Source organism: Aythya marila (genome assembly GCF_965140915.1).
Source record: "Aythya marila genome assembly, chromosome: 17".
NCBI classification, from domain to species: domain Eukaryota; kingdom Metazoa; phylum Chordata; class Aves; order Anseriformes; family Anatidae; genus Aythya; species Aythya marila.
In genome coordinates this window covers 6,886,910-7,030,306 of record NC_139058.1, presented here as the reverse complement: position 1 = coordinate 7,030,306, position 143,397 = coordinate 6,886,910, and the positions used below count along the sequence as shown (strand labels likewise).

Here is a 143,397-nt window from a genome sequence, read left to right as displayed (position 1 = left end):
AGCGCTGGGAAAATGCCTCCGGCCCCCCCCAGGCCACCAGCGCGGCGGGCAGGGCCAGGGGGGCCGCAGAGCTGTTGAAAAGCTCGGCAGGAGGAGCCGTGTCGGGGCTGAAGTGCTTCTCCGGAGGGCTGCGGGGCTGCTGAGCCTCCCAGGCTCACGGGGAGAGCCCAGGGAGCTCCAGCAGCTCGTGCCTTGCATGCTGGGGGCTGGTTTGGGAAGGACGTCCAAAGCCTTCATCAACCTGTCATGGAGAAGGGGCTCTCTCCTGGCTCACTTTGAGCCTTCTGAGCCTGTGGGCTTCATGGGGTTGGAGTCCCAGGTCATAAATCCCTGGGGATGATGCCTCTGTGGGGAAAGAAAAGTGGGAGGGGGTCTCCTAGTCTCCTTCGGGTGGCTTTCCAAGGACTGATCCAGGCATGGTGTCACCGTCCCTTGTGCAGCAGACCAGCCTGAGGAGGTGACAAGCTGGGCAGGTGATAGCTGGGGGGCATGAGCAGCAGGGCTGGGGGTCACTTGGAAGGAGGGAACGCACTCGTGACACCCCTAAGAGATAAATGCTGGGGGCCTCATCCAGCTCTTACCCATGCCTATGCTCATGTGGCCTCCTGCTGGGAATCAGCCTCACCCCGCACCTTCGCTTTTCAGAGGGGTGAGCAAGGAGCCCAGATGTGGAGCCAGCCCATTTTGGTGGATGGCAGCTCCCTGTGCACCTCTTCCTTTCCTCTTTACCCTGGGAAAGCCTCTGGAAGGCTCAGGCACATCCAGCAGCACTGGAAGGTGGGTGCTGAGCAGAGCAGAGCCTTCCCTCCCGCACCCATCCCCAGCACATCCTCGGCTTCAGGCAGCTTTTGGAGCTCGCAGGCAGGCAATGCTGAGCCACGGGAACCTCCCACTCCCACTTTTTCCCTTATATTTCCACAGCAAGTAAATCTCCATCCTTTCAGGGCTCTCAAATCTATTATTTTTACATTTGCAGTGGATTCCCTGGCCCTGTTATTAATGAAAACCTCCAGGAAAGCTCCTCAAATACAGCTTTGACATTCTGCCCAGGACCTGTGGACAAGGGAAAAAAAAAAAAAAAAGGCAAAAAAAAAAAAGGCAAAGCAACATTAATAAAGCAGGAGGTTTCTATTAAGTCTGAAGGACTGGACTCTCTGGCTTTCTTGGATGCTGAAATCCTCTAGTGCAGGATAAATCTTATACACTTCATTTTCCCAATCTCTCTTTCAATATATTTTAAGGGAATGTTGCTGGTATCAGAGTAAATAACGTCCTAGCTGCGAGCGTGGGGTCTGCAGTGGCGTGGGGTCAGCCTGTGGGCTGGGGCAGCCTCCTCTGTGGTCTCCTCATGGTCTCAGCCCTCTCTGCAATCAGCAGCTCAAGCTAAGAGAGGTTTTAATTAGCCACCCATACAAAACCCAAGCAACTCCTGGGAGGCTGGGGGAAGAAGCGGGTGAGCTAACGGAGCAGAGATGTGGGCTAATTCCCCAAATATGCAAATGGTCAGGAGCTGCAAGCAACGCCACCTTGGTGCCAGGGAGCCTCCGCCAGTCCTTGCAAGGGTTTTTTCCCACTTGCACACGAGGGAACTCCTCACCTGCAGGCTCTGCCAGCATCTTTGTGCAGCACCTGCTCCTTCTGCCTCTCGGTACCTCCTAAAGATGCTGGTTGTCGTAGGGAAAGCTGTTATCTGGAGGCGAGCATGCCGGCTTTTGCTGCAGAAGAGAGTGAGGCCAAGGTCGGGTGGGATATGTCTCACTCTGCTTTTGCACCTTTCGTTGCTCCATGAAGCACGCTGGAGGAGAACTAAATGCAAGGCTGGTGGTGTAAGGGCATGGAGGAGCCCCTCAGGGCCTCGTTTCAGCACCGAGGGCTTGCACCCAGCCACCGAGCTGTGCAGGCTGTGATGGATGCTGCGAGCACAGACCCCAGGGCTGTGTTTTGTTTGCACTTCTTCCTTCCCTGATTGCTGCACAGAGCTGGGGATGCTGTGCTTGCAGGAGACGTGAGAAACTGACTGGTGTCTCAGGTTGCACTGCAGAATAAATGCAGGGGACTTTTGCTAGCTGGAAACACACAGCTCTCCTTGTGAGCAGCAGCTTGCGTGCTCCTCGCTGGTGGTTCTGACCCAGCAGGACTCTTAGGTGTTGCTGCAGTGCAAATGCCCATGCTTTTTGATGCACAGTATCAAAGCTAGCTTTCTCCTTCCTGAAAAATGCCAGGCCAGCCCCAATCTGCACAGGCAGCAGGGTTCAGACAATGTAAAGCCGAGGCACCAGCAGGAGCCTCAAACCCACTGCGTCTCGATGCTGACACACATGCAACCAAAGCCCCCTGCAGAAAGTGGTAAATGAGAAAAGGGGATGGCACCGAGTCAAATTAATAACATCCAGCATAGCTTATAAGACTGACCTGGGGCTTAAAAAGCTGCTTGTGAAGGACTCTGGCCCAAAATGGGGAATGTGGGGCTGGAAAGCACCACTTGGACGAGAGGCACTGATCCACTGGCAGTTCCGAGTACCCGAGAGAGGGATATTTGGGGTTATTAATCCAGTTCAGAGGCCACCTAGTCTGCAAATACACCCCAGCCCCCTCTACGGGATCAAGGCATTGAGATCACAAGGCAGGTTTAAATCATGCTTGAAAAGCCAGAGTGGCCCTGCCCCGAGATGTGCTGACTTTGTCCTGTATAACACCAGAAACCAAGGGGTAACCGCAACTGTTCGGACACAAAGGTGAAGAAAGACCATCTTCTCCAGCTGAACTTTCCTCCGGTGGATAGAGGCATCCAGGAACAGCACTGGGATGGGCAGTTGTAGCTCTTGGATGGAGATGATGCATTCTAGGGCTGGAGCAGCATGGATCTGCTCCATTCCCAACCCTGCCAAAACTGGAATAGGCTCTGGCTGCTCCTTGTCTGGCCAGCAATGGGAGAGGCTGAGAACCGAGCCCATAAGCAGCACTCTGCAAAAAGTGCTCGGTTTTGGGGATGGGTTTGCAATTTCAGATGCTGTGTGGCTTCAAACATGCGGTCAAAGCTCCCTTCTATTTCCCCTATAGCCAAATGTGCATCCCATCCTCAGCTCTGTTGCCATCCACCCTGGTAAATCAGAGTGTCTTCTCAATTAATGAAGCACATTGGTAAAGGCATCTTTGTAAGGGCCATCCCCCCTGTCCACCACCTCACCTGAACCATCACAGATCAAACCCAGCACCACCAGGAGGAAATACACACCCTGCTGCTGCTGGAGATGCAGCCCTGTGAACGCCCACCCTGAGTCGAAGAGGCACGGGATGGGGCCCCATGTGGATGGGACTGGGAAATCGTCCCGCCACATCCCTGTGGTGGCCTGGCCAGGTGGGACTGGTGGCTTGGAAAGACATTTCCTCCCCGCAGGCTGTGGGAAGCCCTGCGAGGAGCCGAAATCGCTCTGGCTCCATCCCCCTGCAGCAGTTTTACGGGTCCCAGCAGGGCCAGCATTCGGTGTAAGCATGTGAATTTAGGGGAGGGGGCAGACAGAGAATAACTCCCCGCAAGTGGCCAAATGTAATAAACACAGTCACTAACCACTTTTCAGAATACACACATAATAATATGTGGTATTTATATTTTTACCACCCCAGCGGGACTTTGGCAAGTAAATCGGATTTTCCCACCCTGACCCAAATAAACGTTCAGGAGTGGAAATAACAGATTGCTTTTGCCTGAAATAACCATGCGCTCATTCCAGGGGGATGTCAGCTGAGCGATCCTCATTTCTCTGGACCACTTGGACCTTGCAAAGTTTCCCCCTCTCCTCTCGGAGCTGAACGAGGACCCACTCACGTTGGGCCTGATCCAAATTCCACCGAAGTCAATGGAAAGCCTCCAGCTGGCTCACACACATCTCAGCAATCCCCCAGCCACTGAAACACTGAAAAGGATGCATGGGTAGAGTCCAAACAATTCTGGGCCTTGTCAGAAAATCTTCGCCCATGTTTCAGCCCCCATCCCTGAAACGTCCCTCTGACTTCTCTGGATTGGCTTGAACAAGTCACCAGTGGGAACTGTGCTTTCTTCCTTTCCTTTCTTTTTATATACCAAACTCAAACCACTCTTATCCTCCCCCCTACACTGCTTCATATAGAGCAACGGTTGAGAATTAAAGCAAGATCAGGCAGCGCCAGGTTTTTCTGTCTCCCAAAGGCTCTGTAACCGCTTGCACTGGATGCACAGGTTGTGCAATGGCCTATCCTGCAGCTCCCACACAGGTGTAGTGCCTTCTGCTGACATGCAGCACATGGCTGCATTTCCATTGGGATCTTCCCCTTTGATGCTTTAGGTTTTATCTGAAGACACCGAGCTACAAAGCTGCAGCAGAACTGTTCTTACCCTGTCCCACTATGGCTGAGTTCCTCCCCGGTGCTGTTGGACTGGACCTGTCCATTCTCTAAAACACATGGGCTTAGTGGGATGACCAAAAAGGATTTGCAAACTTAGACAGTTGGTCTGTGAGATCTCTCAGAACAGTCGAACCCTGTCATTGCCTCCTGAAACCCATGCTCTGCTTCAGCTAGATGTCCTCCGAAGCCTTCAGGAGCTCCGTAAGTTTCAAAGCCCTTGGCATGGGCAAAGGCAGAGGGTTAAAGAGTGAGAAATAGTTGACCCTGTGCCATGTGGAGACCTCAGCTGGTTCATCTTCAGCCTCGTGGTCCCCTGCTGTTCCCAAAGCATCATCATCTCAGTTCGGGTTCCTTAACACTGACAACAGAAACAGCTGTTGTCCCCATTCCCGCCCTTGATCAATAGCATCCCAATCTCACGTTCGATGGCATAAATTATTTATCTCTAATTGGATCGATGCTTCCTTGGTCTTAGAGAATCGATTAATGAGTATTTGCCATCAGGGTTCTCGGTGCCCTCCAGGGAGACTTGTCACAGCAGCACCGGTGGGACCTGGTGCCGGAAAGGCAGGGGGAGCAGAAGGGGAACCTGTCGGGAGTTCTTCCTTTGGGGGACACACTTGGCTGCAATCCAATCTGGAAAAGGAGTTGCAAGAAACCTTTCATCTCAGTGCAAGACCTTTCCTTGAGAACCAAAGCTCCTTGAGAACAGTGTGAAACACAGAGAAACCTCAGATCAGCCTTGCCGACACCATATCTTCACCACCTTCCTGTTCTGCCTGTAAATTATCATTTTCCAACCTGGCTTTTATACCATCAAGGTACTTTTCAAGGGCAGCAACCATCTGTCCTACTCGTCTCCTAACATGCTTGGGGCTGATGATCCGGACGAGGATGTGCTCGCATTGATGTGCTTCTGGGTAGCAGCGATCCACTGCATGCCACCAGCTGCCTTTGATAATGAAGGATCCTCCTTTTCAAAGTTCCCATTTTACGCTCCGTCAGTGTTTAAGCATGTGTTAATGGTTTAAAGAAGCAACCCACTAGAGAGTCTCATTTGTCAGGAGCAGTTCCTCTAAATTTCATCATAACCAAAGTAAGGCAAACCAGAATGGTGCAAGCTGGAGCGAAGACAGGAGCACTGATGGATGTTTCACACCAGCTGCTAAAATGGTCCTTTGAAAGCTCCTCGAGCTGAGGTTCTGCAGACCAGCATCAGTGCCTCCTGAGCAGAAGCAGGCAGCTCACGGGGAGGAAGGCTGGGCTGGATTTCCGAACTTATTGGGCAGACCCACACATCAACACGATGCCTGATAGCAACGCCCCTCAACCCACCGAATCATCCACATGCTCTATGAAATCAAATGATGTGCTGCCATGGATGGCGATGACTGGAGAGACTCAGATATCACCTTCAGAAGGTCAGCGCAGCTTCTAGGACTGCTCACTTAAATATAGAAGCAAATCCACCACGGTTGCAGTTCCAGGAGATCTTCGGCTAAGAGCCTTTTCTGTATTTTTAGCAGTGAGGCTGTGAAGCTCCCCTGCAGTCCTGCTTTTCCTGATTCCTTGTACTCTGGTTAACTGGAATTGCTTTAAAAAAATCAGAACACTGGGTTTAAATTATAGCTTAATGCCCCTGTGACGGATACGCATGAGAAACAGCAAATACACCGCAAGGAGGTGGTCCTCTAGGCTACAAACAGAGAGGGCCATGGAGATTAGGTACTAATGAGGCTAGTCCAGGAGGGAAACAGAGTCAGAAAGTCACTCCTAAATTTGTCCACAAGCTTGGTTCCTCTCTGAGGAAGCCGAGAAACCTGAGGCTCTTGTGGCAGCCAGGGCAGAGCAGATTTCAACACAAGACAGGATAAATGGTAAGATCATGTACCAACCTGGCCTTGTGAGGAATCAGAGCATTTGGGTGTGAGCACTCTGAGGCTGGCCACTTGGATACACTTCAGAATTTCAAAATATAGGAGGTGGCACCTTTGTCCTCCATCATGGTAAGCATGGTGGTGGCGTACATCCAACTTGCCATGCCCTGCGAGGAGCTGCGCCCACGCTAGCAAGAAACCACCTGGAATAAGTGAATAAAAGGGAAAAGACTTGCCTGAAAGCACACAGCTGGGCAGCCCTGGGACCTGCAAATATGGGTGACTGATGTCCTCACCGGCTGCGTCGCACGTGCACGGCGTGTGGGGAGCAGCAGCAGCTCTCAGGAGGGCAGAGGCATTGCTCTGCCTGCGGGGGAACATGTTCCCTGCTCCCATCGTGAGACTTTTTAGCATCTGCACCAGCCCTCTCCATGCTGATTTTCAACAGATGTTGTGCTAATGAATAACAATGTAATCTCAGTGCCTTAATATAGTGCCGGGGTGTGATAAGTCCGAAATTGCTGTCATCGTCGGTGTGAGGACGATCTGGTCATTGTTCAGAACTGTCCTCCTCTGATGATTACATGAAGGGGAATTTATTTTCTTCCATCTACTCCCACTCTGCTTCCAAATTTAAAACTATTCAGGCATTAGATATAACTATTTTTCTAAGGGCTTAATAAGAGGCCAGGATGCAGATGTTCCAATAAGGCCATGACAAATTGCAAGCGGAGAAGCCACATTAAACCTGACCTATTGCAGGATGCCAGACTCGGCTCTGCCTTTAGAGAAAGGCCCCGGTAGCTATGCTAGACCAGCTGCTACCACCATGTGCAGCATCCTGGTGAGGGCAGAGGAGATGGCTTCCAGCCCATGCAAATACTGCTACTCCCAGCTGAAAGCCAGAGCTGAAATACGGGGCTTGGGGAGGGAGCAGATGGGTGGGTGAGGGAACAGCTCGGCTTCTTCACTGGTTTCTGGGAGTATCAAACACCCCAGCTCGTATGAAAGCCTGGGAAGGGTTGAAGAGATGTCTCCAAATACATGAAAACCATTGGAAATGAAACAACAAATTATGGCTTTTTTTTTTTTTTTGCAGCAAGGGTGGCACAGGTGAGACCGCAGAGAAGCCACCCAGCAGGCAGGGTGGTTGAACAGGGGAGGAATCACTTGGGGCTGAACATCTCCCTCCACGGGAGGCTTGGGAAGAGATGCTCCAGGCAGCTCTTGGCTCCCAGGATATCACCAACCCTGATCTTGTGCCCATCAGGATGATGCAGAGCCTCACCATCCATCACAGGCACCAGGCTCCCCCACCCCATCATGATGGCTCTGCTGGACTTGCCCCACTGTGCCAGTGTTTTTCTTCTACTGGAAAACCCCAAACCAGCTGATATGCTCCAGCACAGCCCCCTGTATTTGGGGAATGGTCACAGACCTCATCCTGCTGCCTATATGCTTGCTTGTGCCACCCAGCTCATCTTGTCTGCAGCAAGGACACTCAGCCAGCTCCTGTTCAGCTTGCTGTGCACAAAAAGCCAGAGAAGATGACCCCAGCTTGCCCTGCCATGGGGCTGAGTCCCTCCTGAAGACAGGGGTTTGCCTTTATTGAACTTCAGCTTGTGGAGGCTCTAAATAACAGCCTTGTTGCCTAGTGTATTGGCTATTTCCCACACATTTGGCACCGAAAAGCCAAAAAAACACAGCCCTGTAGGCAGTGATGCAGGGACCAGGTGCTCCAGGAGGGTGGCTATGGGCTGACAACTTGGACCAGGCCAAAAAAAAAAAATGCCAAAAATCCCAACTACTGAAGGAAGACAGGGCCTGAAGGGATGATTTCTGTGAAAAGTCACCTCCAGAAAATAAGGAAAAGGCCCACAATTGAAGGAACATGCTGGCCCTGATGCTTTTTGCACAGCAGATGATGCCACCATGCCAAGAGCCGCAGATGTCCCTGCAAACATTCACGTCCTTCCCTGCTGCACCCGTGGCAGAGCCTGGCCAAACCCAGGGCACGTTTCCATAAGGGAGCAAGGGCAGCTGACTGCCACAGGTTGCTTTTGGGTGCCAAAACCTCCAGGAGGAGAACTGGCTAGTTAAGAGAGCCCATGGGCTTCCTGGGCCACACCAGAGGCTGCTCTTGGACAGCAGGAGAGCAGAAGGGACTCCTCAGAGTTGGAGCCAAGCCGCAGAATTCAGGCTGCAGTTTGTTCTTTCATAATCCTAGAAATCTGCTGCTAAAAAAAATAAATAAATGAGGAGACAGAGCTCAAATACTCCAGGCTCTGGTGCTCAAGACATAATTTGCATCCATGAACTATTTTTCTTTAAGAGAAGTCTCCCCTGGCCATTATTTCCTGGCTGTATCTCCCAATTCCAGTTGTATGGAGACCAGCTCTCAGCCAGAACACGGTCAGTCAGCGAGGACTGATCTGTATCCACCAGCATGTAACAGTTTAAAGGTTAGAAGCCATAAAAATACATACACAACCCCAGAAGCCCAAATTCACCCTGCCAGAGGAGCCTGAGAAGAGGTTCATCCACCTGCAGGCAGCTCCAGGGTCCGTCCCCTTCCTCTGCAGCTACACGTGCACAAGAACAGCTTCCCACCTGACGTGCTGAGCCCACACCACCTCTCCTTCCAAACTCCAGAGCCCCGAGGGCTGTTCTGGAAGCCAGCAATTAAAATCCCACAGCTCAGGCTTCCTGCAGCTTTGCCAGCAGCCCCTGCACAGTGAGGGCAGGGTGGCGGAGGAGCCAGCAAACAGCCCAGACATGCCTCTATTACCCAGGGAGGGCAGAGAGGTGGAGATTCACCTCATTCTACAGTCCTGGGGACTGGGGAAATGCTAGCTGTGTTCCTTTTCTTCCGGACTCTGCTGGACAGCTAAATCCCATTCTAAGCTTATGAAATATCACCTGCTCTTTACTTGTACCTGATGTATTTGCTGACGGCCAGACCCGACATCTCCGCGGAGCCCTCTCCCCAGCCCCGCAGTCATTGGTTCTGAGCACAGCCCTGATGGAGCAGATGAAACTGCAATGGTAACTCAATCTACCTCGCTCGGTGTAAAATGTAATAAAAAGAGGGTCCAGAGCCCAAGGCTGAGGCTGTAAATTTTCTGCCAGCACCACACCTGTCACCCTGCTTGGGGCTTCTGCTGCATCTCCTCCCTGCTCTGCCTGGCCCCACGTGCTGCCGCTTTGCCTCTCTGAATCAGGCATTTCAAAGGAGCTGAGGCAACAGGGCTTTCATTATGGCAAGGGTAAAGTGATCAGAGGAAAAGGGGGGAAAACGGGGTTGGCTCAGGCTGTTTTTGCCGAGATGCAGGTGACTGAAGCAGGTCTGGCAGGCAGCACAGGCTGTGCTCTGCTCCATGCAGACACCAGGGACAGGCTTGGCAGCGCTCATCCCTGGCTTGTCTGCAATAAGATGCTAATTACTTTAACGTAGCTAATGGATTCATTATATACTGGGGAATGAAAAGCCACATGTGTTACGCACTGTCTCAACTTCTCTGTCTTGCATCTGTGCCTGCTTCGGCTTGTAAAGAAGTGGATTTAAGTAACAAAGCCATACCTGCTGCTGACTCCATGTCGTGTGTGCTCTTACTTCAATACCCATTTTCACCTCCCCTGCCCAGAAGTGAATCAATACCACATCAGTTCACACCTTGTTCTGACTGTGTCATGTCATCAGAGATGGCCAGCATGTGTTGGCAACTGCCACGATGGGTCAGGGCTCAGGAAGTCACGGCTCCGTTCCCCAGCCTGCTGGGGACACCGCTGCCACCTTCCACAGGACCTGCTCGGGCAGCCCTGCATTGCCAACAGAATCCCAGCGCCTCCTCCCCATCTGCAGCAGGAAGCTCCACCTATAGCCAGGAGGAGAAAAAAACAACTGTGCAAACCCTCTCACTTTATCTAGAGCAGATTTTTTTTATCTGAAGATTTTTTTGACTGAAGTTTTCCTGTAACCTGGTGGATGAGCACAAGGGAAGAGGATGCTGCTGCTCAGTGCAGTCCCCTTAGTTATGCAGCAGAAGAGTTAAGAGCTGAGGTCCCTGATTAGACAGCGGAGAGAGAAACCCAGCTTCTCAGTTCCCTAACACTCCCCTCCCATCCTTTTGGTGCCCAAAATCCTGCAGGAACAACATCCCAGCACTCCCCTCCCCAGGCAGGAACAGGGACTCCAGCCCACATCCCTGCAGGTCTTCCACCAACCTTGCAGAGGTGGAAGCATCTCTCTTCCCCCTATTCCTGTACAAGGATTGCTCAGCCCTGCTGCCAGGAACCCATCCCCTGCAGTTCCCTTCACTGGCAGCCTCTCAGGGAGCCTGGGGCTGAGCACCAGCCCTCTCCCCTGCCTTATCACATCCCTGCACCCAGCTGAGCCCTCTGCAGGGATCGTGGCAGTGATCCAGGCTGCGATGCAGGGCACCTGCCTGCACCCACCCCAGCCATTACCAGCACTCCAGCACAGCTGTAACTGGGGAGAGAAGGAGCTGGGAGATCAAATGTCCCGAATCACATCATCCCCGTTGCTTGCATTAAAACATCCCATGACGCACACAGCAATAAACACACAGCTAAAGAGCTGTTTTAAAACGTGATCCCTGCAAGCTGTTCTGAAAATGAATTATCTCAGCAGAATGCTAGCTAGAATCACCCCAGGTACTCCATCCTCTTCTGCCTCCCTCGCTGGTATGGCCCTGACCTGGTACATCCTGATTTACAATGCTCAAATACATGATCAGCTTCATTAGGGGAGCTGGTTTTAAAGTCCTTCCTTTATAGCAACATGGATGTCAGCCCCAGATCTGACCTCCAGTGCCATGACAATGCTGTCACTGGGTACAACAAGTCTTCTGGGGGCTAAATACCTCTCCAGAGAGGTGCAGCTGGGGTGGGAGCATCCTTGGTCTCTATCCAGGAACACCTGTGCTGTCCTCAAGTCTTCCCTGCCCACAAATGCTCAGCTCCATCCTAAAGATGATACTGTAGTTAACCAAGAGCTGGTGAAGAGAAAGAGAAAGAGAAAGAGAAAGAGAAAGAGAAAGAGAAAGAGAAAGAGAAAGAGAAAGAGAAAGAGAAAGAGAAAGAGAAAGAGTCCCTTCTGAAAACGGGGTTTTGGGGCTGGCAACTGATTTTCTACCAGAAAGCATTTTGATTGACCACAGTTTTTTGTTTTGTCATGCATGGCTCTGCAGGAGATAATGGGGTTTGAATTGATACTTCATAGCAGATTGTAAAGGTTTGGTTTTATTTATTTTTTTTATTTCTGTTACTGGACATGTAAAAATTTCTAGCTGGAGGGTAGTTGGAATAAAAATTTGGCTCAATTTCTGAAATGTGCTGTTTCTCAGTCAAATCCCTGAAGTCAAAATCATTTAATTAAAATGAGTAATATTTCTGAAATGTGTACAACTTCCATTTAGTAACCAGTCATCCTGCCATCTGACCCTTTTTTGGCAAAAAACTGAATGCCATTTCAGTTCAAAAATGGGAAATAGAAGAAGTAAAAAAAAAAAAAAAGCAAAACTTTTTTTCCTCATCACCCTTCTTATTCTGTCTTTCCATCACATAGAAACACTCCTAGAATAAAGAACAAAAATAAGTAAATAAATAATAAATCTGGAACACAACTGTGGGCCCTGCAGCCTGAAGGCTGGGCTGGAGGAGGGCAGCAGGGTGAAGCTCGAGAGGTCTGGTTGTCCTCCCCTGATGAAAGCGGGCACAAATGTCAGGTCTCAGCACAAAACCTCGGGTCAGCCCCTAGGGACAGAGGAACCTAAACGTGGTCACTCCAGCTCCCACCCTGCAACCATCAGCCTTTTGCTCCTCGGTATTGCTGAGTGCCCTGCTCTTCCCAGGAGGATTTCCAGAGCCTCCTCTCCTTTCTGTGCCACCCTCCTTGCCCACCAGACCAGGCACTGTTGGGGACAAGGCTGATCCTCGGGGACAAGGATGATCTTTAGGGACAAGGCCGATCCTTTAGGACAAGGCCAATCCTTTGGACAAGGCCAATCCTTGGGGACAAGGCTGATCTCTGGGGATAAGACTGATCTCTTGGGACGGGACTGATCCCTGGGGACAGCACTGTCCCACCATGGCCACCTCCGTCTCGCAAAGACCGGGGAAGTGGGCGCAAAGCCCCGCGGGCCGCCCCACGCCGGCATGCCTCTGGAAGCCCATTACTGTTTTATGGAGGTCACCCTCACCTAATTATGCCACTGTTCCTCCCAGCCCCGGCCTGACCCTGCCTGATCCTGAAACGGATTAACATGTCTTGGTCACTTGAGCGTGTGGTGTGTGTCTGCTCCGGGAGGGCAGCGGCTGAAGGTCTGGCCGTATCTCAATGTTATTTTGACCCCGGCCGTTTTTTTCCGCGGTGAGCCCTTCGCAGACCTGTTGAATGGGGCTTTCATTTCGCTGACCCCCGGGGTCATCTGTTTTCGGAGCATGAAATATGGCTGCCGGTGGACAGGAGGGAAGAGATAAACTTCACTGAGGAGCCTTAACAGGCCAATGAGCCGTGACTAATGATGATTGTGGTTTGTCTTTTGAGGGCATAATTTATTGGGCTGCTGACCACTTAGTGCACTGGCTGGGGAATTAACTCTTTCGGGGGAGCACTGGGGCTGATGGAGCTGTGCCCCATGAGGGTTGGTGCGCAGGCTGCTCATCCTTTTCCTTCTTTGCAAACATTTCTCTCTGTGCATTTATCCCCTGAGATGCCTCCTGTTTTCCTCATGGCTTTTTTACCCTGTGTCACCAACAGCTGGCTTTCACGGCTTTCCTATTGTGACATGCTCATTGATGTCCTCCCCATTTCTTGTGGTCAGAAAAGGAGCCGTGAAGCACCATGACCCAAAATTATTCTAGAAAAGGAGGACAAGTGTCCAACGTGGCTCTCACACCCTCACCACAGGGCTCCTGCAGACCCAGAGCTTCATCTTTCAGGGAATACCAGAGCCTGACAGCACACTCCCAAACTGACCAGCAGGCAGAGCAAGGAAGGATGGGAGCAGCCCCACAGCCCTCAGGGTGTGCAGAAGCAGGTTCCACATTAGGTCCGAGCTCTGCTGTCACCCTGCTTCTAACTTGACATTCAACTTCTGGAGGGGTTAATTGCAAAAATGACCACTGGACCAGCTTCAGTCAGAGGAGAGGCTAGGATAGCAAAGAGTTCATGGGAAATAAGTAGCTTCGTGCACACAGGTGTTTGTGGGACAACTGTGTTTTCTCCAGCATCCTGAAGATGTTAGGAAAAAAATAAATCCAAGGTTGTAGGTGTCCCCTAAATCCTTTAACTTATTTTAACAGAAGGTTAAGGTATCAGGAATCCTGGGGAAGACTGGAAGAACTCCCCTATGACTTATTTGGGTCCAAACACATTCCATCCTTTAAAAAAAAAGAATAAAATGTAAGTATTACCTATGAAGAGCCATCCAGGCAGAGGAGTTCCCTGCCTTTGGAGCCATTGGGCTATTCCCACATCACCAGCACCCTGCAGCGGGTGTCCCTCAGGCCAGGGGGATCCAGCTGCCCTGACACTCTGCAGGCACACTGCACATCACTGCTAGGAGATATTCCCATCCTATCCAGGCTTGCTGAAGGTTTCTGGGAAGGCACAGAAGGACTTCAGCCTCTCAAATGATCACTTGAAAGAAGATTTCACTGGCAACTGGGAGGCTCAACCGCTTGGAAGCCGAGCAAAGACAGTTGGAGTTGTAAGCACCTCCAGCTGCAGGGGGGGTGTGCCATGAAGCTGAAATTCTGTGACTAAATGGGTTGGGGGGGTGGGAGGGGTCTTAGGAAAATCATGTTCTACATGAATAGTTGGGAGAAATAAATGAAATATTATAAATGAAACTAAAATGAATAAATAAATAGTCTAGTATCTTTGGTGCACGTGTGCCTTAATTTTTCAGATTTTTTTTTTGAACCGCTACTCAAATAAATAACCCTGGTACCTCCTCTTTCAATATTTTTTGTTAAAGGACAGGCAGCTGGGAAGAAAGGCAGACTGTGCCTCCTTGCTGCCTGTGCTAGCACCTCCTGGGCTTTCCTCTCAGCCCCGTGTTCCCCCTTCTATTTGATCTCTCCTCACAGGAGACCTTCCTCTGTCTGTTATTGTTATCCCTAAATAGTGCCCGAGCAGGAGAGACAAAATTACGCCGCTGGGCTCGCTTGCTCCCAGGTGGAGGACCACACACGAGCACAGCCAGCGGCATGAGAGCCATGCAACCTGCGTGCTGAGGGATGGGGCAGCACACAGGGATGCAGGAGAGATGGCAGGCATAGAAAAAACATGAGAAACATTAGACTGAGTCAGCAAAGGCAGGAAAAAAAAAAAAAAAAAAAAAAAAGAGGAGAAAAAAAGTGGAAAAAAGAGCCAGGCAGGCTGTGAAAGTGAGCTCAGAGCATCCCACGGTAGGTGCAGACCTTGAGGGCTCCAATCTGCAGCCACAGTGATTAGCCAAGACATGATCCAGCTTTTGCTGGCCTGATCCAGGGTAAGAGGTCAGCAGTGGGCTGATAAAACAGAGTGTCTTCAGCTCCTCTTGGGGGGTGAGATGGCTAAAACTGGAGCCGCAAAGGTCTCTAGGCAAACAGCCCTGCAGTCCCCGCCACGCAGCACCAACAGCATCAGTGGCCCTGGGGCTTGGCTCTGCTTTTGTCCCCAAGACAGCACATTTGGGAGCTGGATCTTGCAAGGAAGCAGGGCAGCTGCTTCTTCCTGTATCGTGCTCAGATGCAGAGAGCTTAATTTAGGGGGAGTCGGGGGGGAATGAAACAATTTTGTCCTTTTGAAGTGATATCGTTACCTGCTGTCACGCAGCCTTAATGGAGGGGAAGATGGCTCTTGGCTGGGCTGAGATTCCCGAGCCCAGCCTTGTAAAAGAGGAGCTGAATGTAAAAGAGAGGGGGAGATGTTTAACAGAGCCAAGACCTGGGGATCAAGAGGAGAGAGGAACATCCTCGCACACCCGGTTAACCCTTACAGTACCAATTCCTACAGCTCTGAAAGCTGACCTGGAAAAATCCCAGCTAAGAAACACCATGTAATGAAGGGAAAAAAAAAAAAAGGTGTTAAAGAAATACGCTTCCACAAACATCCCAGCTTGGGTTTGGGGAAAGCATCTTCTTTCCCCTCACATGCTCTGAGCCCCGCAGCCGGCGGGTGAGCCACATTGCTGCAAACTCATCAGCTCTGCTACAAAGGCTTTGGCGAGTTTGGATAAACAGCCTGCTGTTGTTCTGCACATGTGCGTTACTGTAAGAGTTGGTGAAAGGTTCTGGATTTATAGCCTCAGAAAATGATTTATTTGTTTTAAGCCTCACAGCTGATAAAGCTGGGGAAGCGCCAGCATGTGATTTCCCCGCGCTGCCTCTCGCTCAGGCTCTTCATCTGGGAGAGGCTGGGGCTACTGAGGGGGGACAAGCACACAAACAAAAAAAAAAGCCACAAAGTCTGATGCTCACCGCAGTGGTAAGTGTTGTTTTTACAGATCCATGTCCAACAGGACACAAACCCAGCTGATGTGCTCCATTTCCACCACAGAGCCATCTTCAGAGGGGAACGTGAGCAGGCTGGAGGTGGGGCAGATGGAGGTCTCCTGTCCCGAGGGTGGATCTGCAGCCACCTTCTGGCACCCCAGATGTTTCTGGATAACCCATCCAAGCCTCTTTCACCTGGATAAAACACTTTTACAGTCAGCCTGTCTCCTCAGAGCACCACAGACACTCTTGCACCCACCTGTAGCACCCAAGGGTTCTCCCCTGCCTTCACACAGCCCCGTCTCTCCAGAATATCCTGCCTTAGATCTGCTGTCTGGAAGCAGGATAAGTGATCTCAGAATCATGCTGGAGAAGCTGCCCAGCACCTGCTTGGCACGCAGCATGAAAAGAAAAGCCTCACACCCAACACCAGCACACCACAGGGACATTAGTGCTGTGTGTGTGGCCACATTTGCTGCACCATTATCGAGGTCCTGGACTGCTGGAGCTCAGGTAAAAACCTCCTCCGAGCTCAATCATAGCTAGAGACACATTGCCGTGAAAGTTTGCCAAGTTGTGCTTATTACAGATGAGAAAAATCTTAATTAACCACAAGGTTGTCTTACCTGCCCAATTCCTCCTCTGCCCCGTGGGAGCACCGGGGGGTGTCACTCCTTAGTGCCAGGTAATCTCACCCACCCCAGACTGCAGCACTCAGGTGACCATGGGAAGCTGCTGGTGCCTCTGTAATTCCCTTTAACCCATCTCCTGTGGGACTGGCTGCATTAAATCAGTCCATGGATTCACTTGCCTTGGACACAGCCCCTGTACACCAGCCAGAAGCACTTGCTGTAGGAAGGGTCTCCTCCCTCCTCCCCTGTTCAGTAGGGACCCAACAGAAAGAGCAAGTGAGAAGGTGGAGAAAGTCTGTCCCTATCTTCAGGGTCTTTGAGGGAGGAATTTACACTCAGCAGGCTCTTGGTGTGCGAGGGAGAGTGATGCTGCAGCAGAGCTGGTAGGGCTGGGCCTGTCCCCCCAGGACAGACACTCTGGGGAGGGGCTGCAGCTCCCTCCTTGCCCCATTTAATCAAGACACTGTCATCCCAGGATGACAGCTGTATGGGCATGATTTTATTTTCAAGGAGCATCGCACACTTTGCATCTGACAGATAACTCCTGGTGAAGAATCTCGTCCTCCCACCCTAGAGCATCCTACACGAAAGGGGCAGAGATGGGGGATCCCCCCAGGAAAAGACCTCTTAATCACATCATTTCAAAGCTAAGCCTTTCACCAATTTCATTTCCCTTCCCTGGCCTCTGTAACAACTTTGAAATTGCTGCAGCCACCTCAAAAGTAAGTTCACCTCACAAGTCCCGGCTGGGATAAAAGGTGGCAAAACAGTGCTGGGACCCACTGGGATAAAACCGGTAATAACACTTGGTGCTATGCATCAATAACCAGAGGTTACCAAAGCCCTCATTATGCAAAGTGGGGTTGGCTTTCCAGAAGATGGGATGAAAGGCAAATGTCTCCCTTTACAAGTGCAGTGTCCAGAAGAAGAATAATCCCAGCCTGTTCTAGATAAGGGAAAGAGTAGGTATGTCTTAAATATTTCTATTACTTCAAAGTTCATAAATCTATTGGTTTAAAACTGTCAACAAGAAAGAGGAAATATGAGCTAGAGACATGGTTATCACCAGGAAAGGAATTTCCTCCAAAGGGAGAGCAAGACAGTAAGTCCAGGAAAGAGGGACAGATAGGGAAATACCTCTATGAGATGTTAGGAATCTCGACGAGCCTGATCTATGAACATCTTTTCATTGACTCCAGCAGACTTTGTCTCTGCCACGGTGCAAGAGGGATGGCCAGGGAAGATTTGTTTTCAACTCACCAGAAAAAGAGTAATAGAAACCGTATGGTTTTGTTGGTATTATTTTGTCTTTTGGAGAAAGCTTTTGAAATATTTCAGGCTGTTGTCAAAGGAGGAAAAAAAAAAAAAAAAAAAGAAAAAAGAAAAAAAGCCCTTGCCTAGTTGACCTGGTCCTACCTCAGGGTAGATTGAGCTGGTGCCCCCAGGGAGGAAGGCCATTTGGCAAAGAGGGTGCACGGTCCTGGGCGCACAAAGAGAGAGTGGAAACCTTGAGAAAGAGAAAGGAGACTCTAAAGAATGAACACTTGGTCTCTGCCTGTAAGGTGGGGCAATGCAAACAGGAGGAGGAAGAGAGAAGAGGGACTGAAGAAATGAGCGCTGCACTCAGCGCCTGCTTTTGGTTTGCACAGGATGAAACAGAAGTGGCACCAGCCCTCAGAGGCAGCTGTTCCACCAACAAGCATCCAAGTCACCAGGAAAGATCAGCTTTGCTGCTGCAACATCAGGATCTGCCCAAACACCCTCCACACTGAAGACCGTCCATCCCTCCCCAGCTACGGAACATCTCTGAAGCATTGCTACTGGTAGCAAAGGAGATCCAAGGCACCAAAGCACTCCCAAACAGCAACAGGAAAAGAGTAGGGCTTATATTGTGAGCTGCACATGAAGCAAGTTGTGTGACAATCATTGCTCCAGAGGGCAATGTGGTACCCATGTAGAGATGCTGAGGCCCCATGGCCCTACAGGTGGATCAGCAAATCCTCAGCTGATGGCAACCAGCTCTATTTTGTGCACTGACGAAGACTGAAGGCTCACAATCCCCACGGGTCTGTGGCCTGCTCAGCCTCCCAGTACTAATGGTCCTGAAAACCAGGTATTTGAGAAATCGACCTTTTTGTACCCAGCTGGGATGGTTGTGGGCAGAGCCTGGCACCTTCTATCACCCCTCGCAGCACTGCCTGGCACATCCCTGCTGGGAATGAAGGGAGGACTGCGGTTCCCAGAGCTGTCAGAGCAGCACTAAACCCACCGAGAACATGTTCAAACAAACACGTTACAACAGATAAAGGATCAGATAGCTCAACGTGTCCAACTCCTACCTGGGAGCAGCATGGCACTGCAAATTGCACCCCACCTGAATTTCACCCTCTTTGTGTGCGTCTCCAAGTGGCTCTTTAATAAGCCCCATCCTTACCTTCTCCTTTTATCTAATTCTGCCCAAAATCACCATCCTGCTTTAGGGCAAAGTTCCCACCGTTGCCCACCCCTCCCCTTTCTCTTGATAACCGAAGCATTTTCAGCCCGATCCGCCTGTGCTCCGCTCTGTGGGTAAGCAGTAACTTGCTCATATAAGAATGTTTACATTCAAATATAAGTACAATTACACCAGCCGATCTAATAGTCTTCTCTGTATATGTTACCGAGTACTTAGGGCCATTTTTTTGAAAGCCATTATGCTCATGTGATTTTCCTCAAAGCCTTTCGAAGGGATTTTGTTTTGACAGGAGGGCATTAAGGGGGTGAAACTGATAGCATAAGTACCACTTACAGACTTTGATCAGCTTGGGTCATAATTCTCCTAGAGAAAGTCTTGTATATATTAGAGAAGGAAATTAATTTTATTGCCGCTGTGGCTTTTTTTCTCCCCGGTAACGTCCAAGTCCTTGTGCTCACGTGCTGGTTTTTTTTTTTTTTTTTTTCCTCCTCCTTTCCAAGTCCTTCATGCACTGAGCTGATGCACAAGCTGGGCTGCCCTCCTCCTGGGGGGAGGCACTGGCATGGGCTCTCAGCACAGGCTGTGCCCTGATCTCTGTGCCCAGGCTGATGGTTTGGTTCTCACCACCACCACCAAAAATACCACTGTGGGGTAGCAGGAGAGACTTGCAAACCTTTTCCTTCACATATGTTGGATTTAAGCGATGTAGGGATGAGCTACAGCAAAAATATCCTTTTATTTGGGGCTGTAAACTCCCAAAGATAACCAAGTCACCAGACCTCATGGACACCTAACAAGTATTATTTGGGATCTCCAATTCCCAAACTAATGGCTTGGGAAGAACTACCTGATTCTAGCCTAAATATTTCAAAAGTTCCTAGCCCTGTGATGCAAGGAGGATGGTCTGCTTTGCCTCCAACCCAACTGGGACACACTAGGAAGAACAGAAGCAGAACTGACTGGCACTGAAGATTTGGGGTGAATAGATGCTTTCACACAACCACCCATAACTTGAAGTCCCTGTAACCCTGAGCAGGGTCAAACCATTGCCACATGGTCAGTGAGCCACAGGAGCTCAGATGAATCTCTAAACCACACAAGGTGGATTTGGCCAAATAAGTGATGCCAAGGAACAGCTGAGGCATGGGAGAAATGGTGGCATATCAAAATATTGCACACATGAGCTGGTCATAGAAGAAAAAAAAAAAAAAAAAAAAGAAAAAAAAAACAACTCTGGAACTTCCCCTTTGCATTTTTGCTGGTGTTTTTGTTGCCTGGTCAGGCGGTGCTTCAGCTGTCACTTTCCCTTGGTGCCACTCAGTGAGACGAACGGGCAGGGACCGGGACGGGCACCCTCCAGGAGCTGATAGCCATCTGCGGTTGTCACACATCGCAGCAGCACCCTGTCAGCAGGTAGGAGCTGCCTGGGATCGGTGGCCTGCGGTCATCAAGGACATTCCCTTCGTAAAGGCAGGCTGGTGGTGTCACCCACAAGGGCAGAGCTATGTGGGTCTGTTCCTTCCTTCCCCCAAAATCCTCCATCCGCCCACACCCTGGTCTCCTCCAAAGGGAGAGCTCCACATGCTCACCCTGCAGGCACCAACACTTCTCCTCAAGATACTTAGAGGGGAATTAATCTCACTTTGCTTCAACAACCTAAAAGCGATGTCTAGTCTAAGTTAAGGCTTATTTCTGCTGTAATGAGAGGACAGACAGGCTCCCCAGGGCCTTTCCCCATCCTTAGCCACCTCTAGAGGTGCCAGCCTTTGGCCAAGGAGGGCAGAAGCAGCAAAGGAATGGCTGAAGCAGGCACTTACCTTTCCCTCAGCAAGAGTCAGAAGGGTTCCTGTCCTCATTGGGTATCTCATCCATCATCCATGAACTGCATCACAAAGAAAGAAGTGTAAGAAAGCAGGTATTGTGGCAGAACACCCCTCCACAAGGCAGAAATGCCGGGTATTACCTTTGCTGGCCTGCTCAGGTGAGCTACAACTGCACTGCAGCCCAGCTGAAGAAAAACCTCTGCCAACTTTGTTCCCACGGGTATTCCAGTCCACATTGCCAGATGGAAGATGCCAATGTGCTACAGCTTGAACGACACCCAGATGCATTTCTGAACCAGTCCTGAACAAGACACAAGACACTGAGTCACCCACTACCGCCAGTGGCTGTAGTTTGGTTAGTGCAAAAAAAAAAAAAAAAAAAAAAAAAAAGTACTGGTATGCCAACCCACTTGGGGTCTAAATCAGCAGCCATCAATCCCTAACATGACTCACCTGTGAACATTTCTCATTACAGGTTTTCCTTTAATTCCACCTAGCCAAACAGGGGAAACCCAGGTATAAGCACTCTGGAAGCAGGTTGCTTCTAGCAGCACTGGGTTCTTTGACAGGGTGAGACATCCCTGATGGGTACCCAGCAGCACAGCCCCTCTCCATCCTTACCCCTACTCCCTGCCAAATCCAGATTGGAATCAGGAGTGGAAATGTTTGTGCGCGGCTAGTGAAAGTGGTTGGAAAATTTTTTGTCAAAACAGATTTCCATCAGCAAATGACACTCTGTTGGCTTTGGCAAATTTTTGTTCAGGAACCAAGTAGAGAGAGAAAAAAAATGTAAATGTCAGCGTGCCCTTTTGACATTTTCCCAACGAAAAGGATGGACTTTCTTGCTTTGAAGTGACTTTTCTTTGACATTCATTTTCTACGTTCAATTCAAAACAAATCAGCTTTTCTACCTAAGTGGGATTTGCTGACTGCTCTAAAAGGCATTTTTTCATTTTGGAATTGAATGTGCAGAAATTCTATGATACTGGCTTTTTTCTGACTCGGGATGGAATCAGAGAAAAAAAAGAACAAAAACACCTTTTCTTCCTCCTTTTTCACAGCAGCCCTCATCACACTTTCACCTGCATTTATCCTTCATTCATTGCTCATCCTGGAGGGACACTTGCCTGCAATTCAGCTGTTCCCTGAATCCTCATCTTTAGCACTAACATTTTTTAATGATTTTATCCTAATCCTATGTCAGCCCCACTCTAAAAAAAACAAAACAAAACAAAACAAAAAAAAAAAAAAAAACAAGCCCAGGTAGTACATATTCAGCTGGAACCCAGCATACGTGAAGCATTTACCCTGCAGATCAACATTATCTCTGTACTCCCACCTTTCTCCCAGTGTTCAGACATGGCTCTCAGCCCAAGAGGAGCAGTAGCAGCTCTCGGTGCCTTCTCCCAGTGCTGCTGGGATGCAAGCGACAGCCTTTGTTCATTCTGCCTTCACCCTAGCTCCCTTTCTCCATCAGGGGCTGCTCATCTGCAAGGATTCCCCCCAAGTCCCCATCCTCTGCAAAAGAATAACACACGTTGGGAGAAAATTATCCGTGTTTTCTATAAAACCAGATCCAGTTTTTCATCTCATGCATCATCTAATGAAATGTGATCTACTTTTTCCTTTAAGCAATAGGTTCCCAAAACGACTGGAATTTAATTCAAGAGAGTGTAGCGTAGATGCATTTTGCTTAAGCTTAACCATCTGCAGAGAAGTGTCTCATCTCAGCTGACTGCGTGGCTGTCTGCTGCCATCAGGCAGTAGATCTGCTGCTGCAGGGAGGGCCATCCCCAAAATATTGCTCCGTTGGCTCTAAGAGACACACGGTTCACAATTCAATAGCAAGCTAAAGCTGTCTGTAAGTTAGCTAAGGCACACAGCACATCATTTCTTACCTTGGAGCACGGTTCTGGACTTAGACCAGGTTTGGCAACGGGTGAGCTGGGATTCTGCTCTGTCACCACTAGTCTTTTGCAGTCTTTGCTGTAAAAGAAGAATAAAATCTCAAATACTTTCTCCTCAAACCTCAGCAAATACAACTCCCAGCTACTGAGTATTGACATTGCAAGCAGATTCTGTAATGAACTTGTAAAACAAGTAGTCATCAACACCGTATCCAAAACTTCAGGATTTTTGGTGTTAGACTGATGCTGTTAGACTTGAAGGTATGACACACATACCATAAGTCAGAGAGCGATGTGGCTCAGGCAAAGCAGAAGCATGGCTTTACTGTGCCGTCCTACATAGCAAAGCTTCCAGCCTCTACCCTCGTGGAGCCATGGGCACAAAGGGATCCATGAGAGATGCCCAAGGAGAGCAAAACTGATCAGAAACTCAAAATGCCTGCGCAGGAGCCCAGGGGAATTGTGTGTGTGGAACCTGCAACCCCAAAAGGACTGAAAACAGCTGGACTAAAACAGCTAGGCTGAAAACAAGTAGTTTTTTTTTTTTTTTTTTTTAAACCTGTCTGATGCTGGTGAAATGTCTCCTTCTTCATCCCCACCTCTCTCCTTCAAGCCACAGATACCTCTTGCTGGAAACAACCTGAGCATTCCCACGGAGACTTTTCAGCACAGGTCTGCTCTCCAGGAAACAAGCCTGTGAAGTGAAGCTGAGCCCAGGTCCTGCCTTGTCCAGAAGCACAGGAGATTTTGGAGCCAGTGCCAAGGGTTTGTAGCTGATGTAAACCCAGTTGGGGCCAAACTCCAACTGCATTCCTCTGTGGACAAGACCAGGCACCTTGCGAAGGAGCACGCCAAGCCCTGTGGGAAGCCCTGGGCAAGGCGCACCATGACATAAGATCTCTGCGTGATTTGGCCACCCTTGGGGAATAGGATCCTGAGCTTAGGGCTAAAGTGTGGCTGCAGCATTTCGTGGTCAGCCCAATGTGCTCTGAAAGGGGTGGATTTTACCAAGAGGTTACGGGCCACCACGTCTCCCCCAGGATGAGGGAACTCAGCTGCTGGAGGCAGGAGAAAGCACTTTAGATAACAGGTCAGCAGAGAAAGGGGAGGGAAGGAGCAAGCACTCTGGCTATGTGATGCTGTCAGGCACAGATCTCACAGGGTCCCCGTGGAAGAGGCTGCAGCTCGGGGCCACGGATGTCCTTACCCCTGTCCCCCCAGGCGGGGCAGCCAATGCTCTCTGCTCCGTGCTGCACGCTCAGGATCCTCCTCGCTGGCTGCCCCACACCTCCTGGGGGAAAAGCGCCTCCAACACCACAGCCAGTGACCCTTGGCAACACAGGGATGCTCAGGCTGACAATTTATTGATAACATCAAGCGACACTTGAGCTACTCCTTGGAGCTGAATGCTCCCTGCTCAGAAAGGCAGGAGCGGTGGGAGCGAGGGATGTTTGCTCAAGTCCCACCTGGCCTCACACTTTCCCTGCTGCCGCTTCCAGGTTCCTTTATCGAGGACAATCGATACGCCCTGGTGTGATTGTCACCTTGTTCTGGCCTCTCTCCCCCCAAAAACAGTCCTGGATTCTTCAGCACCTCACTCAGGTGCCAGCACAGGGGCAAATGCTGTGCTGGCAGTGCCGGAGGAGGGAGAGACCCCAGACTCTCCATACAAAGCAGCCTTTCAGCACTGCTTTGTTGATTTTTTTCTTGCTGGAAGAGAAGAAAGAGGAGGAATGAAGGTGAATAATTATTTAAACAAACACATGTTTCAATAGATCAAGTCAGCTTCCATGAATCAGGCTAGGCTGCAGCTTTGCAGAGCTATACTGGGTGCTACCAAAAAGAACCTAGTACTAAACACTAGTTAAAATATTTAGCTTAAGAATCATTTCTCCCCCCAGATCATCACTGTCAGAACTGCATAATTCCAACCCTCACAAAGGGAAAGTTGGTGGCAAGGAGCTGGGATCTCCTTGCTGCATACCCCAAGGAAAGGGGCTGATGGTACCCGGACAGGCTCACAGGGAACCCTCTGCACAGGCTCGGCAGCATCACAGGGGCATGGATGAGAGCGAGCCCTGCTGCATTCTGTTTGCATCTCAGGAAGAGCAGCGTGGCCAACTGAGCTTGTGCAGCCCCATTCCCCTCTCCGGCTGGGCAGCACAAGGAGCTGAAAAGTCCTTGACTTAGTGTCAGCACTGCTCAGCAACCGCTGAAACATCAGCGAGTTATCAGCACCGTTTTCCTCCTCAATCCAAAACACTGCAACATAGCAGGTATTATGAAGAACATTAACTCTGCCTCAGCCAAAACCAGGACACATTTCCAGCCTCATTAGCAGAGGCACAGGTGCTCCATGGCTCAGGACCCAGGCTCTTCTCCATCGAGGACACTGACACCAGCCAGAGCTGGCCCTCTGGAGCTGCCCATCCCTCTCCAGGGGCTGTAGGGAACACCTGAGAGCCCAGCAGAGGGGATGTTCTGCTGCCTCAGGTGGCCTCAGCTGCAGGAGATGATCCTGCTGGGGAGCTGCCCCATGAGGTGGGCAAGCTGGGAGCTGGAGGTTATCTCAGGAGAAGCAGTGCCCTCACCAACAGGATGCTGTCTGCAGCACCAAGTACAGCAGGGCCATTGGCAGCCTCAGACAAGGCAGTGATGAACCAGGTCCAGAGCCCACCCAGAGCAAAAGAAAAAACAGAGACAGGGCTGGAGACAAGGCTCAAATGGGGTCAATCTAGAAAATAAGAGTGGAGACACTGTCTACAGCAGAGACTCTGGGTCCAGCCAGGACAGACAGGTTACTTACAGTGCAGATCCAAAGACCAACAAGGAGAAAGGGCTAGGGACAGACTCCCTACAGAAGAGGTTTCAGGTCTGGACAGAAAGCATGGCAGGAGATGAGAACCTGTCCAAGGTCTATCCAGGAGGGAGGGCTAGAAACACACCTACAACATAGCTCAGGGACAGAGAAAGGGGTAAGGTAGAGGGCTCTCCTTAAATACAAGTCCTGGGCCATGGGAAGAGGTGGTGGCTAGGTGTCCCAGGTGAAGCTGGTGAGTGCAGTTAAGGCCAATTAGTGGCTTTAGGGCACTGTCAGAAGCATGTCTAGGAGCAGAAAAAAGGGATGGTGACCTAACAACAAGACAAATTAAGGACCACCAGCAGCATCCACTCTGGGTGGGCACCTACACAGCAGAGAGGAGAGATGCTGCCGTCACCACGGCACGTGCAAGAAAAGTGCTGATGCAGGGAGGATGCACAGGCACCAAAGGCACACAAAGCCTCCTACAGCCCGAGATCTTCACCTCTGCTCCTCTGCATGGCATCTGTGAGATGTGCAGCGCAAAGCCAGTAGCAAGGAGGGGAGGAGAAATGTGAACTGCTATCTGCTGATCTTGGAGCCGCCAGCCACGAGGGCAGCTTCCAGGAGCACATTGCCATATTGTGCAGCAGAGGGAGGCCGTCAGAGCACACTTTGACTTCGTGCCAGGCCTAGGCAGTGTGCTGCTTTGTATTAATTTGTGTAACTTCATGAATAAACTGTGCTTGGCTTGTATATGAATTTTAAATGAATTGTTAACACATTTTTATGAATCGGGGAGGAGGTGCTAGCCGGGGAGGTTGACTGTTTGTTGTTTAAAGCAGAGGAAATCAATCATGTTTTTTTGCAAAATAAAACTTTATTGAGCTGTAATAAACAGATACTTCTAAAAAACATTTAAAACCACATAAAAAGCAAGTGGAAGGTGCTTGACTGCTTCGGCATGAATTGCAGGTCAGCGGATGAATATCTATTAAGCTGCCTCAGGTTTTTTTTCCTGACATGAAAGAGGAGGATGCGTTAATGTGCTACATCAGTGCCTTTGTGGTGGGTGGAAGATGTTTGTATGGCTTGATGCTGGGTGTCATCGAGACCCCATGCAGCAGCTGCTGTGTGCCAGTCTGGAGAATTATGGATGCAGGATGCTTTGCTGCGCCAGAGGGCTTTAGAGTGTGGAAATACGCCCACGGGCTGTGCTTTCTGCTCCCATCTGTCCTCTCCCTTCCTTTCCAGAGACTTTTGACTCCTGAGATGGTTGGGAAACACAGCCTCCCACGTCTATTTCTTCATCCTCCTTTTAGCAGTGGCAAAGGGGATTCTGCTTAAGGTTGTTGCTGAGGAACAGGGAAAACAAAAGTGAGAAAGTTCTGCAGGATTTCTGTTTGGTTAGTTGTTTGGGTGGTTGGTGTTTTTTTTATTATTATTATATTTTTTTTCCCTATGAAGATCCAAGCAGCTCTCTCTTCAGTGAGTCCTTCTCTCCTGCTATCCAACTGGAAAGTGGGGTCACAGCCACACTGAAGGCAGGTCACCGTGGTGGTCCTTACAGTGGAGTGGCTCCTCTTCCTCTGTCCCATGGCCTCAGGAAATGAAAACCTCAGATGTCAGCATGGATGCAAGAGGGCCAGAGAAGAAAAAAGTGCAGGTTTCCTGCATCTCCAAGGCTTTGGCTACTACACAGCAATCAGGCCTCCAGCAGAGGGAGGGGAGCATCTCCTGCAGTAGAAAGAAGGCAGCTCCCTGGTTATGCAATAGAGGTGTAAATAACAGCATATAAAAAGGAGATCCAGGCCATGAGAAACCTCAAGTGGAGAAAATTCACATTTCTGCCTGTTCCTGCAAGCTGAGGTCTTCAAATCCAAGCTGGTCCAGCCTGGGGTCAAACCAGTTCTGCTGTTATCCCCCGCCAAAATCAAAGTCGTTCCTCTTGGAATGGGAAAAATCAGACTGGAAAACCAACGGGATGGATCTTGGGGCTGCCATTACGGGGCTTGTGTTACAGCATTATTCATAAAATGTCCCACAGACTGAAGGACCGATGCCTGGACTGCTTCCAAGGATTATTTAAACTTTTCCATATTTTGCAGGCCTCATTTTGAACGTGTGATTTTGGCCACTGTGATGATGGATGTTGCTAAAAATGCTAGTAACCCACCCTCCAGAAAGTATGTTTTGGAATGTCGCTGGATTACTTCTAATCACATGCTTCTTGCTCGCTGGAGATCACCGGTGAAGGTTGTTCAATTAAGAGGATTGTTTCAAAAGGAAATGCCGTGGGCCCCTGCCCATGCACCCTGGATATCTTGCTGGGGGTCTGAGGGCAGAATTAAAATCTAAGCTCATCAACAGGACAAGGAAAACACCAAGTTGCTCCTGCATGTCTCGTTGCTGAAGTCCCTGCTGTCCCATAAAGGAGCTGGAGCACTGCCAGGATGGGATCACTTCATTGCATCTCCATCCTGCTCGTGTGTCTGATGCTTTATTGTGGGTGGGACCAGTGGAGTTCCTTCCTTGTCACCAGGTATCGTCACTTCTCCGTAGTGCATCCAGCATCAAATGATCGTCTTTGTCTCACCTAGTGGTTGCACGGAGACTGGGAGGTCTTGGAGCTCCTCCTGGACCAGAAATGTGTATTTAAAAGGAGTGGGGAAATGAGGTGAAAAGACTGAGCAAGAGATTTCAAACTCAGGCCAAAGAACATTGTTGTGTGGAACAGGCGCAGCGTGGGATTGTGGTTTGCCTGGGGTAAGCAATGAAGAGGTGCTCAGCAGAACGCAGCTCATAAAGATCTTGGGCTCTTCTGGGAGACAATTAAACCCAACCAGCATAAAATCAGGGTTTTCTGATGGGGTTCAAAACAAGGGGTGGATCCAAGACATGCTCATGCAAGGCAAGTCATACCAGCAAAGGTCTGTTGCATCCATTGGGATTTACTACCTTTCTACTCACCCTCCCTGCCTTTTGCACAAAATTGTGCATCACCAGGTAGAAAATATCAACAATAAATTATCAAAACCTCCGGACCTGAGATGTCAACACACCTGAGGCACAAACTTGGGATCATTTACAGCATTGCAAGACTTGAGGGATAGAGAAAGAGGACTTCCAACAAGCCCTCTTGCAACAGCAGATTGCGAAAACCATGACATGAAGAAAAAAAGAAAATGAATAAAGGTGTGGTTTTCATTATGTGGCCTGTGAACTCATAAGAGGCCACATTTTCTGCCTATTCTTTGACAACATGACTGCTAGAAATGGGCTTTATTTAAAGAAAATGAAAGCTCAAGTAATTACATGGCTCCAGGAGCCAGGGCTCTAAGAAAAACAGCGAGTATTTCGAGAGTTGGCAGGAGCACCCGTGGAAAAGCAGTGAGTCACGGTGTCTTTTCGGGCTCCTGGGTGAGGGAGGAACAGCGGCGAGGCTGCTGCAGCACAGAAGGGAGGTTGCTCAGCTGCTCACACCCCACTGGCCACATCCCCAAAGTCACTGGGATGGGATACCAGAGGCTGGGGTGGTTGGGACCAGGGAGGTTGAGCCTGGGGTACACGCAGACCTTGCAGTCTCCACACTGGGACCCACCAGATTTATCAGGTTGTGGGCCTGCAAGGTGCAAGACCTCTTTCCACCTTTGCCATTTTGCATCAAGTTTCAAACATTTTCTCAGGACCCATGCCGTGCCTCAGTTTCCCCATCTGCCGGCTGGGAGCACAACATAGCAGTTACACAGGAGAGGCCAGAGGGAGGATCGAGACATCAGACACAAGCAGCACAGTGGGGGCAGGAGCACATTATGCCTTGCTGGAAGATTGCAATCAATATTTTAGCAGTCCCCAAGGCTGGTTCGCTGTTTTTCTTGTACCTAATGTCCTTCCAGCCTACTGCCTCCGTAGTTCTCCCCGTCTGCTTTGTCCTGCAAACTGCAGACATCCCCAGTCTTGGTGCTTTTTAGATAAGTTACTTGGAAAAGCCAGTCCCTGGCAGTCAAAGAACCCTCCCAGCCCAGCTGCACGCTCATCCCTGGGGCTGGGTCGTGGCTCCTTGCTTAGGTCTGCAGAAAGGACCAGCCCCATGGCATTATCCGCCCCTCCACCCCCCAACCCCATGCAGTATGATGCTTTTTGTACAGCTGGGGATAGGGGGGCTGCCAGCATCCCCTTCTCATGGCTGTACCAAAGAGTTTCTGCCCCAGAAGCCCCAGTCTGGACACGAGGCAGGGAGAAGTTGCTGGGTGATGCTGCACACGCAAGGACAGCCAGAGCTGGGCGAGCAGCCAGCCCCTGTGAGCCACCAGACCATTACTTACGTGGGTGGGATGCTCTGGGTGCCTCCCCAGGCATCCAGCTCCCCAAGGCTGTGTAATTCATCTCAAGGACACACGGAGCTGCTGGTTACAGGGATTGCTTCCAGCCAGGCTGCTGCACGGGCCAGCGAGCTCCCCATTGATTTCTGCCTGCCCTTACTCCCAGCGGAGGGAGTTTGGGAGATACTTCTGCATTGTTCCGACCTCTTGTCTCCATAATGTGTTGTTTTTGTTTTTTTTTTGCCAGACGAAGTTTGCATTTGAAAAACAAACAAGCAAAAAACACCATTACTTTCAGGTGTGTGGAAGCTCCCGCTGCTCCAACGAGCAAGCAGTGGCACCACAGCAAAGAAATGATCCTGCTCCTTGACAGCCCAGCAAGCAGGGTGACAGCTTCGTTGATCACCAGTGATGAGGCTGGCCAGCAACATCTTGAATTCCATGGGTCTGTTGCAAGCAATGGCCAAGATCCCATGGCTACACCAGTGCAGGATCAACCCGGAGCATCCCAATGTCCCCATGATGCTCTTTGTGTGATCAGCTTACACATCTACGCTAGACCTACTGGTAAAGGAAGACGCTGGGGTCAGGACCTTCAGTGGGGAGGGGTCTCACAGCTTGGGACATGGCAAAGCAGAGCTCTCCAGCTCCTCTGGGACCCCAGGAGGACCCAAAGAGACCCTGGTGATTCTGGTGGGTCCTTGTGGGTGGGAAGGGTCCTCCCAGCAGAGCTGCTGGCTGGATCTAGTCAGAAGAAAAAGTTCTCCAGCCAGAAGTTTAATTTGATCCCACAAAGCCCACCCTCAGAGTCATGTAACTCATGCAGTCATTCTTTACCCAGACTAAACTAGTTTTTTCCCCTCGTTGCGATTTAATTATCTCCATAGGATGAAGAGATACGATTAGTTTCTGTCTTACAGAGCCCTATGTCTGCTCATGCAGCAACTGAGAACACTAATAACTCCAACTAATTATAGAGTGAGTGATCCCTGTTAAGGAGAACGGCAGATATGCTGGTATTATTTATGTCACCTGCTTTGCTCCACTCGATGCTCAAGCCAGCTCCACTTGCTTTTTTTAGCAAGCACATTTCATTTTTCACTCCCCACTGTCATCCCCTTCCCTGTCTCATTCAGAAACTTCTACTGCCGCCTGTCTCTCTGCTACCTGGCGATATAAATCAGCATTAATTATGCTAGCAAAATCCTCTAAATCACTCATTGTCCTCATTATTATTATTTATCTTAGCCTGAAGGTGACACATGCTAACGCAAGAAGATCTTCTGCTCCCCTGGTAAGGATTTTAATGGGCTTTCTGGCTCGGCACCCCAACTGCAACACCTTGTGCAGAGTTTCCTAATGGGGCTGTGTCTGCTTCATTCTGTGTCCCTTGGTTTGGGTCCATCAGTCCCCCGTGGGATTATTTGCAGCCTGGTCCAGCTGTGTCACTCTTGGATAGGGGCAGAATGAAGGTCTTGGGGGCACATTTCCCTGTGAGCATCAGGAATCTGCTGTATGCTGGACATGCAGTGTGGGATTGCCTTAATAAAACCTGCATCCCCACATATATGTGCAGGAAAGGCCACCCAACCGACTATTTTCTGGGATTTTCAAGGCAGTTGACCTCACAAGTGTTAAGATTTTTTTTAATTTTTTTTTTTCCCCACTGGGTTATCTCATAAACAGAAGCAGTTAAAGCTCTGCAATTCTGGGCTGTGTGTAAATAAACAAACAGCCCAGCCTCTCTCCTCCTCTGCCTCCCCTCATGTGGAAAGACAAATGTAGGAAGTAAATTCTCGCTAAAATAAGCTGGAAGCCAGCTCATGCTCCTGGAGAGAACCCAGATCAAGCGCAGAAGCCAAGGTGGGAGCTGCTGGTTTGGAGAGGGTCCCCGAACTGCAGCTGATGGCACGCAGCCTAAAAAGCCAGCTCCCTCCTCCCCTGCTGCCAGCCAAACGGCATCTCTCTGCCCCAGGACTCTGGGAATTGTATTTTCCAGCCTTCCTCCCCCATGCCCCAGCAGCACAGCCCCAGATCCAACCTCCATCCTCCCTGGATCAATAACACATGGGAGCATCGATCCCCAAACTTGTCACTGCGGGTGGAGGTGCCACGGCCACATCCCCAACCTCCTGCTGTGCCTGCAGTCTGTAACCTCCCACCCTCTCCTCCCGAACACCGTGTCCAACAGCCTATTAGCAGAAGAACAGCCTGTCCCCTGTCAAAACACACAAGGTGCCACGGTCCCCACGGGAATGCCGGCGGCTGCTGACAGCGCTCTGGCGTGCCTGCTGCCCTCCCTGCTCCCCTCCCTGCCTGTGCTGGAGGACAGCAGCCCCAGAGTCTCGGCTGCTCCAGCCAGATAGCAAAATGAGCCTCCTCTTCTGCAGCCTGGGATTATTTTCAAGCATTGATGTCTCAAAATGATACCAGGAATACTTTTGTGGCTTGTTTCAGGGAAAAGAATGCAGAGAGTTGGATGTAAGCAATGAATCCAGGTGATTTATTTCTAGCAGGCACCCCAAAGCTGCACAACTTAAAAAATTTAAATTTTTTCAATAAAGTGCCCTTCCAACTCTTCAGAATAAACAACGCTTCTGGAGCCTAAACCACTCCTGCAGGGCAATTCCTTTCCCAAGCAGCAGATCACACCCCAATACAGGGATATTTTGGCCTGCACATTCCCGTGCCCACGCACAGGTAATCAGTAAGTCAGTGCTCATCTCCATGCTGTTGGGCACACCAGGAGGTGAGAGCCACCTTCCTAGGCAAGATTTTGGTGGGGCCACGATAGGACAAGCTCCCCCATCTGCTACACGATGAGGATCCCATGTGCTATAGCCCAGGGAGCCTCCCCATCTCTCCAACCTCTGGACCAGACAGCTGTCAGGGCAGCCCCTGCAGTTCATAACTCTTATCCTAAGGTAGGTCTGATGCCTTCTCGTGGCTCCACCTCTCCTATCCTAGTCTTAAATAGTCACTTACTACGTCCATGCTTACTGTATCATGGGTTAAACCCTGTTAGAGTTGAAACTCCTCCGCTACGTGGGAGCTTTCTCGCCCAGTTTCCCTCTGGGGCGAAGCACACCAGGTTTGATCTCAACCCGAAACTGATTTCTCAACGATTCATAAAGAACCATACCGTTCCTGTGCGTCCCTCAGCTCCCTCCAGTCGTAATTCCTGAAATCCACAGTTCCATTTCAATCAACTTGGATGGAAAAAAAAGCCTCAGAAGCATTAGGAGTTCACTGGGTTTGATGGCTGTAGGCAGCTGGATGGAGGAAAAAGGCTGTATTTCTGCCCTCACTGGGAGAGGGGCCACAGCTGGAGCCCAGCGGGGCTGTTAGATGCTGGAAAGGACACTTGGGAGAGAAATATTTGAAAGGCCCCAACCTCAGGAAATGTTTCAATCAGGGCTCACACCTTATTAGGCACGCGATAATCCAACCGCGAGACACCGAGCCGCAGGAAACCGAGCTCCATAAGCCCCACTCCTTGCGGATCAGCTCAGACCTTAAGAAAACACCACGAAAAGCCCTCCATAAACCAGAGGCTTCTGGAGCAGGCTCTTCCGAGTCCTCCTGCCATAACTGAGGTGTGCACCGGGACTGCTAGGAAATGCAAGCACCACTATTGAAACAGAGAGAGAGACCTTAAGAGAAGACAAAGAGGGTTTCCATCCAGATCTAGAGAGGATTTTAGGTGCTAGAGTCCAGTTTAATGAGAATGAGCAGCTAAAATCTTTGAGAAACTCCACCTAATTTAGAATGACTTTGTTTGAAGAACAATTCTTGCCCAGATCTTTTCTTCTGATTTTATCCTATTTCTATGAAATTTGTTACAAGACCAATAAAAAAAACACTTTAATTCATATCAGAGCCTCATTCTTCTACCCGGAGAAGATCCTCTTTCCTGGCTTGGTAGCTACAGGACAGTAGCTAAGTAGGTTTGATTAATTTGAACTTGATTAGGGCTAAATGACTTTTTTGCCACAGTTCTATTTTGAAGCAAAATAAAAGGCAATTCAATCAGTGCAAACCATTCTATTATACATTTTTAAACACAAATAATTCTGAGGAAACAACAACAGAGGAAACGCAAACATGTTTTATTTTAAAGCAAAGCCTCTAATTACAGACCATTTTTTAGTTAAAGATGTCTTTCAATTTTCTGTGAAAAATGGTTCTCAAGATCACTTGAATGAAGAATGAAATTCATTTCAAATTGAATAGAAGGTTCTTGGCTGGAAAATATTGTTGCTTATTTTCTAATTCATTCAAAAACATAGCAGTGCCACCAATTATTTTTCTGTGAACTGAAGGGAAACCAAATCTTCCCTTAGCCCTGCCCTGAAGTGCCAATAAACCCAAAGGCAAGGGTTGAACAGCAAAGGCTAACAAACTTTTGGGGTGGCCAAGAGGGATTTAAGTTCTACTTTTAATACGACTCATTCTTCTAGCTGCTATGAGTATATGTAAATATATTGTTTGGGGAGGGAGAGAATGCACAATGGCATTTTCATTTAATATATCACTGATCTGAGAAGGCTTACGAGTCCTGAGCTGTGACCTCCTCTGTCACACAACGCTGCTGGCGGGTCCCAGTGTTCACCAGACTGGCAGCCACAGCCAGGAATTCCCTCTGATTTCCTACTCAAGCCACTTGATTCCTCCTGCTTCCTTTATTATTACGTCTAACGATCCCTGACATGCATTTGGCAACCTCCTCAGAGATAATCAGGTTGTAGCGCTTGAGACCAGCTCCGCTCAGATAAAGAAAAAATGAGTGATAAAAGCCAGTGATGTATTTGCAGATCAGAGGCCGGGCAGGGAGAGCACGTTGTGTTTCAGACTTTTGATCAGAAGAGAACGCGCGTTCCTCGTTAGTGCTGTAAGACGGCAGTCACAAGATTTTTCTCTATCAATTGTCAAGCCGGGGTTAGAGCCGGAGCCTGCAGCCCTGTCTGCAAGCCTCAGCTCCTTCCCTGGTGTATTGTACACAGCTCCTATTTTCTACTCTCTCAGACATTTCCTAGCACAAACCATGCCAAACACATTACATCCTTGTAGACCTCAACTCTCTTGCAGCTACCCTTCAAATCACAGCCTTCCCAAGGGTTAAACCCAAAAAGTTTTTAACAGAACAGAAAACTTGGAGGGAAAGAGGGGGGGCATGACACCACCACAGCGCTTCTGGATCTGCAAAGATCTCCACTCCAACCAAACAATAAGCAAACTCTATTGATTTCATTACACCTCTGCTGCCTGACCCATTAATCATGGCTCACTGGCAAGGTGCAAGAAATTCAAGTCACACTTTGTTATATCCTGAGACATCTCTTGTGCCTGGAGATGCTCAACACCTCCCAAGCTTTTAAATGTTCTTAGCTTAATAGCAAATTCACAAAAAACTCCAAGTGACAGGTATTTGTTCATAACCTAGTTTGAGAGTGCTCCATCCCATCTGTGTCTGGACTCAGACCTGATATTGTCCAGGAATCATTTACCTGGCTTTGGCCATCAAAGTTTGGCTGTCCCCAGCCCATGGCTGTAGGCAGTGGGAAGAGATCTGAGTAGTCAGTCCTTCTCGACACCCAAAAGTGGCAGCTGGTTTGAAGGATGACCTCTGGAGGTGCTGATCACTCACTCTCCATCATCTATGGCTGGATCACGGACTGCAGGGACCTGGTCTATAGATGAGGAGAGCAACTTGGGGAGAATCCTGTCCCCAGGCACAGTATCTTCCTACGTCCCTCAGTGAAGGGCTCCGGAGTTGCTCTCAGATTTTATCAACCAAAATACATTGGGACACACAACAGGGCTGTGTGTAACAGCTTTTTCTTACAGCCCCCCAGTTACAGTCTTTTTTGGGAAGGGACCAATTTGCACTGTCACTCTTCCAGCAATATTTTCTTTCTGCAAAGAACTGGTGCCATTTCTGTGCCCACATCTTACCCCCATGCTCTGGGATGTGACTGCCTGCCTTTCCAGGACACCAGGCAAGCTTCAGCATTTCTGCAGAGAACATTGGACCCTCTGCCCACGACACGAGAGCAGGGCATGGGGTTATCTGCTGCTTCCGTAGTGAGTACACAGACAGGCAATAGGCTGCCCTACATCCTTCCTGGGCTCTGGCTCTGCCCAATACCCTGTTAATGCCTAGATGTGATATAAAAAAGGGAAAAGTATGGGCAAAACCTAACCATAGTCTAACTTGTGGTCATTACTCCTGGTGTCCAGCTTCCTACACCCCTGGGTGCACAACCACACCCTGCAAAAGGATGTGCATGGGTTTGGTATGGACTTGTTAGGACTGCCATAACAGAAAAGGCAGCAGATCAACAGGGAGGTACTGAGGCAGAAGAAAAGTCCGCAAGGCGCAGGTCTAGCTTGCATTAAGCCCTGCCTTTGCAAAGGATTGACATGAAATCGAACGCAACTCTGGTATCCTGGATGCTCTGAGGGCAGTAAATCAAGGCTTTCTCAGTGCTGCGATGAAAACTTCATTGTAGAAAACTCCTCCACACGAAAGCACTTTGGAAACACCCGCCCTGAGCCCGCAGCAGGTCCCAGAGCTTCCAGTGGGAGAAATGGTCTGTCTTTCCCAATTTTCATCCCAAGCCTCTCTGTATGCTTTCCAATACGTGGTGCCTTTTCCTGGAAGATGGTTAGGTCAGTGGTTTTCCATATAGCTGATAATTCAGCCTCACGGGTCAACGCACAGATCTTTATCTCAGCAATGAGTTACCATCAGCCTGGCAGCTGAAGCTCTGGCTGCCCGTAATGGATGTGGCCTTAGCTGGAGTGTCAGTTCCATCCTGCTTTCCACCCAAAGTGAATTGCAAGCACTAGTTCAAATTAAAAAAAAAAAAAAAAAAAAAAAAAAAGAAAAGAAAAGAAGAAAAAGAAAAGAAAGAAGCAAAGTGCCTTTATCCCATGGGGACTCTATCCTTTTAGGTTTTGGGTCCCCTCGTAGAAGGTGCTGGCTAACTTCAGGATCTGACTTTTGGTTTAAAAAAAAATTGCTGATACCTCAACTGCTACAGACTTCAGAGAAACAATTACATAAATCAGGACTAGTTGGGAGCTGAAGACATCCTGTAATGCACATTTACCAGCGCATCTCCCACTTACTGCAGAGGAGTAGCAGGGGTGTTTTGCTTTTATTCCTCAGGCAGCAGAGAATAAATAGCACATTATGGAAACTGCTTATCATGGTTCAGGATCAGACGCTTTGCAGGAACAGATTTTTCCAGGCAAATCTCTTATATTTCCTCGTTGTCCCCCTTGTTGAAAAGCCTCTCCCTTTCTTCCATTATTTTGGAGCTTCCATTGCTTGTCTCACCCCAAACCAAACTAACAACAAATTTTGGAGCCTGATTCAAAGGTCTTCTGTGGCTCTGGGTGCAAGTTTGCCATGGCTCATCACTTAGCCCCCTTTAAATGCCCAAGGAATAAGAGGGAATCCACTGATTTTGTGACACCTGCTGTAATCCGCCCTGGAATGCTCCCAAAGAGACGCAGGAGAAATTCTTAAGATATATTTCCCTCAGACCACAATATATTCCATATGCTCCAGAAGTGGAGGAGCAGGGAACCGGTACAGAGAGCTACCTCTGGTAAATGTATCATTCCCAGCTGGGGGGACCGGCGGGCAGGGGGAGCTTATCAGTGTTTTCTCTGACTTTACAGCTGGAAGAAATTTACAGCCAAACACACACTCCTGTTGGGAAGGAGGGATAAGCCCTCCCCAAACGTGCTTACAAGCCACTGTTGTTATCGGAGGATCAGGGGCTTTGGATCACCTTTCTGGCTGGCCACCACAGGCTCTTGTGGTGTCCGCTCTTTGCAGAAATGATGTGCAAGCTTCTCCACCAAAGGGCTGGGGTGCTGCCCTTTCAGGAGCACCATTCTCAGCCACCCTCTTGGAAAGCACATTGAGGAGATTCAGGTAATCCCACCATGAGCAAGCATTTTTCTGAGGACTGCTGCCAAGGTGTGCTTTGTCCCCTCCCTCTAAAGCTCCCTCCTTGGGAAGTCCATAGCCAAAAACTTTGCCTGCACACGACAAAACCACTTTCCACCCAGGAGCTCACAGGTCCCATATGCCTGCAGGAAGCTGGGTGCATCGCTGTGGGTTTCCTCTTTGTGTGTGCTAAACACTAAACACGCCTGAGACCCAAATGTCTTCGTGACTTGTGGCTTCCCTGGGATCTTACTGTCGGGCAGGGAGCATTCTGCATCTGTAATTCACCTCCTGCTTTTACAAACTAGCAGCCACCAAGCTACAATCTCAGTTACTGAACTACTAAGACTCATTAAAAATGTAATTTGATAGGCTTTTTTAATTACTTACCATTCAGCAGCTTGGCTCAATCTTCAGTTTTTAAAGACATTGTTGAGCTCTCAGTCCCATCTCCTCCCATCAAGAGGCCAAACTCAGCTCTGCTCAGGTGATGGGTTTGAGCACCTGCTTCAGAGTGGCTGGGAACTGGGGGCCTAAGGAGAGCAGTGAGATAATTAAATGTTATCTGAGCAATTACTTATCCATAATTTAATTAATCTTAATTGATCATCCAGTGTTATCTAATTCAAGGCAGACTAAGGAGTGCTTAAAATCTCTGCATCTAATTCCTCCTATTAGATATATGACTTTACTAAAACTGAAGAAGCAAAAGAAAAAAAAAAAAAAGCAAAAAGATTTCACATGTGCTGTTTTTCCTTCAGAAGAAAATTTTCTGCATTTAATTTTTTCCAGCTACATGAGAATACTTCATTGCTGATGAGTGACTCCAGAATGACAAACCCGGTATATACCTGCACAAAAAACCTGTTCACCATTAAACTGGGGCTCCCAACCCAGGCCACGTAAAAGCCAAATACAAAACCAAAGCATGTTCATAATAGGAGAGAAAGTCCACAAGGCAGCAGATGTAAAACTCCGGCTTTCAATAGACTAGCAAATAACCAATGAAAGAATAATGACTTGAAAGACGCCGGGCCAAGCTCTGTGCTGGCGCAGCTCCATCAAAGCTGGTGGAGATAGGCCAGCAGCGGATGTTTCCCACTTCGTCAGTTGAATGTGAAGAGTTTATTTTCCAAGCCACCCTCCTCTTACTTCAATTCCCTGTTGTTGATCGATGGGTGTCCCAAAGATGCTGAGTGGAGAAAGCTGTCTCTCACAGAACTGGTACTTCGCTGAATGAAAACAAAAGGTCTCCAGTCTGGAAATGGCAAGGAGATTTCTTCAAGCAGCTGCCAAAAAAAAAGATAAAAGAAAAATTATAAGCTAGAGGCTTTGCTTTCTGAGGACGCTGCCAATTTTTTAAAAGGATAATCCCAGTAGATATGGCATTATGCGACAAAAGTCCTGTTGTGGAAATACTGCCAATTTTTTAAATGTCGGCATTTAATCTCTTGGCAGTAATGTGAGTCCAACTGCGCTTTTATTTTTATTTTTTTTACAGTCACTAATAACATATTTGCATACTTTACAGCAGCAACATATGGTCTGAGGAAGGTTAATTTGCTCTGCAATTAATAGCCAGCGGTACATGAAGCTACGCATGGCTAGTAGGGACCAGACTGACAGAAAGCTGCTGATGTTGGAGCTGGAGCACGGAGAGGAGGGGAACCTTTGCCAAGCACCTGACTGCTGCAACCTGATTTTCCCTCCAGAGCAACTGATAAAGGCAACAGGTTAAATGCCTTTTTTTTTTTGAGTCAAGACTTCTGGATTTTAACAGCCACAACATTGGGCTATTTGCAAAAGATATTTGACTCCTCCTAGCTGAACCAGCTCTGGGGCACTTGGGCAAATAACTGACCCTTAGTTATGAGGGGCTTTAAGGAGCTGAAACCCAAACTTAGGGCAGGGCTTCCTCTGGCAGCAGAGCACAAAGTCACTAAGGGGAGCAGGGATGCGCTGGTCAGAGGTGAGATGCCACAAGAGGCTGCGGGTGGAGAGCTTGGAGTGACCGTGCAAACAGCAACGGGGCACTCAGGTCTAAGAACTTACTATTATAGATGAAATGTTCAAAGTTTGGTAATACATAGGGATACGGCACTACTTCAGGGCCATAACAACAAGGAGTGACTCAACATAGACAGACACATTGTATCTGCAATATATACCTCCAGGAAATGATAGCACATCTAATCACAGCTGGTTCACAGCATCCCAGCACCACTGCTCCCTCCCAGCCACTGCATGCCCAGGACAAAGCCAGGCATTCATTACTGAACCCCAACTCTCCCATCTGAACAGGAGATGTTCACCTGTCACTTTATTTCTATTCAAGGCCCTTTTAGAAGCAGGCAGGGCTGGCTGCTGAGAGCCAGGCTTTGAAAATGGGGGACCTCACATGGAGGGGAAGGAGTGGACAGATCCCTGCCCCTGTGCACATCCCATGTTTGCCTGGCAGCAAAGCAGCAGGAGTTGGGGAGCAAGCAAGCGGAAGGTCATCAGGGTTTGAAGACAGAGGCTCTGCAGGGGGAGAGGGATGTCACCAGTCTGCCTGGCTACAGGATTTCCTGGGTATTTTATAATGATGTGGTTGCTCAGCATTGTCTGGTTTAATGAAGCAACTCATGTCTCGTTCACTAATCACGTTGGGGAGGTGTGGGGCTGTCTCTGGCCCGTCTCTTGCTCTGGAAGTGGGTATTTTCCATGTTGACATACAGGAAACGAGGTGGGTGAGACTGCTTATGGTGCACAGCCACTCACTGAGCCCAGGTGGTTGTGCGGGAGCATGGCAAGCAGTCCCCAGCAGACTATGAATGTTCATAGTGTCAAAATACCCAATTCACCTGAAGTAGCTGAAATTGCTCATCTCTAGTCTATCAGGAGAAATGCTACTTCAGAGATAGGTTGACCCTGGGAAAGAATCCTTATCCACTTCATGAACTGCCTCGTGACACCAGATATTTGTGCTTTTCCTCAAGGCCCAGCTTCTGGAGCCATACAATTACAGGGTAACAGCCTTAATTAGAAAAACAGAGCAAAGTTCCTCTGGACGGGACAGGAGCTCAGGGCCACTGAGGAGAGAGATAGGATGCCAACCCAAAGACAAACCTCACTAGAGATTTCCACCATCCACATCTGCTGGGAGGGAACTGAGGCAGAATAATTCCCCCAAATGCAGGTTTCATCACTTAAAAGGACCCCCTGAGTAGGAGCTAATCCAGGCCACACTACATAGCATGGAAAGGGTCAGCAGAGACAGGCCCCATCTGCCTGACCTCGCAGAGGGACGCGGGGAGGGGATGAGCACCCAAGGGAGCACGTCCACGTGCACAGCTGCCAACAGGAGTAGCGGCCCCGCTACTGTGCGTCTCCAAAGTGAAATGGATTAGCAGCTCACTTTCAATCAGGCTGAATTATGAGCACAGCGATTTGCTGGACATGTTACATGAACCAGAAGATGTGTTATCTGATGAAAATTGCTTAATTTAATAACCTGGCCTGACAAGCAATGAACTGTACATCTTCTGGAGAATTTGCCAGCGCAGATGATTTTACTTAGCTTGAGGGATTAAACAATCAGGTCCCCTCTCTTCTCCCCAAAATTCAGGGCCAAAAACAGCCCAGAGAAATGTTCAGGAGCTCATGGTGCAAGGGTTACCACCACCACAAGGAGACAAAATAAAAATGTTTTTTGTTTGTTTGTTTTGTTGTTGTTTTTTCTCCATCAGAAAACATTACAGAATTACATGCCCTTTGTCACTGGGCATGTGACACTTCCCAGGGAGGGACTTTTTTGGGAAGGGGAAGTGGCAGTGCCAGGAAGCAGAGCAGATCCAGCTCTCTGAGCTGCCTGGAGGACACAGCACATGTCCCCTGCTCTCTGAAGACCAGTCTTCACAGCCTTGGGATTAAAATCCCTTTCACATTGCTCTCATAGACGGAAACATGGAAACCCACCTGGGAGCTGCCTATGGGGTGGACCAGAGCTGAAATGGGCAGTTCAGGCCCACTCTCAGCCTCTTCAAGCTTTTCTCTTCCAGCAAGCACTTATTATTCTGTCTTGGCACAGAAACGAACAGGCTTAAGGTTGGTCCTCAAAGCAGGCATAAGCTCTCCTTACCTTTCGGTAAGGATCTGGACAGCGATTAATTTCTCAGTGGAGTTCTCCAGCAGAGCCAGGCTTTTCCACTTGGTCTGTGAGTAGCAAGCCCAAGGCTTGTGCTTGCTTTCACAAGGAAGCTCCTTCAGGCTGTTCCATAGCTGGGGAATCCATGAGGAGGTTTGAAACTATTGCAGAATTGCTCAAAGGCCTGCAAATTCATGGAGAAACAAAAGTCACGGGAAAAGCATCCATTACCCTGACCTTTCCCCTTAAACACAAGAAACCACAGCAGCCTGCAAAGATGGATAAACCTTTCCTACGAGCTGCTCCGGGGAAAAGAAAACAGATGGACAGCTCTGTATAAACCAGACCCTGCCAAAGCACATGCCATCAGGCAGCTGAGAGCAGAAGAATCCTGAACGAGTCTCTCTTGAAGATCTTGCCATAAACGAGTTGCACGCATCCCCTGCACTTTGGTACGAGGCTCCCATTTCCGTAGACATAATACACAAAATGTAATTATGCAGACTTTATCCATGCTGGCAATCTCATCCAAATGCAAGGCTTTTATGATAATTGAAGACTTTTGATTTATGGTTATATTTTTAAACTGCACATAATTAAGTGGTAGAATTCATTGTCATGCAGCATCGTGGAAGCCAAAAGCGCAAATGGGTTCAAATAGCAATTAAAGAAATTGAACGATCCATCAAGGATGATTACATACATGGATGCAGATATGACTCGGAGCTCAGGAAGTCCTTTGGCTGCAAATTGCCATGAGATGGAAGGGCCATGGGAAGTCTCACATGGGGCTTACTATGAGCTTATATCTTGCCCCAAAAATTTGCTACTGGCAACATCAGAGACAGGATATTGGGCTAGATGCATCTCTGATCTGAGCCAGCATGTCTATCCTGATGTCTACACAGTGAGACCTCTGACAGACCTACTCTGTCCAAAAGGCACAGGGCCAGCACAAGCCTTGATTGTGGTTTAGGCCCACAAGATACAGACCTGACTTAAAAGCTGGGTCTTCTCCATCTAGAAGATGGAGCCAGAACCTCAGGTCAGGAGACTGGCACATCTTCCAAGCTTCAGTCCCAGGAAGGCCTTCAAAAGGGGAGCTTTCATTGAGGGAATTTTTCATTGACTGGGAAAAAAAAAAAAAATTTTTTTGAAAAAACAAATGTTGCAACCTATTCTAGTTTTCACATTGCCTAAGAAAAAAAATATTGAGGGAGAACATGAACACCCACCTGGTTCATAAAACATGCAGCTGAGTTCCCAAAATTGCAGTGATGACCATGGTCAGCAAAGCCAAAAGGCAAGAGATGAGCTCCAGCCCGGGGAAAGCCACTCATGGGCGATGATGCCCACGGGGAGTTTGCAGGATTCATCAGAAAGCTCCCTTCAAATGGAAACTTGGCAGATATTTGGTCTTACCTTCTTCTGGAGATGGTTTTATGTTGTCCTAGGCAGACACAATGACCAAAGCCAGTTTGATAGAGTTGTTCATGGACTTAGCGTAGCATTGGAGGAAAATCTCTCCATGTTCTCACCAAGGAGATTTGTCCATGGGGAAACTGGAAACTTGCTGGGAACAAGCTCAGCCTGACACCCAGATGGCTGGCAGGGTGTGAAGGCCCACCTTACATCAGGGATGTGCATTTAGGTGCAGCTGGCAGCTCTCTCAGTGCTGGATGGGTCCTGATGATCTGGCTATTCATGCCCAGAGGAGCTTTAAAAGACCTACAGCTGTACTTAAGCAACTTGCAACTTCATCTGTGTGAAACAAGAAGCTAGAAAATGAGGCTGATTTCTCAGAAGCCACCTCTGATTGGATTAATGTTGGTGTAGGAAGTAGAGACCTACAGGTCTCTTGCTGGTTCCTCAACATGGCACAAAGCCGATGGTGAATGGTTAGTAGCAGCAGCAGAACTGCACATCTGGAATTTCCCAGGCTCGAGGACTCCTCCAGACACTGCAGACACTCTCTTGTGTAATGCAGACAGGATGAAACAAATCAAGTCGGACCCAAATCTGGTGCTGCACGGGCATCTAACCCCTGCTGGTGAAAATTAGGTGCCTAAAAGCCTTAGAGATCTTTGACGGGATCTGTTCAGCCATGTAGGCATTGCGTAGGAGAACGGAGTGTGAAACCGAGCATATTTACAGACATTTTTCAGAGCTGTAAATGACGGCACAAAATAAAACAAAGGAAAATCTGTCCCTAGGATTCAGGCCTATGCCTTTTAGCGGTGGGGCATTTTGCAAGGACAGAGAGATGTCATAATAAAAATTAGCTCTTCAGCTTGTTCTTAAATGGAAATCAAAAGGACCATCATCTGAGAAGTCTCAACAGTCAGTCTCTGAAGATTTTCCACCCACCCACTGATTTTTTGGCCAGCTCAGGCCTGCAGAGGACTTCCCTGCAGTGTCTTGGGCTGGCTAAAGAAAGCCTTAACAAATAATAAATGTCAGGCTTGTGGGCACGGAGGGGTGGGATTTCACAGTACCTCCCTGCCATGAGCCTGGGAGCATGCACATCACATTAGGCAACACCAAAGGGGAGCTGACAGCGCTGGAGAGGCCACAGCACAGGGTGGCAGGGGAAGCTGGCAGGATCAGAGGAGAGATAACAGCAAACTCAGGCCACAGCTGAAGAGAAGCATCTGGCCAGAGCCTGGGCAGAAAGCAATAACACAAGTTGTGCAGGAGGGTGTAAGGAGTGGCAAAGAGAACAGGACACATTCAGGATCATACCAGGGAGGTAAAAGTCACACACGCTGGTTTAGGAGCAACCAGAGCAGTCTCAGTGCTCCCACCAAGCCCTGAAGAGACCCTCAGGAGGGCAATGAGGACACCAGCTGGTAACCCAGCAGGCAAACCTGAGAAGCACCTGCATCATCCAGGACATCATCCTAAATCCCTGCATCTGTGTGCTCCACCATATTAGCTCTATTGCATCTTCCAGGTGAGATTGGGACACCTTTTCTCTGCCTCCATCCCAGCGCCTGCACCACAAAGATCTCCCAGGCTCCTGCTGCAGCCACGATGATCCAGGCTGGTCCCTGCAGCCAGCAAACCAGCCTCCTTCTACACAAACCTGCTCCAGCAAACCTGGGCAAGTTGCCCACCTGCACTTATGAGGGGCATCATCGGGACAGCCAGGCACTACTGTAAGGAGGCAGCCACTGTAACAAGCACATCAAGGTGGGAAGCTTTTATTTCCCTTTTACCAGGGAGATTTGGAGAGGCTGCTACAAGACAGAAGGTCAGGCTAGAGAACAAATGTTTTGGCAAGTGAACAGCTGTGGCACATAGCTGGAAACTAAGGTACTCCAGAAAGAGAAATATTTTAGGCTCACGAGAAGGCGGGCTTCTTTTCAACTTTCCAGACAGAGAATATTGGCCAGTTCACATACCATTTATCACTTTGCCTAGCAATTTACAACCTGCAGGATTTGCTCCTTTTGTTGCTCCTTTTAGCCCAACAAAATGCTCTTGGCTTTGTGTGCCCCGTTTGGGTGAAGTCACTGAGCACAGGTCAGACTGCTCTCTGCCCACGCAGCAGTGCCTATGTCTGAGCAGCAGCCCCAATTTCATCACAACAAATTTGCTTAGCTAAGATTTCCTATTGCTGTTCATTGCAGGGAATCTAACTGCTTCTGTATTCATAGCTTCTAAACGTCTTCTGGATGAAATATCCCTGTTTGGAGAAGGAACAGGAGAGATGATTTTATGATTTTTTTTTTTGCGTGGTTGATTTCCTCCCCCATTTCTGATTTTATTGAACATGGGAGCGTGCTCAGGTTGTTGGAGGTGACTTGCTTACCCATAGGAAGACTTTTTCAAAGGAGCAGCCTTTCCCCCAGGCAGCCAAGCTATGATTTTACCCACTCCTCTCCTGAAATCGATTGTACAGCCAGATCCCTTCAGCCAAGAATGCAGACCTGTCAAATCTCAGGCACCGAGCAGGAGACACGCAATCTGCTCTGACCCTCTGCTCCCTTCCAGCACGGCCCCTGTCTCTCGCCTTCACCCCTGCTCCATGACCCCGGGTGCCAGACACAGCCCCATTTCTCTTTGGCCAAGCACCCATGCCTGGTTCTGGGGGTGGTGGTGGCTGGAGAGCTGCTGGGGGCCCACTCCCTGCTGCCAGAGGATGCTCAGTGCTCAGATCCTTTATGGCCATAGCTCTCCCTGGTATTCTTTCCCTCCTGGCATGTCCCGCAAGAATCTCTCCTTGCTGTATAACTGAATGCAATGTGGCCTCAATGCTGGAGAAACCTGAAATTGCTCCTCCACTTCATGGGCACTTGCATCCTGGCTTGCACAGGGTATCCCAGAAGAATGCAGCTGTCTCAGCCCAGGATCGTTTTTGTAAAGCAGAAGAGAAGATAGACTTCCCCTTGCTTTTCCTGATTTATTTATTCATTGCATAATGGCTTGTCCACAAACATCCCAGCTTGGTTAGATCTTTGACATGTAAAACATTTCCAGAAATTCTTGCTGCCATCCAGCAAGAAAAATGGGTAGGACTTGGCTTTTTTCTCCCTTCTCTCTCCCTCTTAAAAGAAAAAAAAAAAAGAAAAAAAAAAAAAAAAGGAAAGAAAAGAAAAAAAGAAAGAAAAAACAACTCCTCACTTTTCTTCAGTTTTCTTCTTTCCAGTGCGACTTTGTCTCTGGTTTTCCCGAAGCAAGGCACTCATTTATCAGGCTTGCGAGTTCTTACGCATTGGCAGACTCTGCGGCTTTCCGCTTGGCTCAGGGCTCCCAGCCACCATATGGAACGAGTTGCACGTTTTCACTCCTTATCGCAGTTTAAGATGGAAATATTTCCTTGATTCTTCTCGGGGTATTTCTGCAATTGCACACATGCTGGGAGTATTTAACCCTGACATTGCTGATGAGTAGCTGTTCCTATTAAAATGCCATCAGAGATTGAACTGAAAATCTTTTACAGTGAACTACGCCAGCAGTTTGATTCTGTTCCTGGTTACAAATAGTTCCTTTAATAGTTTTGGAGTTACATGCATATAACAGAAGAATCTGGCTAGCTGTCTATTTGTCTGTCTGCTTGTCTCTCTAAAGAGACAACTTTGTCTCTGTCTCTGCATACTGATCCAGTTTTGCTGTAGGGCTGCTGTAGCTGCGATAGTCTAAGGAGGTAAGAAAAGTCATTCCCTCTCCATCCTGCCTTTATTAAGCTAGATGACAGCTGAAGACAGACAATTTTTCAATCACAGATCTTCCATGCACGAATCTTCCACTGCTATGCATCTAGCTGAGGGATTTTTTTTCCTCTCCCATGCGATACCATGCCTCATACTCAGGGTTTCTTCCAGCACGGGCTACCAGTTGGCACAGTAAGTGGAGTGTGAGCCCATCAACGTCAGGATCAAGGCTCAGAAGGTGCAAATATGTGGCTGGCCCAGCACAGGTGAGAGGAAACAAGGTGGGTAAGATATCTCCTGGTCTTTCCCCTGTGCTCTCTCAGCAGGCACAGCCCCATTTTCTGTTTTAACTTCACTTCCGAAGTCTTTCCTCATTAGATATTCAAGCCTAGAAGCTCTTGGCATGTGCTGAGTTACACATCTTGGGTAGGCTGAGAAGGAAGGATGAAGTCGTAAATCCACTTTCAGAGAAGAGCTGCAGCAAAATTTAGAGCCTAAATATGCTGCAAGGTCTGTTTTTTGCTGGGTGCAAACCTCAGTGCCTCTTTTTCAGCATCTCTGTCAAGGAGGTAAAGAACTTCCACAATTTCCCACAACAAAGGCTGGAGTCTGGATCCATTCAGCCTGCATTGCATTTGACAGCTTGCTGCAGCTCAAATACAGCACTGGGTTCTGCAAGAACGGACTTTTCACACTTGTCAATTCTGCTTTTCTCATTGCGATTTCTGGACATGTAAAGACTAGCTCATTATTATCCCAAGACTCAGTCCACAGTGGTGGAATACATAGGCCTTCAGTGGGAAGGGAATTGAATATGACTTTAAGGTTAAGGAAGGCTGCCAGAAGGTTGTAAAGCAATATTATAAATGGAAAGCAGGATCTGCTGTCCATACATCTGAGATTGGATATTAGCCCTCCATTTGGTTATTCTTGGTCAAGTTCAATATTTTCTTCCATACTGGCTTTACCTGCTCGTATGGATGGCCTTAGAGCATTTCAATACGAGCACCGTGTTTTTCCATCAAGTTCAACATTGGCTCCATGCTGATTTCCATGTTAGATCCTCTGGTTCCAGCTTTAGCACCACAAATTCCAACATGAGCTTCAATTGCCAGAGCTTCACCTTTACTGAATGTACATCATTACCAGTCCCCAAAGTTGCTTAAAATAAAGGTTTCCATGGAAATAATTGCTGATACTAGTCTAGGTGTCTTTTTCTTTTCTATGCCACATAGCAGGAAAAGAATCAATCCTTGTTTTTCAAAATCCTACTGTAGTTGAAAAACAAAATGCCTAAAAGATCAAGAAGAGGGAGGGAGTCTGATATCCACATCCAGGATCCAAAGTTGCCAGTATATGAAGCCCCTATAAGGCTGCAACAGGGGCAGGAAGGTTTTGGCTTCCCTATGCATCCTGCTGCCTCATGCTAGATGGGACAGATGCACAGCATCCATTTGTCCATCCACATTTGCCTGGATCCAGAGACCAGGGAGATGGGCAATACCATGTCCTCCATAGGATGTGGAGGATCTGCTCATGTCCAGAGAGAGTCACTGAGGTTGCTGGCAGAAGACAGGTTGGGTAGAGTTGGTCAAACTCACTGAAGGACTAGAAAGCAGGAACCCACTTGAGCCAGCCTTTGAAGCACGTGCACCAACTGTGGCAGATGCAACCGCACAGCTTCCCCCTTTGAATCAGAGCTGCAGGAAAGACTGCCTATAAATAGCCAAATCTGTGCTAGCCAAAGGATCTTTCCTTCTTTTTGCTTATAACTAAGGAATCCATGAGAGCACTGCAATCATGGACCATGTTGGACACTCAGACAAAGTCATAGGAAACAAAATACGAAACCATTTGCCAGCTTTTAGCCTCCATTATGGGAAGGCCAAGTGTTTTAAAAGTCTCATTCAGCTTCCCATGTGCTTGTCTCCTCCCACACCAGCCTGCCCAATGCAGAGAGGCAGTGGACCAAAGGGAGATTTTAGGTCGAGTCCCCAGAAAGCAAATGACATTTCCCCATCGTGGTAAGCCTGGAAAGGCACTATGTTAGCAGCATCCAAGTCAATTTTTTCCTTATGTTCAAAGGAAACCCTAGATATGTTTTCTAATTTGCTTTCCAGCCCTTTCAACGAACAGGAGGCTTTGAAAACATGCTCTGAAATTTTTCTCTTCATCTCAATGCATCTGTTCTTTTTCTCCTCCATCTGGACAGCAGCACAGGTACACAGACTAGACCCTGGCCTTTGGCCGACATGATCTTTCCAAGTAATTTTTGGACATGGAATGAAAAATCAGTCCAAAGCTCACTCTGTAAAGGAGTTTTATTTCCATTTGAGTCCACTTCAAGGGGCTGCAGTGGGCTTAGTTTTGTTATTTTTGCTCCCCCTTCCAAAATAATAATGCAGCGATCCAAAGTTTGGATTTAGAGGATAATCAGACTGTTGCTGAAAAAAAAGTGAATAGCAGAAGCCTCTTCACTTGCATCTCTAGAGCTGAGTCTTGACCACTAATTGAACATGAGATTAAGTCCTCACTGTCATTCTCTAATTCAGAATCAGACTCCTGGACTGACTTCAGACGACTGCATTAGGCAGAAATAAGAGCTGGCTTGGCTAAGTGATGCTGTTATCCATCCAGCAGGAATAGCAGGGCTCTGGAAGTGACACTGGCTGGTGCAGAGCAAACACCTCTGAAAGGCAAGATGTGACTGCTGACCAGGAGAAGGTTCATGGAGCAAGGACAGAGGGCTGAAGTTGACTCATCCAACACAAGTAAACTTCAGCAATTAAAATATGGTAAAGGGAGAGATACTATTGGGAAGAGGGGATGAAGAGATAACTAATAAGGCATCACACCAGGTGCTTCAGGAGGGAAAGTATCATATTTACCTTCAATTAAAAAAAAAAAAAAAAATAAAGACACCAGTCCAGGAAGAACATTTCTGCCAGCTTCCCGAATGATCTGAGTTCACTGAGCAGGTGTTTTGGCTTCTTGCAAAGCTCTTTGGAAACTCATGGAAGGACCAAGCGACCCAAAGTGTGGGAAACAGAAGGAGCCAAGGCATCCCAGCAAGGCAGCACCGCAAGGAGATTGGAAAGAAGAGTCCTGCCATTAGTTTCACCATCCTCTGCCAGGCACCTTCTTGCCAGTCAGTTGCAGTGACAGCATTACCCAGGGGTAGAGGGGCAGGACTGCTGGGTGCACAGCTCCATTTCCTCCAGGAAAGCTGCCTGGAAAGGCATGAAAGAAGAGGGACTGGGGAAGGCAAGGGAAGTGAAGCGCATCCATGCGTGGATGAGAAAGTTGGAGCTTGCTTTTCCAAAATAAATGCTTGGTCTTCCAAGCCCGACATCCTGCCTCCCCAGGCAGCCAGGACGTGATTCCTCCTGTGTAACGAGCCACCCTTTCCACACACAAAAACACTGCTCGGTTCTCCCTTTTCAGGGCCGGATGGGAGGAAGTCTTTACTGATGGATTTGAAGTGGCCGATGTCTTTTCCAGTCATGGTAGATTCTATCATCCCTCCGTGCAGAATGCATAGCCCCTGCCATGACCTAGAACTAGACATTTTCCTCTTTAAAGGCAGTTTATTTTTTATTATTTTATATTTTATTTCCCCCTCTGAGTTAGGGAGGGGCATAAGAGGAAGAACGTCGTTGGGATTTTAGCACAGATTAACAACTTCAGATCTGGATGGAGCTAGTTCTGCTCAAGTATCAGTTGCCTTCATTGACCTATGCAGCAGCAAATTTTTGCTGCTAGGTCCCCTTTCTCCCCTTTCCCAAAGTGTACTGCCTACTTTGCAGAGAAGCTGTTCATGCATCACTCTTGTTGATGTCCAGGTTGAAAACTAACGGTTAATCCTAGTGCAGCAAGATTGGGAGCCAGGTCCTAGAAACATTTTTGTGGTTTCTACACACAGCCACCCCTTTTTTCTCATGAATTGCCTTTCAAGTTCATCTCTGATGGCAAGCAAAACCAAAAATATTTCAGTTCTTGAGTCTGAGAAGCAAAATTTTCTCTCTCAACTCACTTGGGCCAGCAAGAAAGTTTCCAAAGATTTTCCTAGGTCTCTTCCCTAAGGAGATCCACGGAAAGTGGCCCTTTTCTTGTATGCATGCTGAAATGTTTGTTTTGGAGGGCAGAGGAACATGCGTCAGTGGGATGGAAAATGGGGATTATATCTTACGTAGCTGTTGGTCTCCTGGGTCTACCTCTTTGGAAGAGTTAAGCAGGTGCACAACTGAGCTCTCCTCAGGAAAATGAAGGTGCATAGAGAAGTGTGTGTTGGACCAAGAATGAGAACAGTGCTTGTGAAGATGCCGTAGCACAGGCTCTGTGCATGCCCAAAGCCAGAGGCTGTGTGCACTACTTGCCAGCTTGTGCAAGCACATGCGGTGATCTCACCTCGCTTACTTTGTGGCTAAAGGCTGGATGGTCCCCTTGAGGTCAATGGATTTAAACCAATACTTGATATTAATAACTAGGGTATTTTACTGGCCTAAAACTTGGTGAAACAAGTGCTCCCTAGGGCTAGTCTTTGGGCAAAGAGCGTGGCTGTACAGAGGCCATCTCCCTCCCCTGTGCACCTCGCCAAGTGCAGGGAAATCAGAGAGTCTGGCATTCTGTTGGTCCTGCCTGTCCAAGCCCGCGTCTGCTGGAAAAGTTCTCCACTCCATCACCTAGCACTCTTGCCAGTCTCTGTAGATGTTGGTTTGGAAGGGATTTGCCATCTGTGGGATGAACCGAAAGAAAATAGCAGCAGACTCTGAAGAGCTATAGGAGCCCAAGCAGGGCCACATCCGACAATCTGCAAGCTGTCCAAGATTCCTCGTCCCTTCCAAATGGGAGGAGGAGAAAGAGGAGGAGGTTTTTCTGTTTGTTTGTTTTTAAGTTGTCATCATACATAGGTGAACTGTGGCAATTTCTCTGATACAAGATACCAAGTTCATAAGGATATTTTCTTAAGGAATCCATTATTTTTCTACTACCATCAAGTCTATGGCTGGCTTATACCCAAAAGGAAAAGAAAGTCCTAGACCAAAGGGCTTCAACCAAAGCTTGTTTTTTTTCCAGGGATATACATCCATTTACCTCACTGATGTCTTAATCCCAGTATATTTGGTTCAAAAAGGTCTGTCTCCATTCTGACTAGCAGATTGAGCTACTGCCCGTCCCAGAGAATGGAAAATTTGTCCTTGGTTTGCAGGGGTACATCGAGCTCCTGGGTGTTGAACCACAGTCAGCCCCAGGGAAAGCCTGAAGCCAGCCAGTTTCCTTTTGTAGCGCTGTATCTCTCTTTCTATTTCTAGTGCACTTTAAAGTACAGGAGGCTGTGTGCTCCTTATCGCTCCCGAGCAGCGCTATAGCACAAGAAGTGAGCAGCAGACAGTCCATGCCAGAGTATGAGTTAGGAAACAGGCCCAGGGGGGATTTTTGTTGTTGCTGCTGTGATTATTAGAGTTTGTTGTCTGTCTCTGCTTTAAAACAATGCAAACACCACCGAGAGCAAATATCAGAATAGAAGCTGATTTTCTGTTGATTCAACCACTGTTTCTCACCCTTATTTATCTTCCTGTCTAGGCATATGACACACTCAGAACAGAAATCTGACTCCGTGCCAAGGCCATGTGTTCACCCAAAGCCAGCTCACTGTCTTGCACTGCCGGGACATCCCCACAAGCATGCCCTTCATCCATACTTTTGCTGCAGAACAAAACCTGCAGGGTTCCTAGGAGCCAAAAGTTATGCACTTTGCTTAAAGAAGAGCATGGGTGGGTAGCATAGATTCCACACCTACATTTTAGATTGCTAAAATTAGATGGCAAGGACAAACTCTCCTGGACACAGAGCTTTCAGCCACAAGCAAAGCATATTTGGGGATGGATTTACATGACTACGTGATGTGAAAGTTCCCAAATCTTTGATGATAACCGTGTTTGTAAGAATCAGTTCTATCAGCTGGATGCCAGTACAAGATGCAGCTCACAGGCTGGCTCCCCCAGAAAAGGTGGTGCTCTGCTCCACACAGACCTGCTTTACTCAGGTTTTGGTTCAAGACAGCACCATACACAACTAGATGGAATGTGACTTTGCTGGAAAAAGCCCCTCTCAGGTGGCATTAGCGTGGTCAGGACAGATGTACAGGTAGCTCTCAAGAAGGGCCAAGTGCCAAAATATATCCCTTCTGCACCTTATCGTATCCCATCCCACTCTTCTCATACTCCCACCCATTTCCTTCTGAGCTCCTCACACACAGTTCTTTTTCTATTAAAAAAAAAAAAAAAAAAAAATGGTCTTAAAAGCATATAAGGCCTTTGTGGCCTTGTGGACACCTGCCTCCACCATTTTACTGCCCTACCAAGGAATAAATTTGTCTCAAGTTCCTTTTATACTAATGTCCAGACCATGGCCTCAGTGGCTTTGGACCTCCACCCTAATACCAGTGTAAGCCATTTTCCTCCTAAATAGGGGAAAAAAAACTGTTTAGGTCCCCTGCAAGAGAATAATTTGGCCCTGAACTCATCCTGATTGCCTCAGGCCATAAATCAGCATCCTTCCTCACAACCACAAGAAACGTAGTCGTTAATTGAGGTGTGCTCACCTCACTTTCCCAAGGTGGTGTATCCACATCCTGTCTTTAAGTCCCCAGCTGATGCCTTTGTAAAGGGAACCTCACTGTCCCACACGCTTTTTCAGGCTCCGTTTTTCCCACTCACTGCAGCCTTCGAGCTGAAGGCATCCAAAGATTTGTGATTTATGCAAAGACTTCTAGTCCAACTGCCAGAAGTAGATGGGCATCTTGTGTCTTGAGCAGAGCAGCAGAGCCTATAAAGCTGCCTGTCTGCCTCCCTCCCTTTCAGAGTCATCTTTGAAAGCTGCTCCTCAGAGTGAAATTCCAAAAGCTACAACCTTATCAAAGGAGAGGGAACACAGCCCAGTCATTGTCTTTCCCCAGAGAACTCAGAATGACATAAAAACAAAGAAACTCAAAGATTACAGAAAACTCTGATGTATTTGAAAGACAGCATATACAGGGCTGCATATTCCAGACCCTTGGGCATTGCAAGCTCCAGGGATGCTTGAACTTCTCAGTTTTGCCAACATTAATAAAACATAGCTTGAGGTCATTGCTCGCACCAAAAGCCAAAGCTATCCAACTTCTCTTATCTGTCCTCCTGTCTTTATCCAGCTGGGAAACACTGCATATTCATTTTGCCATCTCTCAGACATCGTCTAGTTATTCATCAAATCATAATGTGGAGGCTCCAGTGCCTCAGAGTGCTGAGCACTTGAAAGAGGAAGGTTGGATTTATCAGAGCTGTGGTTTTCCACTCGTGGCCACCGCTCCCTGGGGGCTCCCTGGCTTACATTCAAAGGGAAGGGCTGGTGCCGCTGGGCCTGAAGCTCTCCCCTGCATGAAGATTTTCAGAGACCCTGGAGAGAAAGGTGGTCAAAACAGTGGTGGTGGAAGAGAAAAAGAGGGGGTAGAAGCCATTCAGAAGATACAGAAAGGAGCAGAGATGGGATCAGAGTACAGACCAGCTGTATCTTTCATTTCCAGTGAAATTTCTGCTCCAAGGGTCCAGCCTGGATGGGCAGCCAGGAGACCTCCAGAGCAGGCCTACAAAGCCACAGCATACGAGGCAAGATCCTCAGCTCTCTCTGAACTCACACTCCCTTTAAAAACCATCCTGAGGGCCAGGCCCCTAGACTGTAACCCAACTTTGCTGCTTGTTGCATGATTCCCAGCCAATATGCCAATTACCCAAAGGGCTGCTCACCAGTTGCTGCATCTCTGGCTCCCAGATTTCAGCTCCATCAGCCAACCCCCAGGAGAACTTTCCCTCTCCTCACATGAGGAAGCTCAAGTCCCACAGGGCATCTGGGAGGTCCCCAAAATAATCTCCAGGTGAAGCAGCCTGCCCTCCACCCCACTGAATTGCTCCCAGCTGCCAGCAGGGAGGAGCAGGAGTCACCAATGTTGGTCAAATAAATAGCTGAATGGACAGACAGACACATGAACTGATGTACATACCTACAGTAGGTTGGATGCATGGAGAGAATTGCAGTGTCTTGAAGGAAGTTTTTGTCCCACAGCCCATTCAACCTCATATTCAATTTCTCCCTTGCAAGGCTAATAACCTCACTCGGGGAACCTTATCAAGTGCTGTTTGACAATCCAGTAACTATATTGCATCCAGGAGTTTTTTTGTCCTGCACCGTAGCAGCAATATCTCCAAAGAACTCCTACTAAAGCTAGGGCCACTCCTCATAAATCACACACACACTTCGGCTGTCTCTTAATCAATCTTCCCCAGGTGTTCCCTCAGTCAGCCTTACCATGATCTTCTTGAGGTTTTTTCTGGCAACTTTGATTTTTATTTATTTATTTTTTCTCCTCTAAAGCAACTGCCTGGCCACGTTCAGGGTCTTTGGATTTATTTTATTTGCTTTCTTGCTAGGTTTTACCACCTTCTCTCTGCAGAAGTCTCATTTGTCCATAGATACCTTCTTCAAATACCCATTGAGGTTGCAACTCCCACAAAGATATCAAGTTGGCATCTTTACCTCAGTGTTTAGTTGCCCACCAATCAAGTAGATTAAAAATGTAAGGTGTCTATAAAATATTTATCATCCCACTTCATTCCTTTTCCCTATCATCATGGCAGGCAGCTACATATCTCCATGAACTCTTCACTGGTTTCAAGAGAAAATGTAGTTTTTCTACAGAATGATTATTTTTAACTTAAATTGTCTGATATATTTGAAGACACTTGATAAATCCTTCAAAAAAGTCAAACATTTCTCATCATTGAATCATCTCACAATGAAAAAGATTAATTTTGCCATAGCTTCATTTTTGGACAACTTTTTTTTTCCTTTCATCTAAGCCTGGCTTGAAAACCATACTGTTTGCTAATTAAACGTCTACTATTCATTTATAAACAAAGCATCAGACATATTTTTAATTCCTATTTTTGGTAATAGCTCTGGCTTAGCACCACGCTGACAGAGCCACATGCCTGCTAGCGCGGAGCTGGCTGACATCCAGCCAGCCGAGGGGGCAGGCAGAGAAGGTCACGTCCGCTTCCAAGAGACCTCATCGACGTCCCCTGAAATTCCTCTGAGGTCCTTCGCCTAAATGCACGAGGGGGTGTGCAAAAAAGCCCTGTTCCTGAGATAGCCCCGATGGCCTTTTACAACCAGGTGCTCAGAAATACACCAAGGCTGCCCCTTCTCCACTATCCCTGGTTTTGTCCCATCTCCCAGCCTGAACCAGGCTTTCTGCTCTTCTCCTGCAGCCCTCCCCGCTCCTCAAACACCATGTTCATTAAGGAAACAGGGCCAGCCCTTCCCAGACACCACCACTTAGGGAACAGGGATGAAGGTGCATGAAGGAGACACACTAAGAGCAGGAGCATTGCTGGCAGCATCCTTGCAGCAGCACAGAGCTGGCTTGACCTGCCTCCCCCAGCCAGCACGGGGGTTCCCGGACCAGGGGGCTGAGAGCTGCTTGCAGTACACAGACCACTTCAAAGAGGTATTTGAAGTGCTTGAGCACGGCCCGGGGAGCTAAGTGCCTTCTCCAGGACAGCACGTGGTCCCCATGCAGTAGCTGCTGCTACTGTTGGCCGCCGCTTCGGATTTGCATGAGCAGCATCCCAATGCCTGTACTGAGCTGGGGACCAGGCACTGCCCTCCCTGGCCATGGTGAAGTTTTGGGACTGGAAAGGTACAATTACTGCCACCAGGCAGGGAATAAAATCTTTTCAAAGTGTTATCTGTGTTACTCCTCTGAATCCTTTTGCTTGGGTCAAAAAACGGACATTTGGCAATTCTCAATTTATTTTTCTGGTTAGAAATAAAAGCTTGCTGTGCATAGGAAATTACCTCCACCCTCCTTCTTCCAGAACCATTTACATGACAGCGCTGCTCTCAACCAATTCGGGATGCTTTTGTTTTAAAGACTTCCCGGGGGAGGGAAAAACCATGTTTCTAGGCAGCTTTAACATATAGTCAGAGGGAGGCCAGCTCCTCTAAAATTGAGCCTGTTGTTCCTGAAGTGTTAGCCACTTTAGATAGCACAGAAAAGTCATGGTCCCTGCCCTTTTTATATCTATTGCCTAGTTCTGGAAACTATCCGGTGAGTAGCCACTTTGACTTTAATAGGATGAATCATTGTTAAACCCATCATGTGCTTATAAATGTTTACACGAGTGGGCCCTAAATGGAGATACCACAGCAGGGGGAAAGAGAAATGAAGCTAAAAGCTGCGGTCAGAGTTGAGTAAAAGACACTTGTGTGGAGGGTTTCAGATCTGCTGGTGCTTGCTTTGAAAGCAACCTTCCCACCCAGGTGGGGAATTACTGTTATCCCCAGCACCTGGGAGATGCCCAGAAATATTTCCTTTGCTAGCAAATGACACCAATAACAAAACTGCCTGGTACTAAGTTAGCAGCAATAGTGAAGAAAGAGTTTAAGGGAATAAATGTCACCTGGCACTGGGAGTCACAGGCTGGGAATGGCTCAGGGTTAAACCTGCCATGAAAAACCCATGTTGACCCAAAAGAGATGGCTGAGAAACAGCAAAGGGAAGCATCTTTCCCCTGAAGAGCACAGAAAGCACACATATACACACATTTCACTCTGATGAAGGATTTTGCCCCCTGCCATCTACCTTCAGGAGAAATTCCCAAGATCCCCGAGACATCACTCTGCTACATCTTTCCTGCTTTATCTTTACTCAGGGTATCACATTGTTTTTGATCCAAGGTTAGGATTGCTCTCACATAGGCAAAGTTTAGGAGATTTTTCAAGACTGTTCCTTGTAACCACACATTATTTTTAAATGACATATATGCTCAGGGTACACTGCTGGACAGATAGGCGGGGTATGTGAAAGGGCATGGTAAAAAAAAAAAACGCTCCTCTGGGTTAGTGGTAAGATTCCCACCAAGTGCAGCAGCTCTCAGATGAAGCCGTTTACGAGATAAACTTCAGGACCCTACCAGACTTCTCTGGCATGGGATCTGGGAGCTTTGCCGTTGGCTTTGAGACTTTGAATCGAGGCCAAATGATTGCAGCTCCTGGTTTAGGGGAAGAGGAAGCAGAAAGGAACTACAGGCTTAAAGGATTAGAAGAAAGAGCTAAAAATAAAGTACCAGTAATGCCAGACCCCAAACTTTTACTGCTTTCCTTGCAAAGGGATGGGTTTTCCTGTTGTTTTACTGAGGGGAATCCGCCTCCTGTGTGACTTGGAGGAGCAGGACACTGATGGAAAGCTTTGATATTTCTCTCCAAAACCAAAGCTGTTCCTGTTGTTCTTCCTTCTTCCTGGGACTCATCCTCTAGCTAAACACAGAGAACAAATGATCCAGCCTCTTCCTGTAGCCATTTCTCAGCTGCTTCAGCTCATTTCAGTGAAACAAATTGCAGTTCTTTTTAATGATTGTAATTATGAAAAGAAATTGAGTACTTCTACTTGCACAACCCACGATGGAAAACTGCGATCAGAAAAATATCCCTGCCCCTACTCCCTCCTGCGTTGCTGTTCATCAGCTCCTGCCTTTTCCTTCAGGTCTATGTTGTTCTTTCAATATCACACAGACATGACACTGGGGAATGGGGGTGGAAAACAGAATGAGGAGGGGCAGTAAACTGGATGCCACCAGGGTGGTTGGAAAGGATGTGGAAGCGGAGGATAAAGAGGGGAAAGACGCGTGGATGATGCTGTTCTTGAGACAGGGAAGGACAGTCCCTCAGGTACCATGGGCTGGGGGAATATTGTCCCTACAGATCAGCAACTAGGCCTGATTTCAGCTGCAGAGACAAGCAGGATCCAACACAGCAGCAAGCCCAGCTCCTGGCTGAACGTCAGCACAGTCCTGGGATGCGAGCACAGCACCTACTGAGCTGCTGACTTCCACATCCAGTGCTGTGTGAGGGCTAGCTCATGCCTGGGATTACTAAAATCCTGCCAGAGCCTTTGGACTAAAATCCCAGTTTTCAATCTCGTTGATCCAGCCTTGGAGCCTGGATGACCTTTTGGGGTCCTTTGGGTCACATCTCCCACCCAGCCCCATCCCAAGGGACCCCACCACAGACAGGCAGGAGCAGGTGCCATGGGTACAACCCTCAGCCAATTAATACTCAATGGGGGAGTTTTCTGGGAAGGAAGGAACAGCAGAAAACAATGTTCAAACTTTCCCTGAGCAGACAGTTCACTCTTGAGAGGGAGCCCAATGCCTGGACCTAAAAACTATACACAGAGATATGTTACATATTTATTCAAGGCAGAAATTGGCCAGGAAATGGCTATAAAACACACATTTTGAATAAAAGGAGGGAGATTTATGGCTCTTTTGTGAATCTGAGTCATATCTTTCTGCATCCCCCAGGCAGGAATACCCTAATCACTAACATACCCCAAACATGTACGCACAGTGGGCCGAGAATTGCTTCCTTCTGGCCACAGCTCCAGCTAAAGACGTGATAGGGATTGAGCTACTTTATCTGACAGTTGGTAAATGAATTGCCAATTCATTCTGAGCTTGGAGGGGGATTTTTTCCCCTTTAAAAAAAGGGTCCTTTTATATGTGTCTTTGATCAGTCAGGGCCTTGACAAATTATTTTCCAAGGAATTTCTCTAGCTCTAATGCCATGAGGAGGGGGAGAAAGAAAGGATTTGCTCTCAAAGAAAAGCTTTTATGTCTCAAAAAGTTACAGCAATATCAGGGGCTTTCCTCCATTTCCCCCTCACCTTCCCTCCTTCAAGAAATGGAGGCAGGTAGCCTTAGGATTTTTCCATCCCACCAAAAGGGAGGAGGAGGATGGAGAGGAAACACTGCCAAGTTGTCCAACCCCATCTCTCCTGGTATGGGGTAGCACCCTGAACTCCAGCACAGACTGAACAGAAAGGCCATGGTCATTATTGTTGCTAATAAAGAGGTGCTGTGGTGCTAGCACAAGCAATCAGAGCAGAGGACAGCTCAACATCATGTCACCAAGAAGCCACTTGCTTGCCACAAACAACGGGAAAAGGCACTTTGGAAGGACTGAGATACCAGGGAACACCTCCCCACCCGTACTGCCAGGTGCTGGGGTCACTGCAAAGCAAAGAAAACAGCATTTTTCTTTTAATAGAGTCTAGGGCAGGCAGGTTGTCTCCTCCGTTTTTGCCACATTATGATTTTATCTTATTTATTAGCTCTACATACTCCTCCACTCCATGCAAGCATCATGTCTTTGATAGGACCCAAAGCAGTGCAGACAATGAGTGGCACAAGCCAAGCACGGGGCATGACTGTTCTTTGTTATTATTAACATAAAAAGATATCATCATCCAGTTATCTCCCTTAGGTGCCCTCCTGGAGGACAGACTCCCAGTAGCACAGGACCCTATGAGTATAGTCCAACGATACCAAGCTTCACCAGGATGGCTCAGGAACAACAAACACTCAAGATTTACTTCCAGCCCAACCCTGCGTGGACACATGCTGAACTTGTCTACAGGAACATTCCCACTGGAATCCCAATAGCAGCCCTGCTGCAGACAAAGCTGGTGGATAAAGCTTTTTGGTTAGGGGCCAGTTGGTCCAGACAACCCGCTGTAGCTGCGTTTCCCAAAGAAATGAGCCTAATCAAATCACAGCGGCTGTCTCTTGGGAGCTCTCCAACTTCTGGAGCCAAACTGAACCACCTTCAACATGAAACTGAAAACTTCAGGCTGAGCATTGCTGAGGATCCCCACTAAGATGCTGAGCTTGAAGAGTTTTACAAGCTAGTTTGCTCTTTCAAGAGTACTTGTTGAACTTGTCTTGGCTCACAAACCCTTCAGATTTAGGTTATATATCACTACCTGCACATCTCAAGCGCAGGACCACCTCTCCTGCTCTTGGAAGCTCATCCTCCTGCAAATTCACCCTCCTGGAAAGAGCAGCAGCCATGTGCAAACAGGCTGGACCCAGCTAATGAAGGCTGAACCCAGGGGGCTCTTGCCCCATCCATCAATAACCAATCAAGTTGTTAAAGCTGTCCTAAAATCCACCCCAATCAGATGGGGAAGGAGATAACATACACAGCTTTCCTGTGCTTTATTAGCAGCTGTGTAAATACGAGTAAAATTCAAGCAAACCAACATTAAAAATAATCCCATGTAAGGATCAGCAATGCCCTTTATGGGTGATAAGCCTGTTCAGACTTCCTCACCAGCAAAAGCCTTCAAGGGTTGGCATGAATTGAAGCACCCTGTCTGGAAGACCGACATTAGGAAAATATTTAAGACTTGTTTTAGATTTTGTTTTTAATGCTGCAGCACAGCTAGGAATGAGGTGACCCTTTTGGTTACTGATGCTGACTCTGCTGTTTTTCTTTTTAAATACGGATTGGAGCTGAGCAACATTTTGGATGTCTTCCCACACACACAAAAAGAGGAATATTAGATCAAGTTCTCTTAACAAAAGTATTCAGCAGCTCCTATAAGAGCTACCCTCAACTCCCATCCCAGCAGCAAAGTTTTAAGTCTGTGCTTAAGGAGCTTGGGTGTTTCCTATTCAAGGTGATGTTTTACTTAGGAACATACTTTATTGTTTCAGGTGATATGCTTAAAAATTGAGGGGAAAGTACAGTTATGTCTCTGGAATTAAAGTAAATGATGTCATTCAAGTCCAAGCAGTGTTTGGATGCTGGTTATATACACACCCCCCCTCCAAAAAAAAAATGTTACCCATAGTAGTCCAGTAGGGGTATTTAATTTCCTTTCTGAAGTGTTTTTGGAGACTTTGAAGGTCACCCAGCACTGCAAAGTTGCCAGACCTGCAGCCCATGCCCCTGGCTGTGCGGCACTGCCTCCTTCCCTAGCTACACAATCTCCATGGGAGATGCTTGGAAACGAACCAGAACAGGGTTTTATGGTTTGCTCCCCACACGGGCAAATGCTGCAGTCACTGCCAAGCTGGATTTGTCATCACCACCTTGACTGGCATCGACCCAACAGTAATATTGGTGCCTGTCACTCAGTGAGGCTGTTAAAGTGTCTGTGTACGTGTGTGCACTCGTAACTCACTGCCCAGCTCCAGACTGATTACAGCATCACGGACCATCCGTGGTCCATTGCCCCACTGCCTTAAATTACAAGCTCTCCCAGTCTGGAATCACCTCTCAACCCCTGCTTGGGCACACAGAGAGCCAGACTCAGGCAGGGTAGCCAACACTACTCGAACAGCAGCAAATACATCATGCTAGCCCAGCTCTCCATCCAGCTTGGCTTGCTTTCCCCAGGTACGTGCCCCACAAAAGCCATCCTGTGTTTTAGCAGGGCACGGTGTTTCTAATTAAAAGCTCTGATGAAGAAGGTGCATGCAGGTTCATTAAGTGATCTTGAGATGGAAAACACTCGGTGATCCCCAGCCCAGGTTTCTGATGAATGTCAGGACCTACAACTACTAACAGGGAGACAGAGAGGCACCTACCCTCAAGTAGGCAAAGAAACATTAGATGAGAGCGCACAGACTTTGATTTTTCTAAGCCTTTGGCAGTCTCCCATAATACTTCCACAGACAAATCAGCAAGGTATGGAGCAGATAGGCAGACAACAAGGTTGGTGGAAAGCTGGCTGGACCATCAGGTGCAAACAACAATGATCAGTGGTATCTCTCAAGGGTCAGAACTAGCACCAGTGTTCTTTGGGATCATTATTAATGCCCAAAGGTAAGAGGGCAGAATACGCTCGAGAAGTTCACAGGTGTTACTGAAACAGGAAACAAAACTCTGGAAGGCAGAGCTGCTGCTCAGAAGGATCCCACCAGAGAAGTGGGGTGGTAGGAGCCTCAAAAAGCACAACAAAGGCAAAAGTGAAGGCCTGCCTCTGGGATGAGCAACCCCATGCAACAGAGCAGGCAGTAGAACTACCTGGAGTACTGCCTCCAGTCTTACTGACCGTGAAAGGCATACCAGAAATCCAGACACCAACAAGAGGAAAAGAAGAAATAATACTCCACTATGACCATCTGATTACCTCTCAATGAAAACATTCAACTGGAAACCCCAAGGACAACAAACATGTTTCTAATTCATCACAACCCAGGCCTGAACAAAGCTGAAGTGAGACACTGATGACTTGTGGTACCCTAGAGCTAGCAATGGGGTTAGAACAAAGCCTCACAGTACTACAGACACACACTGGTAATTGCATCCTCCACATGCCAGACCACACAAAATAGAGTATGAGCAACGGTACGTTATTATTATCATGATAATACAAATAATATGCATATTTGGCCTTACGCAACTAAAGCATCTCAAACACCAGTATTTATTAATAAATGTACAACCTGAGCTATCAGTCACACACTATTAAAGAGCTCTCTATGTGCTTCAACCCCAATTTGAGATTGTAATCTGCATTCAGAATTCAAGTAACTTCCTTTTTTCCTTAACACGGTTAAATAACATTTGTTAGGGCTGAAGCGGAGAGCGCCCTCTCTGCACACACACAATTACCCAGCCCTCAGTGAGGGTGCTGCCCAGACTCCATAGAGACCCAGTCATAGAGACCAACTCCCATGCCCACATCACACCCCCATTTTTTACTTACTTAGGCTTAAAATGTGCTCCAGCACAGTGCTAACATAAGCAGCCAAGCTCTCTTCTGAGCTCACACCATCACCAAGAGCTGTGGTTACCAAACCTCTGCCTTTACTCCCCGTGGCGGGAGAACTCACACAGGTGATAGCTCTCACCATGGATGATGCTGGTGCAAGCCTTTGGCACTGTCTCCAGCTGCTACTGCCTAATTCACGGCAGCTGCATGTCCCACCAGCCTCTCCCCATGCTGATGGGAAGGCACAAGCATCACCCAGGTGTTCCCAGGAGGGGGAAAATGTCAAGAGGACACATGGCCAGAACACCCTTGCCAAGCAGTTGTCCCACCACCAGATCTTCTGCCCAAAGACAGGACCCATCACACCTAAATACATTTATTTATTTGCTCAGGGAGATGTAACACATACAGTCTGTGGACTTCTCGCTATCCGTTATCATAGCTGAGTCCTCCCAGGTTCAGGACAAAGCCTGCAGAAGTGACCGCAAAGCAGAGACTGAAGCAGCAGCCGGGGCCGAAGGATTTGTTTCAGCCAAACAAAGGAAGTGGAAGGCCTGAGAGCTGCCGGGTGCGAGGGCTTCCAAGTGAAACACGTCAGGGTTTCAACCTGAAGTGACTTGGGGCGAAAAAATTTCAAAAGGGTAAAATGCTCTAAACATAAGCAGAATATTTCTCCATTTTTTTCAAAGGGGCAGGAATGTATTCAGTCCACTTTCTGAACGTTTTCCATTCACTTAAAACTTAGAAAACTTTATTACTCCAAAAATATGTAGCAAAGGATTCCACTTTTCCAGAGAGAACTCAAAAAAAATGAAAAAAAAGAAAGCAAAATATTTTTGTCTGGTGATGAGCTCTAATCCCACCTCCAGACAAGCCATTTCTTTTCTCTGCCTTGCTTTCCTCTCCAATAAAATTTCCAGCCTTATTTTATAGCCTAAAACTCAACAAAGAAGAAGAAAAAGAAAATAAAAAACAGAAAAGAAAGAAAGAAAAAAACTAAAAACTCTCAGCATCCTTTGAGAGTCTCATATAATCAAAGGACTCCAAGAACTTTAAAAGGGGGGGGGGGGGGGGGGGGGGGAAACAAAACAAAACAACAACAACACTTAGCAAATCACATGAGATCCATCATAAAATTGTCAGAGTTGGCAGCTCTGTAAAAATCTATGGTATTGTGGGCTGGATTTATGGGCAAGAATCCTGAGGCTTTGGGTTGGTTTCTCCCCTCAGCCCTGGAGGCTCAAAGGGTGGTGGGGAGGGAGGACAGCAGCCTCAGCGGAGGCTGCCCTGCTCAGGTGGCCTCATCCCGAGGAGGAACCTCGCTGGTCCCAGCTCCCGAAATGCCAGCTCCTGAAAAACACCCCATGTCCTGGCTGCCGAAACTCGAAAACAAACTGATAGGGGCAAACAAAGATGTCTCTGTTTGTCTGCCTGGGGCATCTGCAGCCTCCCCGGGTACAAAGGATGGCAACTGCAGGAGGGTTTTAGCCCAGGAAGGCAGCTGAAAAAACAGCGTTTGCGACCACAGCCTGCGAATTGGTGCTCACTCTCTGAAAGATGTTTTTTAGCGGTGCTTGGGTTTCTCTCTCTTTCCTCCTTGGGTCAAAGGAATTGCACAGCCTGCACTTATTTATTATGTTTTGTATAGAAAGCTCTGTTTTTCTGCCTGGCGATGGTTCACGGCTGCTTTCCATGCTGCCAGAGCAGCTCCAAGGTCATCACCGAGAAGTTAGAGGAGAGGGTGGGCCACCGCCACCTCCTCCACCCAGCTCACCTGGGGACATTGTTCGTCCCCCAGGTCCCTTCCAGGATGTGGGACCAGCAAGTCCAGCTCTCCAGAACTCTTCCTTCCACCACTTCTGTCCCCAAGCCCATAGCAGAAGGACCCTCAGTGGTGCTTGTGGTAGTGGGAAGCCACCAGACAACTCTGAGGACCTTTTTATGACACCTAGGGCTTGCAGGCAAGAAGGGAAGGGTGCATGGTGGTCATGCGCAGTCCCTCACACTAGGTGGGGATGGTCCTGCTCAAATTTCATGGCCTTTAATGGCTGAATTACCAGTTTAGCTCTGAAAAGAGTAAAATCTGCAACCTCTTGTGCCTGTTTCTTTCAATGACATCAATTTGCATATGAATTTCCCCATTTTTCTTTATTATTATCACCATCATCATCCTCTGCTGAGGAATAAGTCCTTAAGAAGACAAATGAGGGAACTCACTTCAGGATCTTTATAAAATAAAATCAAAACCAAAGGGAGCAAACACCCCTCTCCTTGCCTGTTCCCCATATAGTTAGGGCCCCACATTCAGCTGGTGAGCTGGGAAGATGCTCAACCTATTTCTCCAGGCTCCGCACAGGCAAGGCACACTTACAACCAGGCTGGGACTCACCGTGGGCCTCTGGAAGAGTCACAGCAGGCTACACCGTGTCCTCCTACCCACCCTGTCTTTATCCCCAGTGAAGCAGCTCCACTCTGCTCCCACTGATGCCCTCCTTGCTCCCCAAACCATGGTGCTCCCCAAGGCTGCTCTGGACCTACCCCAGTTTTTGGCAGCCAAAAGCCAGCCATCAGATCCCATCACAGAACCCACCGAAGAGCCCTGGCATTTCCCCGCAGAGCTAAAATAATAATGCAAGGAGCTCAGAGGAAATTAGTCAAGTTGAAGGCTTGAGGCTTTTACTTCTGAAGCTTGAGAAATAGTTTACCATGTGGATTTAGTTTCCCTAATGCTCTTTGAGATGCATGGCACACATTTCTGGTAAGACCTCTTTACTTACAGAGTAACCACTGGCCATTTAATTACATGTAGATTACCATATAGTGATAAGATGATTACATGATTAGCAGTGGGATAACGAAGCCTGGAAAGTACAATGTAATTGACAGCTAAATACAGTGTAATTTTTTATTCCTTAACTCAAAACGCAATTTACTCCATCATTAATCTTGGGTAACTGCATATTTCGGGGGAACAGCATGTGATTTACTGAGCAATGAGACATCCGAGTCCTTCCCAGGGGGTGGCCCCATGAAGACAGGCAGCTTTGTGTGCAGCTCCACATCCCAGCCGTGCCCGCAGAGGAGATACACGAGACTCGGGTCTCCTGCCAGCAGGCACGGCCGGTACCCAGCGCAGGCTCCTGTGGGACTCCTGTGGGAGCACTGAGGTCAGTCATAGGATACCATCCCCAGGTCCCAGGTGGGAGCATCATTGGGTAAAGGCAGCTTCGAAACCTGCTCACTTTTTGCCCCGTTAGGATATGAACATCCCCAGTGCCCAGCCACGTTGCTCCCTGGGGCAACCAGGGCCACATGAAGGACACCTTCCCACTGGACCTCCTGGATGTCGCCTATTTCAGTCCAATCTCTTTCTCTGGCATTGCTTTTCCATCTTCTTCCCATTCATGAAGTATGCAGCATCCTGCCCTCCCTTGCTGAAGCTGGGGTATGGTCCTGCAGTTCCCCAAGACCAGACTTCCCCACAGACCCCATCCAAGTGGGAAGAGGGGGCAGCTCCACCTCCACCAGCTCCTCCTGGTGCCAGCCCTGCACCCACCTGGGTTCCCAAGGTTGCTCCTAAATCTGAATTGGTGGGAAAGTGACTCTGAGAACTTCTTTTGCCCAGAGAAGCTGTGGATGCCCCATCCCTGGAGGTGCTCAAGGCCAGGCTGGATGGGGCTCTGAGCACCCTGGTCCAGTGGGATGCATCCCTGCCCATGGCAGGAGTTTGGAAGTGGGTGTTTTATAAGGTCACTTCAAACCCAAGCCACTCTATGATCAACCTTAGGGCTGGCAAGGGGAGATGGTTTGTGTGGGAAGGACCTAGGGGACCCACGCAGAGCTGTAGAGGAGAAATATGCAGATCTGGACACAGCAAGCTCAGCCCATCACTGCCTAAAAGCCTTCCCCTCCAGGATGGTGTTTATTTCTCCAGAAATAAATAAAAAAACAAACCTCTTGGCATCAAGCAGAAAGAAGAAAAAAAAAAAAAAAAGAAAAAAAAAATGGTGGGCAGGTCCCTTGCACTTTGTAGCATGTGGTATTTATTAGATATAAATTGGCACACAAGAATAGGAAAGCATAGCTAGGTAGGGATTTTTTTCTGAGCTACATGGTTTGGGTATCTGTCTGTGGTCCCTCCCGCACACATACCGGCATTCCCACGCATTCACACCCACATTCTCCTCTGCTGACACACAGATATACCTCTTTTGTTCATTAGAATTGTTTTTAATTAAAAATATATGTAAATTATATAGAGTGTGGGCACAGCTTGGAGAAAAAAAAAATGAAGAAAGCAAAGTTCAGTTTCAATAAACCATGAGCCCCTCTGAATCAGCTGCTTTTCTGGCTTCGTGACCCATTAGGACTTACTCAAACTCCCATGTATAAATAAATAGAACCAGTAAATTTTACACCTGAAGAGTCCTTGCAGTAGGCATTTTTACTTACAAGCATTTGCTTTTTCCTTTCTTCTTGCTTCCCCTACTCCCAGCCCCCTGTGATCATTTTCTGCTCCGTTCAAACACATTTACTAAATGTCTCGGCATACCCAGACAGGTATCCCTTTCTCTTTATTTATTTTTATTTGTAGAGAGGAAGAAAAAGAATGACCAACAAACTGAAAGCTGAGGATTGCAAGCAATCACCATCATCATGCTTACAGATTTTCCTTTTGCTCCCCGCATCCTCTCCCCCTCTCTTCCCCCTTGCAGCTGGCTCACAGCCTTGCTTTCCACGCGCTGGCAAAAAAATCAGCAGCAGACAAGCTGTGGAGGTTTTCAAGTTAGAAAGATACCCCACATTTCTGACAGAGACAGCTGATGGACTGGAAAGACCAGGAGGTGGGAAGGAAAGTAGGAGAGAATTGGGAGTGAGCAAGGGGGTGAGGTTCCTAGGCTGGTTCCCACAGAGATGCGTTTTGGGGGACATATGGCGATTTTAAGGAAATAGCAGTGAGCAATTTCACTCGTGGTACAACACCTGGGCGAGGTAGGTACCTGTTTTTTCCTATTTGTGGGTTCAGAATACCTCTTTTCTGTTGAGAAGCAACAACGATAACACTAATGAAAAAAATAAAAACAGCACTCCAAGCTCCACCCTTGGTAAAAAGGGCCGGTGTCTTTTTTTTTTTTTTTTTTTGAGAAAATTGAAAGAAAAAAATATATATATTATTATTTATTATATAACATCGTCAACATCAACACCACAAAAAAAAAAAAAAAAAAAAAAGTAACATCCTAGTTGTTTTCATTCAAGCACTCTGGCCGTGTTGATAAAGGCAGCAGGAGTCTCATGTCCCTTTGAGAACAAAAAGAGCAGGGGCTGGGGAGGGGGGCGATGGGGCAGGGGGTTCGCTGTGGCAGCAACACAAGTTGGGTGGTGGGCACGGTGGGGGGCAGCGTGCCAATCTGTTGGTTTTCCTTTTGAACCAAAAGAAAAAAAGGGGGGGCAAGTCACACCGAGGCCGATGACTGCTTTGTCCGTGGTGTCAATCAGCGTCTGTCCCTCTCGAGTGCTAACGGTGAACATTCACTTCAAGGAGTCTTGCAAAATGCTCTCTTTTTTATTACTGACAGGGTGTTGTTGTTTTTTTTTTTTTTTTTCCTTTTTTATTTCTTTTTCCTCCATTTCTTTTGCCGTGGCTGACGCTGTGGCCGCGGCAGCCTGGTTAGCTGTTCTCGCTCCACTCTGGCACCATGCCCACGCCGTGCACCGAGTGGTACTGGTGGGGCGAGAGGGTTCGAGGCACGCCGTGGGAATAGAGGAACTCTGCGGGCTGGAGGCTGCTGGGGGGGGACTGGATGCCCGTTTGGGGTCCACACTGCCGGACGATGGGTTGGTGAGAAACCGAGGTCTGGTGCTGGAACATGCTGTGGGTGTCTCCTATCTGGGGGGAGGTATGGTTGGCCACGCTGCCCAGCCGGGGCATCAGCGGCCCCGAGGTGAAGTGGGCAGAGAAATGCTGGTAGGGTAACCTGTCCATCGGCTGCATGGCAGACACTGTGCAACTGCTGTAGGAGGGCACGCTGGGCCACGTGTTACAGCTGATGTCTTCCAGGCTGGGCACGGGGTCCGTGGGGGGAGCGGAGCTGGCGTACATGCACGCTTGGCGCTGGGCTGATTCAGTCCTGTATGAAGTGTTCAGTCCCTGCTGCTGGGGGTAACTGGACCTGTAGAAGGGATCCTCTTCTGCCGGAGAAGTCTCCATGTAGGGCTTCTTGTAGGGATGCTCGGTGGTGGAACATTCCTCATCTGTTGGGAGAGAAAACTCCTGGTAGCCAACACCAACACCGTGCCCTGCAGCCCGGCAGGATTATCCTCCTCCTGCCAGGAGCACAGCCTGCACGGAGCGAGTCCAGAGACTTCCCCCAGCTGTGTCACAGCCCTTGAGATCGGTCTGAATGGATCCCACTGAAGTTGACCACTGTTTTTGTCCCTGGACCGGGGAGGGAGGGGGTTAGCTGGGAGCTCTGTGAGCACAAGCAACACTGTAAGATGCCAAAGGAACCTTGAGACTTATCTTTTTTGGTGATAACCCACACAAGCCACCACATCACCAAATTTATCATCTCTTGCTGCTGCCAGCACTTTGGCCAGAGCAGCACCTCCTGCCTGCAGACACAATACCCTAGCAGAGGTCCCCACACCCAGAGCCTCAGAGCCGATGCTGTTAATTAAAAAGCTTTAACAATGATACATTAATTTTTTTTGTGATAAGTGACAGAAAAGTAGAGATCATAATAAAAAATCCCACCGGGAGGGCACCAGCTACGGCGGAGTTGAGGCAATCAAGATTTGGACATTTATAGCCCTCAGCTGTGCCAAGGGGCACATAAATCCACGCAGAGCTGCGTGCTGTGGCCAAGCAGAAAGAAAAAGAGAAGTGAATTTCCCATCTCAAAACAACAAGGCGCAGCTTGCAGAGCCCTTTGTTTCCCGCAACAACGCCGTGCCAACAGAGGGAAGGAGATAAACAATTTAGGTGAAATCTCTCGGGGGCAGCAAAATGAATAAATGAATGTGTGCTTATTTATTCATTCGCAGGGTCACCAAATGAAATCCAGCTCTGCTGGGATGGATGGCAAAGTGCCCGGGGACGAGCAGTTCACCAAGAGATTTTAAGGACAGCGAGGCAAGCGAAAGGGAGCTTGTTCTGACCCAGATTAACTTTGCTGCTGCTGCTTCAAAAGCAGGATTCCTGGTGCAGGCAGAAAAACATCCCACTTAGACTACAGCCTCTCGGGACAGAAAGCCCTGAACCCTTTCAACAAGGGTAAAATGGGAAAGAATACTGCAAGAAATAGCCCTCTTCAAATTTCCTCAACTAGCATGATCTGAGCTGCCTTTTTTTTTTTTTTTTTTTTTAACCCCTGAAACACGAAAGAAACAAACAGCTCCATAAAAAGGAGGACAAAAGCACGTCCCCACCAGAAGGCACTTGCACAAACTCCTGTGGTTTTGCTCCACGTCTCAGCTTCGGGAGGTGCAGACTGGCACTGTTTGTTGCTGGCAAACTCGTATGTACCCTCCTTGCTGTAAACAGACGTGTTTCTCCAAACTGCACCCTCTCTGCTTGTAAAATAACCCATTACTCCCACTCAGGTGCCTACCAAGGGCAGCCACTACAGCTGGGCATGAGAACCAAGCATTGCAATAGTGTCTTTAACACAGCTGAAGCAGTGAGCAGAGAAAAAGCATATCACTGCCCTTACTCCTGATCAGGCTTATTTTTTTATAGGGAAAATGATGAAGTTCCTTGAAGGATGGAAGCTGGAAACACTGCCTTCAGCTCCCTGCTGAGCTTGGGTCTATCGCAGGAGGTACATATGGCTGGAGTAGCTCTAGCTTTTACAGGCAGCCTAAAAGTTTTGGATCCCTAACCCAACACTGAGTAATAAGAGCACTAGGGTGGAAAAACAATATCTTGTAAAATGAAGCATTGTTCTGCTAATAAAGTTTTCAGCATTAAACCGCATTACTCTGCTGGCATTAGAAATCACTGGCTTGGGGTTTGACTGTTTATTTTATTTTTTTTAATATATACAACACAAAACAGTCGAACCCTGTTTTTCCATGGTGCAAAAGTGTGCCTGACTTACAACCTGAGGTTGCTGATTTTTCCATTTAGCCCAGACATTTCTCTCCCTGCCACAGCACAGCCAGGCAGAGCCACGGATCCTCTTCCAGAGCATACCGCAGGTGAAGAGAGAAAAATAAAAACAGCCAGCACATTGGTGAAAACCCATAGGTTCCCTCTCTCCTTTCCTAAGCTCTACCAATTGCTCTGCTGGCCTCTTTAGGCCCATTCTTACTGATGTTGAGTGTAAAAAGGGCACTGTCACTCCAGGTCTTAAGTTGTTTAAGCGCAGCATGCGTGTCTCCAGAGGGGATGCTAACAAAGGTCACAGCCTACCCTAACCCTTCTTGCCCACCCTCTGGCCCCTCTTCCTGATGCTTTTCCCACCTGTGTAATCTCAAAGTGCTCAAGAGAAGAGAACGGTCCATCTTGAAGGTGGGATGATGCAGAGCAGAGATCCTCAGCTGATGGATCTGCACTGGTCCGTGGTCCCTACTCTGACCTGGCGTTACCTCACCACTCCTCACAGAGGAAATCAGAGCCAACACCAAGCATGTGAAGGTTATCCCCACAGATCTGGGGGCAGGCAGGGGACTTCTTCAAGTAAGAGCACGGCAAAAAGTGGAACAAGCCAAAGAAAGCTCTCCTGCAATGCTGGAAGGAGGTATTCCCATCCCATTCTTATTTAGAGTCATCCCCACCTGCTCCGGAGCCTGGGCACTGCACCCCAAGGCTACATCCTCTTCCTGAAGGTCCTCTCACCTCCTCAGCATCAGCAGGACATAGTAGAGAAGCATCCACTCTGCTCCGGTTTCTTTCATGATCCTGGCTCCCTAACAGCCCTTCATTGTCCTTCCCCTGGTGGCAAAGCCCCAGGAGGTGCTGCACACCCTCAGGAGATGCTGGAGGTCCTGGGAGATGATGCCCATCCTCACTGCTATTCTTGGAAGCCAAGGGTGGCAATCAGCTCCTGCAACCAGCCCCTCGATACTGCACAAACCTCAAAAAGCAAAGGGTTCTGCCAAGCAGGGGGAAGCTGCCAGCACCCGGGAGAAGCTGCTCCGAAGTGGGTCCAAGGAAAACGGAGCCTGCAGAACGGGGTGGAAACTGGCTCCCGTGCAAGGAATTTGATGATCTATCTAACGAAGGAGCTTGAGCGAGAGTGTAAGCAGTTCCAAGGTTTCCGGTATTTACTACTTCCAGCTGGGTTGTAAATACCACACAAATGGCTTTTTAAATGGAATTTTCCCAATTCCAAGATTAGGGCCATCCAGGATGAAATGCAAACATGCAAGATCTCTGGACTTCAGGGTGTCCAGGGCCCATCTCTTCCCTTGGTGTAAATCAGGGGATCTCCTTTCATATTCATGACAATCAGCTCCCCAGGATGGAAGACAATGCAGAACAGGACCCGATTGTTTGAGCTTTTAAAGCTCACCCACACTTTCAGGACATTACAGTAGGCTCATCCCATCTTTGTCAGGGAGGCACAATGGATGATTGTCATTAATGCTGTTGTCTTGCTCAGTCTGGTTTCTTGTATGAATCTAGCATGAGCATGAATAGCTAATCACAACGTGCAAAGCTGACAAGGGTTGTCAAAGAAGAAAAGAAAAAGACGGATTTAACCAAAATGTGCATCTTTAAAGGGCAAGCAGGACACACGTCCTAGGACATGAAACCTAAGACGTGTTGCGGCTATGCTATTGTTCTAGCAGTCACAAGGTTTGCAGTGGCTGTGATGCATTGCAGGGGAGCAGAGGGGCAACAAAACCCAGCACCAAAAGCTGGAGCCTCTTCCAGGGGCAGCTAACAGCCCCTGCAAAGGCACAGGAAGCATCTCCTGATGAGACAGCGGGGAGTCTGCATGAAGCTGCTGAAAGAACAGCCCCACCAGCAGGGCTGGGCACACACCAACCCCCTGAATATCTCCCCACCATGCAGACAAATTATTCCTCTCTGTTGGTGCCCCAGCAGCCCCCTTGTTCTGGGCTCCCAGCTGCCTCTACCCAAGCTGCAGACAGCTTTGGCCACAGCGTAGCTCAAGGCTTGGCAAACTCCTTGCATCTCCCAAACCGTCAGCAGGACGAGAAGCAAGTCCTCCAAGTAGACCTCCCACACCTGATTTTTGTTCAGCTCTGGTCCTAGAGCTTCTCCGAGTGACAGAAAAGCTGGGCAGGGAGAAATCAGCTTGGGAAATTAAGAGGTTTTTCCTCCCTAACAGTGCCTGTTATGGAGGAGAATGGGGGAAAAGCATTGCTGCATCCCCACCAACCTCAGCAGAGCAGGAAGAGGATGAAAGATATATTCTTCCCCATGGGCAGGGTCACGTCCAAGCTAAGAGGCTGAAGGAGACAGTCCTCACTGGCTGGAGCCGGTGGATTCTGCTGCATCCTTCTCCCTCAGAGTGCCAACATGACAACTTTTATAACCTCCCCGGGGAGAGGCTGTTCCAGTTGCCTCCTGTTCAGCATCGCAAGCATCCCAGAAATCTGCCAAGTGGTTGAGATTGTGTAAGGCTGGGAGGGAGCAGGGGTTTAGAGGGATGACTTTTCAGTTCACAGGAAGTCTGAAGGGAGAGGATAACACAAGGGAAAACAAGCCCCGATGCCCTAATTGGGATGTGGGGCTAAAATCAAAGACAAAGCCAGCTGCCTGCTGGAAAATCCTTTTGGTCTCCTCCAAGCACAGCAACGAGAGAGGGAGAAGTGGAGAACTAGAGAAAGAGTGACGCTTTAACAGATCGTTGTTACAGCCTAAAAATCCACATCATGAGCTGAGGCCACTCCTTAGTAGGACAGAGTTTTGGAGTTCATACATCCACCCAAGTCCAGCCTGAGTGAAATGCCATAAGTGATCTCAGCGTGGAGCTAGGACACAATGCAGGACAATTCCTGCCTCAAGGACTGCATTTAGCATGTCCAGAAAGTGCCTGGAGCAGCCGCCTCATCACGCCACGCTGGGGTCATTCCCAATGCTGTGACCCCAGGTCCCCAGCCAGGCACCAGGAATTGCCAGAGCTGTGGCTCTGGGATGTGTCCTTCCTTCCTCGCCCAGAGGAGGATCAGCTCCCTGAGACAGAGGAGCCTTCGGAGATAACATCCCCTCGCAGCCCTGCTGCTCTCCCCTAATGCAGCTCTATATCAGATCCCCAGAGCGAATCCATCTTGACTTGACAGCTAAGAACAACACTGTCAGACACGGAGCTAAACCTTGGTCCTCAGTCACCAAGAAAGTAGAAGTCAAACGAGGTTCCTTTTAGCTGCTCGAACACAGATCTATTCTTAACCAAGCCTAAACGAAGACTTGCCCTCCTGATTAAAAGGGCTCCAGACAAATATCACAAGATGTCAAAGCTGGAAGGAGCAGTATCCGAGAGACTATCTTGGAAAACAGGGGTGGTATTTTTTTCAGAAGATACAGACACCAGCTGGTCTCAAACCCAGGCGAACTGCCCTCTGCCCCTGCAAAAACTTGCCCACAACCACAGCCTTGTGGAGGGGAAATAATCTGCTGCAGACAAATCCTGAACTGACTGAAGAGGAGCCAATGTTTGGGAAGTCGATGATCCAATGAAATCAATAAAATTCCCAGTCCAGAAAATAGACAGAGGTATGCTAGAACTCAACATGCTGCTACATTTTTTCCTGAGATCGTAAGGCTTGTTAAAAATTGTGCAGAAAAATTAAAGCAGGAAAGCGGGAGAGGTGTGAGGAAGAGCTTAATATTTCACTGGAAAAGGGGAGGCTGGAAGAGGAAGATAAAGAGAAATATTATAGGTAGGATTATTTTCCCTCGTTTAATAAAGACCCTTGCTCAGCACTAGAAGAAAGTACCACGCACAGCCTGAGTCTGATATGAAACCTTGGATTACGTTCTGATTTATCTGAACAGAATTGCTCATCTCTACTTACTTTTTTTTTTTTCTTTTTTTTTTAATTAATTTCACTTTGCAAAGAGCTGCTTGGCAGCTTACGTTGGCTCTCTGTTTCCCATTAACTTTGTGTTTCTTTCCTTTAAGCCCTGGTGGCTGTTTTCGATTTGCTTGGATGCATGGGGAGGGGAAAAAGCACAGCGAGGAGAGCCAGGGCTCGGGCTCCTGAGACAGCAGCCTCGCGGAAGAAGCCGGTGGTATCGGACAGGACGCTGCTTCTCTTTGATTAAAGCATTTGGCGGCTTTGATAAAAGGCCCTTAACTGCTTGTGCCACTCAAGCCATCGGTGAGATAATGAGGGGCCATCAGCCCTACAGACAAGGACGCGCTCCGCCGGTCTCCTGCACTTTGGCAAGGGCCACGCAGGCCAGAAAGGGGCCGGGGAGCTTATTATGGGGCAGATAGTCGTCTCTTTTGTGACAATAAGAGGAAGTGAGATAATTGGGGGATTGAGGGAAACCACCCATGGAGACACCACTTAGCGGGAATCCCAAAACTGGAAGGAAACCTCTGCTGAGTCCTTATCGCTTTACAACGCGGAGGCAAATGATGGATTGCCCTGCGGTGCGGGGACACGCAGCAGTCAGAGGTTGTCCGAAGGGGTTGCTGCCATTTGGGCAGCTCGTTTGGGTTAGGTTTTGTGAAGGGGAAGAGGAATGGTGAGAGCTCAGCTCCTGGGGCAGAGAAGCACTGAGGCTGGAGCTCAGACTAAGGGACACCAAGGGTAAATGTGACCTCTTGTCCCATCACAACCACGGACAGGGTTTTGTGTCCCGGCAGCTTGCATCCATAGCTCTGCATCAGCATGGGGACAGCAAGGGTGACACGGCTCACCTCTGACCTTACGGGACACCCTGGGAGGCCTCTGCTACTCTTTATTCCCTGCCTGACAGCTAGCCCAAACCTAGCATCACCATTTCCCACTGCAGCTTTGACACAGGTTTTATGAGCACGAGGATGGAGGAATGCTCAGAAAATTATTCCTCTATTTTCCATTTGCCTTTTACACCAGGAAAATATTATGATTTCTCAACGTTTTGCCTTTGTACACATACACATGCCCCCACAACTGATGTTACAACACCTGGGGGATTCCCCAAGGATGTGAGAGACCCCAATTTCCACTGCCCTCCTGCCCCATCTCCCAGCACTTCCCACATCCGCTACCTTTGCCCTGAGCCTTTTCTGCACGTCCCAGTGTCCCCGGGGTTACACTGCTAAAAATAATGATGTGGCTGATAGGACAGTGCAGGGAAGCAGGAAGGGATCTGCTGTAGGAAGAGGCTACCAAGCTGGAGCAGTTCTTGGTGCATTTGCCACAGTGCAGTCTCCTGTTGGCTTTTCCTGTGCTAAATCATGGAGGAAAGGGAAAGGGCAGCAATGATCTCCTGGCCACCCTGTAACACTCTGCCCTGGAAATTCCCTATTCTTCTGAGGGTCTGGACTTGATCTGAGAGTTTTGCTACCTCAGCCTTGCAGCTGGGCACTCCTATTGCTTTGGGAGAGGAAGGGATAGCCTGCCAAGTGCTTCTCCTGCCCGAGAACAATTATCCCCTCGCTACCCTGGGTCCTTCACGCCAGGACGAGCTCAGCAGTCAGCGTAAAGCACTCACAGTTGGATCCCTCAAGCTCTGTCAAAGCAGGTCAGTCGCGCCAGAGGGGAATGAACATGGATATCATGGTTTTCAATCCCATGCCCCGCTCATTAGACCAGGCATTTAAGTGGAAATGCTTTCTGCATATGGGCAAATATCTCCCAACTGTGAGACTCTCGGTCCAAAACTGTGCAAAACCCAAGCTGTCAAGGTATCTACACTCAGAGATTAATCCCGTCTGAGGGACCATGGAGCCAGATAAGCCAGCTTTATCTCCTGCCACAGCTATCTTGCTGAATGTGGATTCAACTGGGGTGGAAGGTATGGCTACCCCTCCAAATAGCTCGCTCCCAGCCCAGCAGCAGGAAAGGGGATTTAGGCTCACACTGGTGAGATGAGTTCCCCAGCCCAGCTCGGTGGATTGCCCTCACCCCTTGTGCATCTTCAAGTCCAACAGCAAGGGGAACACCACAGAATAATGCTGATGGTCACGCTAGGAGGGGGGGGAAGTCGCAAAGTGAGAGCATCCAAGCTCTGACCTTTTCTCTTGGTGCAGTGGTAGATCTGGCTGTGCTCCTGGGAGATCGGGTAGGGGTTGGCGGGCGGCAGCAGGTCCTGGGAGGTGCTCGACACCCCGTTCTCACACTGGTACTGGGAGCCCAGGTTGGAGGAGGCGGAAAGGACCCTGGTCTCACCACTGAAGGGGCTGTGATTTGAGGACACTTTCTGTCTCACCGTGCTCCTGGGAACAACCGGGTACTCCTTACTAAAAGCAAACAAACAAATAAAAAATACAAAGCAGAAAAGCAATCAATTAATAAATAGATCGGTGAATTAATAAACGAAGGCAGTACATTAGTGTCATGGTGTTTGAAGAGTCTTTCAGGGAAATAGAGACGTCCCTCCCAGGAGACTGCAGCCCCGTCATGCTTTATCGCTGCAGCACTCTCCCCTTTTGCTTTCCGTTTAGTATTTTTCCCATTATGTTCTTGCTTCTTCCACCACTGTTGCTGTTTGACACACACACACACAAAATAGATACATGTCCTCTTAGCAAAATACGCAAGATTTTTACGTGAATATTGTAATAGCATTTATAAATCACATACTATTTATATTGTGTATGGGAGCACACGTGTGAATAAAAACCTCATCTCTGCCAAGTTGCTTACAGGGAACCAAGCTGACTTGGAGATGGATTAAATATTTAGAACTACTTTTTCCCCTTTTGGTTATTGTCCCCATTCCTTTTCCCCAGGCTCCTCCAGCCTGATTCTCCTGAGCAGGGGATCTCTGGGCCAGAGAACAAGCTCCTTTCCAGAGTGCTCAGGGAAGAGAAATAAATAAGTCACCGAGACCTGATGCATGCCAGAGCCACGTGCACAAATGGAGCCAGGCTGGGAGGGCAAGCGCTGATGGAAAGTCTGGTTTATTCACTTTTTTGAAATCTGTTTTGGAGCATGGATGTTTTGCCAGCCCTGGCTACATACCCCTCTCCTACAAGCCCCTACAGTTCTGGAGACATTTCTCCAAGCACATCAGCAGACAAGGTTATTTCTGCCCTGTAGGACTGAGAAGCGAACAGGGGGGCTCAGAGACCTCACGGGAGGTACTAACCTCCCTCTGGTCTGCTGGAAAGACAGCTAGGCACACACTGAACCCAAAGATTGCTGAAATGCCTTAAGAGCAGGTCGCACAGCAGCAACCTGTGAAGTGCCACCAGGATCAGAGAAGCCAGAGCCCAGGCTACAACACAAGCTCTCATCTTCGAAGCTGCAGCCTTTGGACCAAAGAGGCTTTGGGGTACCCTACTCACCTGCCCAAGGCTGCTCTGCTGGAGTGAGGACAGATCCTTAAATCCACCTTGAGTAGGCTCACCTGGCCACCTACACATAGAGGAGAAGCCCCAAATCTCCTTTTAGGCCCCGTAGAGAGGACCTATTGCTGTAGAAACTCAGAATTTATTTACAAAATTTAACAATACCAATTATATAAACCTACTCACAGCAGGGAGCTTTCATCCAAACCACTGCTGCAGTGACTGCCAGAAATATTAGCAACCGAGCTGTTATGGAGGGGAAACTCACCCAGGAGCTCAAAACCAAATGAATGCATCTCTCATTGTGCCACAAAAGCTTTCCAAACCCCGGGCACTGGTGGCTTGCCAAGCAGAGGCTACTCAAAAAGGGGGTCTCTTCCCCTGGAAGCCCAGCAGCTCATCCCCACAGGAGCAGGGCTTTCCACCCACTTGGGCTGGCTGACCAGAAAGTTTTTTGTCCAGAAGTGAAGTCCAAGCTGTGCACAATGAATAAAGAGGGATGGACGGGGGAACCTGGGAGGAAGCAGAGACTTGTCCTTCTCATACACAAGGTAGCAATAGATGCCAGAGGATGCAGTGGGCTTCAGAAAACCTCTCCATCAGTGGACAGCCACCACTAGTGCTTTCATCCCAGGAGCTCCTGCTGGGAGGTGCAGGAAGGTTGAGAGCTATGGCCTTCAAACCTCTCAAGCGATCTCCAAATCTGCTAGGTGCTAGGAGGTCTCCCAGCCCTACTAGATCATGGTTTTCAGCTGGCTTCTCCTGCCATGCTCCATGTTCATGCAACAATATTCATGGAGATGACGCTCCAAAGCTGCATCCTCACCACATTTCTCTTCTGAGGAGAAAAGCTGCCAGAAGGTGACACACATCCCTCCCAAAAATTACACAGTCTTGTTTATTTACTTAAAAACAAACAAAACAACAACAAAAACACAATGTGCTGCCTACAAGCTGCCATGGAGGAGGAGGGGGACACGCTATGGCCTGATGTCACACCATGTTTTCTGTGGCTTTTTTGGAGGATGCCAAGGTAACTGCTGTCATAGTTTCTTGCTGCTTAAGTGCTGGGAGATTTGGATGTCTCCTTTGGACAGAGTCATCCTCACCCCCTTTGCAAGTGGGGTTAGATCTGCATGGGCATTTTCTACACCACAGGAATGAACTCTCCTGGTAGCTCACAGGGACCTCCACCAATGTCAGCTGTCTTGCTCTGCAAAGCACCACCCAAACACTGAGAACAGCCCCCAGCTGGACACTGCTCACCTAAATCAATGCTTTCTGACCTAATAGAGAGCTGGGGGAGCAGGGGAAGAAACAAAAAAAAAAAAAAAAAAAAAAAAAACAACAAGGTTGTTTCTCACTGATTAAAAGTTCTCTTTTCTATAATAGAGCTGAATGCCTTAAACTGCAATGCTTTTACCCTGGAGCGCCAGCACAGGTGGTGTCAGAGTCCCACACTCCTGCTGTGCACTGAGAACCAAATTTTTCCCTGACTGCATTTCCCCAGTGAAACCACAGCCCCCGTGGCTGTCAGAAGGAGCGTGGAGCAGCCAGACTCGTGCTGGAGCCAGCACAGGTTGGAAGCACCAAGTTTCCAAGCAGCAGCTCCCAGGAGGCACCACTAGGACTTCTCTCGGACCGAAATATTTCCATCTCAGTCAAAACATGTTGGGTGCTATTTTTGCCAAAAAATGAACTATTTGAGAGGGAGAGGAAGGAAAGTATTTTCTAACTAAATATCAAAAGTATTTTCTTCCTTTCACTTTGTTTTTCTATGCACAAAGGCAGTTATCTCCACATTTCTACATTTTTCTTCCTTACAGGAGCTGCACTCTAATAAAAAGATTGCTTTGGTACCTTAAAACACAACAGTCATCTTGAAACATTTATACTGTTTCCTGAGTGCACGATATGGAGTGTGTGCAGCTACCATTTTATATTGTCCTTTGGTCTTTAAAAATGTATCAGATTTTTTTTTTCAGTGCCTAAAAGTCACTATTCCCAAAATAGCTGGTTGTAATCCTGGGCCACAGTTTAATGGAATGAAAGGTTTTGTTCACTGCTGGCACAAAACGATTGTTGTGTCCAGAACAGTTGCTGTCCAAAAAAAATGCAGAGAGGTTGGGAGGAGGAAAAAAAAAAAAAAAAAAAAAGAGACTGACTTAACACTAGCAATATAGGCAGTTGTCCATGCAGCACGGGACAGACTGCTGTTCCTGAGCCAGAATGCAAGTTACAGTTTCATATTTATGTGTTAATGAATGATTTTTTTTTCTCTCATTGAAAATTATAAAATTGGAAGAAAAGGAAAAGTTGGTTGGGGAAAGAATTTACGAGGAAGGAAGCTGTCACTGGTCTATTTAAAGTCTGAGTGGCTAACGATGAATATTCGGATACCGTAGTTCGTGTACTACGATAGCAGAGGGGCACTGGGAAGAAGGGCGAGTTGTGCCGGGCAAGGTGGAAACCTGTCCCATTTTCACATCTCGTGACATCTTCCCCAGCCAAATGACACCTTCACCAGGACAGACTCAGGAGCTGGATGAGGCCACTTATGCCACACATTCACATCTAACAAAGGATTTAGAGGAGGAAGTTCAATGAGGTTTTGTAATCTCACAGCTGGAAACCTCAGTGGCCTCTGCAAACCAATAAAAACTGTGAAAAAATGAGAAATCTTCAGAGAGCGGCATCCAGCCCATTTTCTTGCTTATCGCTATGTTGTAAGAGACTAATAATTTTCAACATATTTTCATGTGCAGACTTGAAGTTTCCTAATGTACTAGCCAGCGCATAGTAAATGCGGCTGGCAGACAAAAGAAAAAAGTTAAAAAGCTCTTCAAAAATCCACAGTTTATAACTGGGAAGCTTCCATGTTACAACACCCAGTCCCTAGTGGCCCTAATCAAATGGTTTAAGAAGGTGCTTCTGATTTTTCCCTAACAAAGCAAATATATCAAGGCTCTCCAGAGTTGTTGTAGCTCATGGTAACAAGACTTCAAAAGAGCTATTAAATATCAGCCCTCAAGGACCATGCCAATACCTCCACAAGGGGCATGAAATGAAAGGGAATTTCCCCATGGTTGTGCTGCCATGGTCTCACAACATTCTTTTGGAGACCCAAATCTGGTGTTTGTCTAGATCTTGTTCACGGTGACAATTCCTAGTCTAAAGGCTGGTTTATCGTGTATCAAGTGGCCAAGACCAGACATTCCCCTTCACTCTTTCCCAAGTGTCATGAGATTTTTAGCTCCTACAAGCACTCGTTATAGAAGGACAAATGCCTGCTGTCCTACCAGCCCTGCGCTCTCCATCCGCTCAGCACCCACGGCTGCAGCAGTGCAGAATCACCACCTTACTGCAGATGTTCAAACGTGACTCAAAGGCATTTGATTTTGTATTTCCCAGGCCACCAATTTTTGTCCTTCCTGCTGAGACTTGAGAGTGGGAAAGAAATGGAAGTCAGCCACAAAAGATATAGAGAGAGGAAGAAAAAAAAAATGTGACTGGAATAAATATAACACCTCCCAGGAAAAAAATAAACCAGCAAACAATTGTCAATTGTCACTGCATGTTCATTTCAGCTTATTTCCAACATATTGTAATAAAATCGTACCACTCTCAGGAGACTGCCTGGAGAGCTTGAGGTGGATAATCTACAGTGTGAGAGGACCTGGTGAGAGAGGGACTCCTGAGTAATTCCTTCACTCTTACCTCAAATCAAATACGAGCTCTCTGTGCATGGGGCCCATAGACCGGCCCCACAAAAAAATAATGCCCTAGGCTGGATGTCTAGGAAAACAATGCAAAACATCCACAGAGAAACACAGAAGGTTGTGCACAGCAGCATGCTCCACCAGCATACCAAAAGTCCTGAGCTGAACACATGGAGAGGGTTCAACTACTCTGGGTGCAAGTTACGAACCAGTGCTCCCATCTCTTGAATGCGCAGTGCAGCCCAAAGAGACCACTGCAACAAGCCCAAAGAGAAAATGCTACAGACCTAGAGCTACCATCATAAGGCAAGCGGAAAAGCTAGGGCACCGCAGACAAATTCTGCTGATCATGTAAGAGGAACGTGAGATGAGATGGAGGGTGGATGTTGGCCAACAGAGACAAAAACAACAAGCATTGATGCTGGGCTGAGCCACTGCAGATTGGGTCCTGCTGGACAGGGCCAGCAATGGAGGATATTGCAGCTACCCTGCTTTTCTTGAGCTTACTCTCACTTTAAAAGAGTTGTGGATACCCTCCAGTGAAATCCATAGAGTCTTATTTTGGATTTCATCTGATTTACATCAGATTCTACAGAATGGTGTTCAAGTCTACAGTTTCCACTGGGGCTTTGACCAGGAAACTTTCCTCAGGGCCATTTGCTGGAGGAAAACCTCATCTCTCCAACAGATGTTACAACTCTAAGTCTCACACTGAAAACATTTCGGACAGCATTTGGCTCTTGGGAGATTTCAGTGACAGAACATGGGAAATGAAAGTGGATGTAAAGATGCAATGAGAAGATGCGATGAGAGCGGGGTCATTTTGCAGCGGACTGAGACCCACTTGCATTAGGCAGAACAGGATCCATCACTCCAACATGATGGCAGCATGACAGGGTAGATAACACTTTTAGAGCCCAGCGACTCATCAATTTATTCTATTGGCAGCCAAAAATGCACCAGCCTCTCCGCTGTGCCAGTTCTGAATCACGGTACTGATTTTATATCCTTTGGGTCTGGCCCAGTTTCTGTTCTCAGTTACACCGGGAAATACTTGGAATAATTCCCTTGGAGCCAGGAAGATTACTGTGGATCGGTGCCAAAGGAAGCAAGCTACAGCTCGTGATCTTTGACGGAGAAAACACATACACAGCGTTGAACTACACTGCCACTCTTCCCTTCACTGCACGCATCGCTCTGGATCTGGCTCACTTTGGAAAGGCCCAGGATAGCCATCCAGGGAGCCAAGAGTCACCCTTTCACGTAATCGCCTTTCCAATCAAAAGCTTTCCCAATGAGGAGCTTCAAGGACTAATTGCAGTAATTTGAATGAACAGTAACTAGGGCCTGAGACTTCCAGAAGCTCTCCAGCACCATAATAACTGCTGAAGACAATGGGAGTTGCAAATGAACAGCAAAATCAGTTAAAGGGTTTAACAGAATTACTCTTTCACATTGTTCTAGCCCCAGATCCACAAACATTTCTCCCCTGCTGTTTTTTTGGCAGTTACAGATTAAAAAATAAAGTATTGTATATATATATAATGACTTGCATACAGCCCCCCAGATTACTCAATAACTAATAGCTATGCTTTATTAATACAGTTCCATTAACTCTCATGCACAGGAAATTTCTTTGGCCAAAGTCCTACACTGGTATCTGCAATACAGACCTCATCATCTCTCTGCGCACTTCACCCTTGGTGAATTTCTGCTGCCTGTTTTACTCTTATATTCCTAGCATCACAACTACATAATTTTTACCTGATTTATGCTTTTCACTTGCAGCATGACCACAGAACACAGATGAGTATAACTTACGTCCCTCTCCGTTCTCCTCTAACATGTCTTCCTTATTTATTTATTTTTTTAAGACAAAAAAAATCAGGAAAGCAACAAACTTGATCTCATGCTTGGAAAGTTAAAAAGCGTGCTGTCCCAGAGCACTCATCCTGTCAATGAAACTGCTGAAGGGGTTCCGTGTGCCTCAGGAAAGAAAGGGGAGGCAGGGGGAAGCGAACGTGTACCAGAAGGCTGCCTTCGCTGGAATTTGGGTCTCTCTGGGGCTCGTGGCTCTTCGTTCTGAATGAAATCATCTGCTGCTGAAAGGTTTAATAACGCTCCTCAGTGAAGTCTTCTACCTGGACAGACTTATTAACTTCTCTTCTGGGAAGAGAGAGGGGAAAAACCAACACGGAGGCCTTGCAAAGGAGAGCACGGAGAGGGCTGTACTTGCACACACGTCTGCCAATGTGCAGCTGTTCCTTGGCCACAGCATAGAGATACACAGAGAGAGAGGGGAAAGTCCTCAGTAAGGCAGCTGAGAACTCATTTCTGATGCCAAAATTCACCTTTCTTCCCTGCATTATCCTCCTTCCCTGCAGCTTGCCAAGGCTGGGTGTTCAACAGCCAAATTGCCCTCATCTAGAGCTGCTGCTGCTGCGCTCACTGCATGACATGGGATGCACAGAGGTAAATGGTGCAAAGCCCAGCAAGCTGGTGTCCTGCCGTGCCTTCCTTCTCTGACAGCCCAAGGTGCAACACAACCACCAGTGCTGGTAGAGTAAAACTCTCTAACTCAGCTGAAATTACAGGAGAGGGACCCCATCCTATCTAAATGGCAGGTGTCTGCTCTAAGGAAATCATTCCGACTCTGCAGGCAGAGGGAGGCTTCCTCAGCCCAGCCTGCACCTATCTGATGAGCTGATTTCTCAGAGAATAGCAGTTCTGCTCTCTGAAAGCACCCTTTGCACAGAGGGAGCCCAGAAACCCTGCCCAGCCTGGGGACATTGCTCCTAGGTGGCACCTTCAGCCAACACATGCCTGCTCCTACAAGGTCCATGCCTCAAGCACCACGCTAAGACCAGAAGGATTAGTACTAGAAGCATGTATCCACGGGACACAGGCCTCCTAAGCTGCTCCGAGGAATGCAAGTGCTGGGGGGTGAGGAGAGGATGTGCCTTGACCACAGCCTTTGGTTAAATGGGTTTTCCCCAAAACCAGGATGCTGTGAGCCAGCCCGCACGTCCTGCGGGGAAGTACTGCCTACCGGCCTTCTCTGCTGGGGTGGGCTTCTTCTGGGTCTGCTGTCAGCTTGGAAAAGTCCCTCTGCAATGGTCCTACACTGGGACTCAAGGCACAGTTAAGATTCAAGTAAAGAAAACAAAGGTGCTTTTCCAGCATGAAAAATTCATTCCCTCCGTGGCTCTATCCCCTAATGAGATCAGTGACCTGATGAATGTCAGGTCACCAGTTTCCGGCACTAAAGGCTGTGTGCTGTTTTGTAAAAGCTTATTTTTTTTCCAGCTACCTTTTTTCTATAATGAAGGAACTGCTCTAAAAGTGTGTCCCACCACATTCTCCAAGGATATATACAGCCATCACTCTCCCAAAACCAATGGAGCGGGACCTGCCAGCCAGGGAGCAGGTTCCTCGTGGAAAAAACTTCATTACATATGTGCACACAAACACATATATATATATATATTAAAACACGATTAAATACATATTAATATATATTTATATATTAAACATAAAGCCCCAAAGGTAGGTCATACTTCTCTAATATACACAATGATAAAAGTTTCTTCCTTATATATATAATTTTATGCTTTTATATATTAATAGAGTTTGTATTAATTCTGATATATAAAATCCATGAAGGTGAGTGCATATTTGTCTGTTTACAACCTTGAATGTCTCTTAATTTTAAACACGATCTTACCCTGCTCTCCCTTAAGAAAAAAAAAAAAAGACATATTTGTAAATGTACAGTTATTTCCCTGCTATCTGTATAGAGGATAAGTTATTAAGGAAGCGAGCATCAAAAATTATCCTGCAAAGTCAATGCTGGGGATTTTAACCCTTTCAACCACATCAGGTCCGAGCATGTGTTTTTATATATTCCAAGTGCTTCTGTTCACTGTATTATTGACTACGACCACAGGACCCGCACAAAAATGCCAAGCAATTTTTAGCACAAGCTCCACATGGCTAGGTGCCATGCTCTTCAGATGGCATGAAGCCCTTCTAATAGTCCTTGCTGTTCTGCCTCCCCCCTCCAAAAACCCCATGATGAATGTAAACCTTCAAATCTTTCCATTGACCATAATGAAAGGGTAGTTTAGCAGCAAAAATGCACTGGGACATCATTACTCGAGTTCCAGCAGAGGTCGGGGGGCTGGCACTGGGGGGTGGGTGGGTGAAGCTATTTCAAGGGGCAGTGCACAGGAAAATAAAGAAATAAATATTGACTTGCAGTGCCAGAATCTGTGCAGTCGTTGGAAAGGGCAGGCAAGCAGAGAACACCAGGCACATTCAGAAGACCACAGAGATGATTTAGATTGAGAAGTGTTATTTATATGTATGTGTGTGCATATATATATATATTTACTTGTTTATTGGCTTTTTTGGATCTGAGCCTTAAAACATTTGTACACAGGCATATGTTTGCCCATTTTGTTGGGCCAGATGGTCTTGAAGGTCTTTCCCAACCTTAAAGATTCTATGATTTGAGTGAGGATGGGGGTGTAAGCATTTGCAGGGTTACAGGCATTATTTTTTGCCCACCAGCAGGAGTTGTGTGGTTGTGAGATCCATGTTCGGGTCCCCAAATACAGCAAGGGGAAGAAATTTCTGCATCTGTGCTCCAGGCAGCAGCGACCACCTACAGTCTGGAGAGATCTGCTCCAGCTTCCTGGGCTGGCCATGGAGGAACACGTCCCAGGACAAAGTGACAGCGCAGGTCCCTACAGCCTCACACCAAGAGCCAGCTCTGCTGGTCCTGGAGAATAAGGGATCTGAGTCACTCTTGCCCTCCTGGATGGAAAATGCTATATTGAGCCTCTACATCTGTCTTAGGTATAATCATGGGTATGGCAACGTTCCTGCAAAACATTTGCACCAGGAAGTAACTTGACACACAGACGAAGTTCCAAGTTCAGTGAAAGAAGTAAGGTTAATTACCAGCAGGACCTGACATTTAGAAAAGGACTTGAAACGGGATTTTTAAACAGGCTTTAGGTATGTGTTTCAGCTTAAGTACTTACATCCAAAACTGAGATCCAAAAAGACCTCTTCAGTCACCTGGCCCTGGAGATCCAACATTTTCTAACACCTTCCTTTTTCAACCTGAAACCACCGTGTCTATGCTCCTGCCCCGCACATCCAGAACCAACCAGGCAAGGTCTCCCCTCCTGCCAGAGACCCTCTGAAAGCCAGCAACCAACACAAGGCACCGAGGTCTCCAGAGGCATTGGGAGAACCCTTAGCAAACCTGCTCTCGGAGGTTTGACTTCAAAGCACTGCCACCTGGAGAAAAAACATTCACCAGCTCTCCTGCAATAGTCTGACGAGCAGAGCTTCTCAGAGCTAGTCTGAACCTCCTCCTGTTGCTTTAGACAAGTTTAAACCCACGTGCAGCAGCAGACAGAGAGGCTAGAAGTTGCTCTGGATGGAGACAAATGACAAAGAAATACAAGGTCCCTGTGGCCAGAAGAACAACACACATAAGATCCTGCCTCTGTAACCCTGTGGCTAAGACATTAACCTCGGAGCGGCAAGTCCTGGATTTTGGCCTCACATCCTGCTGGTATTTCACCAGCTTGACTTAAAACACACAAGCAGATGCCAGAGAAGGGCCTGCTGCTAAGTCCTTGCTTAGTTCAAGCCACAAGTGACACGCAAAGCAAAACCTAGGCAGATGTCCCGGACCCGAGGGGTCCCCACGATGAAGGCGAGTGTTACCTCTGCATCCTGGACATCCTGTGGAGCTCCATGTCGTCGCTGCCGCGGAAACCTTTGGCAAAGGGGTTGTTCTCGATCTTTAACTGGGTGATCTGAAAGGGAGGAAATGCAACGGGTTCATCGCAAGTCCAAGGCATGGCCTGGGAGAGGGGGGATGTTGTTTATTAAACCCAAGCCAGTAGGGATGGGGGAGAAAACAGCTTTTAGGAACACAAGTCATCCTTCAGCTCAGGCACTGACCACTCCAGATGGGCTTTCCTCTAGATCTGTCTGCTGGAAAAATATCACCTGTCAACAACCTCTCACTTCTTTCAGGCTTGGCCCATACCTAACACATGGAGCTGCACAGACAAATATTTCTCACTGGAGGAAAGCTGGAAAATTACTTACTTTCTTTTTGCTGCTGGAATAGAAAGGGTTGTGCTGACCAGAGGACCAGCGATGAGGGCAGCATTGCCCAAACCCCACGGACACCAACAAGTAACGTCTCATCAATGCACCACCACAACCCAAGCCTCGTATCTTAGATGTTGGAGCTTCTCTCAGGCTGCCAGGCTCACTCTTGCTGTATTTCAGAGCAATTACCTGGATTGCAGGTGCTCTGCAGCTGATTTCCTTCCCCACCCAGCCCCACACCTGCAGGCACTGCAGGGACTAACTACCTTAGGCACTCAGAGGGCAATCCCACTTCTGACCATCCTGCCTTGGGGGAATATTTCTCTCCCAATTCACTCTAGAAGGATTTAAGGGGGACTACTTTGCTACCTTCAGTGTCTAAAGCTTGCTGGCATGAATCCTCCTCAAGCACACAACTTTGGTCCTCTTACAGTATCTAAATTAAAGAGCTGCTAAGAAGGTACCCTTACCCATGAGGCTGGGCCAGGTGTGGACTAGCTGCACTGCCCTGAGTGCCAGCCCCATGCCAGCTGCTGCCCCAGGGCTGGCATGGCAAAGCAAGGGCAGCTCAAGCTCTAGCTCATCCAGCAGAAACACAGCCATAAATTCACTGCTATAGGAAACAAATCTGTCCACAACACACAGCCAGGGGCAGAAATCAGGGACCCCATCCTTAGGATGAGAGGAGAGGAGGGGTCTCTGTGCAAAATCCCATACAGCTTGCTTTTAATATTTAGGCAGCAGTTCCCCTTCTTCCCTTTCTCCATCACAGCCCTGCAGTCTGAGCCCTCAGCTAGGAGCAGGGAGAGCCACCTGCAAGGGCTCAGGAGGGGAGACAGCCCTGTGTTTGCCCCCAGAGGGACTTCAGGCTCTCACCACCTCTGCTGGGAGCACAGTCCTGCCGCCCCACCAACAGCAGCGCCAATGGGAAGGAAAGAGCCCGAGGTGGATGGCTGGAGAACAGAGAGAGGCTCGTGTTCACCAGCTGGACCCATCCTTTCACCAAAATTCAAAGAGAAAAATCTGGCTCGCCTCATGTCATCAGCAGACCTTTCCAGGTGTCTGCACAACCAGATTATTTTGCTGTTTTCTCATCTTTTAGCATATTTTTTTCCAAAGCCATTCGTTTACTTGCCCTTTTTGCCTAATTCAGCCCCAAATCTCACACACAGACCCCATCACCCACATGCTCATCCCCATGGGTGTTCCCATTAAATCAGAACCTAATTGAGTACACAAACAAGCACTGCTTTTTTTTTTTTTTTTTTTTTTGTCACATATTTCAGATTTCAAAGAGAAGTGTGAACAAACAATATTTTTGGACTGATATGCCATTTGAGGTGTTCTCTAGCAGTAAAACCTGGACAAATTTTATAATTAAAAGCCCTGAATAATTAGACAACCAGCTTTTTATTTCACAAAGAGACCGCCTATCGGTTTCCACCATCAAGGTGGTGGCTCTTCTATAATGAACAATAGATATTATTCAAACGTTGAATGCTTGTGCTATTTAATCTACATTCTGAAGCACACAAAATGTACAAGTTGTCCTCACTTGCCGAACCCAATGGCAATATTTGCTTGCATAAGTGAAGTCCTTCACGGAGTGAGGATTTACAGTATTGGCACGGGCATCCCGCCGTACAAAGGGCCGGATTCATCCCAACCTGACCGTAGGCATTTTAACCAAGGCGCCTGCATTGGGGACCTTGTCTCCGGGTGTTCCTGCTGGAATAGAGGGATGGAGGGAGATGGGCACTGCCAGAGGACACGCAGGCCCTGGGGTGGGCAGCATCACCTTCGCGGGTCCCAAACTCTCTGCTAACTGAAGGAGGAACCATCAACATATTGTCCCTCTATGTAAGCACCTTGGTTAAATGCCCCGTTTGACAAATCAAGCCTTTAGTCTCCCACAAACATCAGACAAAATATCGTAAGTGATCTCAATCTTGTGAACATGTTGCTTTAGGAGAAGTTTCCTAACCCTCATTGGGAACACTATTACAAACAATGGGATTAACATGTGTTGGTAGCAGAAAGCCCCAAGTGAGGCACAGCAAACTTCAAATGCCCTAAAATTCAGGATCTGCTACCTCGAAGGTATCTAGAAACCATGGTCCTACAGAAGGCTTTAAATTAGGTCTGAGCTCTTTGCTGTGCTTCAGATGGATTTCAGCAGGAGCTTTTAGAGCAGCTCCTCTAGGTGATACCTCGGGGTACCAACCTTAGCACCAACTCCAAGCCAGTTCTAAAAAAAATGCACACAACAAACAGAAAATAACAAGCAACCTGGTGAATCTCTGCTTTAGAAAACAGCCCTGTGAAAGGTATTTTGTTTGGCTTCTTTTTGTCTTACTTACAAACTATCTGAGAGGTGGAAAAGCAAACAAATGGGTGGAAATTACCTTCTTCTGGATCAACTTTGCCACAGCAAAACTCTGTTTAATTGACTGTAACTCACTGGGGGTGGGGACAAAAAGCTGTCAGAAAGTCAAATAAAAATTACATCATTAAGAATAAAATAAAAAAAAAAAAAAAAAAAAAAAAAAAACACGTCCTGCAAGGTCATTAAGACAGAACGCCCGAGGGTAAATTATATAGCACGGCTTCAATAAAACTGTAGGGCTTTGTTTATTAATTTGTTACTGCAAGAAAGTGATGTCAAAGTTAGTTTCTGACCACTGATTGCTAGTGCTGCTGCAGATCCTCCTGAAATGAGAGCTTTCCCCAGCGAAGCCTTCCTGACTTACACTTCTCAGTGCCTGTCCGACCCACGGGTTCATCTTCACTTTAACGGGAAGCGACAGTTCCCAATGAAATCTCAGTGCCGCTCCTCCATGCTCCTTTCTCTGGGCTAACTGACCACAAAGCACGTCTGCTGAGACATTTCCAACGGCATCTTTCGCTCCAGCATGATAAAATTTAGTCTTGCATCTATTTAGATGGTAGAAACATGTTTCCTTTACTTTTTTTTTCTTAGCACAGCCAAGTATTTATACAAGTACGTGTCTCTACAGACTCATAAATATTGCTATGGCCATGGTTAAAACTATCAATTAATATTGATAATTTTTTTTTCTCAATTGCTTATAACTCAGCAAAACTTTTTTATGGCTGAAATGTTCCACACCAGGTGTCTGCTCTGGGCTCCTTTTTATGGACTTATTTTCCTATCAAGCAAACCTGATCCTTGCTTTCTAAGCAACACAGCCAAGGGAAAACACACTGCTCTGCCCCCCCGGGGCTCTCCTGGAGGCTATCCCGAAGCTTTCCTAAAAGCTGGGCATTTTGGAAAATGCCTGCAGGTGACCATGGCCCTGCAGCCTCTGTGCTAGGAGCAACCGGGAGGCCGGGCCTCTGGCTTGAAAGCACAGAGGGTTTTTTCTTCTGCGCTCTCACATACCCCAGGTGAAACCAAGTCAGCGTGGAGGAGGAGGAAGCCAAATCAGGGCAGCGGGAAGGAAAAGAACTGGATGAAGACGAGGTGGCTGCTGAGCCTACGGACATCTGGCTGGGCCATGCAGAGGAGCTGCATAGGGAATGGGGGCTCGGAGCCCAAGGGAAAGGCCAGGGGAAGGGGGAGGCTGCTGGCAGGGGGGAGGATGTCGAACCCAGAAGCCAGTGAAGGAAATGGGAGGGACTGGGAGCCAGTGGCTGGTCGGAGTTACTGGTGTGAGACAGAGGGGCCCATTGAGGAGGCTGTTGGCTGAACTGGGAGGACGAGCAGAGACAGACCCTGCACAGTGCCTGGGGGGGAGGAGGTGGGGAAGGGCCAGAGTGGAGAGAGGCAAGGTGCCCGTGCTCAGCTTGGGGAGGGGACCTGTATCAAGGGACCCAATGGGGCCAGGCATGGGCTCAGCACCCTGTCCTGGAGCTGCTGGACAGATGGGAACCAGACTGGGACCAAGAGGCAGAGCGGTGGCTCAGAGAAGGGCTGCAAAGGCCACGAGACCTCCTGAAGGAAGCACTTTGCCACCAAACCCTTGAAATCAGGGCTGCAAGGAGCCCCCATGGGCGCAGCAAGAGAAGAAGAGCTCAGGTCACCAAGAAGGTCCTCGAGCCACCAAGAGCCGCACGAAATGCTGGTGACAAAGAAGAGACACGTGGTCATCACCCCATGGGATGCCAGCCAGGCCCCACGTTCATGGCCTCTGATGGACCAAAGCGATGAATGAGGCCACCTGCGACCAAAGCCAAGGAGAAGCCAGATCCCAAAGCAACAAATCCTGAGCCCAAAGACCTGCCCATGCCTGGCAGCACCTACACCCACAACGTCCTGTCAACAGAGCAACAAAAGCACTTGGAGCAGAAAGGCTGAAAGCCATCATTGCCCATCAGCTACCTGGGAATGCACCCAACCTGTCTTCATGCTCTCCTCATCACTACAGTGCCCACAGTATTGCAGCTAGGGCTGATGTTTCCTGAAAAGAATTTGGGCTACCAAGAATGTTAAATAACTTAGGGGGTAAAAAAAACAAAAAATCAGCATAAAACCGGATATCCTAAGGGGGAAAAACAATATAAAGCCCAAGTCCAGCTAACGGGGAAAGTAGGTTGTAAAAATTAATGAGAATAATTGTTGTGAATTCTTGCTTTTGAAAGAACCCTCAAGAGGGCAGAACCTTAATTATTTCTGTCTATTAGGGTTCATTTCCTGGTCCTAAGTAGAGAGCTAGTACCTAATAAATACGAGCTAGTAACACAATGATTTAAGCTACAGTGAAACGGTACTTAACTTGGGGGGGGGGGAAGTTAATATTTGGGAATCAACCTGATTGCAAGCACCCATTGTGTAAACGGCAAGGAAATGAAATGCGCATGTGACCTATTTTAACACCTCAATATTTCTGGGGTCTTTTCTCAGGGCTGTGGAGAGGGGGGAGGTGGCCAACCGAGCTGCTGACAAGCACACTGAAAACTTTACAAAAACTTTCTTCGTAGCTTAACCCTCCTTTTGGGGAGCAGGGCTGGGGAGGAGGAGAGCCCAGTGGGCTTAAATGTCTTTGCAGGCTGCCTAAAATATCAGGGGAAATAAGCACAAGCCCTGTATGGGGATTGCAGCTGTGCTATTGAAATAAATTGACTGATCCAAAATCAGGCAGGTATTTCTATAAGCTGTGTAAGCACAGACTCAAACGCACTTATGGGCGTCATACAATTAATACCGTGATATAATTCACCTATAACGCAGCTCTTGAAACCTGAAACATGGGTATGTATAGATTATTGTGTATATATGCAAGTAAAACGTGTCAGTGAATAAAAGCTGCATGTATAAAATGCTTCAGTGTATAAAAACTGTGCGGAGAGGAGGATTTGTGTGAAGGGTGCTCTCCAGGTGATGGGTAGAAGAGAGAGTTGTAAATGGGAATAAATAGGTAGTGCACAGATGTGAGGATGGATGGATGGGCAGACCCTCCCTGGAGCTCTGTACAGACAGCCTGCCATCACCGATGGCAATGGGAAGCACAGTCCGCACCACAACCTGAAAATGTGTTTTGCCCAAAAAAATCCCATCTCAGCTGTGAGAGCCATGCTGGGGTTTCTGCCCGTGGACAACTCCCACAGCCATCACCCCTCCGGTGTCGCTGTGCCAGCAACAGCATCAGCTGTGCACCGGTGCTGAGCTTCACCCGCACTGGGGCAAGCTGCAAATTTTATTCCCTTCCCTGGAGGGAGATGCCATTTAGGGTAGATCATTCCCCGGTTTATTTTTATGGCCCTATCTTTCTCAATTGGGGCTTTATCTTGGGGCTATGGCCTCGCTTTTACTCGCTCCCCCAAGCGATTCAGTGCAGCAAGAGGAGGAATGCACATGTTGGGGGGGGGAGGGATGCGAGTGTGTGTAAAATGTGTAGGGGGTGTGTAAAATATGTAGTGGTGTCTGCGTGTGTGCGTGTGCATGTGTCTGCTGGGATGCGAGCGTGTGTGTGTCTGTAGGGATTCATGCGCTCGTCAGTGCGTGTGTTTTGACAGAGACGGATATGCAGATGTCATTTCTTATCAACCAGATGTTGTTGATTTACAATCAAATATTCCTGCTCCTCCTAATATGGCAGTTTTCCCAAACTACTGTGCTTACATGTTTTTGCTTTGCTTTGTTTTATTTGCATGGTAATTTTTTTTTTTCTCTACAAAACAGTCCTATTTTTCTTCAAAGGAAAGCAGTTAACTTCAGGTCTCTTTTCTCCTAGGGAAATGCATTTAAAGCAAGCAGTGTGTCCTGTTTTATTAACTCCCAGTTCTATTAATATTATATTCTTTCTCCGAATCCATCAAGCAGAAGTTAAACTTGATTTTATAGCATCCACAGCGGAGTTATAATTTAAGGCATAATTTGGCGAGGGCTCAACTTGGATTCGGTTTGCCTCTCCTGGTCGTGCCAACAGCTCCTATTTTAAAGGGCAGGGAAGTATTTTCTTTTCTCCCTAGCTACGGTGAAACACTCTTTCTTCTCCAGCCTACCCATGGCTCCCTGGCCAACCGGCGGACAGAGGAAACGCGACCATTTCACGCACGTTTAGGAGCTTCCCTGTTACATCTCCAGGAAAGCATCCAGGGTGTTAAATGACCTTTCTCCATTAAATAATAATAATAATAATAATCACATAATTCACTCTGTCAAGCATGAGGGAGCTACCCTACCGGCCTGTAAGGACAAGTAAAAGCCTTGCTTTCTACACCACTAGGGGAAACCATGCAGAGGCACACCAGGACAGCCCAAATTGCCACATTTTCATATATTTTGCTTTGTTTTGCTGGGGCAGGAGCAATCGACTGCAGGCACAGAGCCTCCCTTCCTGCCAGGGTCTCGCTGCCAACCCCGCAGCCCTCAGCCGGTAGGGAAGGAGCCGGCCCCGAAACAAAGGGACGAAGCGCAGCCAGCCCGGGTTATCAGGGCCCCCCGGCCGCCGAGGGGAGCGCCCGGCTCCCTTCTCCAGCGCCAGATTACGAGAGCCTTTGACCGATGGGGGGAAAGGAGATAAAGCCAACTTCCTCGGTTGGTCGTCTCCTCTCTGAGCAAACCATCCTGTTGAGCTCATTCCCCCTCGGCTCGCCCTAAAGTCTTTGGATGCTTTGTGCGCGTCGCCAGGAATAACAGGGGATGGGACAAAACCCGAGGGATGGGGAGGGCGTGTGGGGAGAAAGGAGGGGAGCGGAGAAGAAGGGGACCAGAGGGCCTCAAAAGGAGTCATGGCAGGAGGCAGAGAGGAAGAGGAGACATGGTTTGCCCAGCCTCACCTTGTGGTTTTGGTAGGAGGTGACGGCGATGAAGGCGGTCTCGGGGAAGACGTGGGTGCAGAAGGCGGTGTTCTTGGAGCCGAAGCCGTTGTTCTCGTCCGCCTTCACGATGTGCAGCCGGGGCTGGTACTTGTGCATGGAGTTGAGGATGATCTGGGCATGGGGAGAAGAAGAGGACATCTCATGGGAATGGAGGGGGGCACGATGCCGCGCAGCCCCCAGCCCGCAGACAGGGAGAGGAAAAGAGAGGGACCAGCAGACACTCCCAAAAAAAGTTTTTTTCCTCCTCAAAAGCTTCTCCTCTTCAGCCCCCCCCCAGCATGGATATTACTTGTGCTGGGGGCATCTCTCCCCAGAAAAGCAGCCCCCCCACACAGCCAAAAGAGCCCATCAGGGGCTTTCTTTTCTTGCCCCCTTCATTCCCCCCAAGCAGCACCCCTCTGTGGCTACAGGACAAGTTGGGTCCTTACCTGCTGCCCCCCCTGCAGCCCTGGGTTGTGCTGCTGTGTTTCCCCCACCCCCAGAAACCCTAATACATGTTTCCACAGCCAGCGGGGGGCTGTTCCTACCCCCACAGCCCCCACCTCAACAGCACAGGCATCTCAGCCCCCCTCCCCAGTAACCCTACAAGATATGGGGAAAGAAGCGGGGTTACTGGGGTGGGGAGTGATTTAGTGCTCCCCCCAAACCCCACCACCCCTGGAGGATGAGGACAGGAGGGTGGCGGGGAGGGAAGCGCTGATTCGGAGATAAAAAGCGGCCCCTCCTCGGTACCGGGTTAATCTCAGGGGACGGTGGCGGGGGGGTTCTGGGAGGAGGGGGGGGGACACTGGCGACAGCGAGACGCAGCGCGCCCCGACGCCGGGCCCCGACGGCCTCGCTGCCTCCCCCGTCCCGGGGGTTTAAGCAAATTGCTTTGACATCCGGGAAAGCCGCAGACATCAACGGTGAACGATCTAATGGGTTTTAATTTCATTACCGCGACTCTAATTGAGAGGCTCCCGGTGCAGCTCCGCCTCTGAAGTCCCTTTTGTCGTCCCCCCAGAGCCTTGGCGTTGCTTGCAGGGACTTTTCCCCAGAGCCGCCTGCTCGCAGCGGGGTGATGCCTTCCCCCTCCACGCACACCCAAAAAAAATAAAAAGCCCCCCCCCAGAAAAGAAAAAACCGCCCCGGGGGTGGGAGAGGTGCCCCCCGAGCTCCCCACCCATTTCCTGGCACATCCCGAGCCCTGGAAAGCAGCGCTCGCAAAGCGCCTCTCCCCACGTCCCAGGGTAAAGGCAATAAAACACAATAAAATGAAATAAAATAAAATAAATTAAAGCATCCCCCCCGCGTGGAGACGGAACAGGGACTAGGCAAAAGATGCTCGGCATTGGGGTGGGCTGGGGGCTCCGCCGGCCGCTTCTCAGCCCCCACGTGGGCGTGTTTAAGAACACAAAATTTAACATTAAAAAGCGAAAAGAAAAAAAAAAAAAAAAAAAAGCTTGGGGAGAAAAATGAAACTGAAGTGTTGAAATGAGACTGGAGAAAAATACGCTCTTAGAAGGGGGTGGTGGGATCTGGATTCGGATACTCGCTTAAGTAATTATATATATAATTATATATATATATTATTCATACGTGCACATATACATTCGCTCAGAGAAACACGTATCTTTGGAGACCTTCGAAGGCGAGCTGTTTCTGGCTGCAGAATTCACACCAGCTTTCACGGTCCCTTGGGTCTAGCAAAGCCCTTTTTATGTCCAAGAAGCTCTTGTGGGATGTTTTTTTCTTCTTTTTTATTGTCTTTAATTATTGTTGCCTTTTTTTTTTTTTTTTTTTTTTCCTTTGGATCGAGGGATCCGCATGGCTTTAGGTCCTATTTCCTCGAATAATTACGCCTGATAGATTTTACCTGTTAGCCAAATTCGCGGAGGCAGCGAGCAGATTTTACCGCTCGGAGACTCCCCATGAGGTTAAAATCAGGTAGCTAAATAGTCAATTAAGCCGGGCCCCGGGGTCTGTAATCAATTCCCACGCAGCGCTACGAAATAGCTTTTTTTTTTCCTTTTTATTTTATTTATTTAAATTATTTATGGAATGTTTGGGAGTGCCCATCACTGGGGTTCATCCCACCCTAAAAAGGCAGAAAATAACACCCCACCATGACAAAGGGTTGGGACTGTGACCTTCTTGGCACCGGAGGGGTGCCACGCGTGGGGACGCGCCCTGGGGACACCCACGGGAGCACGCGTGGGTCGCCTGCCGCCCCGCCCCGGTGGGAAAACGCATCTCCCGACCCCAAAGCACTGTGGGGGGACTCACATGTCCGAAGGGGTCGAGGTGGTTGTTGGTGAGTTTGAGCTTCTGGAAGGACACCAGCTGCCGCATCCAGTGCGCTCCGGTGGCGGGGGAGTCGGGGTGCACGTAGAGGCGGCCGGGCATGGCCGGCTCTGCCTTCCCCGTCACGGACCTGCGTGGGACAGGGACACTGAGCTCCGGCGGAGGCACCCACACCCTTGGGTGTCCCAGCACCGCGCAGGTGGCCCCGGGTTTCAGAGGCAGCCGGGCGGTCTTCGGGAGAAAAGACATTTACAGACACACGCACGGCGCGGAGAATTAATTGAGAGCTTTGGCACTTTTCCCGTCCCAGATCGCTGTTTCCCCGTTTAACCCCATCCTTCCCCCTCCCTAATTACCGACACCCCAGCCAGGAGCAGAGCAACCGCATCGTACCCGTCCTTCACCGTTTCCCTGCCCGCAGATATTTAATTACAATTGAACCATCCACTCCTCAATAGCCAATAGTCCCCATCGTTTAACAGGATTGCAGGTATTGCTAGCTAATTGCAACTTTTTTTTCCTTTTTCTTTTTTTTTTCTTTTTTTTTAATCCTTGTTTATTTTATTTATTTATTTTTAAGTCCCTCTCCCGAGGAGCATCCCGAAGCCCCAGCACCGACAAGAGGTGCTCGCCGCCGGTTCGCGAGCATCTCCCAGCTCGTGCTGCCCAGGTTTCCCGACACGAAGCAGCCCTCCCTCCCCTTCCCCCCGGGCTTGCGTACCATTTATTATCTGCAAATTTGTATCTGTGGTCATCCGCTGGTACAATATCCATCAACAGTATGTACTTAGTTTTTGGATTAAGTCCAGTGACCTTCACTTTGTAACTGGGGAACATGCGCCTGTAAAAGAAATAAGTACATCAGTATAAAAAGGAGAGAAGGGAAAGTTTCCCAAGGTGGTTTTGGGAGTGTGTTTGTGAGGACCAGCGCTTGAGGTGGGGGAGAGGGGGGCATTTAACAAAGGGGCGATGCCGTGCTCTGGAGTGGCCCCTGCAGCCAGGCTGGGGCGTGGGAGCCGGGCAGGCTCCCGGCTGAGTCGTGGTTCCGAGCCTGGCAGCTTTATTTGTTTACCTGCTCGTGTATTCCTATCTTTGTTATCACCTATGTCGCCAATATTTCGATTCCCCGTTTAAAAAAAAATAAAATAAACAAATCCGGTCGTGAGATCTTTTGGAAGCGAGTTACTTTCCTGTTTGCTTAAAGTGTTGGAACAGCAGGGGAGATTTGCCAAAAAAAGAAAGTAAAAATATATATATTTCTGTAAACGTACGTATTTAAAAGACGTCTATTTCAACAAGCCTCCGTGTGTATCAACGGTTCTGTGTTCAGATATGGAAAAAATACAGGCGCTCAGGTGTAACACCGAATCTGTGCGCATACAAAGACATCAGCAAACACACCTGACAAATACTTGGAAACATTCAGATACACACTGAAGACAGGGGCTTTTCGAAATATTTTCCATTACTGCGAGGCAGAGACTTAAAACACCGATGTTATTTTAGTTTGAGCTTTCCAAATATTTAAAAATAAAGCAGATGAAAACGTATCCCTTGACTTAAACCACGCATAAACAAAAAAACCCACACCTCTAAAAATACTGCACTCCTCTCCAAGCCTTGGGCTCTTATCTCTGCGATAGGGCATCTGGGCTGTTTTTTAAATTCACAGTAAAAAGCCGAAGGGGGAGAAAAAAGGGCAATAACGGACAAAGTGGGGGGTTAGCCTTAACGTTTTGAGGGCGAAGAAACCAAACTCCACCTGAACGACAATCTGTAACTCCATCGAAAACACCTGACCAGCAAGATCCCGGACTTCTCCAACAATAAACAGAAGGAATTATATAAATAAGTGAAACTAGCCCATATCTACCCCGGTGAAGCGTGTGCTCTCCCCTAAAGACCCCGCGCTGTAAATGTCTATTTTATTGCTCTCCGGACGAGGTTTCTAGCCGTGGAGATATTTGTTTGAAATTTCTGCAAGGTGGTTCGTGTCTGTCTCCCTTCGTGAGCTGCTTTTTGGGAAAAATAAACTGCTTTTTCGCGAAGTCCCCGCACCCCTGAGCGGAGCCGGCGCCGAGCCACCGGCTGTCCCCAGCTCTCGCACCGCCGTTTTTCCTTTAAAAATCGCCATTTTCAGCTTGCAGAGAGCTTCAAAGGCAAGGCGAGCCGTGAGACAAATCTATTTGCAAAACTTTATGCAGCCGGCTCTTTTTTTTTTTTTTTTTTTTTTTTTTCCCCCTCCCTCTTCAGGCAAATTTTGGAAGACCACAACAACTACCAGATGACAGAGCAAAATGAAAGTTTGGCTCCGCGTGGTTTGTTGTGCCCTCGCAATCTAAAGCTGTTTTTAAATCTATTTCTGTGCCGAGGCAGCAGCAGGTAAGTCGCTGAATATAACATCGCGACAAGAAGAGCCCCGCGACAGGACCTTGCTGATGGGATCGGAGAAGCTGCTCCTGGGTCTCTGCCTTAGGCACTGCGTTTAACAGCCCTCCAGGACGTCAATATTAGGGATAATGTTAAATCGCCTCAAATATATTCGCGTACACATATAAATATATCTGCGGATCAGGTTTACTCAGCCGCTCATGGAATCGATTACGCCCAGTCCCAATAAAGTTGGGTTTGCGAGGCTGTATATTTTTCTACACACCCACGCAGACAAACACACACGTATAGAAATGTGGATCTGGCCGCAGCTAGATACGCATGCTATTTATTTGCGGGCACGTCTATCTCTGCATCTAAACAGCAGCGCTATCAGTACATAAACAGGAGCTTCAGACCACATCGACTTTTAAATGGGGTGGTGTGGGTGTTCTGGTTATATTCTCCCCAATGAGCACACAATAAATAAGGAGCCTCGGGAAACAGCGGAAGGCATTACAAAATCGCAGAAGGACGGGGCTGCTCCTTTAATTAAAAATAATAATAACAATAATTAATAATAATAACGAAATCGCCCCGCGAGCTGCTCTAAACAAGGTTAGCTCTTGGCCAAGTGGTTGCAATTCGCGCTTGCCTGGAAAGCTTCCAAAGGCCTGAAATTGGGATTAACGATCCAACTGTTCTGGTTAAGAAAAGAGCCAGAAGAAACAATTTCTCCTCAATATATCCTCGCAGGGAGGGCCCGGCAGTGCCGGGGCAGAGCCGAGCAGCCCGGGCAATGCTGTGCGGGCTGTCCCGGAGCTGCGACACTCAGCCGTGGCCTCTCCCACAGGAGACACGAACATCCCCGGGGCTCGGGGAAGCAGCGGCTGGGCATCCACAGAACACGCGAACACGCGTGGGGAGGCCCGGAGGGGCAGCCCAGTGCAAAGCGATTCCCACAAACACGCGTGAACCAAGGAGGATCCGGCCCCACGGCCCCAAAAGCGGGGCGAGGGGCTTGCTGGATGCTCGTCGCTTACCTTCCAGCCTTTGTTATGATCATCTCCGTCCCCACTTCGTGAAATTTCAGCCACAGCTCCCGCTCGTGCAAAAACACTTTGATTCCTTCCATGCCCTGCAAGGAAGGGAAGCAGAGCCGGGTTACCCGCCCGGGGAGCCTCGGAGCCCCCAAACCCCGGGGAGAAGCCGGAGCTCGGTTTGCAGAGCCGGGAGGAGGTCGGTGGGGGGGGTCCCAGGCCGGACCCCGGTGGTGCTGAGCAAGGGGAGCCCTGGGTAGGATCCTCGGTGCGCCGCGAGCAATACCCGGCTGCTCTCCCCCCACCCTAAACCAAGCACATTTCCCCCCCCTAAATAAAAAGCGAGGCCGAAGGCCGAGCGGGCACCTAGAGTGAGGTCTCCCCGTGAGGATTTACCCACGAGGAACACGGGGGCGAGCTCGGTGGGGAAATCCTTCTCCCCCCCCCCCCCCGGTTCCCCAACCCCCTCCTTGGCAATGCGGAGAGCGGCGGCCGGTGTGCCCCCGGGGGAGCCCACGCGTGTCCCAGCACCACGCAGAGCCCCGGGGGGGCGAGAGCTTGTGGGGGGGTGCGAAGGGGACCGCCGGGGGTGCCTGGCCCCTGGTGGCTGAGGGGGTGCCCATGAGTGACCCCCCACTCGGGTGCGTGGGTGCGGGCAGAGCAGTGTAAGCGCATGCCCGGCCGTGGGGTGGGAGCTCGTCGGCGTGTAAATGTCACGCTGAGAGGCACGGGAGTCCGTGGGCACGTAGAAATCTGTGCACATGGCCTCAGGGGGCATTTGCACACCCAGGTGTGGACGCGTGGGACCGTGCGTGTCAGTGCAGGAGCCATGCATGTTTCGGGTGGGTTTTCCTCCCGTGTCCCCCCCCCCACGCACCCCACGGACACGTTCACCATTCACTCAGCGCCTGACCACGGCCCCGGATAATGGCAAAGCAGGGGAAAAAAAAATACATTTCTGACAACCAGGTGGGAATTTTCTCTTCCGTGGGGCCTAAAAGGACGCCTCGCTGCCCAGAGCTGGGGGGAAAAATGCGAAGAAAGGGGAAAAATAAAAAGCAAAGGGGAGGCCGGCTGAGGCCGGATCCTTACCTGCTGGGTGAAGGCTGCCTGGGGAGAGGTGGGGGGCTTGCTGGGGGCCCCCAGCTGCGTGTCCTGCTTGGCGTCAGCCTGCAGCTCCTTGGCCTCCGAGTCAGCCGGCGTGGTGGGGAGCCCAAAGCCTTCCTCGCTATCCGCCATGTTACGAGCTTCCTTCGCCGAATCCCCCACTGCAGGCACACATCGGGGAGAGAGCAGAGATAAGAGACGCAGAAGTCAAGGCTGACGTTTAATAAAATATATATATATATATATATATATATATATATATAAATAGAGAAAATCACATGCACGGAGCCCGGCGCTGGCGGGGCTGGTGGGCGAACCCGCAACTCACTTCCAGCCACCCGGGGAAGGGAACGAGGCCCTTTAACTTTGGGAGAGGGAGAAATAAAGACTTTTATTTATTATCGCAGCCCGCAAGGGATGATAGGATTTGGGGGGGGTGGGGGAGGGGGAGAGGGGAGGCGGTATTATTAAATGCATCTTTTGGAAAAAGGTAAACAGCCTCTCTCCCGCAGCCCGATGGCAGAGCGCACCGGGGGGCTGCGTGGGGGCACCTGGCCGGGGACCGAGGGACTCATGGCACTAGTGACAGAAGAAATGGGGTGTCCCCCTCTGGGGTGGGTGGCAGAGCCTCCCCCCGGCCCTGAGAGCCTCCCAGTCCCCGGGCCGAGGCCGGGCTCGCTGAGGCCGAGGAGGCTCCAAGCCTCCCCGGTCCTCCCAGGGAGGTGGGAGCCCGCACCGCTTGGTTGCCACCAGGCAAATGCCTCCGAAAAGTGATGCCGTTTGTGTAACCCCATTTTCTAAGAAAATCCAACTCTCTGCACCCCTGCGAAGCGCGACCTTTCTGCAAAAATAAAGGCGTTTATTCACCCCCCAAAACCCAACACCCCCGGCCCGAACGGTTGCAAGACAAGCAGCATCGGATGGACGAGACGACTGGAAAATAAAAGTGCAAGTAAATCCATCGGCCTAGATATAGTGCAAGGTAACCTGCGTACAGGCTTGGGGACGGGGTTACACTTGGGGCTGAAGCGAGCGAAGCCCTAACACGAGTAAAACTGTACCAGCAGAGAAAACCGAGCTTAAAAAATACGGCTTACATCCGATGCGAGTAACAACGGCGAGTTTTAAAGGCAGTATTTTGATGGAGCTTTAAGGGCTCCATCAGGAATGGTAAAAGTTTCAAAGCAGGAGGAAAAAAAAAAAAAAAAAAAAGATAAAAGCGATTGAATTATCTGTTAGTTTTTTGTTCTTAAAGGGTTTAGAGTTTTAGCAGCTTAAAAAAAATCTCTCGCATGTTTCAAAGAAGAGGATTCAATTTTGAAAGGCCAAGCATATGGAGACAATATTGTTTTTAAGTACATGAGAATGGTCTGAAATGAGTTCTCCTTCTCCATGAAACAATACGTAAAAGCCTTTAAAAGAAAAATAAATAAATAAAATAAAATAAAAAGGCAATTCTCCTTTAAATGTAGAGGAAAACTGGGGAGGGGGGGGAATGATCTTCCTTGCTAGTGGTGGGCAATTTATACATGCAGTATATATAATTTAAAAGGACAAAAAGCGAAGGGACTCCGGGTCCACACCTCTGGAGCTAAAGATCATTCCCAGGACCGGCCGTGCCCCCCTCCCTCCCTTCCCAACGCTCTTTTCCCACAACGCCCCAGGCAGGCGGGCTGCGCTCGGGGGCTGCGGGGCGAGGCAAAACCGCGCAAAGTGCGCGCAAAGTGCGCGGCCGGCAGCGGGAGCCGGGCCCGGGGCCGGGCAGATCCCACGGGTTCCGGGGCAGCCCCGAAGCTCCCGAGACAGAGACCATGTAAGGCTTTTCTCTTCCCCTCCTCCTCTTTTCCCGAGCTGTTTTTTTTTTTTTTTTTTTCCTTTTCTTTCCATTTTTCCCCTTTTTCTTTTCCCTTTTTATTTTTTTTTTTTTTCCCCCGCTGCAGCTTCGGAAATCCCAGCGACTCATTTTTAATCTATTTCCCTCCAGTTCCGATCCCTTATTGCCCCCCCACCCCGAGCCAGCAAAGTTCTGGGGAGGGCGATGGAAAAAAAGCATGTTTTATTAAAACAAAGAGGGACCCAGCTATGGGGAGCCCGGCTCCAGCGAGCCTCCGCAGAGCGCTCCGCATGCCGGTGGGTCCAGGCATAATTAAACACATTTTTTTAAAAAATAATAATAATTGAGGAGGGAGCGGGGGGGTCAAAGAAATAACCCACCAACTCGGAGCAATTGGCGAGCCGCAGCTTCTAATTTTTTCCCCTTTAAAGAGCTTCTGAGAAGAAATGGAGCTTGACAGAACCAGGCCGCGACGGCTGTATGAAAAATGCATCTCGCTTTGCTAAAGTAGCACCAAGTGGGTTTGCAATAAAGAAAAAAAAAAAAAAAAGGAAAAAAAAAAAAAAACACCCTAAGCCTTTTGTTCCAGCCTGTGCTCGCTTCGCCCCGCACGCAGCGGCCCCCCCAGGCCCCCCAGCCAGCCCCGGGAGCCCTGCAGAGAGCGGCCCCCCCTGCACCCCGCGGCTCCCGGGGCCTTGCAGGCTCGGCACAGACAATTTGTGTACAACAATGACCCCAGCCAGGCACTTTCGCTCTCTCCCGGTCACACACGCACGCACACACACATATTACAGACACCGACGGACATACATGGCAATGGAAGAGCTGTTACCTTGCTTGTTGAATTCCATGCAATCAATGCATCTCCATATATATATGTATGTGTATATTTTCCCCCTTGGCAATGGAAATTACAATGGGATCAGGCTTCTCGTGTGCATATTTCCTTTTATTTATTTATTTGCGGATCAGCATGTGAAAACCCAGCCTGGAAGAAAAAGATCTATCCAACGCAAGCTGCTTGCCTGCTTCTCTCTCTCTCTCTCTCTCTCTCTCTCTCCTGCTCTCTCCAAACACTTCCAGGTTGTCAGACGCACTAGAAAGGATCCTGAGACCAAGATAAAGCCCCCACCCCCACCCCTTCTCTCAGCCTGCTCTGGAAGACAGTTTTCCCCACCCCACTCTTTCTACTCCCCCTCCTCAAAATAGCAATAATAATGAAAAAAAATATACTAATAATTTAAGAAAAAAAAAAAAAAAAAAAAAAAGAAGAAGGAGGGGACGAAAGAGAGGAAAAAGAGCACCCTCCTTTAAAAATAAATAATTTTTAAAAAGCAAATTGCCGAAAGTTCCGGGCGGGCGGGCAGGGGCTGCGCGGAGCCGGGCGCGCTGGGCTGCGGGGCGCTGCGCGGAGCGCGGAGGTGCCGCGGGCTCGTCCAGCTCCGCTCGCCAAGTGCCGGGCCCCGCTGGCCAACCAGCTGGGAGCCTGCTCCGGAGAGACTCGCTCTTCCTCCCCCCCCCCCCACAAGCCCTCCCCTCCGCCCCCTCCCCCCCAAAGCTCCTTTTTTTTTTTCCAGCCTATTTTTCTGGCCGGCAAACAAGAACAAGGCACAAAGACAATCGCCAAACTCCCCAGCAGCCCTCCCCCTCTGCCTTACCTCCTCTCCCTCCCTCCCTCCTCCATCCATCTCTCCCAACCAAAGAGAAAATTCAGCGCCTGGGAATATTCCCCCTCTACTCCCCCCAACCATCCACCCCCCCTTCTCCTCCCTCACCCCTTTAAATAAATCGCTGGCTCCGCTAACCTCACACCACCCCCGGCCCCCCCTGCCCTCAAAGGCAGCCTGGAGGTGTGGATTTGCACCCATCTCCAGCTTTGCTCACAGAGGCCCTTTTTTTTTTTAAATTATTATACTTTTTTTATGTGTATGGGGGGGAGATCCCCTCTGAAAGGACTCTCCTAACCTGGCCAAAGGGATGAAACACAGAGAAGTGGGGCTAAAACACAGCCGAAGGGGGACCCATTGAGTTTTACACCCCCTCGAGCCCCTCTCCATCCTCTTCCTCGCCCCGTTGCCCGGCCGAGGGCCGCAGCCCCCGGAGCCTCCGCTGTGCTCAAATAATCAAGCCGTCAGCAAGGAGCGGGGATGTGGCTTTATCTGCATCTTCCTTCTCTCCCTCCTCGCTCTCTCTCTCTCTCTTTTTTTTTTTTTTTTTTTAATGTATTATTTTGAGGGTAAAGTTGAATAGGTCAGCGCAGGGTAAACAGCCTCCCTGTCGCATTCTGCAGCCTGAAGAGAACCAGATTGGCGAGTCGGATTTTTGATAAGACTTGGAATAAATGGCATGGTTTAGATCTGCTCTGCCCACCCTCCTCCTCCTTCCCCCACCCTTCTCCTTGCCCCCCCAACCCTCCCCCCCAAAAAAAACCTTCGCTCTTTTCTCCTTCTCGGACATTTCTCGTGCATTTCGCCGAAGTTTCAGCAAATCGAGCCTTGCTCTGAGCCCTCGCAGGGCGCGATAACGCCGCAGCCCCCCGAAAAGTTGGAGGTGAGCAAAAAAATAAAAATAAAAAAAGGCACCGGGCGAAAAGTCCGCGGGGGTGAGAGGCTCCGGGGGGAGGGGGGGCATGTGTGGGTGTAAATTTGGCATCTCCCAAACCCTTCCCGGGCGCACGCCAGTTCCACAGCGACTCGAGGAGATCCAGCACACGCTAAACGGTTGCAAATCAGAATAATAAAATAACTGCACTTGTAGCCGCAGAGAATTAGCCAACGAACGCTACTTAAACAAACAGAACAAAGCTAGTCCCATATTTCATTATTTTTAGAGGGAAACGAGCCGTGGAGCCCTTCCAAACACAAACAAACGAAGGAGCAAACCGGGCGGGTCTTCCCCCGCGGGTGCCGCAGCCCCAAGCCCCGGCCTGGGTGCTGGCATGGCGAATGCTGGAGGAGCCCTTCCATTCCCTGGCCGCCCTCGGAAAGGTGCAAATTGGGGGGGAAACAAGAAAAGCTGCAGCTCCCGTCCAGGTTGGGGGAAAGCCGGGCCGAGGGGAAAGCAACGGCTGCTAGGGGAAGGTTCCCCAAACAGCCAGCGAGCCCGAGATTTTTTTTTCTCCTTAAAAAATAAATCCGAGCAGCGAGGGAAAAAGGTTGCCCGCAGCTGGGAGCGAGAGAGATCACCACCTCCCCTCGCCAGAAAGAAAGGGAAAAGTGAAAATCTCGAAGTTTGCAGGAGCACGGCTGCTGCCCGCTGCCTGAAAGCACTGCTAGCGCAAAGCAAGCACTCACCTCTCCAATGCCACACTAGCTCTCAAACACCTTGAAGACAAGTTGAAAACGATGCAAATAAATCGAATTTATTTCCGTCTGCAGGTTGGGGGGGGTGAAGAAGGAGGAAAAAAAAAAAAAAAAAAAAAGCTGGGAAAAGGACCGCAAGTCCAGGCTCTCTAGGACTGTAATGTCAATGCGAAGGAGCCTTCCAGCTAGAAGCCGATTTGTGGTCTCAGACAAATTAAATATTACTGTTTATTACCAGCCATACTCCAATAAAATAAAGAGAGTTCAAGGCGATAGCTGCTATCTCACGAGCTTTGCTCCTATAGGACACGGAGACGTCACCAACCACGCAACTGGCCTATTCTGTCATGGTTGACTGCAGCAGTAATGGAAGGTTAATTTGTATTATTCTCCTCTTTTAAAGCCCTATCAGTGAGATTCCTGTTTTTTTTTTTTCTTTCTTTTTTTTTTTTTCTTTCTTTTTTTTTCTTCTTTTTTTTTCCAAAGAAACCGGCGCAACGCAAACTACGCCGAGGCTGGCCGTGCTCCTCCGCGTGTGCGCACCCTCCCATATAGATGCGAGTGCACGTATAGACATGAATATATAAGACACACAACGCACACACATGTATATATGTGGGTGTGACGGAGTGCATGTTATATATGTGTGTGTGTCACCCAAGCAGGCACGGAGTCGCTGGAAACTCCAGGAAAACCCACTCTTTCTTGGGGCGGAAAAAGGGGAAACCAGTAGCAAAGCTCCCGCTTCATCAGGAGCAGCCCGGTTAATCCAACCGTATTGGCATTGTTCAGCTTAATTTTTAATTAAAAAAAAAAAAAAAGACGCTATTAGAGTGAGCAGGAAACTTGTCAAATGAATGCTCAGGCACCTCTGGAAGCAAACACTCTGGGCTATATATAGTAAATGATAACCTGGTTATTTGCACAGATTCAAGCGTGCTTCGGGAACCAATTATTTGCTGTGATTAAAAAAAAAAAAAAAAAAAAAAAAAAAAAGTAGTAAATCGAGGCGATTATTTGCCAAATGAGATTGACAAGGAAAAAAAAAAAAAAAAAAAAAAGCCCCAAACCCCCAAATCCCTCCAGCGCAGCCAGTGGCTGCAGAGGAGCCGCGGCACTCCCTGCGTCCCAGCGCCTTTCCTATTAACCTGCGGGGATTTTTGCGATGCAGTCGCGGCAGCTTGCAGCAAACTTTTCACCAAAGATGCTTAAAACGTTCTTTCCTCCAACAGAAAAAAAAAAAAAAAGAGAGAGGAGGAGGAGGAAGAGGAGGAGGAGAAATAGGGAGAGAGAAAATAAAGAGCATCACCTAAGGAAGAGCGAGAAGTTGCTGCAGGATCTGGACACCGGGTAAGTGTTCCCAAAAAGGGTCCCCCCCCAGCCCTGCCGACACTCGGGACTCCTCGGGAAGCAGGCCCTGGCAAAAAGCAGCCGAGAGGATGGAAAAAAAAAAAAAAAAAAAGAGGGGTTCGGGGAGGAGAAGCCCCCCCACCCGGCCCCCATTTACCCTGCATGGCCTTCAGTTGGGAACACCCGTTCAAATGAGGGGTGGGGAGGGCGAACCCCCTCACCCCCCCCCCCCGGCAGCCTAGGGACGATCATGCCCTTTGCAATGCCTGCCCTGCTGCTTTGGAGCCGCCAAACGCGGCCCTATAACGGGCCAAACCCAAGCAGTCGGAGCAGAGCGGCAGCATATAGGAGCCTATATATATATAAATATATAAATATATAAATATATAAATATATAAATATATAAATATATAAATATATAAATATATAAATATACGTGACCCAGAGGTGTGCGCGCACGCCCGGGGGCGAACACACGCGCGGTTTGCCAAAAAAATAAACCACGCAGGCACGGGGCCGTGTCCTCGATAAAGAAATGATGCAAATTTTATACATGGAGGCTGCACGTGGGACGCACACGCGTGCAGAAAGACATCGGTGAGAGAGAATATAAGAGCTGTATGGATGCCCGGACACGCGCATCGCCAAGACACACGTGCAAATAACGAGGCCGCCGTGCACACGCACACAGCAGCATTTCCGCGTGTGCAAGCCACCCGTGCCCCCGCCGCTACCCACGCGGGGCTCTTTCCATTCCCAACTATATTTCCCGCACGCATTTTGGGTGAGCACAAGCAGAAATCCGCCTCCACCCTCTTGGATCCCGCTGCTCGCTCCCCAGAGTGCGTGCAAAGCCGTGCACACCCCAAAAAAAATAAAAAAAAAATAAAAATAAAAAAGCTGGGGAGCGGACAGATGTGCGCGCACCGCCTATACACCGATCTATAGGCGCTATAGGTTCCCGCACTCGCGGAAATCCCCAAGCATCCCTCAGCAGCCACGGGCCCAAGCATCCCCCCTCACCGTGGGCACTTACCTGTGTGGGCCGGGGGTGCGTGGCCGGGTGGGGGAGCCCTCTCAGCCCCCCCCGGCTCGCTCAGCTCCTCTCCACCAGCGCAGGATCAGGCCCCCTCAACCCGGGCCCGGCCTCCCCGCGCCCGGGGGTCGCAGACCACAGGGAGCCCCCGCTTTTGGGGGTGGCATGGCTGGAGCCCGGTGGATCCCCCCCCCGCCTCCTCGTCGCCTTCAGAGGGTGGCAGGGGGGCCCTCGAGGTTTCTCCTGGCGGGTTTCACCCTGGAGAGGAGGCGGCAGGGGGGCACGGCCGGGGTGCCGGTTTGCAGTGGGGTCGAGGTGTCAGCAGTAAGAAATAGTGCGGAGCGAGACCTCGCCCCCCAGCCCTACTCGCTGCCTTTAAAGCCGCTTTTTGGGGCCGCACCACAGCCCGGAGCCTTTCCGCTGCAGCTCCCCGGGAGCGCCCCTGCCCAGGGCCGGGGCAGTGCGCCGCTGACCGCCTCGGAGCTTATAAAACCTATATACTGCAGCATTTTTGGCTCTCTAACTCCATTTTTTTTCCAGCTCCCCCATAGCAAGAATATATTTTTTCCACTTTTAGGTAATTTACTTCTCTCCGACCAATTCTTCCCTCTTTTATTTCTAAATTTTTTTTTTTTTTTTTTTTGGCCGCATACCCGCTTTGGCGAAATACGCACCTGGGAGAAAACAAGTATTTAAAATAATCATCCTCTCTGGAAGTACTTTGGTCCATTCACTCTTCTTTTTATTCCTTTTTTTTTTTTTTTGGGGGGGGGGTGGGGGGCAGTGGCTCGCTGTATTGATTTGAGGGTTTGTCAGAAAGATGTTTGTCTCAAAGTAACACAAACACAGCTCTCGTCGTCTCAGCATTTCCACTTTCGGTGGTGGAGAATTTCTACGTTTATAAGAGCCTTTGGTGTAGATACCTGGGTCGAACTTTTTGTTTGATTTTTCGTTATTACAGGTGAACGGCATTTTTCTTCAAAAGTTTGTGGTTTCGGGTCTTTCTTCCCGCCCTTCTTAATACTTAAAAAAAAAAAAAAAAGTTTGCAATTAAAAAACACCCCCTCCTCCCAGCCCATTAATTTCCCAGGAAAAGTCCAGGCTTTAAAACACTGACGAAAATGAAAAATAACCAGCGGGGCAGAGGCAGGGCTGCAAAACGCGGCGCTGTGCAGGCACCAGCGCTGCCTCCCACGCGTGCCCGTGGGATGGAAATCCCTTTTTTTTCCCCTTTTTCCCCCCTGCAAGTCCCAGCTAGCAACCGGGGAGCGGGTGAAGGAGTCCCAAAATCAGGCTAGAAGCATCCCCGGAGCAAGAGAGACCCATTCTCCCAGCCCTCTCCGCCTCCAAAAAGGCATTTTAACTGCATCCCGAGGGGTGCCCGGGGCTCGGTCCCCTCCCCAGATTTTCCTACTCGCACAGTGCTGCCCAAGGAATGGGGACTGGGCTTTTTTCTCATTTCCCCCCTTTTCAGGGAGCCAGCTCGGAGGGTAACCTTTTGGCACGGGGTGCTCAGCATCCCCCTCCCCGCCCCAATCAATGCGTCCCGATGGAGCGAAGCGCATTATTGATGCTAGAATAGAAACGCTAATCTGCCATCGCCAAACAGGGTGTCAATCAGGGCTTTATCTCGGGCCGAAGGAGAAAATAAAAGAAGATAAGGCCTCACTCTCGCCCTGGGAAGAAAGCTGAAGGGGGCAAGAGGGGGAAAGTCTTCAGCGCCCCGTGCCTTTCGCTGAAAGTGATCTTGCACTGACCTTGGCGGGGGAGGCGGGGGCGGGATGGCCCGGGCTGGGCTGGGGAGAGGGGCCCGAGGCCACCCCAGGGCCACCTGCCAGCTTCATCCGTCCCCTCCTGTGCCGCAGCACGGCCCCGGCCCCAGGGGGGACAAGGGACGGGAGTGGGGACAGCACCCCGGGCACGGCGCAGCGCCGTCGCCCCGCCACGTGTTCTCTCTCCCTTACTTCCCAACACTTTTTTCTTTTTTTTCACTCTCCCCCTTTCTATTTCCTCTCGCCTTCTTTCTCCTTTTCCCCGTTTCCCCTCATTTTCCCCGTCCCCGTCCTATTTCTTTCCCCTGCCCTAAATAACGCAGAGCGAAAGCGTGGCCAAGCCTGGCTGAAGGCATCCTTGATAATAACGGGACCACCACGCGATTTGGGGTCCGGATCCCCTCCCCAACACCCAGAAAGGCGAATGCGGTCCCCAGCTCCACTCCCATCCCGGGGACAGCGGCTGGGAACTTCCAGGTCCCGGCTTCGGGCGGGTGGCAGGGGCATCCCCCAAATCCGCGTTGTCCTCGCGGTGAAAATACAGCTCCTATGTGTTACCCAAACGGCTCCTAAATGGGACGGTGTGGTGGTGCTCCCCAGCTAACGTTAGGCGCATAATAATAATAACAATAACAACAATAATAACGTGAAATATTCACAGAATGAAGAGACCAGGAAAAAACGAACCTTTCCTCCCCCATCCATAGCCTTGCCCCTTGTGCAAGTGTTGGATGAGGCCGCGATCTGTAAATCTCAGAGCCCTGCGCTGCAGCACCGAAATTGGTTCGGGGGCTGGGGGCTGCAGGTCGCTGTCCCCAAGGGTTTTTTTTCCCCACGGATATGAGGAATGGGGCTGAGAGTTTGGATGCAAAGGTCTGTTCGGGGTGACACTCGGCTGGGTGAAGACCATTTCATGCACACACATGCGCTCTCCCCTAAATATGTAATAAATATATATAATATACATCGCCATATATTTATACCTGTTTCTCCTATATTAAGCGTTCAAGCTAGGTACGTCCTTGTCTATTTTGGTCTAGATGTAGCGGTGGCTGTGCACACCCCCCCAAAAAAAAGGATGTTTTCCCGTATTTAAGACAATATCAACAGCTCTTTTCGTGCCCAGCAGCTGTTTTTTTGGAAGCAGCCTGGTGTCTTTGCTTTCTTGCCCGTGCATTTGCAGGCTGCCAGCGCAGCTCTGGAGAGCACTTTTTGGGTCCCATGCGCTTGGAAACCGTTCACTTCCAAAGAATAAATATTTTATGTTTTGGAATAATAATAATTAAAAAAAAATAAAGAAAAGAGCTCAAATCTCCGCGCAAAGCCCTCCCCCGGTGGAGCCGAGAACCCGGGCACTACCTGCGGCTCCGAGCCCGGTTCCCCCCTCGGCTGCCGGCCCCCGGAGGCCGGAGCAGCCGCCGTTCGAGACAATGCCTATTTTCTGTCATTAATAACTTGTTTCTTAAAAAAAAAAAAAAAAAAAAAATCTCGTTTGGATCCAAGATTGTTTTTTATGATTCAGTTGGACAAGACGGAACACATGTTAGTTTAAGCAGGTTCATGAAATAGCTGTAAATCAAATAAAGTTTACGAGTTTAGCAGGAAATACTGAATAGATGAAAAAAAAAAATCCGCCGAGGCAGAGAACAGCAGGCTAAAATAGTTGGTGGAGTTTGTCCTGCTCTGTGTTTCTCTCTGTTCTCTTGTGCATCTTGCCGATTAAAGGCCTCGAGACCCCGTGTTGGCGCCAAGTGGCATGTTATTAATCAGTTATCCGTAGGTTCAGTCCACATAAGAGAGAAATTTAATCACCAGAAACCAGACCCGACATAAAAGAGAAATCTAAAATCAATTCCCGCCCGCCTCTCCCCCCCCCGCCTGCGAAGCGATCAGAACGAGCAGAAGCAATCAAGATCTCGCTCCCTCTCCCTCTTAATTGCACCGGGCGAACAGCAAACTTCTTAGAGCTGTACCCCAAAGAGAGTTTAGAAAAAAAAAGGAAAAAAAAAAAAGGTGGAGGGGGAAACTAACGACTCGCCACCACAACGCAACAAGCTTATCCTTGATCTCACTATAAAAACGTGATGGGGGAGAAACAACCCAGGCGGAGCCTTTCATAATGGAAAAAAAATATATAAAAATATATATTACAACGAAACGCGCTGCTAAAATGATCTTTGAAGGCTCCCCGGGAGGGGTGCCCCCGCTCCAGGTGCTGGCAGGGGGTTCGGCTCCCCCGGCAGAGAAGTGCTGTCCCCTCCTTGTCCCCCACCACACAGGCATCAGTGGTCCAAAAATGGGAGAAATCCGGCAAAATCCCCCTCGAAGACAGGAATGGTGCTGGGGGGCTCTCTCCCCAAAATTCAGTCCTCCCCCCAAGCCCCGGAGCTGAGCGTTTCCTTTGGGCGTTCCCCCCACACCAGCACTGCGCCCTTTTTTCCTCCAAGGACTTTTGGGTGGGATTTCCCAGTTTTTGGTTAGGCCGCGTGGTTACGAGAGGAAATTCTTGGCCCTCCGCTGCGTGGGTATCACGGCAGGCGTGGAAGGTGCCCTGCTTCGGGAAGGAAGGGACAGGAGGTGACAGCAGTGCCCCCCCCCCACGCCCGGAGGACACGAAAATTCAAACATGGGGACCGCAACATCCCCTTCTCCCCCTCAAAATAAATAAATAAATAAATAAATAAATAAATAAAATAAAATAATCAATTTCCCAGGAAAAGTGAAGAGCAGCTGGGCTCGGCGGCTTTCCACGCGTGTTTTGCGTGGAAGGCTCGACCCCTGAGGCTACCCAGCTTTCCCCCCCTCGGCTACCGGGCACGGCCCGGGTGGGGGCTGCGCTGGTGAAGGGCACCGGGAGGAGGCGGGGGGACACGGGCGCTCCGGGGCTATATTTGGAAAAGAATTTCCAAGCCCTTCCAGCAAATCTGTGCGAAAGGTACGGGCCCGATGGGACAGGCTGCCCTGGGGGCTGCCCCTTCCCCTTGTCCCCCCCATTCCGTGTCCCCCCGCTGCCAGCCTCCGCGTCCCACCCGCGGCGGGGACGGCGTTTATTCCTCGAAAGGGGATAGGAAAAAAAATCCCGTGCAAAGTTTTGCCTGCCCAAATCCGAAGAGAAACGCTTCTCCCCGGTCTAACCATCCAGCCCCGAGGGCTAAAATTTACCTAACGGCCCCCCCGCGACGGTGGGGATATCCGTGGAGCGGCTTTGAGCTTGCCCGTGCCAGCTGGATTTGCTTGTTCTGCCTTAAAAAAAAAATAGCAAGGGGCTATTTTCGTTCCCCCCCGACCTCGAGGGGACAAGGGGTGAGGAAGACGCCCCACCTGGGCTGACCTGACTGGGGGATTTTAACCCAAAACCGAACTTTAGCCCGCCTTTTCCATCATCTTTTCCCTCCACCGACACTCTCCCCTAAAAAGCCTCGAAAGCAGTCATTTGGCTTTAGACGCCTGACCTTTTTTTCCCCCCTCCACGCTGTATCTGATCGTTTTCCTCCAGCCCAAATAGACTGGAAACCACAGAGAAAATAATCAAAGTGCAGCATGTTTTCCCACAGTAGGAATGCATGTTAGCACTCTCTCCACGTCTTGATCCTCTGTTTGCGTGTGGGTATTCCTGGGGAGATGCGTGCAGGGCGGATCTCGCCCAGATGCACGACGTCTTCTGTTTTTTTTTTTAACCCCCCCCCCCCGTGCCTCCAGCCACCCAGCGGCCGGACAGACGGCCGGCTGAGAGCCCCTTGGCCTCGGGGTGCCAGCTGCGGGGAGCTGAGAATTTGTATGGAAACACAGAAAAAAAGGGGGAAAAAAAAAATTGCGTGCACGGTTGGGCACCCAGCCAACAGCTACGCACCCGAAGTGGGGTTCTTGGTACGCACCCGCATTCGTGGGTGCCCCCCACCCAGTGGGCTCACGCCCACCCATGGGTGCCGCGGGATCCCCGGAGCCTTGCCCTAAGCACGCGTGGGCTCAGCCGGAGCGCAATGCTTGGGGGAAAATGGAAAAATAAAAGGGAAAAGGATGGGGGGTGCCCTCCGTGCTGCGACCCGAGCCCACTCGTGCCCTGGCACCACTACAAGGGGAGGAAGAGGAGGGGAAGAAGGCTCGCTGAGGAGCACAAAATGGTTTTGCACCCCCCCAAGCCCTTCCGTAACCCCTCCTCTCCCCCCCCTCCTGCAGCTGCGCAGCGTAGGTAGCTCCAGATAAGTGAAAGTGGTATTTTTATAGGCTGATAAAAGAAACTTATCTCGGCTTGCCCGAATCTGACAAAGATTCCCTAATTGGGCATTTGCCCACACCAGCTTCCCCAGCCCGGAGCTTGGCTATTTTCAGCCCTCCAGGGGGGTGTCAGGGCCCCAGCCCCCCCATTTCCAGCCCCAATCTTGGAATTTCCCAGCCCGACGACCCCCGCAGAAATCCCACCTCGGGGCTGCCCCAGCCCCCTGTGTCCTGGCAGAAGAAACCTCTAAACTGCCGACGGGGGCTCCCCATGACACCCGATTCATTTCATCAGCTGTAACACTAAGTAAATCAATTAAAAAATCACGAAGAAAGGAAATGAATGGACTAAAGCTCTCTTATGTATGGGCAACGGGTGGGGATGCGCTGTTTTGCACGACTCTGCCTCCTCCTGCCCACCGGGTGCAGAATTTAAATAGAAATTTAAATAAACACGAATGTAAATAGAAATATAAATGTAAATAGGAATTTAATCTCTGTTTGTATATCCCAGGGCACCCCCAGACCTGCCATAGGGCACAGCAGCCACTACCCATTCCTGAGAGGATCTGCCAGTCCCGGCTCCACTGCTCACATCAGCTCCACTTTTCTCCTCCTGTGCTTTTCAATCACCAGGCTACCACAAAACCCAAAGAGCACAGAAAACATCCTCAATCCTAAACAACCAGACCTTGGAGCCAGCTCACATCACAAGCCTCAAAATGAGCTGGGAAGTCGCCCGCTAAACTTATTTCTCATTTTCCTTCCCCCCCCCCCCCTTTTCTTTTTTTTTTTTTTTTTTTTTTTTCCTGGGGAAGGGGGAAGGGTTGGGGGATTAACGGCCCATCTGACCTACCAGTGGTGTACGCACATGAATCAAGCACAATCAAAGGGCCCAGTGTCAGCATTAGCTTGACCCCTACGACTGGCGCAGGACTCAGAGCGCAGCAAGGCCTGCTCTGCCTGCAGCACAAGGAACCTTCCCCGGGTTATTAATGCCTGCAGAGGGCTCTGCCTGGCAGGCTGGGTTGGGGTTACAGCCACATGGGGTGCAGGGAAGCACTGGGGACTGTCCCTGGATAGACCCACTCCAGCAGCACCGGCAGGGTGGCCCCACTCGGCAGAGCCCGAACACATCTCACCGCATCAAACTGTCCACTTGGAATCACAGAGAAGTGGAAATTGGGTGGGTTTGTGGGTTTCTTGGATTCTATTTTTTTCTTCACGAAGTACAGAGAACTGTATGCTCACACTTTTTGTCACTCCATTTGCCATGCGTGCTTTCCCTGCAGTGGATTGGAAGGAGATGATGCTCAGGTTCCCCTTGGCCACTCTGTGGCTGGGAGAAAGACAAACCCCATGAAAACAGGCAAAGAAAGACAAACCCCATGAAAACAGGTCCCCAGTGACTGGGGACCCACAACAAGCTTCAGATCCAGCCTTGAGGCTCAGCAGGTTCTGAACACGGAAGAACTGAACCCTTCCAAAGTCCAGACAGATACCTCAAAGCCAAGCCAGCTTTCACAGGTCTTCATTAAAAAGGGTGACACTCAAGCGCGTCCTTTAATACGTTTTTCTCACAGAGAGGAATGAAGAGTGCATCAGTTCCAAAATCAAGTCCCCAGTAGCAGAGCAGCTTGATACTGACGCAAGAATTTTGGAAAATAGCTCATGATCCCTCTTCTCACTGAATTTTCCCCGCACCCAAGAGGAGCACTCAAATTAACAAGAGATCACCAGCAGGGAAAGCCGTGTGGCTGCTGCTCTGCGGGAGCAGGCTCTGGAGGGGATGCGCACGGTCCTGTCAAAGCATCAAGTTCACCCTCCATTTAAATGTCACGCTTAATGGAAATAGTGCGACCTCCTCTTCTCCTCACCCAGTCCAACCCGGGCTATTTTTATTTCTTTTATGTTTGCTTGTACTTAACACTGACTTTTGCTTTTAGCCTCTTCTTTCCAAATACTCATGCACATATATATATATATATATAAAATCCTCCTATTAAAAATATTGATGCCAACACTCAGCAACACTTGGCTCTTTGACTGTAATGGCTTAGCTGTCACTAAATCTTGTCTTTTTTGGTTTTGCCATGATAACTGGGCAAGGGAAGAGCTGGTGGGATTTGGGAAGGGCAATGTGGGCTGGGAGGGCTGGCACAGGGCTGTCCCTTCCCCTGCAGCAGCTCCTAGCAGGATTGTGCTGCTCCTGGCTCTCAGCAGGCATGAGAAGGGAGCCTGCAGCAAAGCTCCCATCAAAGCCAAGCTGCCAGAAAGCTCAGCCTGCTCGGCAGCCAGCCTGAGCATCCTGACAGTGAATTCAGAAGGAAGCATGCCCTGGATGCCAACTGAGAACAGACTGGGGGCCAGGAGGAGCCGTGAAGTTGCACCTCTACTTGAACCAACTCCTGTCTCAGAGAATCACCACTGGGCAGCCAGGCACACACAAACCACTGCTGCTCACAACGCTGCCTCTGCCAGAGGTTTTCTGCCAGCAGATTTTGGAGGAGAAGCACGCTGCTGGACCAAAAGCCACAGCCCTGTCTAAGCTGTCTGCAAGCCACTGTCCTGGGGACAAAGCTGAAACAGAGAGGAGGTCACCGGGCGGAGCAGGAAAGATGGTCAGTAGGGCTTCATCCTCACTTTATGGAAGTGCCCAGCTGGAGACCCCCTGCCCCAGCTTCTTGTCCCACAGCTGCACCAGGGAGTGCTCACAGCACCCATGGCACTGGAAATATCAGTCCTCTGCACGCACCACCACCATCACTATACAACCAATAGTTAGGTGGCCACTTCAACACCACTGGGCTGCAAATACCTACAGCCCTGATGGCCCTCCATAACCCCGAGTGTAACAGCTGTGGCTCATCCCGTTGGGTAGCTCCTGAGTTGGTTTTGGTGGTGTCTGTGCAGTCCCTAGTGCATAAGTGTCCTTATTACACCTGGAACCAGCACACGTCCCATGCTCGCAGGCAGTACCAAAGCAGTTTCCTGGTGAGCTCTGGGCACAGGCCAGTCATGTCAGCACCAATCCCCACATCTGCCAAGGACAGTTGTGCCTAAGACACCAGCCAGGAGCTTGGAAAGTCCAAGCCCAATGGCTCTGTGCCATTTAGGGCCATGCTTTGAAGAATGGTGTGCCCTTTCATAATACAGCAGTTTAGGATCTAAGAGATTAAGAAGCATCTGCTCGTGCCTTCCCAGCCCTGGTCTTGACTCTATCCAGAGCATATAGCTGGCTACATTAGTAATGCTGGAGACTCAGCAGCCCTTTAATTTGAGTAAGCCTTTCTAGAAAACACTCTAAAATCTGTATCCTTCTACAGACACTGTTAAACTGCAGCCTAGATAGCTCTCACTGCAATTACTGCCATAACCAAGAGTAGAAAGTCAAATCACAGAGAAGGAAAAAAGAGAAACTGGGTTGGGACTGCAGGAAACAGAAGCAAATTTGCCCTAAGAACAGGTCCTTCAGTATCCCTCAGTTAGATTTAAGTGGCACTTAGGACTTTTACAAGCTCTGTGCATCACAGAAAATTTTGTGTGAAGCAGAGAGGAGCTGCACTGTGCAAAACCCACCACAGCAGATGTACCAACACCAAGCAGGGCTCCTCAGGCCAGGACCTCAAGTAAACCCTCCACAAAGCTCTGTCACCCTTTCAAAAGGCTGAGATTGATTGTAAGCCATAAATCCAATACACCCTAGCTGTCTGGGGACCCTGGTGAGAGAAAAAAACAGCTCCAGCTGAGCAATGCCTCTTCCCCTGAGCTATCTGGGGTACCTGCAGAGGGGCCTCCAACCAGGTTGTGGTGGGATGGAGCCACCTTACTCATTGCTGCATTTCTGCAGAATAAAAAAATAAAATAGCCTTTCAATTTCTACTTCTACGGGAAGTCCTTAGTGCACATTTGGCGCAGTTTACAGGATGATGATGACAATGTGTTTCTCCTAAATAAAATCCATTTTTAAAGACTACATGTGCAATTACTTTGGGTTTTGGCCCGTATTCAGGAAAGAATTTCCCCTCGGGTCAGATTTGGCAGGGGCTGGTAAGGTTTTCTTGCTTTCCTCTGTAGGGTGGGCCATGGTCCACTTCCTAAGATCATCTGGACATTTTCACCTAACAATTTCCCTGCTACTGCCGGGACCTGGGACACTGGCAATGCCCTTGATCTCTCCTGCATGTTAGAGTTTTTGTGGCTTTTGGTCTTTTGTACTAAGGGTCTTAAATTTGTTATAGGGTGTTGGGAAGTGTTTTATGGCCTGCAGCGTATGCAGTGGATGTTCTGGGGACCCCTCTGGATTAAGCGGCTATTACATGGTCACCTGTAATTGTGAGCGCCTGTGCTCGGTGATGCAGGTGGTCCCTCCCCGTGCTGTCACCCCTCCCTTACCTTCCAGTAGCAGGGCTCTGACGTCAAACTAAGGGGGAACTGCGCATGCAGCAAAGTCACGTGTGACATCCCTCCTCTCTTTTATTTGAAGTGGGGTGCTTATAAACCAAGGTGATGGGGGATATTAGGATAATAAACAAGGTTGAAGCCCTGGGAACTGGGAAATTACAAAACCTGGGCTCCGCTCCTGTCTTGCTACTGGCTGGCTGCATGGGACCCTTCCCTCCTTCACACTCCCCTGGCTAGGCTTTTAGCCCACCCTGGTTACACCAGGATCCCTCTGAAATCGAGAGAGAGACTGGGGAGGGTGTTTTGTCCAGTCCTAAGACACCTCCTAAAGCAGTAGGGTTGACTAGCCCCTACCCAACCACTGAGAGCACAGAGAGCCTAGAAAACCAGCTTAAACTTTCTGATTTTTTGATGTCTTAGCCCTGATAAATGCACACGATGAGCTTAGCACTGTGGTTCTGACCTTAGCTGGGTCTCCACAACTCCTGCAGAGCAGGTGACCAGGACAGATTCATCCCTATTAAGTGCCAGACCTTTGAAACCAAGCACAGCATCAAGTGGTACAGTGTGAAGCTTCCTGCTGGGTGACATGGGTACAGATTTCTGTACTCAGTTCGTTCCTGGTTACATCATTAATTCATCCATGCAGCAACACCCCAGTGCAGAGAGTAGGATGGGTGCTGGTACAGCACTGGTTGTGTCCAGCAATGGAAGGAGAACCAGACAGACAGACATCCTGCATGGCAAACCGGTCTGAAATCACTAAATTTAAGCCCAGGCAAAAAATACCTATGGATCAAGATTACTTTATGGATGAGGCTTCATCCTGAAGCTAACATCTGCCTGATCTGGGTGCTTCTTGTGACAGCAGTGCTGCTGATAGCACACTGTGCTCCTGAGAGACCTACACTTGCCCACAGACAGCGTTGGGATTGTCTCCAGAAACACAAAATACCCAAAGGACCAAGCTGCTGTGGCTTCCTTGGGATCCAGGGGGTCTGTGCACAAGCCCTTGGCTATGTCCCGAACTTTGCTTGTGCAGACACACTGTACAGCTGGGAAATCTGGTCCAAAATGAGCAACAGAACCCCCCTCCTGCTCCCAGCTCCAATGTGCAGCGCAGATATATTTCCCCCTAATCCTCCAAAGAGAAAAACAAACAAGCACACCAATGCCAAAACATTAACTACACCCCAAATTACTCAGACTACTGCTAATTAGTATAAATTTACAGCAGCTGCACTACTGGAAGTGAGCTCAGCCTTTAGCCCTGGAAATTACTAGGGAGTATAATTTTTTACAGTTTTTTTTTCCTGAACTTATAGAAATCTACAGGAATGTTCCAGTATACTAACTAACTTCATCAGCATTTCTAAGCCTTCTTTATTCTGTGCATACTGGGGTAACCATCAAGTTTGCAGGCATGAAATCCACAAATGCATTCACTCTCAAAGACTCCTGTACGCAGCAAGCTCAGCGATGTATGTCCAGAGAACCACATAGGAGAGGGTGGGGAGCTCCCCAGCCTGATTTCTTACACCTCGTTCATCAGCTCGTACTGATCAGCACAGATCAATGCTGAAGGCCTAGGAGGTGTTCGTCGTGTTTGGATTTCATTTCTCCATTTCCTTGTGGAATTACCGAGCAGTAATTTTCTGTGTGCGCTATGAAGGCTGGGTCTCAGCAGAATACGATGCAATGCGTTTTCTGGCAGGAAAAGCTCGAGATCTGTTTGTCACTGCTCTTCAGAAAGGTGGGAAGGTGCTCTGGGTAATGCTAGCCTGGAGTGGGGCCTTCCACCTGCCCATGCACGTACTCATCTCAGTGGGAGAACTTCTACAGTAAGCAAAATACAACCATGAACCTAACTGACCAAAAGATTATTCTCCTATCTTGCATCACCAACCACTCCAAGCTAGTAGGCTTCCCTTCCTGAGCAATCCTCATATGTTTAGATCCCACTTACTGCTCCAAAGCCAGAGGTAGGAACATACAAATTGTATTTGTCCTTAAAAAATTGGTCCTGGAATAACAGCAGGTAGGCAGACAGGTAGGCAGACAGACAGACATGATGATAAGCTATACATCTGGCATGCAAGTATCATGGCAGTGGAATTACCATTCCCCAGCCAAGTTTCACGCTTTGGGGAGTTGTTTTGACGTGCTGTCAATGCAGCACCAGAATAACCTGATTTATTTCCCTTGTTCTCTTTGAAAAAGTCTATTTGGTGCCATTTATTTTGCACTCACTTACTCGCCATCCTATCAGGAGGCGGGAGGTCAGGGGGGTCACTCCTAAGAGAGTATCATGTTCTGTACAGAATAGAGAAAACGCTCTACGTTAGTGGGAAGGGAAGAATTCATGCTGGGGCCTCCTTTCAGCCTCTGCTCTCCCACAGTGGGCTCGTATACCTCTTCCCTTCCCACATCCTTGCTCTTCCTTTCAAATGGAAAAGCCAGGACCACTTTTGCTGTTATCCCACCAGCAGAAGTCCCCCCCTGCCTCAAATAGCCTGCTTCAGTTTTGCTTCATTTGCGCCTCCTCCGATCCTTGGCTGAGAATTCTCAGGGTTCCCATCTCCATCCATCCTCCCCATATCACACAATAAAATCCTCTAGGCTTTTCTGCCTTCGCATATAAAACCCATGTCACGTCCCAAGCGGCTGTAAGAGGAACTGAAGCCACAGCAGCAAACAGAAGAGGGACGCATTGATAATTTCGAGGGGGATCGTTACAATAGGCCAAGCCATTTTTAGGCAGAAAGGATACGGTGCCTAGACACGCTTGCAAAAAAAGTACTCGTGCCTAGTTCACGCATCAGCCGTATGCCAAGACAGCAAACCTCACGCAAACAGTTGTGACAACAGACCTGCTGCCGAGGCATGGAGAGCCCAAAAAACACAGCAGCAGAAAATGGGCTTGGTGGGCTGTCGATCAAAGTGCCATCACTGCAAAGCAGACAGGCGAGAGAGAAACCACGAACGGCTACGTGACCTTTTTCTTCTGGAACGTGACACAGATGGGCAAAGCTGGCGCAGGAGTGGAAACAAGAAGTCAGAGGCTGATAGATGCAGCAGGAGGAGCAGCCTGCTGAAGCAGAGAGCCCAGGCAACTGTCCAAGCCACTTGACTCCAGCAGCAGAAGCTCAGACCTGCTCAGTAGCAAGGCAGGATCTCCCTCCCACTAAATATCGCCTGTTTTATCATCGCCTCCTGCACACAGCTAGCCCCGTGCACTCTTTACTCACTGTTACATCAGTCAGGACTATTGCCTACACGTCCTACGAGTGCGGCTACAGCTCTAGCAGGACAATTTTACCCAGCGACTCTTCACCTAGCACCTTTGCTTTGTTTAGTTCATTAATTGAGGAACATCTAAGCTCGGTACTAGGGGGTGACTGGCCTGGGCATTAGATCATGGAATAACACGAGCTCCATGCACAGCTGAGAGCCAGCACTTGACACCTGCCTTCTTCCATCTCCGCAGCCCAGTAATTCTGCTCTCGCAGCCTCCAGGCCTCCGTTCCGTTAATCACCCTCACACTTGATAGCTACTGCCCAGCCAGCTGTCCTAATGTTTCCAAACACATGAACCCACTCCCCTGGTCCTCTGCATCAAGGAATGAGCATTGCACTCGCCACGTTGTGCGTGTCTCGGAAATCAGCGGAGCACTGGAAGAATTATGTACGGCTGAGATAAGTGCAGAGGCAAAGCACTGACATTTATGCAAAGATCTCCCTCACCCAGGCTGAGCCAGCAGCTGAAAAGGCAACCTAGTCGTCTCCAAAAAATCATTTTAAGATTGGGGAAAAGAGCCAATGTTCAAGAATCAAAAGCAAATATCAATAAGAATAATAAGAGCACCCCAGAAGTAGTCAGAGTGCCCAGGACTGGGAACATAAAAATAGCCATAAAGTCCAAGGGAAAAGGGGGAGATATTCCAGCATGCACACTGCACAATTCCCCCTGGAAATGCAGACGGGTTTGCTTCATTTCCTCTTAAGCTTTTGCTGAAATATCAAGCAGCACAAAAGACCCCTATTTGCTCTGAGAATACAACTGTTGAGTGCATAAGCTCTCTCCACATCACGTTAGGCACATTTCCATTCAGCAACCAGCCTCTTTTGACTCCCCTTCCTATTTCAAAAAAGAGAGAAATCTGAACTGAGGAGCTGGTTTTGACAGTCCTTTATTTGCAAATCTGCTTGTCTTTCAAAGGCATTTTAGCTAGGAAACTACACTGAATGAGAACACAAAGCTCTCACCAATTCTTCCATCTGTCTAGAGCAAGACTTCCCCAGAGAAGGAACAGAGCTTGTCAGGGAGTTGCTCTCCCCCTGCTCCCCACTGACCTGCCCTCTTCTCCCTTTCCCACTATCCAGCCCGAGCTCTTCCACATCCTTGTTATTTAAAATCCAGCTGTCTCTCCTACCCAGACCTGTCTCCTCTTCCACTCCCAGAGCTGCATAAGGACCATTTCCTATTCCATGCATTCCCCTTAAACAAAATCCAAGTTAGAAGGGACCCAAAGCAGCTGAAAACCAAGGAGGAGGAAGAAGAGCAGATGAGCTCTTAGGTCAGCTTTCAGGCCACTAGTCAAGGGTCACACCTGATGGCCACTGCCGTGAATCAAGGAAGGGATGAGGGGGTGGCAGGCACCTTTTGCACCAATTCTGACCCAGGAGCAGGGGCAGATGACAGCTACGTGGTGCTTAACAAACACCAGGTTGCTGGAGATCCCTAAACTGAATGAATACCTGAATGCACTCACTAATTACTATTTTATTACCGTGTTTTAGTTGCCTCAAAGGCTTTGGGAGCACGCGAAGGGATTAGTAAACAATGTTTTCCTTTGTTAACCTTTCTGTCTGCTTTACTCTGCTCTGCCAAGATCCGACATCCTCCAAAACAAACAGAACATAATGAAAAAATACAGACCTCACCAGCCCCGTGAGATATTGAAACAGGAGTGGTGTAAAAAGACTCGATCGTGTTAAACATTTGATGGATACAGGAGAATATCTCCAGCATTCCCATTGCAGGATCTTTTATGAGCAATCAATATTGTGGGACTAAGGGACTTGCAAGACCCTACAGGTGTGATTTTGTGTGATTTTCTGCAGCTCAAAGGCTATTCTGTGCTTCCTCAGCATGGAAGGGCTGGTAAAACTCTCAGGGAAACTTCAGTGTACTGCAGCTAGCACCACTCCACCTATTTACCTTAGACCATGGGGGATCCACAGAGGATGTCCCAGTAGCCTGAGCAGGGCTGTCTGGCTTGCTACCTGGTTTTAATCTTCGCTGCCCTGTGCTGAACTGCACAATCCTAGGCAGCTCAAACACCACAGCCCACTTTCCTAATGGCTTTCTGTGAAATACTGCTATAAGGGACACCTCAGGCATGGAATAAGGCAGTGTTTTTGGCAGATAAGTTGTCTTCAAGACAACTTTCCCATTAAGTCGTGGATCTGCGGTCAAGCACTGACAAGGATGGCAAAGGGCAAGAGTATAGGCAGCTCCTGAGATGAGAAGGGACCCACAGAAAGTTTTTCTGCTCTCCTGCAGGATGACAACAGCTTCATGCAGCTGGGGCAGCTCTAAGGTGACCTCATTCAGGGCTAATTTTCTCTCCCTAATTCTGTATTGTTGCTGCAGCCCTGTTTCTTGCCAGTTTGCAGAGTGAGCTGGAGCCTCAGTGCCCAAACCCCGAAGTCCTGCTGAGAGCTTTCTCCTGCCGCCGAAAGTCCCTTCATCATCCTTAAAACTAACATAAAAGCGGCCGAGGTTAATATCAGAGAAGCCAAACTATAAACTGAGAATTACGCTTTAGCCTAAATAAATCATCGCCTGCAAGGCTGGGTGGGGAGAGGAGGGGGAAAGCTCTGGAGCGTTGCTGGGACCAGGGAGCACCAGGACCCCCCCGGGGGCTGGCAGAGGGGGATGCAGGATGCCAGCACCAGGGATGCGCACCCGAAGGCCTCATCCTGCTCACTGGGAGAAACCTCCCTGGTGCAGCCCTGCTTTGGGGATTCGGCTCCCTGATGGAGAGCCTCTCCCCCCACCCCAGGGCCGCTTCCTCTCTCCCTGCGGGAAATGCCCCTCTAATGATTCCCCTGTTCTGCAGTTTGTCAGGCCGGCTGACTTCAAGCCATCCTGCATCTGTTTCGCCTAGAGAGCCGCGCTCGCCTACATTTTAATAAACCCTATAATTTACACATTTCCCTCATACCCTGTAATTTCACCACCCCGAGACGCAGCGAAGGGAGAAAGCGCAGAGCTGGGAGTGCTCGTGGAAAGAGCTGCCAGAGAATCAGAAATAAGTAGAGGGCTTAAATCTGCAGCAGTAAAATAATCCAGGGGAGGGAGCCAACAATGACTGAAAAATAAACATCTCCCCCTGCACAGTCCGCAGCCAGCCCCGCTCCTCGCAGCCGCCTCTGCCAAGAGATCGGGTGCGCTGGGAAACGTGCTGGGGGACTCCGGGAAAAAAAATTGACGTGGGTTATATGGACCCCTTTTATAAGGCAACTGTTAGCGGTAACTAAGTTTAAATTTATATGTTCAATAAAGTCTCTCTCTTTTTTTTTTTTTCTCTCTCTTCCCCCCCCCTCCCAAGTGCCAGAACCTCTCGAGGAAGCCGACACACGCTTCCCATTTGAAAATGTGTTATTTGACCATTTTTATTCTCTGCTTTTGTTCTCGGGGCAGCAGCCCCTCCAAATGTGAGGGGGGGGTATTTCTGCACCGAGATCAAAGCGGCCCTATGTATACACACACTCTTGCAAATTATGTATTTGTGATCAAGTAACGCAGCATCAGGAAAAGCTAGGCGGGCATGTGGGAGAGCGAGATATTTACACAGGCCTGGTCAGAGGCAGAGGCATTATTTTAAGTGTTGCTCGCCAGTGCCAAGTCATCTGTTCACATATATATGTGTGCGCGTAAAGATGATGGAGAGACCATCTCGCCAGAGCCAGGAAATTCAGCATTAACCCCCCAATTCCCCAGCATTTCCTACGTGGCCAGGACTCCTGCCGTGCTCCAAACCCGCGTGTCCCCCACTCCACTCGTGGTCGGACACACACTGGCCCCACTTGCTTCCCCAAAAGTAGCTTTATAACCCACATAAAGAAATATGTATATTTCCCCTATAAAGGCATGGCTTAACCAGAGAATTTCAGGGTTTTCAACATCAGAGAAAGATTAAAAAAAAAAAAAGAAAGAAAAAAAAAAGAAAAGAAAAGTAAAGAAAAGGAAAAAAAATGATATCTAGGTTGTGCTATGGACTCTATAGATGAGAAATTAAATACTGCCTCCCGAGCTCGGGGCAAGAAGGGTAAAAAAGCAGAAGATGAGGCGTGAGAACGGGGCCAGAGCTGCTGCATATCCCTGGGGGTGGCCAGGTGGGGGGGCATCCCAGGGCACCCCAGGGCAGACCCCGTGGGAAGCCGGCGAGCTCCAAGGCATCGGAAAGAGGAGCAAGAGAGAAGCCAAGTCTGGCAGCGCGTTTACGATGTAAAATCTCGATAAAACTTACGCTGAAAATATTTCCAACCCAAGGAGGGCTTGGGAAGGGAGCTCAAATGGACTCGAAATGTCCTTTGCAGGCGTGCGGCTGCAGGATGTTCGAAGGAGGGGGGGATAAATGTCCTCGGGGGAGGCTCTGAAGCTGAAAAAGCCTCTCCTCTGCGCCAAGCCCAGGAAGCGCAGGCAGCGCGCAGCGGCTCCAAAATACGGCGCAAGGCGCGGCGCAGCACCCCGGAGCTTGGCGCAAGGCAGGGGAACGGGGAGACCTCCCCAGCACCCCCACGGGAAGGGAGCCCCCACGGCGAGGAAGGGGGCTGCGACCCACAGCGGTCCCGTGCGCCCCCTTTCTCTGCCCCAAAGCAGCGCGGAGCATCCCCGGCGACACCGCGCACCCAGCCCCGGCCGGCTGCGGGGCTTCTCCCCCCACCCGCTCCTTCCCCTCAATCTGCATTATTATTAGCAGTATTTTATCCTAGGAAAAACAAACGTCTCCCTCCTTTCCCATCACACGCCGGGGGGGTAGGGGGTGGCAGGCCCAGATAACAAAGCAGCTGGTGTGGAACGAAGTTGTAAGGAAATAATTGATATGTAATAAGGCTGAGTGAATCTATCCCAAAGAAAATATTGCGTAAGCGGTTATGATTAAACATGCCCGGGCGAAAGGCGCTCTCATAAAGGAGTAATGGAGCTAAGGAAACAAATGATCATTGGGAATGTTAAACACAGAGGGGCATTTCATCACACAAACATAAATTCAGCTTGAAAGAGACTTAGGAAAAAAAAAAAAAAAAAAAAAAAAACACCACCACTACCACCACCCCTTTACCCTCAGGTTGTGCGTTGGACGCCGTTTGATGGTGCTGGGAGCTGCGGGCGACCCCGCTGGCCGAGGAGGGCCCGATCCTGTCCCTCGCTTTTAGACCAGGCACAAATGCGATTTTCCCACCCCACGAATAGATTTTCCCATTCCACGAAGGGATTTTGTCCCACCCCACGAAGGGATGCCCTCACCCGGGCAGCGCCTCCTCTTTCCCTCTTCTATCCCAAATCCAGGCCCTTCCCGACTTTTTGTTAACGAGCGAAAATAATAAAAGAGATCGAAATTATCTCCCATAAACGAAAAACAGAGCAACCAAACGGCCGGGCCCTCCCTTCCTTTTCGCCTCGCTCCCCTCTCCCGAACAAATCCCAGCTCCAGGCACGGAGCGCATCCGCCTGGTGGGAAATCTGCGCTCCTTATTCCCAAATCTCCACCGCTTGACTCGTTTCTAGCTGGCGGTTTTACAGGCGGCAACGTGCTCTTGGCTGAAGCCCTGGCAGTCAGGCACAGGAGCCCGAGCTCGGAAATTCGTTCAGAGAGAAATAATTTGGTGTGGGGAGGTTTGAGCTGGGGAGAAGGTGTCCAAGCACAGCCGGGGACCATTCCTCCAACACCACCGCACCTGGCTGCAGACCCTGGTGGGGTGCGGGAGGGTTATCGGGCATTTCCACCCGTGCTGTTATCAACCCAAAGCAGAGCAATTTCCCCCTCCAGCCCCAAAACGGGCACCCCCCTCTGGGCTGCGGGACCGGTCCTGCGCTCCCGGCCCCGCGCTCCCGGCCCCGGCTCTTTGCGAGACCGCGGCTTCGTTTGAAGCAAAAAAGAAAAAAAAAAAAGAAAAAGAAAAGAAAAAGAAACGAGAAAAAGGGGGGGAGGAAGGAGAGAGGAGGGAGATATTTGTGTAACAACTTGAAATAATTTACCCCAGAAAAAGGAAATCTGGGCAAGAGTTTATCAGGCAGTTCCCTTTGCCAGCATGTTTAAAATGTATAAGTAATTTTAAAGTGTGTCTTCACTTAATATATTTTCCCCTTTCTCCTTCAGATGACAAGGAAGACCAGTGATTGCAAGATGTCTACAGATAGCGCCCTTTAAGAGTTTCCACATTGTATGGTTAGGGGAAAAAAATGTGTTTGTGGTTCCTACGTCCCTCCCGACAACTTTCTTATACTCGTCTCGTTTTATGGCTCCTATTGTTCGGGCTGCGCACGGCGGCTTTTCCTTTTCACTCGTGTCCCCCCCCCTTCAAATCGGGACCCCTTGAGGGGGAGGAAGAAATTCTAGGGTGTCCGTGTGTGTCTAATGGGAAAGAAAAGTATTTCCTTTAAAAACACGCTAAACCAAAAAGAAATCCCCCAAATCCGTGTCCAAAGCGACTCCCAGCAGCTCCAGGTCTGCCAGCAGTTCGGGTTTGGATTTAACGAAATATTTCGGGGGCTGGTTGGGGGGAGTTTTAGAGAAAATCACCGAAGCCCTGTTTTGGTGGAAAATAAAGCAGTTTACGGGCAACATTAGCAAGGGTCCCATTTTCTTTGCAGACCTGAAGTCGGGCTACGAAGGGACAGAGCTGCAGTGGCCTCGGTGCGAAAAAATATTATCAGACTTGCTACGAGCTCGAGTGATAAATTACAACGGCTTCATCACACAAGGAAAAGCAATTTTTTTCTTTAGGAAAAAAAAAAAAAAAAAAAAAGACAGAATTTCTCTGTTTTCGACACGGAAAACACTTCTTTTTTCCTTTCCCCATAATTTAAAACACAAACGCCTCCCGAGCCGCAGAGCTCTTGCATTGCACTTGCCGGAGAAAACACGACGGGGTGAGGGGCTGAGGAGCTTTTGCAGGATTTTTGCAAGGCGGAGGGAAGATGTTCTATTGCAGCTTTCCTCCAAAAGCCGTGTTAGCTCCGAGGGATACCACTCACATCACCCTGTGCTCACATTGAAGCAGGGAAATCACCCGGAGAGCCGGATGAGGAAAGGGCTGGTTCCTTCCCTCGCCTTCGGGGTGAATATTAAACCATCCCGATAAATTATGCCGGGTTTCTTTCTGGGGATGGAGCAGCCTCGTAGGGCACTGGTAGGAAAATTATCCTCGGCTCCAGAAAGGCACGGCTGCCCTGAACCTCGCAGCAATTGCAGCGAGGAGTTTGTGCACAAACACCTCCAGCGGGAGCAGGCAGGAGAAAGCAAAACCCCAAATTGTGTGCCCACGGGCATCCAAAGCAATCTCTGAAACCAGCTGCGGGATCGGGCTCATTAATTGCGAGACATTTGGTTAATTTTGTTAGGTTGAGGAGGATATCCTATATATATATATATATATATATATATATATATATATATATATATATATATATATATATATATATATATATATATATATATATATATATATATTTTGTTGGGTATCATTTGGGATCCTGAATCCAGTTTATCCTGACATCGAAGACATAAGCTGTAAGATGCTTGCATTTTAGGCGCATTCGAAACCTCGATTTAAACACAGCACTGAACCCCTCAGCATGCCAGGGTCTCTACCATCACGTTTCTATCCCGACATTAATTCCCCAGTCACTGTTTTTGCTGCAAACCCGCCCAGAGAAATGCACATTTCCCCCCGCTACAACGATCTGCCTCAGCCCTACACTCTGCTTTAGGGATTTACGAATCCTCGGACGGGTGGGGATGCACCTCCGAGCTTTGGGACGACGCGAAATCGATCGAAACGGGATTAATCCGGCTAACGATACTTTTCCTAAAACTGGAAGAAAATGCCCTATATTCGCAGTCCCTGCCTGCGGACCCCACTCACTTCCAGCAGTAACCGAGTGGCCGGGTCGGGCTTCATATGAATAATGGTTTTCATTATTTTCGAGGTGGGAGGGAAGCAGAAAGAGGAAAGAAATATATATTTTTGCAGAGCTACTTCTTGGACACGAACAAACGCGGAGCTGCAGCGGAGTCCTGCCAGGGCTGGGGGCGGCTCGGGAGCAGCTCGGCCGCGTTCCCCCTCCCCCTGGTTGTAGGGTTGGGAGACCCCCAGGCACCCGGTTGCATTTCCCTGAGCTTTGCCCCCCTTCTTTGCCCCGTCCCTTGCAGCTGTCGGGAGGGAAAAGCCAGCCCCACAGCCTCGGTGACAAGCTGCTAATGCGCATCACCCAGAAAGCGTCTTCGAAAAGAGAGCAAAAAAGAAAAAAAATTAAAGAGCCAAAACGCCCCAAGCTTTGTGCCACGTACAATCGGGGGTGCTGGATCCCACCGATGGTGAAGGAAAGGGGAGGCGGGGAAAGGGGGTGGGTTTTTCTTTGATGAATTCCTAAACAATTCCTATTATTACTTTCTTTGCCAACCCAGGGTGAATACGGGGTCCAAATGGCAAGATTTGCCTTTCAAAGAGTAACATGAAATCAAAACACCTGTTATACATTAGCCCTCTCCCACTTCCACCTCCCCTGTAAATGAAATCATTTAAATAAAAAAAAAAAAAAAAAAAAAAAAAAAAAAAAAGGAAAGCAAAAAATGAGAGAATAAGAGTATTGTTTTTCTCCCTTGACATATGGGACCAGAGCTGGAGAACCGGGCATCATTTAAGGTGAATACATGAATAATAAGGCATTTAGGAAGCAGCTAGATGGCTTCTACCACTGCATCTTCTGGCGCTTTCATATTCAAACCCTGGCAGAGGAAGCCCCAGACCCTCTGCCCACTGCAGAGCAGCCACCACTCTGGGCAGCATCCCCCAAACCCTCCGTGTAGTCCCAAACCTAAAGACAACATCCGCACGGGCACCCCCCTGCCACAGCCAGCGCCTGCCCACCCCATCAGCTCCACCCCACGCCCACCCAATTCTCCCCCACGGATCCCCCCAGCCCTCACCCCACTCGTGTCCAACCCCATAGGGACCAACCCCAGGCGCAGCCCTAAAGCCTGTGGCCAAGGGAACCCCCAGGCAAGGGGGAGCCAGGGGGGCCCAGGGGAGCCCCTTTACCTTGGCAGCAGGCAGGGTCTCATGGGTGCCGAGGCCTGGCAGCAGGCTGGGCTGGCTACCGGCCCTATTTCCGCTTGTAACTACGAGGAGACCCCAAGCCTCTCCTCGATAAGGTATCACAGTGTCTCTGCAGTCCGCGGTCAGCACCTTAGCTCGGAGCTCGGCGGCACCGCTGGCAGCCGTGCCGGGACAGCGGGGAGATGTCGAGGCATTTCTGGGAATAATCACATCACACAAGTGCTTACATTCCGGCTTCCTTTCTCTTTATCCCTACCACCAAGTTTGAAGTCACACCTTCTACCGGATTGTTTAAGGTCTCCGGGTTGGAGTGGGGGTGGGTGGCAGGGAAGGAGCGTGGGGGGGGTGGGGGGTATTGCTGGTTGTTAATCTATAGGGTTCCTCCAGGCCAATAAAAGTAGCATGGTCAGAAATTTCTCCTTTTCAATAGAAACGTCTCCCTTCCTCCCCCCACCCCCCCAACTCCCAGCCTTTTCTGTTTGTTTTGTGCCTGGACTTCAGGGTCTGCCAGGTTGGGAGTCCTGAAAGCTGCTCAGGCAGAGCTGCAAAGTAACAAAAAGACTTTGTTCCCCCCCCGTACAGTCACGTAGGGGTTCTGGTATACGCATACACATCATGGAAAATGCACCTGGAAAGGAGACTTTATAAAAGTATCTCATACACAGGCGCAGGCACCAGGGTAGGTCTCCCAAAATGCAATTCAAGGCCTTAAACCTGCAGCATCCGGGAGGCTCACGCGTGCGCTGGTACAAAAATAAACCACAGCAAACATCTGTGTGCACAGGGACTGAACAGCCAAGTGCTGCTCTGTCCACGCAAGACACCCCTGTACACTTCCAACCCACACTTTGCATATACAGGCAATTATCTTCATTAGCTTTAATTTAAAAACAAAAATCTGGAAGGTGAGTTTGTGGCTGAGAGCTGGATAGCTCAGTGCTGTAAGCAGCTCTGGAAATTCACACCTTTCCTGCAGAAAATCACCCACCAGAATCATTTCCATCAACGTTTTTCTGCATCTTCCCTCTGTTCTCTCTCCAGATCACCTACAGCTTTGTGCTACCATCTGCTGTACGCTACACGTTCACCTCTCCATCCCTTTCATTCAAGCAGGGACTGGAGATCTACTCAGAAACCTGAAAACCAACCTGGTTACTAATGTGAGTAACAGGTCACCAGAAACAAGCTCTGATGCAAAGTGCTGGCACGTCACCCGAATCCCCTCTGCTTGCATTTTATACTAGAGACTTAACTTGCCTCCTGAGCAGTAGCAGTCCAAAAGACACAGGCTGGTTTATAGCTTTTATTTCCCCCCCCCCCCCCCCCCCTAAGATTTTTACATTTTCTCTAAGGTTTTTACTTCTTACAAAAATGGCAACTTTGGGCAGTGGAAGCACTTCTGAGAATATGCCCTGCTGGGGCTGGCCATGAGGTATCCAGTGCTCACGCGGTCTAATGGGGAAGGTAAAATCAAGCAGATGGAGACGAGTGCTACCTGACTGAGAGGCAGAGGGAACTATTGCATGGCTACTGTCAGAGGGCGAACCCTTTGGCAGTGCCCTTGATCTCGCTGTCACCCTTCCCATCCTTCATTTAGGTCGTTCTTTTCATACTGCAACCACCCTGGGACCGACAACTGCCTCTTCTTCGTGTAGCTCTTGGACTCAACCAGGACCCCCATCACACTGGGACTGCGCTGTTTTCCCATAAATAATTAGAGCATGTGTGCACCATGCCTATCGCCACAAAATCTGGGCTTTGGCTTGGCTTTCTGGTTATCTCCTAATGCCAATAATAATAACAATAATAATAATAATATGAACATTGCTTTGTGGATTCAGACCTGCCAGAAAGGCAGTAAGCCAAGTATTACACTTGTGGGAGGTATCTCGCAGAGTACTCCAAGGATCTTTTGTTAGGTCTGGTCTTATTTAGTATTTTCATTAATAGCCCTGTAAATGGATTACACAGCCCATTAATAAAATTGGCAGATGCTACCCAGTTCAGGGAACTTGTGAAAAGCAAGAGAAGATTTAAAAGGGAGAAAAGAGAAGGTCAGAGAAAAATGGGGGGGGGGGGGAGCACAAAATAATATGTGGAAATTAAATTCAGGGAAAGGTGGCTGGAGGATTATTCAAAATCCAGATTCTTCAATTGTGGTTTTATCCAAAATCCAGTAAAAGTAAATGATTAGTCCCAGAGAGAGCATGGGGCAGAAAGGGGGTCTGAAGGCTGCAGCAGCAGCGCTGGGAGGCGCAGGTGCCACGGCAGGAGCGCAGCTCGCACGCAGAGGAGGGACATGAGGGACAGGCAGCCCACAGGCATCTCTTTCTTGCACCTTATTGCTGGGCAATCACCAAGAAACAAAAACAAAGCAAACAAAAATACACAACACTCCTAAAATAACCCATCACCCAGAGAGTTTGAGCCAAACATAAAGAAAAGTTCATGATGAAAGGGGCAGAAACTGCAATTCTGAGGGCAGGAGACATCAGCCAAGGCAAAGAAGCGCCCTTCTTTTGGGGTTCCCTGTGCCTTCACCATGTGTCATTATACAGATCTATTAGAGCAATGATAATGATACAGAAGATACCAGACCACTGCAAATGTGATAGAGACAAAGCAAACTGAGCAGGAAAGGCTACCCGGCTGCCCAACCTTTCCCCTCAGCTTCGCTATGGGCAGCTTGTGGGGCACCAGGGTTGTCCCACAGCCTGAAAATAACACTTCCCAACCATGAAGAGTCTGTGAAGATAAGAGTACATATAGGTGGTGATGTGTGGAGGAAACACACTTGTTCTCCGCCAAGGAGATGCCTGGGATCCTTCGCTGTGGTCCACCTCTTGGCACAGCAGTGACTGGTGGGGACCAAGAGTCCCACTGGGCTAACAAGAGCTAGGTAATAAGCAGCCCAGGAAAGACAAGAAGGCTCAAGGAAGATTAGGCAAATTTAAGATGAATCAGCAGAAAAATCCTTCCAGAAAGCTCCTGTGGGCTGAGAGCAGTGGGAAGTGTTGCAACTCTCCACTGACTGGATATTTAAAATGAGATGGAAGCTCATGATCAAGAAGTGAACTGATCAGATACAAAGAGGAAACAAAGGGGGGGGGAGGATGAAAATACAATCTAATGGGTGTTTCTACCACTTTTGCTTCTGATAGCCATTTCAGGATGTTTAGCGGGATGCAAATCAAGCAGCAGCACAGGCTCTGTGCCTATTCGCATGCCAGCAGAAGAGTTGGGACACCCAACCAGGTGTTCAGAGCCCCTTTATAAGGACAGGTCACTTTATTTAAAACAAAACAGGAACAACAGAGTGCATTGCACCAGTTTTTCATCTGAAGGGAATCAGAACAAATCTAGTGACACCGTGAAACCTACAGCAACACTGGATGGGGCTGAGGATTTGGTGCATTATTTATTAAAAGGTTATGCATTTAAGTATGCATCCTGCTTACAGAGACAGGCAGGCTTGTATGTCCAAAGTACCCATGCTTTACACTTTAACAGGTAATTGGATGCTTAACTTTTGAGGATTTGCTATGCTAAAGACTGTGTCTTGATCAAAACCTGCTTCCTTTTGTTATATTTTTCCAAATAATAATGGTAACACTACTTCCAAAAGGCAAAAAAGGAGGAGAAATACACTGGACCCAGTTTACTTTTACATTGCACCTGTTTTACTTCTCACACAAAAAGTGAATTATATCAGTATAAAACCTACCTGTATCAAACAATCAAATCTCTATTCTAATCATAGAATCCCAGAATGGCTGGGGTTGAAAGGGAAATCAAAGACCTGCAAGTTCACTCCCCTGCCATGGGCAGGGATGTCACCCACTACCTCAGGTTGCCCAGGGCCTCGTCCAACCTGGCCTTGAGCACCTCTAGGGATGGGGCATCCACAGCTTCTCTGCGCAACCTGTTCCAGTGCCTTACCACCCTCTAAGTGAAGAATTTCCTCCTAACATCTAATTTAAATGTTCCCTCTTTTAGTTTAAAATTACCCCTTGTCCTATCACTATCTGCCCATGTAAAAAGACACTATCTTTCTTAAAGTTTTCAATCCTGACCACTTCACACAAATCCCTAAAATCCCGTCTATTTTAACATTTTCTCCTTCCCTTTCAGCACTTAATATCTAACAGTTCGGGCTTGTTTTTTCCTTTTTTTTTTTTTTATACCAGGTCACCACTACAAAATCTTAGCCAAGCTTTTTGAAGCCATGAATATGATTATGGCCTGCTAATGTAAACAGGCAGGAAGGGGTAAAAGAGTTGGTGTGTGTGTGTTTGTGAGAGAGGGAGAAAGGGAGGGAGGGAGAAGAATCCAGATCCAGTTTATAAACATCCATCTCCAGTAATGAGTCCGCTAGGAAGAAATGAAAAATAGCCCAGGCCTGGTAAAGTCAATTAAGTTGCTTTTAAATAAGAGGTTACCCAGAGAGGCCAAGAGTTAACATGTAAAGGCTTATTGCCAGTGCTGTAAAAAATAAAAGGAGGCTTGAATATTTGAAGACATTTGGTTGCTATTATAAACAAGTGGATCTAATAGTGTGGGTACATTCATAGACTAACTGTAGAAGTTGGGCATCTTATAAGGACACATTGAAAGGAAAAACTGCAAGGTTCCCTGGCTAAATAATTCCAAATGGGTCATTATAAAACCACTGATACAACACGTGTGGTTGGGACACAGGGTATTTATAAGGAAAGCTTTTCAAACCAACCAATAATGAGCAGCTAACAACAAGAGCACAGCCAAAGGTGTATGTAATCTGCAGAGAACACATGGCAAAGCTTTACAGTGCAAATTCTTATAATGACCTGGAGAGCAGATGGCCCAGACACCAGTTCAAGCTGCTTGGAAAAAATCAACCAAGGTTTATCACATTCTTGAGATTCAGAATTGGGAAAGTGAGCTTAGTGACGGCACCTTCCAGAGAGAAAGGGGCTGCATTTCAGCGGACAGGAAAAGAAAATAAGTGAGAAGAAAGACATAAGCAGAATAAAGAAGTTCATCTTTTCTCCTGTTTACTCATCTAAAAGGTCTGAATCTTTCTCCCGAAAGACTTTTTTGTTTGGGTTTCAAGGAAATTACAATAAGGGGTTGGCAATACTTTCAGCAAAGTAAATTCTTGCAAAGACAAGTAACTTGGAGGTGGAAACATGACATAAGCACAGGCAGCAAAGTCACGTTCTTGCAGAGGTCAGTGCCGCAGTCGGATCTCCACAGCCTCCCCCATGCAGAAGAGCTTCCCAAAACACTGGGGTCTTTTTCCTCTTTCCTTTGAAAATGATGGCAATGGTGCTCTCTGCTCCAACAGCCCCATAAGGACTGATCCATTCTGGCACTGTCTGGGATGCAGCACTTCTATCAATACCAATTGAGCTGTGTTTAAAAGATTTTCCCATTTTTCAAGGAAAAAGAGTCATAGCTTTAAAAAAAAATGAGAAACAGCCACACCACCATCCCTTCCCAACAGAGACATCTGGCAGAAATATTGACCCAACACAGACCCTGCCTGCCACAAACTGATGGGCAGCTCCAAACTGGCCACCAACAAGACCTATTCATCCTCCTCAGCTTATTTGAATAACTGAACCTCTCCTTACCCTTCACACAACTGTTATTGTAGCATACAAGTAAAAGATGTTAAATGGGGAAATGAGGTCTGAAGAAAGAACAGAGACCGTGGTTTAGGATCCTAAAGAGGCAGAGAGAGCAAAGGATGGAATTTTCAGAAGCACCAACATAAACCTGAGATTAGCATTTGGCTGATCTTAACTACCCAACAGCAGCAAATTGCCCTTACCCTTCTTAGACCAAGAGGGGAGTCTGCTCCAGGTGAGGCTAAAGTGAATTCCCAGGAGACCCACTATCCATGCACAGGACGCACCTCATCAGCATAGCAAAGGGGAATGCTGGCTCAAAATTCCCATTTCAGGATTAAAATCTGAAGAATGGATCCTCAGCGTGGATCATGTTGCTGCTCCTGCCAGGGAGCACAGCACTTATTTCCTGCGTGCTCAGCGAGCAGCGGTGCCGGGGACCACATGCCCTTCCTTCCAGAGCCTCCTGCCTGCCTCACACCCGCCTGTCAGCTGCACGGGAAGGCGAGATCAGCAAACACGAGGTCAAGCGAATTAACGTCACCAGAAAGGAAATGGGGTCAGAGCTAAGCACCCTTCCCCTCACCGACTGCAGGCTGGGAGCATGGATGGGGACAATTAACTCAAGCAGCTTGATGAGGAGACAACATCTTCAGTCCCTTCTCCCTTCGGAGGGAGGGGAAGGAAAAGGGCCGTCACCAGAAACACTGCTACCTTTCTGCACCCATCCAAAGGGCCATCAAGGAATGCAACCCCCTTGTACCTGGCAGCAGACAGAGCCCAGGTGACCCCAGGGCAAAGGTGGGTCCCACACCTCGTGGCCGCCCCAGCTGCCCTCTGGAGCACAGTTTCAGATAGCAGGGGAGGAGAAGTGGTGCAAATCTGCCTCTGTTTGCTCAAGCCACCAGTAAATTAGTGCTGCAAATCTGCCAGGCTGCCCCTGTGGTTTCAGCGAGATTTTTTCTGGCTTTCTGGTCTGGTGTATTATATACACAGGTTTCCTTCCTAGCCCTTGATAAACATTTCTGACCAGCTACTCAGGAGGAACAGGGTGGGGGGAACATTCCCAAATCCCAGCGCGAAAACCCCAGTGCCTCCCCCCTCATGTAAACACTGCTCTTGCCACTGCACAGCTCTGAACAGGGGAAGATCTCTCCAGGCACAATACCGATGTGTGGCAGGGTGCAATAAGGGCCAGGCTGGGAGTGAGCGAGTATGCACAGCACCAGGGAATTCCTCAGCTCATTTATGAACTTGTGCCAGCACCACCAAAGCGGAGAGCAGCAAGAGTCTGGAGACACTGCAAGGAAAGGAAGGAGTCCGTGGAGCAAAGACAAGCCAGGTCTATGGAGATGTAACACTAGGTTTCCATAGGTGCCTAAAATGTGGGTCCAGAAGTTGTGCAGAGCCCAAATCCTGTGCTCTAGAGACCCCACAAGCACCTCAAGCCAGCAGACATGGCTTGGGCACTGCTCCCCATCCTTGCCTGCCACAAGCAGAGGGGGCACTGGTGGTTCTCGCAGAGCTGCCGTGATGGGCTCCACCTGGAGCAAATTCAGCACAAAGACCCAAATAAGGGCTTCCTTGAGTTGTTTGGCAGGAGAAAAGCCCTGTTTCAGCAATGTGCTTAGTGTCACAGCATCCAGCACTACATGTCATAAGATCTGGGGTCCCTTCCAAGGACTCCAGCTTGGTGTGATCCCCAGTGGGACAAGACCCCAAGCTCAGACCCAAAGGAAAGGAGGTGAGCTCTGTGTGCCTGCGATGCCTTGCTGTTAGTCCCCTTGTCTCCCTTCACAGCTGGAGAATGTTTCGTCCTGCCTCCACCACATTTGGCAGCCTGCTGCTGTTCTTCCAGAACAAAAGTTCTCCCACAGCATGAAAAGGGAAAAAGCTGGTGACCTCACTTGACACAGCCACGCTACTGGACATCAGAGAATCCACAAATGAGATCATCATTAGGAAAGCAACACATGCAGCAAGAAGTTCACTCGAGTAGACACCAGAAAATCTCTCGAAGAATGCATGTTTGGCAACTGAATTTCTTCAGTTTTTGTACTCATTTGCAATTCCAAACATGCTTTTGAGGTCTCCTGTTATAAAGCAACTGGGGAAAAAGGTCACTCACACCATGGTAGGGCTGGTCCACCACCACTCACATAGCCAGTAGTCTTTCTGTTCATCAGGGAAGAACCACAAGTCATCAGAGTAGTTTTTCTTCAAAATCCTGAGGATAACACCTCATGTGGTATTGTCCATGGAGGTTGGGAGAGTCACGGCACCACAGGAGGTCTCACCAGTACGGCAGGGAGAAAACAAAAAGGCTCAAGCCCACTCTGGCTGCACTGCTCCCATGTAATATTTGTCTCACAAACTGCTCTATATACACCTCATCCTTTCTTTCCCCCTCCGGCATCCCCTCCTAAACTCCCCTGCGCTAACACACAACAGCAAGAAGGAAAAAAAAGAAACAGAGATGTGTATATGAGTTACAATTTGGCTGCCAGGAAGGGCTGAGTCAGGTCCCGCCACTGGAAAGGACTGGATGGTGTTGTAAATCCTCAGATTCTCCTTCCTCCAGGACAGGAACTGTCTGCTCGACTTCATTCAGACCCCTAGCTGCACCTCCAGCCATCCCTGGGATGCTCTACCTGGGTGGCAGGAAGAGCCAGGAGCCAATTCATGCCTCCTCCTTGGCAGAGCAAACTACTGTCACCCTTCTGTGACCCTAGGGAGCCCTGCAGCCCTCTTGGGGGACAAAAAACACCCAGGACCAATGCATGGAGCACCCCGTCCACCAGGTGATGTAGCCTGAGCCCAGTTTTGACATCACAGAGTACCCCAAGGACCGGGCAGCCACCACCTTCAGCTGCTAAATGCCTGGAAAAGGGCAGGGTTTTATTGCACTTCACCTCGATATAAATAAAATATTTGCCCTTCTTTGGGATGAAATATTTGGATTACATATCTGACATCCGCTGCTTTGTAAATGAAATACACGTACTCGCTCTGCCCATATATTACTGCTCTGCTCCTTGTCAGGCATCTCCCCCAAGCTGAGGGGGAGGCAGGCGGCTGAGCCACCAATTAAAGCCCAGCTCTTGTTAAAGGCACCATTGTAGGGAACGGGGGGAAAAAAATAAAAAGATAATTCTGTCAGCACAGATGTCTCCTACGCTGAGAGGTTTGCAAAGAAATAAAACCCGAGCAGCTATTATACCATTTCCGAAGTTATAGGCTGTAAGAAAAACAGAGCGGAGCAGTTCCCCCACCTATAGGATACCACAAGCCAGTGGGCAGGACTGACAGGCCTGAGTCTTGCTCTAACTGCCTTATCTTCCTAATCCTCTGGATTATTAATAGTAGTAGGGCTGTGATGGAGTCCAGAGGCCACGCCGTGACAGGGCATCACCGTGTGAAGCATCCTACGAGCACACAGGGAGACTTCTCCTGCCTCTCGTGCAGCTGGGGGCAAGGCGGGCATGCAGCTCGGCGAGGTGCCCGGACCCGCATGGCACTGCAGTGGTTGTATGGAGAGAACAGCTGCCTTCTCCCAAGCCATATCTCATCATATCTAAAGAAGGATTCACATAGATCCTGTCTCATTTTCCCCTCTGTCATCCTTTGGCAACATCCTTCCTTGTCTTGGTCACAGAGCGAACCCACTCTGATAGCAAAGAGAGGATCCAGCAATGAGGTGGTCAGCTCAATACCCAATTTGACATAAAATCCAGTCTCTTTGCCCTATTTTCTACAGGTTTGGTCTGCCATCAGACCTGCCAGCTGAACCTGTTCACCTCACCTTGTGAGGTCTGGTGCAAGGGAAGCAGTGAGAGCTGAGCACGGGGAGCAAGGCGAGGGAAGGATTAGCCTACCCCTCTGCACAGCAGCTTGAGCTGAGCTAAAACATCAAACCACGCACAAAGCTGGTGAGAAAAAGCAACAAACTGAGTTTAATGAAACTACCCACAGTATGGAAGGGGAGTCGCTGCTCCACTCTGTTTTTTCCTAATTTCTCTCCCACCAAAACACCTAAAGCATGTGGTGAGCTGTATACAGGAGCATAGGGATGTAGGCAAGGAGCAACAGCATCTGCCCTGAGACCAAGCATGTGGGTCCTACCAGATGACACTTGCAGACCTGGAAAGAGTCATCACCGCGTGTCCTGGCTCTGCTCATCTGTAAGACTGGTCCTGAGGACTGCAACATCCCATTGCTAATGCCAAAGACAAGAATGGGATGGGCTAGGAAGGACAGATGCCCTCTAGGGTAGGACTTCTCGTTCTTAAAAACAAAGGAAAAAAAACTAACCATGCTTTCTAAGGGCCTGGAGCAAGGGCAGCAGTAAGAGGAGTCTGATCCTCCTCCTCCAGCCTCACTGGGACTCTCCAGGAGGATCCCAAACATCTTCCAAATATTTCAAGTGAAAACCTAAAATCCATCAGGATCTCACAGCAATGCCAAGCCTCTGCCTGCCTCCTGCCCACCTCTTCCTCCCCCTCACTGCTTTAGGGGGAACCTTCTTGCTTGCTCCTTGCTCTGCTCACCCTTCTGGGACAACATGAGCCCAGAAGAATAGGGCAACTCTTCCA

General features: G+C 48.9%; 1 protein-coding gene across 6 annotated transcripts; it reads right to left on the bottom strand.

Annotated features, from left to right (window-relative positions):
- Positions 1 to 67,101: 67,101 nt before the first annotated feature.
- On the bottom strand, positions 67,102 to 133,333 carry TBX5 (T-box transcription factor 5). 6 transcript variants are annotated; one of them, XM_082773861.1, is made up of 10 exons: positions 106,726 to 106,857; positions 105,593 to 105,657; positions 102,912 to 103,087; positions 101,823 to 101,917; positions 99,131 to 99,250; positions 98,392 to 98,539; positions 96,085 to 96,237; positions 88,447 to 88,538; positions 77,703 to 77,929; positions 67,102 to 69,809 (listed from the first exon to the last, which is right to left on the bottom strand). In XM_082773861.1, exons 1-10 carry the CDS (start codon positions 106,815 to 106,817, stop codon positions 69,226 to 69,228), a joined length of 1,752 nt encoding a protein of 583 aa, XP_082629987.1. In that variant the 5' UTR covers positions 106,818 to 106,857; the 3' UTR covers positions 67,102 to 69,225. The 6 variants fall into 6 exon arrangements, with proteins under 6 accessions (XP_082629987.1, XP_082629990.1, XP_082629989.1 ...); XM_082773864.1 differs by lacking the exons at positions 105,593 to 105,657; positions 106,726 to 106,857 and adding an exon at positions 133,176 to 133,333; XM_082773863.1 differs by lacking the exons at positions 105,593 to 105,657; positions 106,726 to 106,857 and adding an exon at positions 110,449 to 110,770.
- Positions 133,334 to 143,397: the final 10,064 nt, after the last annotated feature.

Coding starts and splice junctions, on each gene's coding strand:
- TBX5 (XM_082773861.1), bottom strand. CDS start 106,817: ATGGAGAGGGGCTCGAGGGGGTGTAAAACTCAATGGGTCCCCCTTCGG. Junction 103,088..105,592: donor CATGGAATTCAACAAGCAAG/GTAACAGCTCTT, acceptor GTGTGCCTGCAG/TGGGGGATTCGGCGAAGGAA. Junction 98,540..99,130: donor AAATTTGCAGATAATAAATG/GTACGCAAGCCC, acceptor TGTCCCACGCAG/GTCCGTGACGGGGAAGGCAG.